At 46.3% G+C, this 144,179-nt stretch overlaps 3 protein-coding genes and 1 long non-coding RNA gene across 5 annotated transcripts; 2 read left to right on the forward strand and 2 right to left on the reverse strand.

Annotated features, from left to right (window-relative positions):
• Window positions 1–53,002: 53,002 nt before the first annotated feature.
• LOC138764393 (nuclear factor 7, ovary-like) lies at window positions 53,003–83,743 on the reverse strand. Of its 2 annotated transcripts, none has more exons than XM_069940256.1 (7): window positions 83,417–83,743; window positions 80,905–81,104; window positions 79,089–79,134; window positions 63,076–63,297; window positions 61,120–61,142; window positions 59,880–59,995; window positions 53,003–54,000 (listed from the first exon to the last, which is right to left on the reverse strand). In XM_069940256.1, exons 1-7 carry the CDS (start codon window positions 83,681–83,683, stop codon window positions 53,477–53,479), a joined length of 1,398 nt encoding a protein of 465 aa, XP_069796357.1. In that variant the 5' UTR covers window positions 83,684–83,743; the 3' UTR covers window positions 53,003–53,476. The 2 variants fall into 2 exon arrangements, with proteins under 2 accessions (XP_069796357.1, XP_069796356.1); XM_069940255.1 differs by having other exon boundaries at window positions 63,076–63,300; window positions 83,417–83,742.
• Window positions 83,744–87,257: 3,514 nt separating this feature from the next.
• LOC138764394 (cilia- and flagella-associated protein 141-like) lies at window positions 87,258–96,009 on the forward strand. The gene is made up of 4 exons (XM_069940257.1): window positions 87,258–87,413; window positions 89,686–89,726; window positions 92,540–92,669; window positions 95,785–96,009. Exons 1-4 carry the CDS (start codon window positions 87,354–87,356, stop codon window positions 95,884–95,886), a joined length of 333 nt encoding a protein of 110 aa, XP_069796358.1. The 5' UTR covers window positions 87,258–87,353; the 3' UTR covers window positions 95,887–96,009.
• A 3,264-nt stretch (window positions 96,010–99,273) lies between these two features.
• On the reverse strand, window positions 99,274–118,066 carry LOC138764395 (protein GOLM2). Its single transcript, XM_069940258.1, has 5 exons — window positions 117,713–118,066; window positions 110,224–110,278; window positions 106,155–106,254; window positions 104,587–104,632; window positions 99,274–102,951 (listed from the first exon to the last, which is right to left on the reverse strand). Exons 1-4 carry the CDS (start codon window positions 118,013–118,015, stop codon window positions 104,608–104,610), a joined length of 483 nt encoding a protein of 160 aa, XP_069796359.1. The 5' UTR covers window positions 118,016–118,066; the 3' UTR covers window positions 99,274–102,951; window positions 104,587–104,607.
• On the forward strand, window positions 117,709–120,684 carry LOC138764396 (uncharacterized). Its single transcript, XR_011358142.1, has 3 exons — window positions 117,709–117,946; window positions 118,531–118,670; window positions 119,766–120,684. It is a non-coding gene; the product is annotated as an uncharacterized lncRNA (long non-coding RNA).
• The last annotated feature ends 23,495 nt before the right edge of the window (window positions 120,685–144,179 follow it).

Here is a 144,179-nt window from a genome sequence, read left to right on the forward strand (position 1 = left end):
GTCTCCCTCTACACTAACCATGTCCCCTCTACACTAACCATGTCCACCCTTCACACTAACCATGTCCCCTCTACAGTAACTGTGTCCACCCCTACCATAACCGTGCCCCTCTAAGCTAATCGTGTCCCCTCTACACTATCCATTTCCCCCCCACCATAACCGTGCTCCCTCTACACTATCCGTGCCCTGTCTACACTAACCATGTCACCAACACAAACCGTGTCCCTCTACATTAACCTGTCCCCTACACTAACTTGTCCCCACTACACTAACCGTGTCCCCTCTAAACTAACCGTGTCCCCCTCTACTCCAACTGTGACCCCCCTCTACACTAACCATGCCCCCTCTACACTAACCGTGCCCCCTCTACACTAACTATGATCCCCTCTACACTAACCGTGTCCCCCCTCAACACTAACAGTGCCCCCTCTACACTAACTGTCCCCCCGTCTCCAGTAACCGTGTCCCCCATCTACAGTAACCATATGCCTCTCTACATTCACCCATGTCTCCTCTACACTAACCTGTCCCCTACACTAACTTGTCCCTACTACACTAACTGTGTCCCCTCTAAACTAATCGTGTCCCCCTCTACTCTAACTGTGACCCCCCCTCTACACTAACCATGCCCCCTCTACACTAACTGTGCCCCCTCTACACTATTTCCCCCCTCTACTCTAACCGTGTCCGCTCTATACTAACTGTGTCCTCCTTTACTCTATTCGTGTCCCCCCTTAAACTGACCGTGTCCCCTCTAAACTAACTGTGTCCCCTCTACACTAACCATGTCCCCTCTATACTAACCATATCCCCCTCTGCACTCACCTTGTCCCCCTCTACCCGACCCATGTCCCCTCTACGCCAACTGTGACCCCTCTCCACTCACCTTGTCCCCTACAGTAACCATGTCCCCCTCTACACTAACCTTGTTCCCTCTACTCTAACCATGTCCCCCTCTACACTAAATGTTTCCCCACTACACTAACTATGTCTGCCTCAACACTAACCATGTCCCCTACATTAACTGTGAACCCCTTTCCTTAATATTGAAGGACAATTTGGACAGGTGCGTTGCCGGGACAGTTTTGGGGGGAGATGGTCCAGGTGGAGGTCAGTGGGACTGGTCAGGGTGATAGTTTATGACAGACTCAAAGGACCAAAGATCCTCTCTCTGTGCTGCAGGCTCCGACGTTGCTACGGAATGAAGCTCGGCGGTAAGGTTGCTTACCTCTCATCACAACGGAGTGCTGATCTTGGGGACAGGTGCGGGTCCTCTGCCAGTCGCGAAGCGCCACACAGCTCTGCAGGCAGCTTGGCTGAGCTGTGAAGCCACAGGCTTCTCACTCACCCACTCAACGAGCCAGGCAGCTGTGTGGAGGCTCGAAGCATTCGTCTGATGCTCGTCTGTGGGTGTGTGCAAGACGCCCACTGCATCGGGCAGGACGTTGTCAACAGCCAACCACAAGCAGCAGGTCCCAGAGCAGAGCGGGGGGTGGGGAGAGGAGGGCGGGCCAGATGTTGCGGGAATACATCAGACAGACAGGGGACAGCTTCCCTGGGGGCCTTCCCCTCCTGCCCCTCAATCTCAACGATGGGAGACGTTGGCACATTTCATACCCCACTCCGGATGTCGGACAGGGATTACGAGTGGAGAGAGGTGGAGCTGCGCTGTGGGAGGGGGCGATGAGGAGGGAGGCGAAGGTGAGGACAGAGGGAAAGGATGATGTGGAATGAGGGGACAATGAGGAGGGAGGGGACAGTGAAGAGGGAGAGGATGGTGAGGAGGGAGTGGGCGGTGAGGAAGAAGGGGACGATGACGAGGGAGGGGTCGGCGAGGAGTGAGGAGATGGTGAGGAGGGAGGGGATGGTGAGGAGGGAGATGAGGGTGGGAATGGAAGGGAGGGTGAGGAGGGAGGGGGCAGTGAGGAGGGAGAAGGGGAGGATGGAGGCTCCCAATGTGAATATCAAGGTCGAGTCCTGCCAGTCGTCCCCCTGCCCCAAACCTCACGCTCACCCTCATCCCCTACCGCCAACCATTTCCCTTCACCCCAAACTTCCTCTCACTTCATCTCCACCCTCTCCCTTCACATCCCCACCTCCCCCCTCCTCATCCCCACATTTCCCTCTCTGCGCCCTACCTGTCCCCTTCTGCAAGAAGATGTAACCACACACTTCCTCATCACAATGTATCAACACCGACACATCGTCTGGAGGCTGAACAGCCAACTGTCAACCATTTGGAGAGCAGTCAACTCAATCCCCCGAACCCCTGGATCAGACCCAGCCTGCACCCACTCCTGTGGATCTGTTATTCTATATTTTCTTTTCTTTTCTTCTTTGGCTTGGCTTCGCGGATGAAGATTTATGGAGGGGTAATGTCCACGTCAGCTGCAGGCTCGTTTGTGGCTGACAAGTCCAATGCGGGACAGGCAGACACGGTTGCAGCGGTTGCAGGGGAAAATTGGTTGGTTGGGGTTGGGTGTTGGGTTTTTCCTCCTTTGTCTTTTGTCAGTAAGGTGGGCTCTGCGGTCTTCTTCAAAGGAGGTTGCTGCCCGCCGAACTGTGAGGCACCAAGATGCACGGATTGAGGCGATATCAGCCCACTGGCAGTGGTCAATGTGGCAGGCACCAAGAGATTTCTTTAGGCAGTCCTTGTACCTCTTCTTTGGTGCACCTCTGTCACGGTGGCCAGTGGAGAGCTCGCCATATAACACGATCTTGGGAAGGCGATGGACCTCCATTCTGGAGACGTGACCTGCCCAGCGTAGTTGGATCTTCAGCAGCGTGGATTCGATGCTGTCGGCCTCTGCCATCTCGAGTACTTCGATGTTAGGGATGAAGTCACTCCAATGAATGTTGGATCAGATCCCGGCCTGTAACCCACTCTTGGGGATCTGTTATTCTATATATAAACCCTCCCCCCGAACCCCTGGATCAGATCCCAGCCTGTAACCCACTCCCAGTGATCTGTTATTCTATATATAAACCCCCTGAACTCTGAACCAGATTCCGGCCTGTACCCCAGTGCCCAGTGTGATGTGAAGCAAGACATCTCTCATTTAACTGACATCAATGAAGATTTTGTTGATGGAATCACCTAAATAAAATGAAAACTTTATATTCATCGGCGGAACCTACTGCCCTTTTGATCTGCCTCAGATTTTAAATTCCCTCCCCTGCTTCTCCCCTCCCCTTCCGATAATGTCCACTACTCCCCCAGATCTCCCAGAGACAGAGGGGCAGAGAGGGAGGGGAAAAAATGGAGTGGGGTGGAGGGAGTCAAGTAGGGCAGTGAGAATGGAGGGTAGAGGGATGGGGAGTGAGGGTGGGAGAGGGGAGATAGGAAGGGAGAGGGAGGGATGAGAGAAGGAGAAAGGGAAGGCGAGAGAGCGGGAGACGGGGAGAAAGGGATGAGGATAGGAGAGACGGGGAGAGTGGGGTGGAGAGGGAGGGGAAGTGAGGGAGAGAAGGTGGGGAGAGGAAGGGGGAGAGAGGCAGAGAAGGTGGGGGAGAGGTAGGAAGAGAGGGGGAGAGAGGGAGGGGAGAGGGAGAGGTGGGGGAGAGATAGGAGGAAAGGGGGTAGAGAGGGAGGGGAAGTAACAGAGGGGGAAATAAGGGGAGGGAATAGGAAGGAGGAGGAGAAAGGGGAAAGGGGAGAAAAGAGAGGAGGATGCAGAGAGTGAGAGGGAGGAATGGGAGGGAGGGAGCCAGGGTGGGAGGGAAAGATGGAGGGAAGGGAAGGAGGGAATGGTGGGATATTCCGGGAGGGAAGGATGGATGGATGTGGAAAGGAGAGAGGGTGGAGGGAGGGAGGAATGGAGGGTGGATGGAGGGAAGGATGAAGGGAGGATGTGCTGAATGGGATGGTGGACAGAGTGTGGCAGTGGTGTGTGGGGGCAGTGGTGGTGGAGAGAGCAGTGGCCCCTGGACACAGATGTCTTTCCGGGGGTGGGGGCAGAGTGGGGACACAGCCTGTGGTTACTGGCACCTGTGGCAGCAGAGCCTGCACACCTACAGACACACATAGGGGAGGAAGGATAGGGATAGTGAGGAGAGAGAGTGAGGAGGGAGGGGGTGATGAGGAGGGACGGGACAGCGAGGGGGGAGGGGATGGTGAGGGGGTGGTGAGGAGGGAGGGAGGGAGGGAATGAGGAGGAGGGAGGGGGATGCTGAGGAGGGAGGGGGACTGAGGTGGGAGGGAGGGGATGATGAGGAGGGAGGGGGCAATGAGGTGGGAAGGGGTGAGGAGGAAGGGAGGGAGTGGTGAGAGGGAGGGGGCAGTGAGTAACATAGGTAACATAGGAAGTAGAAACAGGAGTAGGCCAAAAATGGCCCATCGAGCCTGCTCCACCATTCAATAAAATCGTGGCTGATCTAATTTATGACCTAACTCCACCTACTTGGGATGGTGAGGAAGGAGTGGGCGATGAGGAGGGAGGAGATTGTGAGGGAGGGTGAGGAGGGAGGAGACAGTGAGGAGGGAGGGGACAGTGAGGAGGAGAGGGGAACAGTGAGGAGGGAGGGGAACAGTGAGGAGGGAGGCAGACAGTGAGAGGAGAAGGGGTGGTGAGAAGGAAGGGGTGGCGAGGAGGGAGGGGATGAGGAGGAGGGAGGGGGACGGTGAGAAGGATGGGGATGATGAGGAGGGAGGGTGAGGTGAGGAGAGAGGATGGTGAAGGAGGGCGAGGAGAGGTTGGTGAGGAGGGAGGGAACAGTGAGGAGGGAGGGGTGGTGAGGAGGGAGGGAGGGGATGAGGAGGGAGGGGATGAGGAGGGAGGGGATGAGGAGGGAAGGGATGGTGAGGAGGGTGAGGGACAGTGAGGAGGGAGGGAGGGGACGATGAGTTGGGAAGGGGTGAGAAGGAAGGGATGGTGAGAAGGGAGGGAGTGGTGAGAGGGGGAGGGGCAGTGAGGAGGGAGGAGGTTGTGAGGAGGGAGGGGATGATGAGGAGGGAAGGGATGATGAGGAGGGAGGGGATGGTGAGGGGAGTGGATGGTGAGGGAGGGTGAGGAAGGAAGAGATGGTGAGGGAGGGTGAGTAGGGGGGCAGTGAGAAGGGAGGGGGACAGTGAGGAAGGAGGGTGAGGTGAGAGGGCAGGGGGCAGTGAGGGTTGATAAGGGGAGAGGGGGTGGCAAGGAGGGGGCAGTGAGGAGGGAAGGGATGGTGAGGAGGGAGGGGGTGATGAGGAGGGAGGGGATGGTGAGGAGGGAGGGGGCCGTGAGGAGGGAGGGGATGGTGAGGGAGGGTGAGGGGAGGGAGGGGATGATGAGTTGGGAAGGGATGTGCAGGAAGGGACGATGAGGAGAGGGAGGGGATGGTGAGTTGGGAAGGGGTGAGGAGGAAGGGATGATGAGGAGGGAGGGAGTAGTGAGAGGGGGAGGGGCAGTGAAGAGGGAGTGGGTGGTGAGGAGGGAGGGGGTGGTGAGGTGGGAGGGGATGGTGAGGTGAGGAGGGAGTGGGTGGTGAGGGAGGGTGAGGAAGGAGGGGTGGTGAGGAGGGGGCAGTGAGGAGGGAGGGGGACAGTGAGGAAGGAGGGTGTGAGAGGGGAGGGGGAAATGAGGAGGGAGGGGATGTTGAGGAGGGAGGGGATGGTGAGGGGATGGTGAGGGAGGGTGAGATGTTGAGGAGGGAGGGGATGGTGAGGTGAGGAGGGAGTGGGTGGTGAGGAAGGGTGAGGAAGGAGGGGCGGTGAGGAGAGGGCAGTGAGGAGGGAGGGGGACAGTGAGGAAGGAGGGTGTGAGAGGGGAGGGGGAAATGAGGAGGGAGGGGATGGTGAGGAGGGAGGGGGCAGTGAAGAGTGAGGGGACAGTGAGGAGCAAGGGATTGATGGGAGGGAGGGGACCACTTACCACCACTCCCAAGGAAGGCACCACCTTTGGATTCTGACCCCTTCTCCCCCTCCCCACCTCTGGGATCGCCAGACTCCATCCTAACCTCTATCCCCTCTCCCCACCTGGGTCCCTGTGGAACGTGCCCTAGAAATGTGGGCCCTTTGCTTGCAACCTTATCTGAAAGTCATAGGGGCGCGCTCGGGGAGATCTGGGTGGCAGGTGAATGAAAGTTCATTCTCGTGAGAACCCGCCAGCTTTCGAGTTACCAGCGCGCCCCTTATCAAACACCTTGGAGGTGTTGGAGATGCAACTGTTAGATACCACCTCTTCACTCGAAAAGCTCATCTCTGACGGCTGGCACGTCGAATTGAACAGAGATGCCAAGGCCCCGGTGGGGGGGGAGGGGGACACTCCTTCCTGCCCAGCCCCGCCTCCGGTGCGGGCCAGTGGAACCTTGGCAAGGCTTCCCAGTTTCCTGCGCTCCCCACGGCCCCAGTGCATGCCCCACCCACCCCCTTCCCATTAGGGGGTGATAACAACGTGGGCAGTGGGAAACAGACACTGGAGAGTGGAGACGGAGACAGGGTGTTTCTCCACTGGGGTCCTACTGCCCAGTCCTGATGCCAACGGTGCCAAACTTCTCTTCTGTTTGAGGAGTTTATTTTTAATGTCTTGCAAGCACAGAGGTATGTGTCCAAGATGGCTGGGCAGCAGGCCAGAACCAGGCTGCAGAAAAGGGGAGAATATTTGCCCCCCCAGCGGGGGAGAAAGAGATGAAACAAAGGTGACCAGCGAGGGGCTGTGGGGCTGCTGGAGACACTGGCTCATGGGAGTCGGAATCTGAGAGGGCGCTGAGGGCAGGATCAGGCTCCCAAAGGGGCCTTGGGGCGCTGAAGGGTTCCAGATCGTATCGGAGGTTCCGATCTGGAGCTCGGGTCACCGAAGGACTGAACCAGAGCCTGTGCGGCTGCCCAGGCTGCGGGAATGCTGGAGCCAAACCCACAGACACTTAGCAACTCAGAAGGGTCTCTCTTTCTCCCGTTGTTAGGGGTGCCAGGCAATGCTCTTGGCAACTGGAGTTTGCTTACAGTGGGGAAAGGCTGAATTATATCACGTATATTACAGTTTTCAATGTATTATCATGTGGAATCAGGAACAGGACGTTAAAGGTACGTTCCTGCTTGCCCACAGATGAGCGCCGAGGACTTCCAACTGGAGGGGGTGGGGGGGGGTTGATAAGGGTGAACAGCAACGGACTCTTCCCATGGGAGTGGTGGGGGTGGGGTGGTGGAAGAGATGAGGTGGAGAAGAATGTGAGAATGTTTCTTCATTCAGAGCGTGGTGGGCATCTGAAACGAGATGGTCGATGCAGGTACTCTGGATCACTCCACGGACGGGGGATGGTTGGGGTCAGGACAGGGCATGGGTCTAATTCAGGAAGAATGTAGAAGTCTGCAGCAGTGTACAGGCCCTTCAGCCCACAGCACTGGGCAGACCCAATAGCCCACTTGAACAACTGCCGAGAGTGTCCCCACTGCGTGACCCTCCATTTCTCTCAGTTCCTTCTACCTGTCTCACAGTCCCTTCAAAGACCCTATTGTCCCAGCCTCCACCATCATTCCTGGCAGTGCAGTCCCTGCCCATTTACTTACTCCCAAGCACCTTAAAACGATGCCCCTTATGTTAGCCACTTCAGCTCTTGGGGAAAAGTCTCTGGCTGCCCACACAATCAATGTCTCTTATCTTCTTGGATGCCTCTTCCAGGTCCTCCCTCATCCTCTGTCACTCCAAGGAGAAAAGAGCGAGTTCACTCAATCTATCCTCCGAAGGCATGCTCTCCAATCCGGGCAGCGTCCTTGTGAATCTCCTCTGCCCTCTCTCTACAGTGTCCACATCCTTCCTGTCATGAGGTGACCAGAACTGAACACAATATTCCAAGTGGGGTCTAACTAATAGCTGCGACATTACCTCACAGCTCTTGAACTCGATCCCACAGTTAATAAAGGCTAATGCACCTTCTGAACAACACGATCGACCTGTGCAGCAGCTTTGGGCACCCTGCGGACACAGACCCCAAGATCTCTCCGTTCATCCACCCTACTCAAAGCTCTCCCATTAACGTTATATTCTGCTATTGAATTTCACTGACTGAAATGAACCTCCTCTCACTTTTCTGGATTAAACTCCATCCACCACTTCGTAGCCTGGCTCCGGATCCCATCAATGTCCCTCTGGTGACCCCCAGACTATCCACAACATTACTGAATTTCATGTTTCCTTGTTGAAAATATGACTTTATCCACTTTGGAAGGAAACATGGAAGATCAGATTATTATTTAAATGCAGCTGTGCAGGAGAAGTTGGGAGGGCTGGAGCATGAATCGCCAAAGGTTGGTTTGCAGGTGCAGCAGGTTATCAAGAAGACAAATGGGACATTGGCCTTCATCGCTAGAGGGATTGAGTTTAGGAGCAGGGAAGTTGTGCTGTAACTGTACAAGGTTCTGGTGAGGCCGCATCTGGAGAACTGCGTGCAGTTTTGGTCTCCTGGCTCGAGGAAGGATGGACTGGCTTTGGAGGCGGTGCAGAGGAGGGTCACCAGGTTGATTCCAGAGATGAGGGAGTAAGCCAGAGAGGAGAGATTGAGTCATCTGGGACTGTACTCACTGGAATTTAGAAGAATGAGAGGGGATCTTAAAGAAATGTATAAAATTATGAAAAGCAGAGATCAGATAGAGGTCAGTAAGTTGTTCCTATTGGTGGGGGAGACCAGAACGAGGGGACGTAGCCTCAAGATCCAGGGGAGTAGATTTAGGGTGGAGATGAGGAGGAACTGCTTTTCCCAGAGGGTGGGGAATCTGTGGAATTCGCTGCCCGTTGAAGCAGTGGAGGCGGCCTCAGTAAATATAGCTAAGATTTTAACAGAGTTGGGGAATTAAGGGAGAGAGTGAAAAGGCAGGTGGGTGGAGATGAGCCAATCATCGGATCAGCCAGGATCTCAGGGGTGAAGTAGGCCTTACGGGCCTCCAAGTGATGTTGATGTATGTCACCTAAACCTCCCTTCCTCATCCAGGTCATTTTTAAATATCACAGAAAAGGAACTCCAGAAGATTCTGGTTGGCCATCAATGACCCTCAGAATCTCGTAGACTTCTAAGTTTGTTGCTCCAAAGAGAAAGGTCCCAGCTCTATCATAAGGCGTGTTCTCCCATCCAGGCAACATCCTGGTCAATCTCCTCTGCCCCCCTCCCCAGAGTTTCCGTGTCCTTCCCGCAATGAGGCGGCCAGAACTGAACACATGACCTCAAGTGAGGTCTCACTAAGGCCCAAGATGGGGGTGCCTGCAATCGGCAGCAGTTTCAAGGGTTTGCAGACTCCTGGGGAGCGGAGGGCTGGCACAGGGTACCAGAAAATGGGAGGACCTCCCCCCCATCACCCACCGCCCGTTTGAGAAGGAAAAGCAGGGAGGTGACCCCACGGGATGGTGACCACGGCGGCAGACCAGCGAGGGGCTCTGCGGTTGAAGAACGGTGGGATACAAGAGGGCAGAGGTTCAGATCCAGGGCTTAGCACCTTCGTGGAAGGAGCAGCTAGTCCTCCATCGTCACCCCAACCGCCCACCCTCCCAACTCCATACAGCGTACAGAAGCCATTCTCCCTCCGACAATGGTGGGCGCAGCAGGACCCGGAGCTTACCGCCACTCACTGGTCCCCCCCCTCCACTGCCTCGCTGGGGAGAGGCATCACTGTCGGTGAGAGCGCTTTCACCGCATGGTCTGCGGCCGATCAGCTGGGTGCAGTTCCTTGCGGGTGGGGGGAAGGGGGGTCAATGAGGAATGGCCAATAGGAAACTGGCTGGCCTTCCCAGCAACCACCAGTCTGTGCAATATCGTCTCAGCAGCCCCCACACAAGCTGTTACTCAACACAAGTTCTGACATCGAAATCTTGGGTTGACGTGTTAGCTTCCCACAAAGAGGTGCAGAAGCTCGAAACTTGTCAGCGCATACAAACTCACACATGTGGTTTCAGTTTGGGTAAAGATGAGAGACTTGGGAAATAATATTTCCTCTGCTGCTGGGAAGCTGTCAGAAGGCAGCGAGGTTCTGTCGCTGGGACAAGCTCAGCCCTCCTGCGCTGCACCCCCTGGCTAGTGTGAAACTTTCCCTAGTCTGTTGGCCCACAGCACAGATCTAAAGCCCTCCCAATGGCAGGCTCCCTCCGCACTGTCCCATTGCACACTCCTGGGGTCAGACACAGAGTGAAGCTCCCTCCGCACCTTCCCGTCGCACACTCCCAGGGTCAGGCACAGAGTTAAGCTCCCTCCATACAGTCTCGTCGCACACTCCTGGGGTCTGAAGCTCCCTCCGCACTGTCCCATCACACACTCCCGGAGACAGACACAGAGTGAAGCTCCTTCTGCACCGTCCCATCGCACACTTCCGGGGTCGGACACAGAGTGAAGCTCCCTCCTTCATCACCTAGGGAGGTTTGTATCTGGAACAGGCTACCCGGGGAGATTGCAGGATCAAATACATTTATTCTGTTTGAGAGATTTGTGGACAGACATTACTATCAGTAAAGCAAGGAAAGATACGGTCCTTGTGTGGACAGACTAGAGGCGTGGTCCTGTACTGTAGAATCAGTGACCAGGACACAGATTCAAAAGTTGCACTCCGGACACACACAAACACACAGCTCCAGCGACTGGGGTTCAAACCCCTCACTGACTGTAAAGAGTTTGCACGTTCTCCCCATGTCTGTGTGGATTTTCCTCCCACCGTTCGAAACGTATTGGGATTTGTAGGTAAATTGGGTGTAAACCGGGGGGGCGTGGGCTCGTGGGTTGGAAGGCCCTGGTATCTAAAAATAATTTACAGGTTTCTAGAGTCTCACTGCCTGCAGGAAGAAGCTGTTTCCCAGCCTGGCCGCCTTGGTTATAATGTTGTCAAACACGAAAGTCTGTGGATGATGTGATTGTTGTCAAAACACAGAAAAGCTGGAGGAGCTCAGCTGGTCTTGCATCGTCCGTAGGAGGTAATGATATATTACCGACGTTTCGGGCCTGAACCCTTCCTCAAGGCAGGAGTGAAAAAACAGGGGTCTGGATTAAAGGCTGGGGAGAGGGAGGGGGAGGAATCGAGAAACCAACAGACAAAGGATGCTAATTGGTGAACACAGTGCTCACATGCTGCTCCGTAGTCTGCGTTCAAGGAATCTGCGGCGGTTGCTCGGTCCACGTTCAGGCATTGTCCGCGTTCAGGTGTCTGACCAAGTTCAGGGGATGGCCCGTGTTCAGGGGATGGTCCGTGTTCAGGGGATGGTCCGCGTTCAGGGGATTGTCCATGACTGGGTCTGTCCAGGTTCGGGGGATGGTCAGCATTTGGGGGATTGTCCGCATTCAGGTGTCTGCATGAGTTCAGGAGGCTGTCCGTGTTCGGGGGTCAGTCTGCATTTTGGGATCTGTCCATGTTCAGGGGACTGACCATGCTCAGGGGATTGTCCATGTTCAGGGGATGGTCCATGTCTGGGTCTGTCTGTGTTCAGGGGACTGACCACGTTCAGGGGACTGACCACGTTCAAGGGTTTGTCCATGTTCAGGGTATGGTCCATGTCTGGGTCTGTCTGTGTTCAGGGGGCTGACCACATTCAGGGGTTTGTCCGTGTTCAGGGGATGGTCCATGTCTGGGTCTGTCTCCGTTCAGGGGACTGACCATGTTCAGGGACTGTTGAACCGCACTGCGTTGCACCATCCCCAGCAGCCAGTCTGACGGAGGCCACAGGCCAGCGATTGACTTTGTGGCTCAGGGGTGTGAAAACCGTCAGGAGCGGGTTGTCTCAACAAGTCAAATCTTGGTCAAGAGCTGCAGTCTCGTGAGCAGAGCAGGCAGTGGCGCTTGGCCCTGCAGCCCCTTCCCAACCCCCCATCCCTGCAGCCCCTCCCTCACCCCTTGAGACCTTCACCCCCGCAGCCCCTCACCATCCTTGCAGCCCTGCACCCCTGAAGTCCTCTCTCACCCCTGCAGATCCCCCCTTACTCTTGCAGCCCCCTCACCCTCCCTGCCTTGCTCCCCTGCAGCACCGCATTCAAACCCCAGTGGGAGTCCGAGCAGGGTAGCTGAGGCGCCCCTTGGCACCTTATTCGGTGCAGCCATGGGGCTCGAGGTTTCTGACTTTCCCTGCAACCACTGACCTCTGGTGTTGTCAGACGGGTAGTGGGGGGGAGTCTCGTGAGATCCAGCACAGGGCAGCCAGCTTCTCTCCACCTCTCACCATTTGGTTCAGGCGCCTGTCTACATTTTGCTCACACCTTGATGAAGGTCTCAAGGCTGAAACATCTTTATCTTTGCTGAATAAAGGACACTGTTTGGCCTGCTGAGTTTCTCCAGCGTCTTCCCAGCGCAGCAGCACAGTCTAAGGAAACAGCCTTGTCCAGCCCTCGGTACAAAACACGCAGACACACAACCAGTCTCAACACATGTACAGATGCAGGACAGGTATTCATATCAACGAGTAAATATTTCCTCGTACACACAAGAGTCTCGGAGGGCCGGGGCTTGTGGCTCCCCTGGGTCATTCCACGTTCTTGTCGCCCATGGGGAAGAAACTGTAACTCAGCCCGGTGGCACTGGCCCTGATCCTCCTGGATCTCTTCCCCGACGGGAGCAGTGGGGTGGAGGGGAGTCTTTGATGACTTGGCGTTCCCTCTTCAGACAGCAATCCTGGTCGGTCGTTCATGTTTTACTCCCATCCTGCTGGAAAACTCTGTGAATTATCTTCACGAACAGAGGCTGGGAGGGCCTGTTAACGGGCTGTGGAAAAAAAAGACTCTTAGGCAGACACGTTGATGTAAGCAAAGTAGAGGTAGGTGTTGTTCAATTGCCTTATATGCCTCTTCCTGGGTAAAGACCTCATCCAGCTCTAGACTGTTGAGGGAGCTGGAGCAGGGCGGATTCTTGGACTGAGTGGCTGGCACTGAAAAGAGATTGGAAGTGTTCTGACCATCGATTGAGGATGGAGATCTTGTCGCTGAGGAGGACTTCACCATCTGAGCTGCGTAGAGGGCTTTGGACTTGGGGTGAGAGGCCATACACAGCCATATACAAAGATCAACATGTACAGAGCCATTGTCATACCCACGCTCCTGTTCGGCTCCGAATCATGAGTCCTCTACCAGCATCATCTACGGCTCCTAGAATGCTTCCATCAGTGCTGTCTCCGCTCCATCCTCAACATTCATTGGAGTGACTTCATCACCAACATCGAAGTACTCAAGCTGGCAGAGTCCACAAGCATCGAATCCACACTGCTGAAGACCCAACTGCGCTGGGTGGGTCACATCTCCAGAATGGAGGACCATTGCCTTCCCAAGATCGTGTTTTATGGCGAGCTCTCCACTGGCCACCGAGACAGAGGTGCACCAAAGAAGAGGTACAAGGACTGCTTCAAGAAATCTCTTGGTGCCTGCCACATTGACCACCGCCAGTGGGCTGATATCGCCTCCAACCGTGCATCTTGGTGCCTCACAGTTAGGTGGGCAGCAACCTCCTTTGAAGAAGACCGCAGACCCCACTTCACTGACAAAAGACAAAGGAGGAAAAACCCAACACCCAACCCCAACCAACCAATTTTCCCTTGCAACCGCTGCAACTGTGCCTGCCTGTCCCACATCTGACTTGTCAGTCACCAACGAGCCTGCAGCAGGTGTGGACATACCCCTCCATAAATCTTCGTCTGCGAAGCCAAGCCAAAAAAGAAGAAAAAAAAAGAAAGAGAGAGGTAGGTGTGACGGATTATGTTATATTTTATATTGTATATAGATTTGTTTAAAAGGAGATAAATTATGGTTTTTTTTTTAGAGTAGATCACAAACAAACACAACACAATACAGATTTCATTGAAAATTCCAGAGCTCTGCTCAAGCCAGACAGTCCAGGCTCCCAGTGGCTCTGTAAAGACAGTGGAAACAGGATTGCTAAAGGACTTAACAAGTAGGTGTTAATTGGGTGTGCTGTGGAGTAATGGATTATTGTTATGGAAAGCAACAGATGAACGGACTCAGAAGATTGGGTCCAGTGCCGCAGTGTGTCTGAATGCAGTTTGCAGTTCTAAGAGGGTCATGTGGCTTTCTCAGAGAGAGAGAGAGAGAGATCATTTCTACAGCAGCTAGGGCTGGAACAGGACAAGCTGGCAAACTGTGAAAAAAACCCATTTTGAAGATGGGTTGTGAGTTCTGAGTTCAGCCTGTTCAAAGCCCTTGTGGTCCATACAAGAGGAGATGGCCTGGCTGTATAATGTTTCACCTGAGATAAGGGAAACAGAAAAGGAACTCTGTGGCAACCTGAAAGAAAGAGGTTATCATCTGGAAAAACCCTGATGGGACAAATTTCTTCGGCAAGACACTGAAGTAGCTGATTGGAAAGAATCAATTTGTGTCCAACAAGCAACAAATCTCTCTCTGAAAACCAACCTGAGCAGTAACCATTTACCTTTCAAGGACCAGAGCCTGATGAAGTTTCATAAATGTTAAATTCTGTGCACAGAATAAGAATGACCTGATACCGGTGAACTTGGAAGAGTGAGAAGTGAGATTGGACTGTGAATCAAATAACTTTTCTGAACTTATTCACACATTACATACACATGTACTTGGAATTAGAAGGGGGTTAAGTTAAGTTAATAGTAATAAGTTAAAGGTTGATCCTGTTTTTACGTTTAAAGAAAATTAAAAGTAACTTTTGTTGAAGTAACCATTTGTCTTGGTGTATTTCTATTGCTGCTGGGTTTTGGGGTTCTCTGGGCCCATCACAGTAGGGAAGGGGATGCAATAGGTGTGGAGTAGGTTTACATGAGTCAGCACAACATCATGGGCTGAAGGGCCTGTAGTTCATAGAAGAAAGAATATTAGATGGCTCAGGGGAATATGGAGGACCCTTTCCATCCAGGACACAGGATCGTTGACCCCCACTACCATCAGGAAGGGGGTACAGGAACATCAAAACTAGGATGGCCAGGCTGGGGAAATAGTGAGACTGATGGACCATATCTTTCTTTTCCATTCTTTTTATTAACATTTCATAATATTCACAGCACAAAGAGAAAAGAAATAACACAATTAAAATGGGACGTTCAAGTCTACATCGTAGAAAAATTCCAAAGAGTGAAAATGTGTCATAATTCTCCTAACAAAGCAAACAGAGATAAAGGAATATTTATAATGTTATATATATATAACTCCCCAAACTAATCTATTAAAAATTAAAAAAAAACAACTGAGTGGCCTACTCCTAGGATCGCTCCGGTCCACACCTACAGGTAATGAAAACGGCAGTTCATGTCCCCAAATTATAGGAAGGATATCAATAAGGTAGAGGGGGTGCAGAGAAGATTTACTAAAATGTTGCCTGGATTGCAGTATCTAGAAAGATTGAGTAGACTGAGTCTTTATTCATTGGAGCATAGAAGGTTGAGGGGGATTTGATAGAGATCTTTAAAATTATGAGGGGAATAGACAGAGTAGATGTGAATAGGCTCTTCCCCTTGAGGGTAGGAGAGATTGGATTGAGGGGTCATGAGTTAAGGGATAGGGGGCAAAACTTTAGGTGTAATATAAGAGGATGCTTCTTCACTCAGAGAATGGTGGCTGAGTGGAATGACCTTCCGGAAGGGGTGGTTGCGGCAGGGTCAATTTTGTCATTTAAGACGAGGTTGGATGGGTACATGGATGTGAGGGGTTTGGAGGGTTATGGGCAGGGAGTGGGTAGGTGGAACTAGTGGAGTTTCACATAAATCAGTGCAGACTTGAGGGGCTGAGTTGGCCTGTTTCCGTACTTTAATTGTTATATGGTTATATTAGGACTGGAAAGGAAGAGTTAATTCATAGAATATCGCCAGTTCTATCCCGTGAAAGTCACCAATAAATGGTTTCCGTGTTTCTTCAAATGTAGTCATCATATCTAAAGTACGACTTCAGGTTATTTTTCTCCAGATTTAAGAAAGGCATAGCATAAGAAAGCCATTGAAATGATATGGGAGAATCACAGTCTTTTCATTTAAGTAAAATGGCTCATTGTGTAGAAAAAGCTACAACTCAATCTGCAGAAAACCCTACATCTGTAATTCCAAAACAAACTGATTAAGGGGTGAGGTTGTAATTGATAGAGTTTGAAAAATATCTTTCCAAGATTTTTCCAACATGGGACAGGACCAAACATATGAGTCAATGAAGTTGTGCATCTATCACATTGAGCTCATATTAGGAAAGATGCGAGCTTGTTTATCTTTTGACATATAAGTTCTATGAACTATTTTAAACTGTATTATAGAATGACGTGCACATAGTGAAGAAGTACGAACTATTAATTCTTCCCCATGAGATAATGTTAGTTGAGGTTCTGGTTCCCCATGTTTGTTGAATCTTATCCACAGGGAGTGATCTCAAATTTAATACAGCACCAATGAAATCCTTCTGAAAGGGGTTTAACTGGAACAAAGTGTCAATTAAATCTGGTTGCTCTGAGGTTAGATGATTAGACATTACTGTTCACAGGAAATTTCTAATCTGTAGATATCTTTAAAAAATGGTTAATTAAGTTCAAAACTTATCAAACCACCATCAGTGAATAAATCTACAAAAGAGATGATTCCTTTAATCTTCCAAATACAGAAGGTTTGGTTAAGAGTAGATGGTGTAAAAAATAAGATATACATTTTTTAGTCCAAAAAACCTTTGAAATTGAAATGAAATACGTAATGAATATTTAATAAATGGATTGGAAATATACTTAGAGGTAGTCCTTGGGTTCCAACCGATGCAAATTACAACCAAAAGAATTTTTAAAATATCTTTATTAAGACTGCTGTACAAGTTCATATTTTGCATTAAATGTACTGTATACAGTGGTTCCCACTCCCCTCAAGCTCCCCGTTCCCCATGGCAACCCCAGGTCCCCGTTTCCCCCGGAAACCCAAGGTCCCCGTTCCCCAACTTATGACTCAACCCAAGTTACGTTGGGGATAGATAGTCTGAAAGGTGAGGCTGGCCCTGGAAAAATGCAGCTCAGGAGTAATACTGGACAGATTTCAATTCCAAATCTACCCAGAGAGGTTGATCAAATTTATCAAGATCATAAATTTAAAAAATCCTTTCGCGAATATTAACTGCCCAAGAGTAAAATCTCAAATTCAGCAAAGCCAAAACCACCATCATTGTTTGGTGTAAGTGAAGCTTCTTTAATCTGGTCCCTTTACCATTCCAAATATAAGATGAAATCTTAGAATTGACATTATCAAAATAAGATTTTGGAATAAAAATTGTTATAAAAGTTCAGGTCATGTTAACACCATTAATAAGACCATGGAAAGTCAATGGGAACCATCGAGAAAAAGACAGTTTCACAAAATCTAATAAAGGAGCACATTTTAATTTCAACAAATCTTTTAAATTTCCTCATGATTTTAACACCTAAATAAGTAGAATACCTTTTAACAATCTTAAATGACATATTATCATAAATAAGATCGTGTGAGTTTATTGGGAATAATTCACAGGACTAGTGAACAATAACCGAGAAAATCATAGAACATAGATGTAGTGTGGATTGTGGAGGGTCTTTTTTTTAAGACGTATGCCATGATAACAGGCCATTATGCCCCAGCAGTCCATGCTGCCCAATTCACATCCCATTGGCCTATACCCCCCTGGTATGTTTATGAAGGGTGGGAGAAAACCAGAGCCCCTCGGAGGAAAACTCACGCAGGCACGGGGAAAATGTACAAGCTCCTTGCTGACAGCGTGGGATTCGGACCCTGGTCCTGATTGCTGGTGCTGTAAAGGCGCTGCACCAACCATGCCGCCCTGTTGCCCCTTTGTCCAGAACCTGGCGGGAAGTCGCATCATCTGCCAATCAATGGTTAGATCAGTGCAAATGTGAGTCTGGCGCGCGATTGGTCTTTGCAGGTCATGTGAATGGGCCCTGCATTGTAAAAGCTGACCACATGGAGTCTTGTTCACTCTGTTCTTGCTGCTGCATGGAGACCATCCACTGAACTCCAGGCCGTGGGCCACAGGCAGCTTTGGCGGGCCGGCTGCAATGGGCCTGTCCCAGATCTAGAGCCATGGGCAATGCCAGAGGCCAAGTTCATGTGTACATACTCATTCTTCTTCTTATTTACGGTCTGTTAGTGTGCTGTGCCTGCTATATTTATATATATATATATATATATATATATATGGAGAGAGAGAGAGAGAGAGAGAGAGAGAGAGAGAGAGAGAGAAAGGTGGTGGGTACTGGGTGTTTAACCTCCGTGTTCCCAATCAGGAATTGACAATGTTTAGCAGTGATTTATTCACACCTGATGTGTAGCTATTTTGTGTATCATTGCCGTGTATGTGTTCGATAGTTGTAACCATTGATGAATGCCAGGCTGCAAGCCACGAGCAGCTCCAGAGGGCTGACTCAGATCCCGAGCAGCAGTGACACTGGAGACCAGGTATATGTATATGTACTTGTTGAGGTACGTGGTATACCATGCCTGTGGGTGGTGGGTGCTGAGAAAGTTAAATCCTTGTTTATTCGAGTACTTGGGGGGGGTGTGTGTGTGTGTGTGTGTGTGTGTGTGTGTGTGTGTGTGTGTGTGTGTGTGTGTGTGTGTGTGTGTGTGTGTGTGTGTGTGTGTGTGTGTGTGTGTGTTTGTGTGTGTGTGTGTGTGTGTGTGTGTGTGTGTGTGTGTGTGTGTGTGTGTGTGTGTGTGTGTGTGTGTGTGTGTGTATGTGTGTGTCCCGATGGCATAGGGATTACTTAAAGTGGGATGTGAATGGGAATTGAAGGTTGAGAATCACTGCTCTAGACCCAAAGGTTATTGAAATATTTTGCTTGAGACAAATTGTTATTGGCCCATTTCCTTTGGAGTTCTGAAACCGTGCACATAATGAGTCAATGAGGGATGATTAAAACAATGGTTTTTAAACTTTTTCTTTCCACCCACTCACCATCTTAAGCAATCCTTTACTAATCACAGAGCACTGATGGCAGCGGGATTACTTAAAGTGGGATGCGAGTGGGAAGAAAAAGGTTGAAAACCACTGCATTATAGGCCAAGGGACTGTAATGTTCTATCGTTGTTTTCAGAATAGGTTTGATGGGTTCAAAGAGAATCAAGGCTGGACACAGTGCAGTAACAGGCACTTTCAACCCACGAGCCTCTGCCACCCAATTAGCCTACAATCACAGTACGTTTTTGAATGGTGGGAAGAAACCAGAGCACCAATAGGAAATATACTCCTTAAAGAAAGCGCCGGATTTGAACCCCTGTTACCGATCGCTGACGCTGTAACTGTTGAATAAAATGGTGTCACCCAGGATGCTCTTAAAGTGACTCCTTATCCCTGCTTAGTAAGAGCCAACCCCAGTCAGAGGCTTTACCTGTTATTGTTCGTCTTTCGGGCAGCTCCGCGGAGGGGGAGGAACCTGCAGATGCAGCGACGGTTAAATGTTTTCGAAGAACGCGACTGAAAATAAAGTAAGCTTTTTATATTCATGCAAGTGATGTTTATTCAGTGTAATTACAGTGTAGTATTTAAACAGATTATTAATGCAGGTTTATTAGTTAGGCATTGTAAGTGTGATTCTCAAGCAACCTTATAATTATATTTTCTTCTTTGGCTTGGCTTCGCGGACGAAGATTTATGGAGGGGGTAAAAAGTCCACGTCAGCTGCAGGCTCGTTTGTGGCTGACAAGTCCGATGCGGGACAGGCAGACACGATTGCAGCGGTTGCAGGGGAAAATTGGTTGGTTGGGGTTGGGTGTTGGGTTTTTCCTCCTTTGCCTTTTGTCAGTGAGGTAGGCTCTGCGATCTTCTTCAAAGGAGGTTGCTGCCCGCCAAACTGTGAGGTGCCAAGATGCACGGTTTGAGGCGTTATCAGCCCACTGGCGGTGGTCAATGTGGCAGGCACCAAGAGATTTCTTTAGGCAGTCCTTGTACCTTTTCTTTGGTGCACCTCTGTCACAGTGGCCAGTGGAGAGCTCGCCATATAACACGATCTTGGGAAGGCGATGGTCCTCCATTCTGGAGACGTGACCCATCCAGCGCAGCTGGATCTTCAGCAGCGTGGACTCGATACTGTCAACCTCTGCCATCTCGAGTACTTCGACGTTAGGGATGTAAGCGCTCCAATGGATGTTGAGGATGGAGCGGAGACAACGCTGGTGGAAGCGTTCTAGGAGCCTTAGGTGGTGCCGGTAGAGGACCCATGATTCGGAGCCGAACAGGAGTGTGGGTATGACAACGGCTCTGTATACGCTTATCTTTGTGAGGTTTTTCAGTTGGTTGCTTTTCCAGACTCTTTTGTGTAGTCTACCAAAGGCGCTATTTGCCTTGGCGAGTCTATTGTCTATCTCATTGTCGATCCTTGCATCTGATGAAATGGTGCAGCCGAGATAGGTAAACTGGTTGACCGTTTTGAGTTTTGTGTGCCTGATGGAGATGTGGGGGGTGCTGGTAATCATGGTGGGGAGCTGGCTGATGAAGGACCTCAGTTTTCTTCAGGCTGACTTCCAGGCCAAACATTTTGGCAGTTTCCGCAAAGCAGGACGTCAAGCGCTGAAGAGCTGGCTCTGAATGGGCAACTAAAGCGGCATCGTCTGCAAAGAGTAGTTCACGGACAAGTTTCTCTTGTGTCTTGGTGTGAGCTTGCAGGCGCCTCAGATTGAAGAGACTGCCATACGTACGGTACCGGATGTAAACAGCGTCTTCATTGTTGGGGTCTTTCATGTATTATAAGTACACTTATCCAATATCCTCCAATCCCCAGAGGTACCGGAATCCAGGAATTTTACTGTACATTAACCATATAACCATATAACCATTTATGGAGTGGAATCAGGCCATGTTGGCCTTTCGAGTCCGCACCGGTTCACTGATTTTGTGCGCCCTTTTCAGGCATTGGTCCCAGTAGATCTTCATTCAATTACGATGGACGACTTCCTTCTTCAGCTCCCTGAGCAGTGCTCTCTCTTACTCTGTATTGTAAATTGTTAAATTAATTTCTATTTACCCCATTTTCCACCTCTGCGGCCCCTTGTCATTGCTCCACCCCCTCCTGTTGTTTGAGGGGACGTTCCCTCAGTATCAGCCCCTCAGTGCCCGGTAAAGGGAGGACTCTAGATTGTAGTCCTTCCCCACAGTGCCCTTGCATTGGCTGCTCCGAGCCTCAGGATGTCCCTCAGCCTGAACTCCTGCAACCTGGAAGGTGCCGGTCCCTCACGGACATCTCCGCGCACTGCAAGACCAACAGGTTTCAGGCAGACCAAAGTGCATCTTTCACCGAGTTGACAGTCTTCTGGACGTCTGGATCAATGTGAACGGCCCATAGGTCTGAGAGTCCTCTGTCTCGCTGCTGCTGGGGATGAACCGTGACAAGGACCCCAAGCACCCTTCTCCACACTCTCTGAACGAATCTGCAAAGAGCTGGCTGACTGCCTCCTCTATCCCGGGGGGTCGGCTTGTGTGGTGAGTGACATTCCGGTCATGCTGAGGGCCTGGTGCTTGTTCGGGAGAGGCATCCCGCCAGATGGCCTGGTCGGCCTGCTCCGGCGAACCACCCCACCGCCCTTGTTCTCAGTGCCTGCAGGAAGTTCCGTGCTGACCACTGCCTGATGGCCTTGTGGTCAAAGATCTGGGAAAAACCTTTCCATGTGCGTGGTGTGTGTGGGGGTGGGGAAGGGGTTGGGATGTAGGTCAATTGGGTGGCACGGGCCCGAGGGCCGAAAGGACCCATTACCGGGCTGTAGGTCTAAATTTAAAATTGATAAAATTTTATTCAAACAGCTGTGAAGAGCATTGCACAACCAAGGATGAATATTGGCTCCCATCATCACCAAAGGTTCAGTAAATTTAGCAGTTTCTTCCTTTTAATTTGGTTATGTATTCCATTAATATTTAAAGTCATATAATTCAACATAGCCATATTATACTTTGTTTATCTTCCCTTTCCGTTTCTCGATCATTACCTTTCCTTCTTATCCATTTCTGTTTTCTTGTTTTGAACACTTTATAAGACAACATTTCTAAAACATCAAACATTTTCCCTATTCTCCTATTTAAAACTTCTTTAACCCCAATCTCCCCTCCCCCTCCTGAGTTGTCCTTTATCCCTTGTCGGACAACCACATCTCCCCTCTCCATTTGGATTTGCGAATTCACTCGCAAGCGTCAGCTGATTTTGCAGTGACCGTAACTCCTCCCCACCCAGCCCCCCCAGAAAAGATTTCACTTTTCATATGTAACAAAGGTCACTCTTTTAATTCCCTCCTTATTCCCTCTATTCCATTTCCTTCCCTTATTAATTCTTGTCTATACTATCTATATTTTCCTCTAAATACGGATACATTCATGTATGCACGTTATACATATACACACATATACCTCTTTACCCACATACATATAAATCGTGGTCATTTTTACTCTTATTACATATCTTCATCTCTCTGTTTATTTTGTAGTTGTTCTGCAAATTTCCTTGCTTCCTCTGGATCCGAGAATAGTTTTTTTCCATAAGATCGTTTTCGATGTATTGAACTCCTTCCTCTTCTTCAGGAGTTCAAAACTTATGTGTCTTTTTAGTTCGCAGTCTTTTGTACTCTCGCTACACGTCTTCATCTCTCAGTCTATTTTGTAATTGTTCTGCAAATTTTCGTGCTTCCTCTGGATCCGAGAATAGTCTGTTTTGCTGTCCTGGAATAAATATTTTCAATACCGCTGGATGCTTTAGTATAAATTTATACCCTTTCTTCCATAAAATCGCCTTTGCTATATTGAACTCCTTTCTCTTCTTCAGGAGTTCAAAATTTATATCTGGATAAATGAAGATTTTTTGCCCTTTGTACTCCAGTGGCTTGTTGCCCTCTCTTACTTTTTCCATTGTTTTCTCCAGTATCTTTTCTCTTGTAGTATATCTTAGGAATTTTACTAAAATAGATCTTGGCTTTTGTTGTGGTTGTGGTTTAAAGGCCAATGCTCTATGTGCCCTTTCTATTTCCATTTCTTGCTGTAGGTCTGGACATCCTAGCCCTAACCCTAACCCTAACCCTAAGGATCCAATCTTTTATAAATTCTCTCATATTCTTGCCTTCTTCATCTTCCTTAAGGCTCACTATATTTATGTTATTTCTTCTGTTATAATTTTCCATTATATCTATTTTCTGAGCTAACAGTTCTTGTGTCTCTATAACTTTTTTATTAGATTCCTCTAATTTCTTTTTTAAGTTCTCTACCTCCATTTCTACTGCTGCTTCTCGTTCTTCCACCTTGTCCATTCTTTTTCCCATTTCTGTTAAGGTCATATCTATTTTATTCATTTTCTCTTCTGTATTGTTTATTCTTCTTCTTAAATCATTAAATTCTTGCGCTTGCCATTCTTTAAATGACTCCATGTATTCTTTAATAAGAGAAAGTATATCCTTTGTCTTGCCTTTCCCTTCTTCTTCTATTTCACTGTACTCTTCCTCTTCTTCTTCCTCTGGGTTGGCCATCTGTTGTTTCTTTGTTGTCCTTTTCTTCTCTTCTTTTTTGTTTTTGTTGTCTTCTATATTCTCCTCTTGCTGCAGGTGTTCTGCAGCTGTCATTGCCGGCTGTGGAGATCAACTCCCCAGCTGGTCACCCCTCCCGTCGGTATGTTTTTTTGCATGCGCATCGTGCATGCGCGACTCCTTGCGCATGCGCGGTTGCGCACTTTACTTGGCTCAGCAAGCCATTTTTGTAGTCCACTTTCTACCGACCTGATGGAGCGGGTTTCTCTCTCCACCGCGGGCCTCTTCGAACAGGTAAGGCCTTCTCCTTCTTCTTCCGTTGTCTTCTCTTCTTACCGTTGGTTTTGATTTTTCTTTTTTCGTCGCCATCTTCTTTCCACCTTTATACTCACTTTACTTTAATTTTTATTTTTGTGCCTTTGTGTTTTCCTTTGTTTTTTCCGACTTTTCTGGAGAGGGCTGGAGTTCACTGTCCAGCCACTACTCCATCACGTGACTCCTATCTTCACCAAAGGTTGATGGGTTACTTCACTTAAACTTTTATTTACATTTTTATTTATTTTAATCATTAAAATGTATTTATTTTGCATGGTGGCTTGAATTCCGGATAACACTGCAGACTGATGGAAGAGTATGGATATGTAATTAAGGGTAGGAAGAGTCTTTGAATGGTTTTCCTTTTGTGTATAAAATCTACTTTTGGTGAAAGAATATCTTTACCTCCTCTGGATGCTGTGTGACCTGCTGAATTCATCCAACATGTTTGAGTTTCCACCAGTTCCATCCTGTTGTCCTCTTGCAAGTGCATGGCATCGTTCGAGGTAAGTTGCTGCATCGATTTTGAAAGTTGCAATTTGTACTTTGCAACAGGAGATAACCACAGATATCGAAACCGCCTTATCTTGTTCAAACCCAGTTGCGTTCACTTGCAGCCCTCACTCAAACCTTGCCTCTAACGCTCGGCAGAACTTTGCCTGAGTGTTTTCAGGAAGCGACCCTTGAGCCTCGTCCAGACTGGTGGTGTGGGGGGGGGGGGAGTTCAAGAAGGTGATTCCCAGAGGAGCCAAAGGCAGCTGGAAAGCACAAGGAGCCCTGTGATGGGAATGGGGAACAATTGCAATGGTCAAAGTCAGGGTCCTGGGCCATCGAAGAACAGGTTGCAGAGATAGGGCAAGGTTGGGAGAAAGTTACTTCACTGAGAGCCTGTTTGGGTCTGAGTTGGTGAGAGGTAATAAATGGGGCAGGGGAATGGGAGCCCCATTTCTACAACCTCACCCACCCTCTCCTTCCCCCTCTCGCTCCCTATTCCCTCCCTGTCTGTGCCCCTCACTCCCTTTCCTCTCTCTGCTCTCTTTTCCCCTCCCCTCTCTTTCTCCTCCCTCTCTCCCCCTCTTTGTCTCCCCTCCCTGACCCTTCCCTTCTCTCTTCCCCCTCCTCCCTCTCTTCCCCACCTCTTTGTCATCTCCCCCATCTCTTCTCTCTACCCCCCCCCTCACTCCCCTCTCACCCATATATTTATAAGCTGCTTCGCTCTCACCCCCACACCCCTCCCCACCAACTCTTTTGTCCGGGCGCTTGCCGACATTTTGCGCATACCTTGACGAAGGGCTCAAGCCTGAAATGTCGGTCCTGTACCTTTGCTGTATAAAGGACGACGTCTGACCTGCTGCGTTTCTCCAGGGACGCGTTTTAACTTTACTCCTGTGCAGACAATACAGTTCAGTGATAGACTGCTGTGTAAGTTCAATCACCACAATCCATCATCTGGAATGAATCTCTTTTTTCAGAAGATACAGATTTAAAATAAACGCTGCGCAATTTGTGTCACAAACGTTTAACCACTAAAAAAAAGGTTTTTATCAGCTCCATGAAAACACAGGATGAAGTGGAGGGACCAGTGTCAACAAATCACCGCCTCCTGTGATTAAAGTTTCAATTTTTATCAAATATAACCTTCCCGATAACAAAGACAAAATCTCTCGCCCCCTTGTATTTTAAGGCTGACCGAGTGTAAATTTGATTGAGCAGACGCTAGGGTTTTATGCTTTGGAATGTCTACTTTCTGTTCAGTGTGGTTCAGACGTGACATTTTTTTCAGATTTGATATACAAGGGCATGTATTTTCTTTCTGTCAGCACCTTAAAGCATTTGAGAATATTGTGCAACGGCTGGGGACCTGTTTTAATTCTCCTGCAGTCCAGCGAAAGCATTTCACCAGCTTATACGATGACGACCTGCTGACATTTACACTTGCGGTGTATGTTTGTACCAGTGGTAAATCAAGATAAATCATGAACAAAATATCTCTCCTTTTATTGAAATTTAGTTTTTTAAAAAAGGTCTCTCTGATTAATTTTTGCTGCATTATGCTGTGTGTGAAATTATTTTTAAAGCCTCATGGATTCATTCGAAAAGTTATGAGATTTTAATTTTTTTTTAAAGCCTGACAGGTTAATCCCCTGTGTTGTGCAGTCATCCTTTCTCTCTCCCTCACCCTCTTCCTCCCTATCTCTTTTCCTCTCTGTCTCTTCCTCTCTCCCTTTCTCCCTCGCCCTCTCCCTCTATCTCTCTCTCTCCCTCCCTCACCCTCTCCCTCGCTCTCTCTCCCCTCTCCCTCTCTCTACCTATCTCCCTCTCTCTCTTTTTCCCCCCTCTCACACACACACACACACACACACACACACACACACACACACACACACACACACACACACACACACACACACACACACACACACAGAGCCTGTCACTCATCTGCATGTGTATGAAGTTTAAAGGGAAATGTCAGCCAGTTACAAAGGATGGATTCATGAAGGCAGTGCTTCCTAACCACGCTCTCTATCTGATTCTTGGGAGGTGAGAGGGACCTGTCTCAGGGAGGGAGCCCAAAGTGCTCTTTATCTCTCTGCATCTCACTACAATTGTTTCTGAGGGCCTGTCCTGTTCCAAACCAAGTACTTGCTCTCCCAAACCACGCAGGAATGCGAGGGAGAGACCGACACGGCCTTCAATTTCACCCTAGTCTCATCACCAGACAGCCGGTGATAATGTGACTGGCCATTGGCACACAGCAAGAACCTATGGAAAGCCATGGGGGTCGGGGGGGTGGGGGGTTTAAACGACTCAGGCAGCCCCACTGGGAAGGTCTTCCTGTCAGGCATTTAGGGGCAGTAGAGGCACAGTGTGGGCTCTGTTCAATGTCGAGAGAGAGGAGAGAGAAAGAGAGAGGGCGAGATAGAAACAGGGGAGAGAGAGGAGAGGGAGAGAGAGAGGAGGGCAGAGAGAGGAGGAGAAGAGAGAAAGAGGGAACAAGAGAGAGGAGAGAAAGAGGGAGAGGGGGAACGAGAGAGAGATGAGAGAGAGAGATAGGCAGAGAGGGGGAGAGAGAGAGAGAAAAAGGGGAGAGAGAGAGAGGGAGGAGAGAGAGAGGGAAGGGGGGAGAGAGAGAGCGAGAGGGGGGAGAGGGGGAGAGAGAAGGAGAGAGAGGGAGAGGGAGGGGGAGAGAGAGGGAGGGGGAGAGAGAGAGAGGGGGGAGAGAGAGAGAGGGGGGAGAGAGAGAGAGGGGGAGAGAGAGAAGGGGAGAGAGGGGAGAGAGAGAGAGAGAGGGAGGGGTAGAGACGGGGGAGGGAGGGGGAGGGAGGGGGAGAGGGGAGAGAGAGGGAGTGGGAGAGAGAGAGACAGAGGGTGAGAGAGAGAGGGAGGGGAGAGAGAGAGAGAGGAGAGAGAGAGAGCGAGAGGGGGGAGAGAGGGGAGAGAGAGAGAGGAGGGAGAGGGAGGGGAGAGAGAGGAGGGGGAGAGAGAGGAGGGGGAGAGAGAGAGAGAGGGGGAGAGAGAGAGAGAGGGGAGAGAGAGAGAGGAGAGAGGGGGGAGAGAGGGGGAGAGAGAGGGAGAGAGAGGGAGGGGTAGAGACGGGGGGAGGGAGGGGGAGGGAGGGGGAGAGGGGAGAGAGAGGGAGTGGGAGAGAGAGAGACAGAGGGTGAGAGAGAGAGGGAGGGGGAGAGAGAGACAGAGAGAGGGAGAGAGAGGGAGGGGTAGAGACGGGGGGAGGGAGGGGGAGGGAGGGGGAGAGGGGAGAGAGAGGGAGTGGGAGAGAGAGAGACAGAGGGTGAGAGAGAGAGGGAGGGGGAGAGAGAGAGAGGGAGAGAGAGAGCACTCCAACAGACCAGCACTACTATGGATCTGCCTCATCATCCTGGGGTGCTCTGTCATGCCTCCTCCCCTCCAGGGGATGCTCCCTCATCGACCCCTCCCCCTCCCCCACATCACACAGAGCGACGCAGCCAGGAACAGGCCATGTGTCTTTGGCGGATGTGGTTACAGTCGGACCCCCTTCACTCCCCGTGGACGCCGCATGGCCTGCTGAATTTCTCCATCGTGTTTGGGGGCTGTTCTGCAATGAAACAGCTACCAAGGTTAAACGAAAACAAATTCCTCCACGTTGATGAGTCAGAAAGACCAGGACCATCCAACATTACTGATGCCCCTTGTAGAACACAGAATGTCACAGGGGAGCTGCTGTGTTTCGGCCGTGGAGTGCAGTACGCCGGGGTTTCAGTGAAGGGCTGAGGCAGGCGTGTGAAACCTACCTTGGCAGAGACGGGAAATAAAACACACGCACAAACAAACAATGCGAAGCCCCGACGTGCCGGAGAAACTCAGCAGGTCGTGCAGCGTCCATGGGGGTGTGAAAGGGGAACTGACGTTTCGTGTCTAGGCCTCTCAGTGGGGTATGGGCAAAAACAGGGGCCTGAATAAAATAGTGGGGAGAGGAGAGGAAGGAGGAAGGGGCAGGGGGAGGAGAGGAGGGAGGAAGGGGAAGGGGGAGGAGAGGAGGGAGGAAGGAGCAGGGGGAGGAGAGGAGGGAGGAAGGGGCAGGGGGAGAACAGGCCACTGGGGAAAGTCACAGGTGGGAAAGTAGAAGCTGAGGTGGCGGGAGAGGGGGTAGTTCTCTGAAAGGAGAGGGAAGGAGTGGGGAGCTCTAGGACAGGAGACAGAAACGGGGAAAGAGAGAGAGACTTGAGGTTGAGGGGGTTAACGGAAAAGTCAACGTTAATGCCATCTTGGTTGGAAGGTGCCCAGACGGAATGGTACAAGGTTTAAGATTCCTTTCATGTCGGCTAATATTACATTAAATTTCCTTTTGTCTCCGTAAGGCAGACAAAGGTTCACCATCAGCAGAAATTGCCCGGTGATTCCTACAATGTAAAGCGAAAGAGAGTCCCTTCGGAGCCTCCGAGCGTCCGTGGATTCACCTCCAGCAGTTCTGGCAGCCCTACGGGTCACTGCGCGCTCCATTGGCCGCCCGGGCTCCAGATCCGAACGCTGTTGCTCCTCCATTTCGCCTCAGTTTGGCAGCGCTCGAGGCCGCAGACGGGTGAGGAATCGCAGGAGCGTCAAAACCAGGGAGAATGCCTCTTCCCGGAAGGCTGTGGGCTGACTGATTGAACAGTGGACACCTACAAGAAAGTGGCCTCTATCCCCCAGGCCACCCTGCTACCATCGGGGAAAAGCTGCAGGAGCCTCTTGGCGCAAGGGCAGCTTCTTCCCCTCCGCTATCAGGCCCATGAACGGGTCAACGAACCTCACTTTCCCTTATTTTTGAACCGATTCATTTATTTTTAAATGTAATTTTACGGCTGCCGCAAAACAACAAATTTTGTGACGTATTCAATACAGTAAATTCTGATCCTGTGAGTGTTTTGTTCAGCCACTGTAGCCTGCTGTTTGCTTTTGTACAAGTCAGATGAGAATGAAGAACCAGCATGGGGCTGATGGGCTGATTGGCCTTCCTTGGCAGGGCTCGAATTGCGGCTCCTCGCTGCTGACAGTCCTGGTGGACTCCCCGCCCACCAATCACCCCCACTATTGGAGAGATCAGCAAGTGACTGACTCCAGGAAACCCAGGAGAGACCTGACGGACACAGCTTGGCAAGCAGAATCTATGCCACGGACACCAGCAATCGTGGGGATGGGGGGGGGGGGTGGTTGGGGGAGACCACAGAGCTAGGGGCCATTCCAACGCAGCTCTCTGTACAAAGGGGATCCTCTCTGTTATGTTGGAGACCTGCAGGTGGGAAGTGTTGCCCCGAGCTGCGTCCTGTCACAGATTTTCAAGTCATTTTTACCAACTGTCTGACCGTCTGTCATTTCTGCGGCCGGAGGAGGTGATGCACGATTGGAGTGTGAGAGGATGCATCTGAAGGGGCTGCTCCCTGACTTCTGACTGCATTTCAGTCCACACACTCCAGTCACCCCAGTGAAGAGGGAAGTGGGATCACTCCCCAGGAATCTCCTGGTTGGTCAAGTTTATCGTTATCCGATTGCACAGGTACAACCCGACGGAGCAGTGTTCTCCGATCCTCGGTGCAAAACACGCAGACACACACCCAGACATAGCACACAAGCAGATAACCAATACATATATTTATATATGCAAATAGATACGTATTGTTTCATGAATGTGAGAGTCTCGGAGGGTCAGTGTGAGCGGTTCCTTCAGTCGTTCAGCATTCCTACTGCCTGTGGGAAGAAGCTGTTCCTCGGCCTGGTGGTGCTGGCTCTGATCCTCCTGGATCTCTTCCCCGATGGGAGCAGCTGAAAGATGCTGTGGGCAGGGGTGGAAGGGGTCCTCAACAATTTTGCGTGCCCAGTAAATTGCGTGGATGGGGCGATTGGAGACCCCAGTGACCCTCTCTGCCGCTCTTAGGGTCCTGTGGGTTGACCTCCAATTAATTTCTCTGCAGCAACTGGGCTGCAGCTGGCCAGGACACTCTCGATGTGGGTGTCGATGACGGGGACAGTTCACACCTGGGCCTGGCTGAATTGGCCGCACGTGGCTCCAGATGGCAGGGCAGTCAAGGGTTCGGCCTTACCTGTCTGCCCGCCTCTCTCTTGGGTGGGGGAGGGGTCAATTCTCACCTGATTATCCTTTTGTTGGTCTGGACTCCTTCCCTCCCCCCTCCCCCAGTCTCCCTGCTCACACCTTGGGGAAGGGATCAGGCCCAAAACATTGGTCATACATCTTTCCCTCCTGTGGACACCAAGAGACCGGCTGAGTTCCCCTCGCGTTCAGCTGTGTGGTTTCTCTGAATCAACTACCCTTGTCAAAGGAAGAAAAAAATAAAGATTGACGGGGCCAGAGAGGATGGGTGGTGGGAGGGGGGGAGGGTCGTGGAGGCACCCAGGGAGAGCGTCTCTCTCTCTCTCTCTCTCTCTCTATCAGCTCCAGTGTGACCTACCCGCCTGTGCACTGGCAATAGGCAGCGGTGGGTGGGTTGTAAGGGGCTTCTCAGAATCTAACGATCTCACTGACGATTCCAAGAATCATAGGGAACACTGTGGGGGGTGGTAGGGGGGAGGGCAGATTTTTCCCACGACAAACCACTGCCGGCTACCTGGGGCCCGTGAGAAGTGCAGCGGGGAAGGGGGATGGGGCTGCATTGGCAGGAGCCATATTTGTAGCTCATGGTGAATCGGTTTTAAACCAAAAATAGACTTTATTCACCATGAAGGAAAACCATTCAGAGTCTCTTCCTGCCCATAGATTCCCATCACTCTACAATCATCTCTATTTACCCGTGCCCCCCTCCCCCGTCGTTGCTTCCCCCCCCCCACTTCTGCTGTTTGAGGGGCTTTCTGCTGCTGCTGGGGGTGAACCTTCCTTCCAAGTTCCACTAGTGTACCCATCAGGATTGTCTACTGCATCCGGCGGCGCTCCTGTCGTGGCCCTCCTCTATGTCAGGGAGATTGGACACAGCCTGGGAGATCGCTTTGTCGAGCACCTTCACTCTGTCCGCAAAAGCGGGGACAAATCATTTCAATTCCACCCGCCATTCCTGCGCCGACAAGGTGCAAGGTTCCTTGTCATGTAATAATACCTGAAAAATGTAACATACACAATATACTTCAACCTTTCCCTGCCGTAAGGAGTGTCGCCGCGAGCATCACCCGGCACCCCTAACGTAGGAGAAAGAGAAGCAAAAGAGGATACCTTCACTGGATTGGCTTCCCGCAGCCGCACAGACTCCTGGTCAATCCATCGGCTCCAGATACAACACGATCAGCGCCGAGGCCCCTTCAGGAGCCCCTTCTCACAACCTCTCAAATCACGGTTTCGACACCTGAGAGTCTGTCCGTGGCTCTTGGGCGCTGACAAACCAAGGCTGCCCACACACTGGAGGAACAACACCTCGTGTTCTCCAACCAGACAGCATTAGCATCGGCTTTGTCATTTTCTGTGGAACCTCTTCCCCCGAGTCTCTCTCTTTCCCCACCCCTCTGTCTCCTGTCCTCCAGGTCCCCAACCCCTTCCCTCTCCATTCAGAGAACTACCCCCCTCCCCCCACCACCTCAGCTTTTTTCTGTTCTACCCTCCCACCTGTATCTACCTATGGCCTCTGCCCAGTTGACCTGTGCTCCTCCCTTTGCTCCTTCCTCCCTCCTCTAACCAGATGCGTGTGTTGTCTGTTTGTGTGTTTGTGTGTGCATCTGTCCACGTATGTTTATATTTCTGTTTGTGTGTGTGTCTATGTATATTTGTATGTGCATGTATGTGCATGTCTGTGTGTGCATCTGTCCATGTATGTTTGTATTTCTGTTTGTGCATGTGTCTATGTATGTTTGTATGTGTGTGTATGTGTGCACGTGTGTGTGCGGGTTGATCCATCAGGTGTTTTGGTGGTTATGGAGGCCTAGTCACAACAGGTGAAGCACGTTACCAGCGGCGGTACCATGGAAACTGGTGAATGGAACCTAATGCTGTCCTGGTCTCTGCTACAGAGAGAAGGAAAGGAAAGGAGGGAGGGGGGAGAGAGAGAGAGAGAGAGTGTCAGAGAAAAAAGTGAAAGCGAGTGAGAGAAAGAGAGAGAGGTAGAAAGAGCAGGAGAGAGCGAGAGAGAGAAAGAGAGAAAGGGAAGGTGAGAGGGAGAGAGAAAGTGAAGTGGGAAAAAGAGAGAGAAAGAAGGAGAAAGAGGAAAGAGAGAGCGAGGGAGATAGAGAGAAAAGAGAGACAGGGAGAGTGAATGAAAAAGTGAGAGAGTGAAAGAGAGAGAAAAGGGAGAGAAAGGCAGCATGAACTGTGGGCAAGTGAAGACACAGCGAGTCGTTCAACCAGAGCCTGCACAGGCTGTGGTTCAGACCTGCAGCTGGGAGCTTCTCCCACATGTACTCAGTGACCACAGATGGAAAAAGAGTACAGGCTGGTCACGGTGCGATGGAAAACCAAAGCCGAGAGCTGAGCACAAGGGGAAAATCTGTCAGCCATGCTGCTGGGTGACCTAGTTACAGTGCAGCTGTTAGTCAGCATTTTACCTCTGAGAGAAGCATTAGCTGGGGGCAGCAGTTAACTTGTTGTCACCCACACGCACTGGGAGACTGGGCATTGGCTGTGTCCCACACACCAATCTGTGTCTCTGGTGATGGCAGTTGTGGTTGGAAGGTGGTAATGCTAAGGAGAGCGGTGGTGAGAGACAGGGGGGATGGAAGGTGAGAGATGGGGAGGTGGAAGATGAGAGACAGGGGAATGGAAGATGAGAGACAGGGGGGATGGAAGATGAAAGACGGGGATGGAAGATGAAAGATGGGGGGATGGAAGATGAAAGATGGGGGGATGGAAGGTGAGAGATGGGGATGGAAGGTGAGAGACGGGGGAATGGAAGGTGAGAGATAGGGGATGGAAGGTGAGAGACGGGGGGATGGAAGGTAAGAGACGGGAGATGGAAGATGAGAGATGAAGGGATGGAAGGTGAGAGACGGGAAGCTGATGGGAGGTGCCCTGCAAGACGAGGTTCCATTGAGGAGAATCGGAGGAGATGACCCTTCGGGGAAGGTGGCCACGATGGTGGACCGGCAAGGGGCTCGGCAGCTGAAGCGCCCTTACGGGCTGTGGGGCCGCTGGAGACTGGCTCGTGGGAACCAGGTATCGGATCCGGAATCTGAGGGCAAGAAGGAGCCTCCACTGGATTGTGTTGGAGGTTCGGATCTGGAGCCCGGGTCTGCCAAAGGATCGGGCAGGAGTCCGTGTGGCCGGGAAGGGGGGGGTGGGGCGGGGGTTGGGGCTGAATCCACGGAAGCTCAGTGACTCTAAAGGGACCCCTCATTTGCTTCTCTCCCCCCTGCGGTTAGGGGCTCCGGGTGATGATCGCGGCTCCACACCTTGAGGCGGGGGGTGGGGGGTAGGTTGAAGTGCATGGTGGTTAAAGGGAACCTTGTACCTTTGAGTTCAAACAGAGGAAGTAAAACGGTGTGAGAACAGCGACCCGAATCCCACTGTGGTCAAGACAAAAGGGATGATTCTGGGCTTCAGGAGGTGGAAGGTCGACCTCTCTCCACTGCACATCCACGGCTCCTTAGCGGAGAGCACACAGTTCTGTGGTGTGCGCATAATGAGGCCGACCTCTCCCAGACCCAGAACACCTCCTCGTCAGTCAGGATTACACTCCCTCAGGAGGCTGAGGCAGGGCAAGGCCCCTGCCTCAACAGCATTTTAAAGGAGAGTGTCCTGACTGTCTGCATCACTGTGCGGGGGCAGTGGGGGGGGGGGGAGGGGGTCCGGTGGCTGCAAAACATCAGAATGGAAGCCAATACGGAGGATCATCAAAATGGCTGAGATCGCTGGGGTCTCCCTTCCCTCTGTTGATGACTTTTACCGGGACCGCTGCTTAAATCCTGGTGAGACCTCACCTGGAGTATTGCGTCCAGTTCTGGTGCTCATATTTAAGAAAGGACACATTTGCTATCATACATACTATGCTGTGTGCAGCGTAGATTTATGAGGTTAGTTCCCGGGATGGCAGGATTGTCATAGCAGATAGGTTAGAAAGACTTGGATTATATGCCATGGAGTTTACAAGGATGAGGGGAGACATGATTGAGGTATTTAGGATTATCAAAGGGCTTGACAGGGTGAAATCAGAGCACATGTTCCCAATGATGGGAGAGACTTGGTCTAGAGGGCATAGTTTAAGAATACAGGGAAGGCCATTTAAGACAGAAGTGAGGAGAAATGTTTTTACCCAGAGAGTTGTGAATCTGTGGAATTCATTGCCACAGAGGGTGATGGGGGAGGATTCTCTGGATAGATTTAAGAGAGAGTTGGATGAGGTTCTTGTGGGTAGGGGAGTTAAGGGTGGGATTGGTTATTGAAAGAGAAAGATCAGCCCATGATCCGATAAATGGCAGTGCTGGCTCGATGGGCCAATTGGCCTACTCCAGCACCTATTGTCTATAAATAGGACTCAGAGAATTATTGAGGACCCTTTCCATCCAGCGCACAGGATGTCTGACCCACCAACCATCAGGAAGGAAGTACAAGAGCATCAAAATCAGGATGGCCAGGCTGGGAAATAGCCCTTTTCCCCTAACAAAGCCTGCTTGAATTCACTCTATCCCCAGTGGTTTTCAACCTTTTTCTTTCCTCTCACATTACCCCCCCCCCCCCCACGAATGTTCCCCCTAAAGGGAAGGTGGAGAATCCCTGCTCTAGACCCAGTCATTACTGAAATATTTTGCTGGAGAAAAATGGTCATTGGCCCATTGCCTTTGGAGTTGAGAAACTGTGCACGTAACTAGTCAATAAGGGGCGATTAAAACAGGGGATTTCAAATTTTTTCTTTCCACCCACATCCCACTTTAAGCAATCCCTTACTAATCACAGAGCATAGGGATTACTTAAAGTGGTAAGTGAAAGAAAAAGATTGAGAACCACTGGAACCCTCTCATCCCTGGAATCAACCTGGTGAACCCTCTCTGCACCGCCTCCAAAGCCAGTCCATCCTTCCTTGAGTAAGACACCCAGAACTGCATGCAGTTCTCCAGATGTGGCCTCACCAGGACCTTGTACAGTTGCAGCACAACTTCCCTGCTCCTAAATTCAATCCCTCCAGCGATGAAGGTCAACATCCCATTTGCCTTCTTGATAACCTGCTGCACCTGCAAACCAACCTTTTGCGATTTGTGCACAAGCCCTCCCAAGTCCTTCTGCACGGCAGCACGTGCTGCAAACACTTGGCATAGAAACCAGAGGACACGGGTTAAGGGAGAAAGGGGAAATGTTTAGGGGGAACATAAGGGAGAACTTCTTCACACAGAGAGTGGTTGGGGGTGTGGAATGAGCTGGCAGCTGAAGATGAGGAAAATTTTCTTCTCTCAGAGGGTGGTAGATCTGTGGAATTCTTTGCCACTGGAGGTAGTTGAGGCCGGTTCTTTGTCAATATTTAAGAGTAGGTTAGATTTGGCCCATGTGGCTAAGGGAGGTATGGGGAGAAGGCAGGAACCAGGTATTGTATGGCAGTATAGGCTTGAAGGACCAAATGGCCTACTCCCGCACCTTTTTTTTATGTTTCTATGTGAATGTGGGCTCGATTTTAACAGTTAAGAAAAATTTGGACAGGTACATAGATGGGAAGGGTATGGACTGGGTGCAGGCCCGCGGGATTAGGCAGAATTAGGCAGCACAGACTAGAGGGGCCGAAGGGCTTGTTTTCTGTGCTGTAATGTTTTATGGTTTTAACATGCGTAAGTGTGCAGACACGGTGATTGAAGTAAAAACACGAGGCTGGAGAAACTCAGCAGGTCAAACCGTGTCCTTTATACAGCAGAGATAAAGATATGTAACCCCAGCGTTTCGGGCTTGATCCTTTCATCGGGATATGAGCAAACTGTAGGCAGGCAGGTGCCCGAGCGAAATGAAGAGGTGGGTGGGCAGGGGGAGGAGCACGGCCCCCACGAGCAGGAGGTCGCAAGTGGATGAGGGAGGAAAGGGACAGCAGCAAACTGGGGGAGGGGAAGGGATGGCTCTGTGAATGGAGAGGGAAGGAGGGTAGAGAGATGGAGGGAAGGAGACAAGAGGGATGGGGAAGAGGGAAGAGATCCAGCAGAAACATGTTGATGCTAAAACCAGTCGGTTGGAGAGTAATTGGTCCTCCAATTTATGGGAGGCCTTGGTTTGGCACGGCACGACGCCATGGACAGACATGTCAGCTGTTTATCTCTGCTATATAAAGGATGCTGTTTGACCTGCTGAGTTTCTCCAGCGTCATATTTACTGATTTACAGGGAAAGGTTAAACAAGTTAGGATTTTATTCCTTGGAGCATCAAAGAAGGAGGGGAGATTTGATTTAAAATTATGAGGGGGGGCTGACAGAGTAAACGTAAGTCGGCTCTTTCCACGGGGTGGGGGGGTGAGATGCAAACCAGAGAACGCAGGCAGAGAGGTTTAGGGGAAACACTGGTGGGACGAGCTGAAGTGGTGGATTCAGGCACAGCTTAAGAAAGATTTGGACAGGTACATGGATGGGAGGGATATGGACTGGGGGTGGGACCAAGCAGTATAATCGTTGGGCATGGACTAGAAGGGTTGAAGGGTGATCTCTGGTGGAGGGTGGAACCATTTTGTTCAGACTCCTGCCTTTTCTTTTTTCTTTGGCTTGGCTTCGCGGACGAAGATTTATGGAGGGGTAAATGTCCACGTCAGCTGCAGGCTCGTTTGTGGCTGACAAGTCCGATGCGGGACAGGCAGACACGGTTGCAGCGGTTGCAGGGGAAAATTGGTTGGTTGGGGTTGGGTGTTGGGTTTTTCCTCCTTTGTCTTTTGTCAGTAAGGTGGGCTCTGCGGTCTTCTTCAAAGGAGGTTGCTGCCCGCCGAACTGTGAGGTGCCAAGATGCACAGTTTGAGGCGATATCAGCCCACTGGCGGTGGTTAATGTGGCAGGCACCAAGAGATTTCTTTAGGCAGTCCTTGTACCTCTTCTTTGGTGCACCTCTGACACGATGGCCAGTGGAGAGCTCGCCATATAACACAATCTTGGGGAGGCGATGGTCCTCCATTCTGGAGACGTGACCTACCCAGCGCAGTTGGATCTTCAACAGCGTGGATTCAATGCTGTCGGCCTCTGCCATCTCGAGTACTTCGATGTCAGGGATGAAGTCGCTCCAATGAATGTTGAGGATGGAGCGGAGACAACGCTGGTGGAAGCGTTCTAGGAGCCGTAGGTGATGCCGGTAGAGGACCCATGATTCGGAGCTGAACAGGAGTGTGGGTATGACAACGGCTCTGTATATGCTTATCTTTGTGCGGTTTTTCAGTTGGTTGTTTTTCCAGAATCTTTTGTGTAGTCTTCCAAAGGCACTATTTGCCTTGGCGAGTCTGTTGTCTATCTCGTTGTCGATCCTTGCATCCGATGAAATGGTGTAGCCGAGATAGGTAAACTGGTTGACCGTTTTGAGTTTTGTGTGCCCAATGGAGATGTGGGTGGGCTGGTTGTCATGGTGGGGAGCTGGCTGATGGAGGACCTCAGTTTTCTTCAGGCTGACTTCCAGGCCAAACATTTTGGCAGTTTCTGCAAAACAGGACGTCAAGCGCTGAAGAGCTGGCTCTGAATGGGCAACTAAAGCGGCATCGTCTGCAAAGAGTAGTTCACAGACAAGTTGCTCTTGTGTCTTGGTGTGAGCTTTCAGGCGCCTCAGATTGAAGAGACTGCCATCCGTGCGGTACCGGATGTAAACAGCGTCCTCATTGTTGAGGTCTTTCATGGCTTGGTTCAGCATCATGCTGAAGAAGATTGAAAAGAGGGTTGGTGTGAGGACGCAGCCTTGCTTCACGCCATTGTTTACATTTTGGTCAAACCCTGATGAGGGGCCAAGCCCACAAGATTAGTTATGTTTCTTTGCTGTTTGACCTGCTGAGTTTCTCCAGCCTTGTGTTTTTATGTCAATCAGACTCTCATCTTTAATTGGAAAATTGGATCAGAAACAAAATCAGAATTTATTGTCTTGAACATGGCGGCAGCTTCACTGAGGCAAATATTGCTGCATCTTAGTGCAAAAGAGGAGAAAGTGAGGGAGAGCCTGGGGTTCATTGAGAAATCTGATGGCGGACAGGAAAGAGCCGTCCTTGTGCCGCTGGGGGGCTTGTCTTCAGGCTTCTGCGCCTCCTTCTCTGATGGGAGCAGGGTGAAGAGGGTGCGGCCTGGGTGGGGTCCTTGAGGATAGAGGCTGCTTTCTTGAGGCTCCACGTGAGGGCGCCGGCCGACTCTCTGTAGTCCTTTTCCTGTCCTGTGCATTGGCACCTCCATGTACCAGGCAGTGATGCAGCATGGTCTCCACAGTCCGCCTGTAGAAATTTCCAGAAGTCTTCACTGACACACCAAATGTCTTCAAACTCCACTGGAGAGCCTTCTTTGTGATGGAGGGTCCAGGCAGATCTTCAGAGATGTTGACACCCAGGAATTGGAAGTTCTTAACCCTCTCCATGGCTGAGCCCTTGATGAGGACTGGTTTGTGTTCTCCTGATTGTCCATTCCCATTCCACGAATCCTGAAGGCAAATGTCATGCCTTCTGTGACCTCGAGCAAAACAAGTCTGGATATTGAGCAAACGGCAAGGACACAGGTCAAGAGGAGGGAAATGAGTAGGTTCGATACATGGAGAGTCACCACGTGGGTCGACGGCTGCAGAGCATTGGACCAGAGGTTGATACCAAGGATCGTCACGCAATGAGAGTTGATGGAGGCGAGGGGGTGGGGATGGTTTGTATTCTGGTCTGAGCTGCATTCACAGAATGACTTCAGGAGGACCACCCTCCACTATGCATCATCAACTCTGTAGTGGAGAGAGTGGAGAGGACCAAGTTCCTTGGAGTTCACTTAACTAGTGACCTGTCATGGACACTCAACATCTCCTCACTTGTCAGGAAGGCACAGCAGCAACCGCACTTCCTGAGAAGATTGAAGGCAGCCACCATCCCGTCAAACCTTCTACAGGAGCTCTATTCTGGCTGGCTGCATCACCGTGTGGGTAACGGTCGCTGCAGAGAAATGGATCGGAGGTCAATCCACTGGACTACAAGAGGGGCAGAAAGGATCACCAGAGTCTCCCATCTCCCCAATGATGTGATCTTCCAGGATCGCTGCCCGAAGAGGGCACGCAAAATCACTGAGGACCCCCTTCCACCCCTTCCACCGCGTCTATCAGCTGCTCCCATCGGGGGAAGAGATCTGAGGGAGGGGGATCAGAGCCAGGACCACCAGGCTGAGGAGTAGCTTCTTCCCACAGGCAGTAAAGATGCTGAATGACCCAAGGAATGGCTCACACTGACCCTCCGAGACTCTCATCGACGCAAAACAATATTTACTTATTTGTTTGTCTACATGGATATTGTCCTGGGTATTATTATTTCCCTGTACGTGCATTGTGTCTCGTTTTGTGTTTTTGCACCGAGGAACAGAGAACACTGCTTCATCAGTTTGTACGTGCAATAAACTTGACTTGAAATCGGGCGGGTTTTCAGTAGCAGAGGGTAAGGGCAGTTGATCCTCAGTTACAGTAACTGAATGGCCAGGCTCTGTGTGTGTGATGCCCCAACTCATCAAATCCCTGCAATGACAGCCTCCTTAAAGGTCAAAGCTCTGTGATTACTAAATGGAAAAAAACAGTTTCCTCTCTTATGAAAATCACTGATGTCAACACCTTGCAGTCAACCTTTCTGGTAAATATTTTTGCCATTTCCCTTCAGTCCCCCTGATGTCACCTCGATTCCCGTACTCTATCTGAAGCTTCTTCCCTGGTGGAGAGGAGAAAGATCAAGGGATGCGGCACGGGGGGGCGGGTTCTGGAACCGTCCGAGAGTTCCACATTCTGAATTTGGAGGAGGTGGGGTGGTGGTGATAGGGGAGCGGGGTGGGGATGTCTCACTCCCTGCCACTGCCTGAGAGGTCCATGGGGGAGGGGGGTTGGAACTCTCAGATGAAAAAACTTGATGATGGTGCAGGCGGCTTGGATCCGGGCGCCGAAGCCCAGAGCTGCCTGAAAGTGGTCGAGTCAGTCGTTGATGTGGGTGGGAAGGTTCAAGAACACGCTTGCATTCATTGGCTGGGCAGTGCATTTTACAGGAAGGAAGTCATATTGCAGGAGCATAAAACTCTGGTTAATACGGCTTTTTAAAAGTTCAAAGTTCAAATTTATTGACCTCACATACAACCCTGAGCTTCTTTCATTTGTGAGCAAGGCAGAATGTCTTCTTATAAACTGTACTCCAGAAGAAAGACATGCAAACAAACTAAGTACAAATGTGGAAAAATAAATATTTGATAATAAATAATGTGCAAAATAAGAGTCTCTGATTGAGGAGTCTGACGGTGGAGGGGAGCAGCTGTTCCTGAACCTGGTGGGTGCGAGTCTTGTGGCACCGACACCTCATTCCTGATGGCAGCAGCGAGAACAGAGCTTGGGCCGGGTGGTGTGGGGATCCTTGCCGTCCGACAGCAGCTCTCCCCCATAGATGTTCTCGACGGTGGGGAAGGGTTTTGCCTGTGACGTTCTAGGCTCCCTCCACTAACTTTTACAGGGCTTTAGGCTCAGAGGTATTGGTGCCCCCTACCCCCCTTCCATGGCAAGCCGAAATGCAGCTGGGTTGGCGCACTTTCCACCACATGCCTGCAGAAGTTTGCCAGGGTTTTCAATGTCGTACCGAACCTCCACACACTTCTGATTCATTGTCACCTGGCTGTACACATACAATTCAGGGAAGCAGCAACCGCGCACTCATTTCCCTGCTCCCTCCCCCCACATACACACACACATATATAAATGAAAATATCATTTAAAATATAAATATTTTGGGATGATTTACTCAGTTACAGGACACCGTTCATCAACTTCACAGAGTTCAGGGAGAAGCCAACCCCCAGCCTGGCTGTCCTGGTTTTGATGCCCCTGGACCTCCTTCCTGTTGGTCGTGGGTCAACAACCCTGTGTGCCAGATGGAAAGGCTCCTTGATAATTCTCTGAGCCCCGTTTAAGCAACGGTCCCGCTGAATGTCATCAGTAGAGGAAAGGGAGACCCCAGTGAACCTCCCAGCCAGTGTAATGATCCTCTGTGTCAACTTCCAGTTACCATCCCACAGCTGGACAGGACGCTCCTGCAGAATTCTATCAATAAGGGGGCCAGTATGGTCAAATGGAAAAAAGATTATCGAAGGTCGGGGTCAGAGGAAAAATATAGGGATTTAGCGAATAAAAAGCTCAAATACGATACGTTACAGACATACAAAACAGAGAAGCTGATCTTAAGATTGAGGCAACTTTATGGGGAAAGGGCCAATAAAGTCTTGTCCTTGCAGATGAGGGCAGCTAACACGATTCAAATGGGAGAAGGCAAGATTACATCAAAAGAAATAAATTATACATTTAGTAAGCTCTATAAAGAACTATATAAATCAGAATCACGGGGGGACCCTGCCAAAATAGATCTTTCTTTCTTCTTTTCTTTTCTTTGGCTTGGCTTCGTGGATGAAGATTTATAGAGGGGGTAAATGTCCATGTCAGCTGCAGGCTCATTTGTGGCTGACAAGTCCGATGATTTCATTAGAACTATCAAATTTGGATCTGGAGGATTAAGAAGAGTTAGACAGTCCCTTCTCCAGTGAAGAGATCAAGCATACTCTGACCACTCTGCAGGTGGTTAAATCACTGGGAGAAGATGATTTTCCCACCGAGTTTTATAGAAAATTCAAAGACCTTTTAATACCCCTCCTTATGAAGGGGGTGGACCAGGTGGCAGAGACACATCCTCCTGGGGTCTTTTTCAACAGCCATCGTCATGGTGATCCTGAAAAAGACAGGGATCCACTGAAACCCTCATCCTATAGGCCTATATCATTATTGACTGCAGATTATAAAATTATAGCAAAAACATTGGCCAATAGGTTGGCAAAACATCTGCCGAAATTAACCAACCTGGATCAGGCTGAATTTGTTCAAAAGAGACAATCAGCAGATAACATAGCTAGATTGCTCAATATAATACACCTGGCAGAGTCAGGGGAGGTCCTGGGAGTGGGCATATCCTTGATGAGGAGAAGGCCTTTGATAGATTGGACTGGGATTTTTCTGTTTAAGACACTGGAGAAATTTGGACTGGGTCAAACATTTATTAATTGGGTAAGGACATTGTATTATAAACCCCAGGCTAAAATCATCACAAATGTCTCCATTGTTCCCATTGAGTAGATCAAGTAGGCAGGGCTGCCCACTGTCCACAGCTCTGTTCATACTGTCTATTGAACTGCTGGCTGAAACCATTCAGCAGGATCCAGACATAAAGGGGTTCAAGGTGGGCCAGGTGGAACACAAAATCAACCTGCTTGCTGATGCTGTGTTAGTGTATTTGACAGACTGGGAGGAGTCGTTGGCCAGACTGAGGACCATACTGGAGGATAACGGGAAGGTCTCTGGGTATGATTAATTTGGATTAAAGCAAAATCATGCCTTTGTCAAAAGGCGATTATAGACCCTATCAATGGGAAAGCCAATTCATATGGCCGCAGGAAGGCATTAAGTACCTAGGGATAAGTGTGGATAAAGAACTACGCAATATATATAAATTAAATCATCTCCCTTTGCTCCGGAAGATTGAGGGAGGACCTAGCTAGATGGAAAACTCTGCCCATAATGTTGATGGGCAGTTAACTGTGTAAAAATGTGATGCCAAGACTACAATATCTTTTTCATACGCCCATTCCATTGCCCCATTGCTTCTTTAAAATGATCAAAGGGTGTGTCAGAAACTTTTTTGTGTCTGAAGTCTCCATGGAAAAGTTAAATTGGGGGGCTTAAAAAGTTTTTTAAAAATATAATACTTGGCATTCCAGATGAAATTTGTTGCCTCATTGTTTGAGGGAGAGCGTTCCCCCTTCTTGGGCAAAAATTGGGTTACATGCAGTAGGGGAAAAGATAACAGGAGAATTTATATACAAATGAGAAGCCAAATTCGTTTTTTAGGAAAAAAAACAGATAAGCTCATTATAAAACGTGGGCCAGACGTGGCAAAGAATATATCTCTGAAAAAGCCCTTGACCCAGAACAATTTAATACCCATGACTCTGGACAATAAGATCCTGGACACCTTGTGACAGAAAGGGATCAGGTGTATCGAAGATTTTTACTGTCAAGGGCAGCTCATGTCATTCGAGCAGTTGAGGAACTGAATATCAGTTATCAGATAGAACATTCTTCTGCTTTCTGCAATTGAGATCTTTCCTAAGGGACAAACTTGGACCAACAATGACCCTGCCTGACTGTAGTGACATCAGGACTCTAATTCAAAAGGGGATTGTATGTAAGTTTATCACCAGGATGTATTCCAAAGTGAAGACCTAAAGTTGGGCTTACATTGGTCAAGGGAAAGATGGGAGTCGGACTTGGGCATAACAACTGATGAACGATGATGGGAAGATTTGTGTTTGAATAGCCAGATGGGAATTGTTAATGTCAGACACTTGCTGGTGCAATACAATTTCTTGCATCAGTTATACCTCACGCCAATAAAATTACACAAGTCAAATCCAGAAATGTCGGAAATGTTATTCAGGTGTGGTGTGGAGATTGTCTTTGTCGGTGTTTAAGTGGCTTTCACATGTCTGTATTTTGGCATTTGTATAATTTAAGGGATCGGGAGGGGAGGGGGAAAATAAGGACTCTGTAAATATTATTACGTGGAAAGAGAATTAATATTTTATTTATTGGATTTGCACGAGTCTTTGAAAAGTCAAAAAAATTTTTTTTTATAAAGGTGCGTGCCGGCAACCTTGCCCTCCTCGGGAAGTGTCGTCGCTGCTGCATCTTCCTGACTGGTGAGCAGGTGTCGTGGGTCCAAGATAGGTCGTCCGTGATATGAAAGTGCTACCCATTTTCTCCATCGACATGTAGTGGCGAGTGCCTGACCTTCATCCTCCTGAAGTCCACCCATTATCTCCTTCATCTTGTCCACAATGAACACTCAAGTTGCGTGGAGACTCGTCGTCGTCACTGATGGGGCCAACTACCGCTGTATCGCCTGCAAGCTCAATGATCGTGGTGGAACTGAATCTGCCAGTGCAGTCTTGAGCCCGCAGGCTGAGCCCACGGTCCTGGGATGCACCAGGGCTCAGTGTGAAGGGGCTTGAGGTGTTGGACAAAACCATGGTCCTTTCAGTCCAGGATAGAGAGGAGGCAGAAGAGATTCGCAGGAACCCTGAAAAACACCGTTGACACCTCACTTGGAGTACAGTTTTGACCACATTATTTGAGAAAAAACGTGCTGGCATTGGAGAGGCTTCAGAGAACATGTACCAGAATGATACCAAGAATGAAACGATTGTAGTAAATCATGAAAATCTGTAGACACTGTGGTTGAAGTAAAAACACAAGATGCTGGAGAAGCTCAGCTGGTCAAACAAGGTCCTTTATGTAGCAAAGGTAAAAATACATCACCAACGTTTTGGGCTGGAACCCTTCAAGTTATGAGAGAATGCCTGTAGGCATCTGAACAAAAGATGGGGGTGGCAAAGGTGGGAGGCGATAGGGTGGAGGAGGGAGGAGACAGCAGTGATGAGGGGGAGGAGGGATGGCTGGGTGGGTGGAGGGGGAAGGGAGGGAAGAACTGGAAAGATGGGAAAGGGGGAGGGGAAAGGTTAACAGAAAGCAGAGAAGTCGATGTTAAGGTCATCTGGCTGGAGGGGACCCAGATAGAAAATAAGGTGTTGTTCCTCCAATCTGTATGTGGTCTGAGTGGAATAGTACACAAGGCCAGTGACAGACATGTGAGTGTGGGAGTGTTACTCAGAATTGAAATGGTTGGCTTCTGGGAGGTCATTGTTGTTGCAGAGAGAGTGGAGGTGCTAAGCGAAGTGATCTCCCAGTCTGCGACTGATCTCTCCGATGTAGAGAAGGTCCTTGGACTGTACTCGTTGGAGAACCTCCGAAAACTCCTGAGGAAGTAGAGGCACTGATGTACTTTCTTCACAAAGCCATTAGTGTGTTGGGTCCAGGAAAGTTCCTCCGAGATAGTGACTCCCAAGAACTTAAATTTGCTCACCCTCTCCACTTCTGTTCCCATTGATCACTGGATCGTACACCTCTGGTTTTCCCTTCCCAAAGTCCACAATCAGCTCCTTGGTTTTAGTGTGAGGTTGTTGTGGGTGCACCATTCAGCCAAATTTCAATCTCCCTCCTGTAGGCTGAGTCATTTCCCCCTTGTTGTATAACCCAACCACTTTAGTATTGCCAGTGAATTTGTAGATGGTGTTGTTGCACAGACCTACACAGTTATAGGTGTAAAGCAAGTAGAGCAGGGGGCTAAGTAGGCATTCCTGTGGTGCTCTGGTACTGATGGAGATTGTGGAGAGGTTTCTACCAATCCTCAATGATTGTGGATACATTTAATTCATTGTATTGCAACACAATGTAACCATCGCACAAGAGAACTTTGCAGCACAGAAAACAGGCCTTCTGGCCCTTCTAGTCTGTGCTGATCTAGTATTTTGCCTAGTCCAGTGGTTCTCAACCTTTTTCTTTCCACTCACATCCCACTTTAAGTAATCCCTCTGCCATCGGTGCTCTGCGATTAGTAAGGGATTCCTTAACCTGGGATATGAGTGGGAAGGGAAGGTTGACCCAATTGTTACTGAAATATTTTGCTTGAGAAAAATTGTCAATGGCCAATTTCCTTTGGAGTCGTGAAACAGTGGTTTTCAACCTTTTTCTTTCCACTCACATACCACCTTAAGCAATCCCTTACTAATTGCAGAGCACCGATGGCAGAGGGATTACTTAAAGTGGAAAGAAAAAGGTTGAGAACTACTTGCCTAGTCCCACTGACCTGAACCCAGTCCATAGCCCTTCATTCTCCTCTCATCCATGTACCTGCCTGAACTTCACCAGCTCATTCCATACTCCCACCACTCTCAGTGTGAAGTTCCCCCTAAACCTTTCCCCTTTCACCCTTAACTGATGTCGTCTGGTTTGTATGTCACCTACCCTCAATGGAAAAAGCCTACCTACATTTACTCTGTCTACACCCCTCATAATTTTAAATACCTCGATCAAATCTCCCCTCACTCTGGGGAATAAAGTCCTCACCTGTTTAATCTTTCCCTGTAACTCAGTTCATGAAGTCCGGGCACCTACTATTTTAATTCCACACCCTGTTCCCACCTGTCTGTGGCTTCATGCACTGCCAAACCCCCTCCCCCCCCACCACCCACCTGTTTTCCTGTGGCTGGTAGAGAAGCTGTTCTCACTGGAACTAAACACCCCTCTCTGTAACTGGATTTTGGGTCGGTAACAGAATGTCAAGCACCATCACGCTGAGTGCTGGCGTGCCTCAGGGCCATGAACCCAGACCACTCCTGTTCACACTTTTGACTCACAACTGCGTCGCCATATCCAGCTCCAACAGACATCAAGTTTGTAGATGACATGGCAGTCGTTGGCCTCGTCGGCAATGATGAGTCAGTCTGCAGAGAAGAGGTGGGAAATCTCGTGACATGGTGCGAGAGTAACAACCTGGGTCTCAACGTGGACAAGTCAAAGGAGATGATCAGGAGGACCTGGGATGACCACCCTCCACTCAAGGGTAGAGAAAGCACCAAGTTCCTTGGAGTTCACGCAATGCTGTGGACACAGATCACCTCACTTGTCAGGAAGGTGCAACAGCGGCTGCGCTTCCCGAGAAGACAGACATGGGCAAGGCTACTGGCCATCATTACGTCAACCTTCTACAAAAGCTCTATCGAGCACTTTCTGGCCGGCTGCCTCACAGTATGTAGCGGTTGCTGTAGAGAAATGGATCGGAGGTCAATGCACATGACCATAAAAGTGGCAGAGAGGATCACTGAAGACTCTCTCTCCATCCCCACCCCCCACCATCAACATAATCTACCAGGATCATTGTCTGAAAAGAGCAAAATCACTGAGGATCCTCTTCCACCATGTACACGACATCTTTCAGCTGCTCCTGTCAGGGAAGAGATGCAGGAGGATAGGAGTTAGCACCACCAGGCTGATGAACAGCTTCTTCCCATGGGCAGTGAGAACGGTGAACGACCAGAGAAACTGCTCACACTGACCACCCGTAATGATTAGAGACACTAATCATTACTAAACAATGTTTATTTGTATATATGAATATTTGTTTTTAATATGTTTTGTTTGTCTGTATGTGTGTTATGTCTGGGTGTGTGCCTGCATGTTTTGCACCGAGGACCGGAGAACACTGTTTCATCAGATTGTACTTGTGCAATCGGATGACAATAAACTTGACTTGATTCCCACAATGGCCTCACTCACTGCCAAACCAAGACACCCTGCAAATTAGAGGAACGACACCTAATATTCCATCTGGTCTCTCTCCACCCAGATGGTATTAACGTTGACAGAGCGTGTGCTGGGTGGTGTGGATCCTTGATTGCTCTCTGACAGCAGTGTTCCCCATAGATGTTCTTGATGGTGGGGAGGGTTTTGCCTGTGATATCCTGGGTCTGTTTCCACTACCTTTATCAGCTCAGGGATATTGTTGCCCCCCCCATCCCAGACCGTGATTCAGCCAGTCAAGATACTTTCCACCACATCTCTGCAGAAACTTGCCAGGGTTTCTGATGTCATACCAAACCTCTGCAAACTCTTGAGGAAGTAGAGGCCCTGACATACTTTCATTAGCGTGTTGGGTCCAGGAAAGGTCCTCTGACATAGAGACTCCGAGGAATTTAAATGTGCTCGCCCTATCCACTTCTGATCCCCCAGTGATCACTGGATTTCCCTTCCTTTAGTCCACAATCAGCTCTTTGGTTTTGGTGACATTGAATGCGAAGTTGTGGCCAAGTTTTCAATCTCGTTCCCATCTGCTGACTCATCACCCCCTTCTTATGCAACCCACTACAATGGGATTATCAGCAAATTTCTCAATGGCTGTTGTCATACTGAGGTGTATAGGAGTAGAACAGGGGGCTAGGAATGCAGCCCAGTGGTGCTCTGGAACTGATGGAGAGGGTGGATTCTCACTGATTGGGGTCTGGAGGTGAGGAAATCAAGGATCCGTTTACAACTGAGGCCAGGGACTTGGAGTTGGCCTTGAAGGGATGATGTTGAATGTTGAACTGTATTCGATACAGAGCATCTTGACATAAAGAAGGACCTGTTTCTAGGCTGTGTGACTCTCTGACCTCACTCTCCCTCCACTGAGGTATTTAAAGTAAAACAGCCTACTATTTGCCTAATAGTTGTTTAAAGGATGCTTAAATTTCCACCACACACATTCACCTCTCCACAACTCTTATAGAATCAGCTATCATTAATGTTAAGTTGACAATTTAAACAAATGTGCAATATACATTACTGGAACAATTTGCTTGCCTTGTGAATATTACTTCTACTTGAGATTACGATCTCATGCTGACACGTCCTTCATGCAAGATAGCAATCTTCTCGCTTGGTTGGCGAGCTTTAATTCTCTTTTTTAATTTTGTTCTAAACCACTAAACCACAATCTTTCACACGTTGGAAAAGAAGACAACTCTGGCCCTCCTGCTAGTGGCAAATTGCTGCTACCTACCGACACGGCAACAAGATGCAAAAGGAGTGGGCTGCTCCCTACCCATGATGGACAGGCTGGTCATCCCCTCACCCCTCCTCGGGTCCTGGAGTGAGATGACCCTCACCCTAACCGTCAGAGGAATGCCTGGCCACGGTGTGGGAAGGTGTGGTGAGTAGGGAACTCTGTGGGAGGGAGGTGAAGAGGGAGGGGCGGTGAGGAGGGAAAGGGATTAGGAGGGAGGGGTGGTGATGAGGGATGGTAAGGAGGAGGGACAGTGAGGAAGGAGGAGGCAGTGAGGAAGAAGGTGGGGCAGTAAGGAAGGAGGGGTGGTGAGGAGGGAGGGGGTGGTGAGGAGGGAGAGGGTGGTGAGGAGGGAGAGGGTGGTGGTGGAGCAGTGACGAAGGTGGGGAAGTAAGGAAGGAGGGGCAGTGAGGAGGGAGAGAGCGGTGAGGAGGGAGAGGACGGTGAAGAAGGAGGGGCAGTGAGGGAGGTGGGGCAGTGAGAAGGGAGGATCAGTGGAGGGGGCAGTGAAGAGGGAGGGGACAGTGAAGAGGGAGGGGTAGAGTAAGAAGGCAGTGAGGAGGAAGAGAGTGGTGAGGAGGGAGAGGACAGTGAGGAGGGACAGTGAGGAAGGAGGGGCAGTGAAGAGGGAGGGGATGGCAAGGAAGGAGGGACAGAGTGGGGAGGGATGGTGAGGAGAGAGCTACCTGGTTCAATATTTCAGACACCAGTTTGATTTATTTCCCACTATCCAGGGGAACTTACTAGTGTGGAGACCACTGGCTAGTGCCACAGCCAGGAGCCCTGGTTCACATTGAGCTGCGGACAACACCTCAAGGCATTTTCCAACCACCCGAGAGAAGGGGAAAAGAGTGTGTTGAGAAGCTGCTGATGGTGGAATCCCACCATGCTGGATGAGATATACCCCAGGTTGCTGTGGGAATGGAGGGAAGAGATTGCTGGGCCATTGGCAATCATCTTTATATCCTCCTTGGACAATTGGCAGGCACCGGAGGGTTGGAGAATGGCAAGTGTGGTCCCCTTACTTAATTTCTAGTTACCTCATTACAGGAAGGATATGGAAGCAATGGAGAGGGTGCAGAGGAGATTTACCAGGATTGGAAAATATGTCTAATGGGGGAAGGTTAGCAGAGCTGGGGCTTTTCTTTTTGGAGGGGAAACTTGATAGAAGTCTACAAGATTATGATGTGTAGATAGGATGGACAGCTAGTTTACGTTATCATCTGACTACATATACAACTGGACACAACGGTTCCAGAATTTTTTGTCACAAACAGGTCATGAAATTCGTTGTCTTGCGGCAGCGTTGTAAGTGCTAAAAATTGCATTTAAAAAAATTAATTAATTAGTGCAAAAGAAGGAAAAGTGAGGTAGTGTCTGGGGTTCTGAAATCTGATGGCGAAGGGGAAGAAGCTGTTCTTGTGCCACAGGGCCCTGTACCTCCTTCCTGATGGTAGCAGTGAGGAGGGCATGGCCTGGGTGGTGGGGGCCCTTGAGGATAGAGGCTGCTTTGTTAAGACATCCCCTCATGTTAGATGTCCTCTGTGGGGTGGAGACGGATGCCTGTGATAGTTGCTCGTTCACAACTCTGTCATTTTTTTTTCTTGTACTGTGCATTGGCATTTCCACACCAGACAGTGATGCAACCAGACAGAACACTCTCCATGTAGAAATTTGCAAGAGCCTTGGGCGACATACCAGATCTCAAACTCAGAAAGTATAGCTGCCAGCGAGCCTTCTTCATGACTGCATCAACATGGTGGCCACAGGACAGAATTTGACACCCAGGAACTTGAAGGTCTGAACCCTTTTTCCTGCTGACCCCCTCGATGAGGACCGGTTTGTGTTCTCCTGGGTTCCTCCTGAAGTCCACAACCAACTCCTTGGTTTTGCTAATGTTGAGTGCAAGGTTGCTATCCTGGCACCACTTAACGAGCTGATCTACCTCACAAGATTAAGGAACGGAAGTAGGTAATTCGGCCCATCGAGACTCTCCAAATATCCACCTTGAGCTAAACTAATTCCAAGTTCTGGACTTTTCCCCATATCCCTTGACTAATTAGATACCTATCATCTCCCTGTTAAACTTCCCACAATGATCGGGCCTCCACAACTGTACGTGGCAACAAATTCCACAATCCATGACCCTCTGGCTAAAGAAATTTCTCATCTCCGTTTTAAATAGGTACCTTCTCATTCTCAGACTGTGCCCTCTTGTCCTGTATTCACCCACCAAGGGAAACATCCTACTCACATCTACTCTGTCCAATCCTTTCAGCATTCAAAATGTTTCTATGAGATCCCTTCTCATTCTTCTACACTCCAATGAATACAGTCCAAGCTCATATGTTAGCCGTTGCATTCCAGGAATCATCCTGGTAAATCTTCTCCGCACTCTCTCCAACATCATTCCATCCCTTCCAAGATAAGGGGCCCAAAACTGTACATGGTTCTCCAAATGAGGTCTCACCCAGGCCCCATGGAGCCTCATCAACACCTTGTGTACTCTTGTACAGTATTCTTCTTGAAATGAATGACAACATAGCATTCGCTTTCCATATAGCTGATCCAACCCAATGGATCACATTAAGGTTATCCTGCATGAGGACCCCCCACCCCAAGTCCCTTTGCACTTCTGAATTTTGTATTTTTTCCCCATCCAAATAATAGTTTTCCTGTTTATTTCCTCAATCAAAATGTACAACTGTACATTTCTCCACATTGGATCTCATCGGCCATTTCATCCCCCGCTCTCCTAAGCTGTCAGAGTCTCTCTGCCACCTTTCAGTTTCTTCAACACTTCCTACTCCACCCCCTACCTTGGTATCATCTGCAAACTTGGCCACAAAACTATTCAATCCATAATCTAAATCATCAACAGATATTGTTAAAAAGCAGTGGCCCCAACACCGACCCCTGCGGAACACACTTTCCGCATCTTCCCCTTCCCTCCTAGACGCTTCTTCATTGCCATCTGTGATTCTCCTGATGTCCATGATGTCCTCAGCACATTTGTAGGCAGCATGTGAATTGTGCCTAGCCCACACAGTTGTGGGTGTAGAGCAGGGGTGGCCGAACCATGACTCACAGGCCACATGCGGCTCTTTGACATGAATGTGCTGCTCACTCAGGTATTTTGGCTGTGTAATGTTAGTGGCCATGGCTTGCTAACACGTGATTGTGGTGCATGTGGCTGTGTTGTGGGGAGTGGAATTAATGGAGCGCAAATGTGATCCAGTCTGCTCACCTATCCGAGCTCTCAATGTCCCGGCCGCCCACCCATCCACGTTCCTGACACCCTGACCATGGATTCTCGCCTCAGCCCCGTTCGCCCATCCGAACTCCCTACACCAGCCGCCCACCCATCAGAACTCCCGACATCTGAAAAGTGGGCTTACCACCCAGTCCAGGCCTGTCACCCATCCGAGCTCCCGACACCTCGGACGACTCAGGTACTTAATGAGGTCAAAAATTGTATGTAAGTAATAATCGACCTCTTAAGTTTTACCCTGAAAAAATGGTCCACAAAATTCAACTATTACACGAGTGCATGTTGTGTACATTTTGATTATTGAAGCTGATACAAATTAGCACTTTAAAAACAATATACAGGAATAATTATATCATACATGTATTGCTTGTAAGAGCAAAAACGTGCATGTAATATTTTTCATGTCTTGCGTCTCTCAAACATCTGAAGTTTATCGAATGTGGTTCTTACATTAAGCAAGTTTGGCCACCCCAGGTTTAGAGCGAGCAGAGCAAAGGGCTAAGCACATATCCTTGAGGTGTGCCTGTGTTGATCGTCAGTGAAGGGGAGTCGGTCAAAGGCCCTGTACTGTGCTGGATTGTTCTATGGGATCTTGCTGTGCATGTGATTAAAGTGATTCAACAACACCTCCAGAAAGGGTGATACAGCAGTCAAGCAGGCCTTTGGCCAAACAGGGCTGTGCCTACCATCAACCTCCCAACCAACCCCATTTTACTCTCCCGTCAATTGCTCTCCCAGAATCTACCCACTCACCCACAGTGGGATGGGGGCTTCAGGCAGTGGCTGATTAAACCACTGGCCCACACATGGTAGGGGATGTTATAGGGAAACCAGAGCATCCGTGGAGAGGGGGAGAAAGCCCATGGGGTCACAGGGATGAGGCATGGACCCTACTGCTCCATGACAAACCCTGGGGTTCAGGACACCATACTATTGGGATGAGGTTTTGCCACCTACCATCAGGCATGGGAGGAGAGGGGTGGGGGAAAGATATCACTCAACAACTCAGGCAGAACAGAACTCCATTTCACTTTTACTTAACGTCTGTAAGGCAGTGGGGTACGAAGGGAAAGGGGGGGAAGGAGGAGAATGGAAGAGAAGGGAGAGTGAGGGGATGGAGGGAGAGGGGAGGAAAGGCGAGGAGGAGGATGAAAGAGAAGAGAGGGTGGAGGGAGGGTGAGGGGGCAGAGGGGGTGAAAGAATGGGTGTGGAGAGGAGAAAGGGAGGGGTGTGAGGGAGAGAGGTATGTAAGAGGTGCGAGGGGCAGGAGAAGGGGAGGAGAAGGGGGTAAGGGAATTGGAGAGGGAGTGGGGGAAAGGGGAAGGGTAAGAGGGAGTGAGAGGGAGGGTGGAAATGGGAGAGGGGAGAAGGGAGAGGGACAGAGATGGAGAGTGAGGGGGAGAGTTAGGAGGAAAGGGAAGGGAAGGGCAGTAGAGGAGTACGATGGAGAGGGAGAGGGAGAGGGGAGGGGTCTGACAGTGGCCTCAGAAGTGACACAGTTTCAGGACGCTGTCGGTGTCACGGCTTGGGCTGAAGAATGGGCACACGGGGCTCTGGAATGTGGTGTGGAATGTGCACAGGAGATCCATGGAGCAGGTGTCGTAGAAGGAGAGCCGGCCCCCTTCCACATCCAGGTAGACCCCCACCCTGGAGAGCTCAGAGGTGACATGCAGTTTACACCTCCTCTCGCCATTTATCCAGTACTCCAGGAGCCTGCAGATGCTCCAGTAGCCATTCGAAGGTGCCAGGCGGATATAACCCTTGCGGGAGCTGTGGACACAGGTGACGCCCAGGTACCAGGCCAGGGAGCTGCCCACCTCCACCTCCCAATAGCGGCGGCCTGAGCCATAGCAGGCATTGGCCAACACAGCGTGGAAGGAGGTGAAGCGCTCAGTGCTGTCTGCCGGGGGTGGGCCCCTGGTCCCTGAAGACTCCACGGTGGTGAGATCGCTGTTGAAGCGGAGGTTTGGATGGGCGCTCAGTGGGTTGAAGTAAAGGTTCTCTGGCCCTGCAAGAACACCAACAGGCATAAGAAATAGGAGTGGGAGTCAGCCATTCGGCCCGTCAAACCTGCTCCGCCATTCAATGTGATCATGGCTGATCTAATGATCGGCTCACCTCCACTGATCTGCCTTTTCCCCATATCCCTCAATTCGCCTACGATGTAAAAATTTGTCTAACCTTGTCTTAAACATATTTACTGCTTCAATAGGCAATGAATTCCACAGATTCACCACCCTCTGGGAAAAGCAGTTCCTCCTCATCGCTGTCCTAAATATACCTGAATCCTGAGGCTATGCCCCCTGGTTCTGGTCTCCCCCACCAAATGCGAACAACCTACATACCTCTATCTAATCGGTGTGGTCTCCATCAGTCATGGTCGACCATGGGTACTGCGCCTCTGGTAGTCATTGGTTTATTGAGCAGCGTCGACTGTGGTTATTGAGGCCGATCCTGCCACAGTTGTTGCATGTGTAGGGCATCTTTGAATTGTTGTCCGCTGTGCTCTCCACTCCTCAACCGACTCTTTCGCCTTGCTCGAGATGTTGATGAAGAGTACCTCGCCGTTTGTTGCGCTCATCTGCTGCATCCTCCTGGTGCTCTGTGTTGATTTCTAAGGCTTTCACGTCATGCTTGGAGAGGTCCTTGAAGTGAAGCCGGGGTCTACCAATGTTGCCTATTGCTAGTTCTCTGTAGAGCAGTGGTTCCCAACCTTTTTCTTTCCACTCACATACCACTTTAAGTAATCCCTATGCCACAAGTGTTCTGTGATTAATAAGGGATTGCTTAAGGTGGTATGTGGGTGGAAAGAAAAAAGTTTGAAAACCACTGTTTTAATCGTCCCTCATGGACTCATTATGTGCACAGTTTCATCACTCCAAAGGCAATGGGCCAATGACAGTTTTTCTCAAACAAAGTATTTCAGTAATAATTGGGTCTAGAGCAGTGATTCTCAACCTTCCCTTCCTACTCACACCCCACCTTAAGAAATCCCTTTCTAATCACAGAGAACTTATGGCATAGGGAATACTTAAAGTGGTATGTGAGTGGAAAGTAAAAGGTTGGGAACCACTGCTGTAGAGGTCTACCATCCTTCACATGATGGACGTGGTCCAGCCAGCACAGTATGCGTGGTCTAAAAAGCGTGAACATTGTGGGACGTCCAGCGTGGGAGATGACCTCAGAATTTGGGATTTTGTCTGTCCAGGTGATGCCAAGGATGCAGCGAATGCTGCATACTTGAAAACTATCGAGTTTCCTCTCCTGCTTGAAGTCTCACCACTATCTTATCTACCACAGACCATCTATCTTATCTTCTTTCTTTGGCTTGGCTTCGCGGACGAAGATTTATGGAGGGGGTAAATGTCCATGTCAGCTGCAGGCTCGTTTGTGGCTGACAAGTCCGATGCAGGACAGGCAGACACGGTTGCAGCGGTTACAGGGGAAAATTGGTTGGTTGGGGTTGGGTGTTGGGTTTTTCCTCCTTTGTCTTTTGTCAGTGAGGTGGGCTCTGCAGTCTTCTTCAAAGGAGGTTGCTGCCCGCCGAACTGTGAGGCGTCAAGGTGCACGGTTTGAGGCGATATCAGCCCACTGGCGGGGAGCTGGCTGATGGAGGACCTCAGTTTTCTTCAGGCTGACTTCCAGGCCAAACATTTTGGCAGTTTCCGCAAAACAGGACGTCAAGCGTTGAAGAGCTTTTCATAATTTTATACATTTCTATAAGATCCCCTCTCAATCTTCTAAATTCCAGCGAGTACATTCCCAGATGATGCAATCTCTCCTCATAGGCCAACAGTCTCATCTCTGGAATCAACCTGGTGAACCTCCTCTGCACCTTGTACAATTGCAGCATAACCTCCCTGCTCCTAAATTCAATCCCTCCAGCAATAAAGGCCAACATTCCATTTGCCTTCTCGATAACCTGCTGCACCTGCAAACCAACCTTTTGTGATTCATGCACAAGCATTCCCAAGTCCTTCTGCACGGCAGCATGCTGCAATCACTTGGCATTTAAATAATAATGTGATCTTCCATTTTTCCTTCCAGTGGATAGTCCATTTCCAAAGGGAAGTCCTGGTGTCTCCACATCCTGAAGGGAGAAGGCCCTTCAGTCTCTCTCACCCTGCCATTCCCAACGAAAGGGACAACTGCATTCTAGTTCAGACCCCAAAAGGGTGGCGAGATTGCCAAATCAGAACAGCCCCTTCCAGTCTGGCCCCACCTTCAAACATCCAGGTTACTCTGAAAGTTATTTCCTAAGGTAGGGGAGTCTAGGACCATAAAATTTAGAAGAGTGGCCCATTTTTGCTCTGTAGTTCCATCATGAGCCAATCAACCCCACTCCCCTGTCTTTTCCCTAGAATCTTTGATACCCTGACTATTCAGATAGTTATCAATCTCTGCCTTAAATACACCCAAAGTCATGGGCTCCACAGCTGCCCATGGTAGCAAATTGCAGAGGTTCACCACTCTCTGACTAAATAAATGGGCACCCTTCAATGCCAACACATCCAATGCCACCCTCTCCAATGCCAGCACATCCTTTCTTAAATAAGGAGCCCAAAACTGACCCCCGTTCTCCAAGTGAGGCCTTACCAGTGCCTTATAGAGCCTCAACTTCACATCCCTGCTCTTGAATCCTATCTTCTGGCTAAGAATACCAACACTGTATTTGTCTTTTTCACCACCGACTCAAGCTGGAGGTTCACCTTTTTTTTTTGAGAACAAAGAACATTTATTACAACAACAATGCAAAGTTGAGTGCTTCCCCTTACCCTGGGAATACACCAAGCTGGAGGTTCACCTTGAAGGAATTCTGCACAAGGACTCCCAAGTCCCTTGGCATCTCTAAATTTTGAATTTTCTCCCCATCTAAATAATAGTCTGCCCGTCTATTCCTTCTCCCAAAGTGCACGGCCGTCCACTTACCAACGTTGTATTTCATCTGCCACCTCTCTGCTCATTCAATTAATCTGTCCGTCTCTCTCTGCATCCTCCTCTCTACCTGCCTCTTCACCTATCTTTGTATCATCTGGAAATTTAGCCACAAAGCCATTTATTCCACCATCCACATCATTGACATAAAACGTAAAAAGAAGCAGCCCCGACACTGATCCTCCCGAACACCACTGATAACCAGTAGTCAACTAGAAGAGGATCCCTTGATTCCCACTCTGTTTCCTGCTAAGGCTTTACCCATTCTGGTATCTTTCCTGTATTTCACCTTGTTCAACAGCCTCATGTGCAGCACCTTATCAAAGGCCTTTTGAAGGTCCTAATCTACAACATCCACTGCCTGTCCTTTTGTCTTAGCCTGCTTGCGGTTTCCTCAAATGCTGCGGTATGTTTGTCAGGCAAGATTGACCCTTTAGGAAACCGCACCAAATTTGGCCGATCTTGTCACACCCCTCCAGGTATTCCGTAACCTCATCTTTGACTATCGACTCTGACAATTTCCCAACCAACGACGTTAGGCTGACACGTCTACAATTCCCTTTCTGCTGCCACTTTCCCTATTTAAATAGCGGATTTGTATCAGTCTTTGGAAAATCAAAAATAAAATATTCAACAAAAAAAAGAGGAGGTTCAAAAGCCTGGACTCGTTGGAATTTAGGAGAATGAGTGGGGGAATCTCAATGAAACACTTTGAGTTGAACAGTGTGGACAGAGTAGATGTAGAAAGGTTGTTTCTCACAGCGGGAGGGGTCTAGGACAAGAGGGCACAACTTCAGGATCGAAGGGCGTCCTCTTTGAGGAATTTCTTCAGCCAGAGGGCAGTGAATCTGTGGAATTTGTTGTCACGGGCAGTTGGGGAGGCCAGATCATTGGGTGTATTTAAGGCAGAGATTGACAGGTTCTTGATTGGCCAGGGCATCAAAGGTTCTGGGGAGAAGGCCGGGCAGTGGGGCTGAATGGCAAAATGGATCAGCTCACGATTAAATGGCAGGGCAGACTCGATGGGCTGAATAGCCTCTTTCTGCTCCTATGTCTTAACTTCAGGATCGAAGGATGCCCATTTAAAATTGTAGAGGAATTTTAGCCACCACCTGTTTCCCAGGGAAGGATCAGCAAACACCAGAGAACATCTGAACAAAGTTAAGAAAGGGAAGTTTAGGGGACACATCAGGGGTACTTTTTTTTTTTAAACACAGAGAGTTGTGGGTGCCTATAATGCCTTGGCAGTAAATGCTGGAACATGGGGGAATTTTTAAGAGATAGATGGATGTAAGAAAAATAGAGGGCTATGGGGTTGGAAGGGTTTAGTACTTTTTTAGGGTTAGTACCACATCAAACGGCTGAAGGGCTGCATTGTTCTATGCTCTGTGTTCAGAGAGTGATGAATCTACGGAATTTGGTATCTCGAGCACCTGTGGAAGCCAAGTTGTTGGTGTATTTAAGGCAGAGATTTTTTTTTTTAAATATTTTTATTTTTTAATCACATTAGCCATGATACACACTTTTTCTTTTTCACACATATACAGTGACTTTTTCTCCCCCCCCCCCTCCTCCCAAGCCACCTCCCCCCCACCCCCCCCCCATCCATTTTAGGTATACAATCTAGATTACATTAAACCAGTCAGACAATGTTGTCATTCAACAAAAATACACCAGAAATTCTACTGAGTCCATTCTTTTCTTTCCTTCTCCTTCCATCAACTTAGGTAATGTTTGTCCCCGGTAGGTTTTCGCTATTGTATTTAATGTAAGGCTCCCATATTTGTTCGAATATTTCAATATTATTTCTTAAACTATATGTTATTTTTTCTAATGGAATACATTTATTCATTTCTATATACCATTGTTGTATTTTCAAATTATCTTCCAATTTCCAGGTTGACATAATACATTTTTTTGCTACGGCTAGAGCTATCTTAACAAATCTTTTTTGTGCATCCTCCAAATCAATTCCAAATTCTTTGTTTTTTATGTTACTTAGGAGAAAGATCTCTGGATTCTTTGGTATATTGTTTTCTGTTATTTTATTTAATATCTGATTGAGATCTTCCCAAAATTTTTCTACTCTCTCACATGTCCAGATTGCATGAATTGTTGTTCCCATTTCTTTTTTACATCGAAAACATCTATCAGATACTGTTGGGTCCCATTTATTTAACTTTTGAGGTGTAATGTATAGTCTGTGTAACCAATTATATTGTATCATACGTAGCCTCGTATTTATTGTATTTCTCATCGTTCCAGAACATAATTTCTCCCATGTTTCGTTTTTTATCTTTATATTTAAATCTTGTTCCCATTTTTGTTTAGTTTTACCATTTGTTTCCTCATTCTCCTTTTCTTGCAGTTTAATATACATATTTGTTATAAATCTTTTGATTAACATTGTATCTGTAATCACATATTCAAGGTTACTTCCCTCTGGCAAACTCAAATTGCTTCCTAATTTATCCTTCAAGTAGGATCTCAGTTGGTAATATGCCAGCGCTGTATCTCCAGTTATATTGTACTTATCTTTCATTTGTTCAAAGGATAAGAATCTATTTCCTGAAAAACAATTTTCTATTCTTTTAATCCCTTTTTTTTCCCATTCTCTAAAGGAAAGGTTATCTATTGTAAAAGGAAGTAACTTATTTTGCATTTAAGGCAGAGATTGATAGGTATCTGAATAGTCAGGGTATCAAAGATTAAGGGGATGCCTAGAATTCATTGCCAGGGGTGGTGCTGGAGGCTGATAAAGTTGGGAAATTTAAAAGACTCTTAGACAGGCGCATGGATGTAAGAAAAATAGAGGGTTATGGGTGTGAGGCTAGGAAGGGTTAGGTTGTGGGGTAAGTTGGCACAACATGGTGGGCTCAAGGACCTTTTCTGTGCTGCAATGTTCTAAGCCAGCGATGAGGGGATGCACAGACTGGGTTGAAGGGAGCCTACCTGGATTAATGATGTCCTGCATTCTTCTCCAGGTGATGAACTGTAGGGGTCCCGTGAAATGCTCCCAGCGTGGGTTCAGCTGAGACACCGGTGACTTCTCCAGCTGAGGAATGGGCCTAGAGCAGAACAAGCGGGAAAAGACCAACGAGAGTGAAGGGGGTTGGGGGGAGAAGGTCCATTGAAGATCCTACCTCTCCCAAAGCCCCGCAGATCAGACTAGGACAGGGCGTGGGGATGGCGGGGTGGTGCACTCATAGTAATGCCCATTTCACCGAGGCCCGCGCTGCCCACATGGTGTGGAGAAGGGGGGAGATTGTCAATCAGAAGTGGTTGAGCCGCTCAGGGCCCCTTGGGACCAGTAGGCACACATTGAGCAGGGTACCCTTCACGGAACAAGCTCCCCGGTTTCAGTTCCTTGGATAATCCTCCCAGCAATGTTTGGTGGAGCTCTTCTGGGATCCCGGTTGGAGTGTGATCTTCAGTGCTGCGTGGCAGGCTGCCTGTCTGTCTCATTCTCCACCTCCCATTTTTCTCTCACTCTCTCTCTCCTTCCCTCCTGTCTCTCTCTCTCTCTCTCACACACCTCTCCCTCCTCCCCATTTCTCTCCCCATCTTTTCCTCTTCCCCATCTCTCCCTCTTTTCCCCCTATGCATTTCTCCCCATGAATCTCCCTCTCCACAAATGTCCCTCACTCGTTTGCTCTCTCCATTTCTCTCTGCCCTCAACCCATCTCCCCCTCTCTCCCCATCTCGTGCTCTCGCTCTCTTCCCCAACTCGCTCCCCTTCTCCCAGTCTTCCTCTCACCCCGTCTCTCTCTCTCTACCCTCATCTTTCCCTCTGTCTCTCCTACTTTCTCTCACTCTCTTTCCAACTCATCTCACTCCCTCATTTCTCTCTCTTTCTCCTCTTCTCCCCATCTTTTTCCCCACCCTGATCAAAGTGAAGGAAGGAATGTTTTGGGGAGATGTCAGGGGTACACTTTTTTTTACAGAGTGTGGTGGATGTAAGAAAAATAGAGGGTTCCGAGTGTGAAGGAAGGAAGGGTTAGATTTCCCAGTAGATTTATTTAGGTCAGCACAACATCCTGGGGTGAAGGGCCTGTACTGTGTCGATGTAAGACGGTTACCGGAGGAATTGAACGTGGAGAGCTGGTTTCCAGTCCAGAGACTCAGAACCAAGACCTTGGATTGGCCCAGAACTGTCCGCAGATGAAAGAACAATGTTGGAGGGTACACTTACTGAGAAATTGTATCCAGCATTTCCTGCAAAAGAAAAAACTGGTTTTGTAAAAACTGTCTCGAAGCTCCTACAAGCATCTGTGAATGTGGCCCTCCCTACATCGACACTGCCTACCCTTCCCGCATCCTCAGAAAAGATGTCCCACCCTGGCTGCAGTCTCTCCCCCAAGAGGGAGATCACGCACCACCTGATTCAAAGAGAGGTTCTTACCATCTATTATCAGCCTCCTGAATGAACCCCACACCAGTAAAATAATATGACCTTCACTCTGTTCCAATTGACCTCTCTCTACAGCTCGACACTTTTTGATTTGTTATACTATGTATGGAATAACTCATTGGGTTGCTCACTAAAGAAACATTCCTGTTGCACCTCGGCAATTGGAACAAAACACTAGGGGGTCAGACACAGAGTGAAGCTTCCTCCGCACCGTCCCATCACACACTCCCAGGGTCAGACACAGAGTGAAGCTCCCTCCGCACTGTCCCATCACACACTCCCGGGATCAGACACAGAGTGAAGCTCCCTCCGCACTGTCCCATCACACACTCCCGGGATCAGACACAGAGTGAAGCTCCCTCCGCACCATCCCATCACACACTCCTGGAGTCAGACACAGAGCGAAGCTCCATCCGTACCGTCCCATCACACACTCCCAAGGGTCAGAAACAGCTCCCTCTCCACCATCCCATCACACACTCCTGGGAGGGGAACAGCACAGGTTGGATGAGGTGCAAAGTGGAATGAAAGAACGAGTAGGATGCATTATTTTAGTACCTTCCATTCCAAACTGTCCCCACTAAACCTGACATGATTCCCTACCATGGAGTAGGGTGTTGAGTGAAAAGAGAAAGTACACGAGGAAGAGAGGAAGAAGAAAAAAAAGAGCAAGTAAAGGAAAGCAAGAAAATACGAGATGGGTGTGGGAAGTGGGGGGGGGGGTGGAAACCAGTCTGAGGGACTGGAGCATCAATTCACTCACGAGCTCTGAAAGGGGCACACGCAGAATCTCAGTGGCATCCACAGGGGACTGAGGTTTCAATTCCCAGTGCCCCTGATGAAAGTGGGATGCAGTCTGTCTCGCAAACCCCACCCCCCACCTCAAATGTATGGATAGGGTGCAGAGGATATTTGCCGGGATGTTGACTGGATTGGAAAGGTTATCAGAGCTGGGACTTTTCTCTTTGGAGTGTAGAAGGAGGTCAACAAGATTCTGAGAGGACTGCGTAAGGTGGACAGCCAGTGCCTCTTTCCCAGGGCGGGAGTAGCAAACACCAGAGGACATCTGTACAAAGTAAAGGGAGAAAAGTTTAGGGGAGACATCAGGGGAATAAGTATTTTTTTTACACAGAGAGCATTGCCGGGGTCATTATGAAGGCTGGAACAATAGGGACATTTAAGAGTCTCTTAGACAGGCACATGAATGAAAGAAAAATAGTGGGTAATGAAGTAGAAAGGGTTTAGGTTTTTTTTGGGTAGGTACTGTCGATCACCACAATATCATTGGGCGAAGGGCTGGCACTGTGCTGTAATGTTCTATGTTTTGGGTCAAGACTGTACTTGCTCCCAAGCATCTTAAAACAATTCCCCCTATTTCAGCCCTGGGGAAAAGCCTCTGGCTGTCCACACGATCAATGCCTCTCATTGTCTTCCAGGTCACCCCTCATCCTCTGTCGCTCCAAGGAGAAAAGATCAAGTTCACTCAACCTATCCTCAGAAGAAGACGTGCTCTCCAATCCAGGCTGCATCCTTGTGAATCTCCTCTGCACCCTCTCCTCATCATCCACATCCTTTCTGTAGTGAGGTGACCAGAACTGAACACAATATTCAACTAAGGTCTTGCACAACTGATCTACAATTTCTATAAAAACCAACCTTCCCCCACCCACCCCATCCCCAGCGGACCCTTCCTCAGGCCCAGGGCCCCCCTGTGAGATCAGTGGGTGGGCCTTTTACCTTCAGTGACACGGGGTGGCTGAGCTTGTTCTGGAGGTGGGAGATGGAGCGTTCCAGCTCCAGCACGGTGGTGGCCAGGTCCACCTGCCCTGCTGCCACCTCCTCCAGGGCCACACTCTCCTCCTCTTCCAGTTCTGCCAAAAGTCCCTCCCTCTCCTCAATCAGGAATTCGATCAGCTTGGCAAACTCTCCCACGATTCTTGCCTTCAACTCTTTCCTTCTCTTCTTCATAGGACGGCAAGGGGGGTTTGAGACAAAGAAATAACGCCAGTTAATGCAAAATTAAAGTATCATTTCGCTTTGTGAAACTTCCCTTCATTGGACCTGGGGTTTGCCAGCAGTTGCTGTTCATCCCTATCGAGATTTTTTTAAATTAAATTTTAAATTTAGACACTCAGACCCATCCAGCCCACAAACCCGTGCCGTACAATTGGATCCAATTAACCTACAACCCTCGTTCATTTTTGGAGGGTGGGAAGAAACACACGCAAGTCATGGGGAGAACATACAAACTCCTTACAGACAGTGCCAGATTAGAACTCGATTCACTGGCGCTGTAATGGCTTTGCACTAACCGTGCTGTATCAGTTTATCTGGTGGTTCAGAGAGCCCAAAGTCCCTCGGCGTGCACACCAAGAACCACCTATCCTGGACCCGTACCACCTCCTCATCAGTCGAGAAGGTGCAGCAGCACCGATACTGCCTGAGGAGCTTGAAGAGGGCAAGGCTGCTGGCCATCATTCTCACAACATTTTTACAGGGGCGCAGTACTGAGCGTCCTGGCTGGCTACATCATTGTGTGGGGACGGTAGCTGCAAAGATCCATACCAGACGTCTGCACAGAGGATTATTAGAACATCCAAGAGGATCACTTGGTTGTCCCTTTCCTCTATAGACAGCGTTTATTGGGAGCACTCTATAAAGAAGGCTCAAGGAATTATAAAAGACCCTTTCCATCCAGTGCATAGCAGCTTCGGCCCACAACCATCAGGAAAGTGGTACAGGAGCATCAAAATCAGGACTGCAAGGCTGGGGACTAGTTTCTCCCGCAGGCTGTAAGACTGATGAGCATTGTCCTGTAACCGTGACAGCTTGTTCCCCTCCGCCTTCAGATTTCTGAATGGACAATGAACCACAGACTTTAACTCACTTTCTCCTCTTTTGCACTAATTTATTTATTTTTAAATGGAATCTACAGCGTCTATATAACGCTGCTGCAGCACAACACATTTCATGATGTTCATGACAAATTCCGATTCAATCACCAAAAACCTTTATATATATATAAATGGTTTAAACATTACCAATAAATCAAATCAAAGCATAGTATATAGGAGCTGGGAGGTGATGTTGAGACTGTTCAAGGCATTGGGGTGAGGCCAAATTGGAATATTGTGTGCAATTCTGGTCCCCAAATTATTGGAAGGATGTCAATAAGGTAGAAAGGGTGCAGAAATTTACTAAAATATTGCCTGGGTTGCAGTGTCTAGAGTACAGAGAAAGACTGAGTAGACTGGGTCTTTTTTCACTGAAGGTTGAGGGGGGAATTTGATAGAGGTATTTAAAATTATTATTATAATTTTTTATTTTTCACACCATAAATCACATTAACCATGATACACATTTTTTCCTTTTCACACATATACAATGTCATTTTCTCCCCCCCTCCCTCCTCCCCTCCCACCCTCCCCACCTCCCCCCTCCCGTCCATTTAAGGTATAAAATCTAGGATACATTAAACCAATCAGACAATGTTGTCATTCAATAAAAATACACCAGAAATTCCACTGAGTCCATTCTTTTCATTTCCTTTTCCTTCCGTTAACTTAGGTAGTGATTGTCCCCGGTAGGTTTTCGCTATTGTGTTTCATGTAAGGCTCCCATATTTGTTTGAATATTTCAATATTATTTCTTAAACTATATGTTATTTTTTCTAATGGAATACATTTATTCATTCCTATATACCATTGTTGTATTTTCAAATTATCTTCCAATTTCCAGGTTGACATAATACATTTTTTTGCTACGGCTAGAGCTATCTTAACAAATCTTTTTTGTGCATCCTCCAAATCAATTCCAAATTCTTTGTTTTTTATGTTACTTAGGAGGAAGATCTCTGGATTCTTTGGTATATTGTTTTCTGTTATTTTATTTAATATCTGATTGAGATCTTCCCAAAATTTTTCTATTTTTTCACATGTCCAGATTGCATGAATTGTTGTTCCCATTTCTTTTTTACATCGAAAACATCTATCAGATACTGTTGGGTCCCATTTATTTAACTTTTGAGGTGTAATGTATAGCCTGTGTATCCAGTTATATTGTATCATAAGTAACCTCGTATTTATTGTATTTCTCATCGTTCCAGAGCATAACTTCTCCCATGTTTCCTTTTTTATCTTTATATTTAAATCCTGTTCCCATTTTTGTTTAGTTTTACCATTTGTTTCCTCATTCTCCTTTTCTTGCAGTTTAATATACATATTTGTTATAAATCTTTTGATTATCATTGTATCTGTAATCACATATTCAAATTACTTCCCTCTGGCAAACTCAAACTGCTTCCTAATTTATCCTTCAAGTAGGATCTCAATTGGTAATATGCCAGTGCTGTATCTTGAGTTATATTGTATTTATCTTTCATTTGTTCAAAGGATAATAATCTATTTCCTGAAAAACAATTTTCTATTCTTTTAATCCCTTTTTTCTCCCATTCTCTAAAGGAAAGGTTATCTATTGTAAAAGGGAGTAACTTGTTTTGCGTCAATATTAGTTTTGGTAATTGATAATTTGTTTTATTTCTTTCTACATGAATCTTCTTCCAAATATTGAGTAGATAATGTAATACTGGAGAACTTCTATGTTGTACCAATTTTTCATCCCATTTATATAATATGTGTTCAGGTGTCTTTTCCCCTATTTTATCTACCCCCCCTTCCCTTCCTGAGTTGTCCTTTATCCCTTGTCGGACAACCACATCTCCCTTCTCCATTTGGATTTGCGAATTCACTCGCAAGCGTCAGCTGATTTTGCAGTGACCGTAACACCCCCCCACCCAGCCCCCCACAGAAAAGATTTCACTTTTCATATGTGACAAAGGTCACTCTTTTAATTCCCTCCTTATTCCCTCTATTCCTTTTCCTTCCCTTATTAATTTTTGTCTATACTATCTATATTTTCCTCTAAATACGGATACATTCATGTATGCACATTATACATATACACACATATACCTCTTTACCCACATACATATAAATCGTGGTCATTTTTACTCTTATTACATGTCTTCATCTCTCTGTTTGTTTTGTAGTTGTTCTGCAAATTTCCTTGCTTCCTCTGGATCCGAGAATAGTTTTTTTTCCATAAGATCGTTTTCGATGTTTTGAACTCCTTTCTCTTTTTCAGGAGTTCAAAACTTATGTCTTTTTAGTTTGCAGTCTTTTGTACTCTCGTTACACGTCTTCATCTCTCAGTCTATTTTGTAATTGTTCTGCAAATTTTCGTGCTTCCTCTGGATCCGAGAATAGTCTGTTTTGTTGTCCTGGAATAAATATTTTCAATACTGCTGGATGCTTTAGTATAAATTTATACCCTTTCTTCCATAAAATCGCCTTTGCTGTATTGAACTCCTTTCTCTTCTTCAGGAGTTCAAAACTTATAACTGGATAAATGAAGATTTTTTGCCCTTTGTACTCCAGTGGCTTATTGTCCTCTCTTACTTTTTCCATTGTTTTCTCAGTACCTTTTCTCTTGTAGTATATCTTAGGAATTTTACTAAAACAGATCTTGGCTTTTGTTGTGATTGTGGTTTAATGGCCAATGCTCTATGTGCCCTTTTTATTTCCATTTCTTGCTGTAGTTCTGGACATCCTAGGATCCTAGGGATCCAATCTTTTATAAACTCTCTCATGTTCTTGCCTTCTTCATCTTCCTTAAGGCCCACTATCTTTATGTTATTTCTTCTGTTATAATTTTCCAATATATCTATTTTCTGAGCTAACAGTTCTTGTGTCTCTTTAACTTTTTTATTAGATTCCTCTAATTTCTTTTTTAAGTCCTCTACCTCCATTTCTACTGCTGCTTCTCGTTCTTGCACCTGGTCCATTCTTTTTCCCATTTCTGATAAGGTCATATCTATTTTACTCATTTTCTCTTCTGTATTGTTTATTCTTCTTCTTAAATCATTAAATTCTTGCGCTTGCCATTCTTTAAATGACTCCATGTATTCTTTAATAAGAGAAAGTATATCCTTTATCTTGCCTTTCCCTTCTTCTTCTATTTCACTGTACTCTTCCTCTTCTTCTTCCTCTGGGTTGGCCATCTGTTGTTTCTTTGTTGCCCTTTTCTTCTCTTCTTTCTTGTTTTCATTGTCTTCTGTGTTCTCCTCTTGCTGCAGGTGTTCTGCAGCTGTCATTGCCGGCTGTGGAGATCGACTCCCCAGCTGGTCACCCCTCCCGGCGGTGTGTTTTTTTTCATGCGCGGTTGCGCACTTTTACTCGGCTCAGCGAGCCATTTTTGTAGTCCAATTTCTACCGACCTGAGGGAGCGGGTTTCTCTCTCCACCGCGGGCCTCTTCGAACAGGTAAGGCCTTTTCCTTCATCTTCCATTGTCTTCTCTTCCTCTCTTCTTACCGTTGGTTTCGACTTTTCTTTTTTCGTCGCCATCTTCTTTCCACCTTTATATTCACTTTACTTTGATTTTTATTTTTGTGCCTTTGTGTTTTGCTTTGTTTTTTCTGACTTTTCTGGAGAGGGCTGGAGTTCACCGTCCGGCCACTACTCCATCACGTGACTCCTCCTCGGTATTTAAAATTATGAGGGGGATAGATGTGAATAGGCTCTTCCCCTTGAGAGTAGGAGAGATTGGAACGAGGGGTCATAAGTTAAGGGTTAGGGTGCAAAGCTTTAGAGGTAACATAAGAGGAAGCTTCTTCACTCAAAGAGGAGAAGGTGAGTGGAGTGACCTTCCAGAAGAGGTGGTTGCAGCAGGGTCATTTTTGTCATTTAAGAGAAGGTTGGATAAGTACATGGATGTGAGGGGATTGGAGGATTATGGGCAGGGAGCAGGTAAGTGGGACTAGAGATCACTTAAATCGGTGTGGACTTTCGGGGCCGAGATGGCCTGTTTCCGTACTGTAACTGTTATATGGTTATAATAGCCTGAATATGCCTGGGATGGTCTGATCTCGGAAGCGAAGCAGGCTCAGGGTTGGTCGTTACTTGGAGGGGAGACCTCCTGTGAACGCCAGGTGCTGTAGGTTTCTGTGAGGGGCTCTGGACAAAGTGGTGATTCTCTGTCTGCCTTACAAAAGTTAAAAGAATTTCATGGATGTTACATTCTAAATGTAGTATAACAGGACAATAATGGAACCTTTAATATTTCTGGTGTCGCAAATGCTCAGCAAATGGAGGTGTAAGCCGCTCCTTCCATCCGATAGCCTACAATTCACCCTTGGGCAAGGTGCGGTACCTGTTTAGCCTCCAAATCAGGGTCATGTGAAGCCACGGATTGCAGATGGTTTTTACAAGCAGATTCTACAAATTGGAATTTATGGTTGCACTGGGCCGATGAATCTGCTGATCAATGGCCAGGGTTACAGTACGGACCCTGCAACAGGAAACCACTTCAGTATTTTTCCCCACATATAATCATAAACTCAACATCGACTACAATCCCAGCTCAAGGGTGGAGCCCTCACCGAAGGAGAACAGAGGGGCAACAACTACAATTCAGGAGGGTCAGAGATCGCGACGGATGGAGAGATGTGATTGCCCATGCCGAATGGCAAGGTTCATGAATAAATGAATAATATTTATACTCTAAACATTTATTTTATTAATATGATTGTTTTGTATTGTGTTTTTGTGTGTTCACCATGGCCCAGAGAGACACTTTTGTTGGGTTGTATATGTAGTCAGAGGACCATGAACTTGATTATAAGAAATCACATTAACACTTCAGTTCCACACTATTTACGCGTTCAAATTATAACACGGTCATCACTCTCCAGAACACAGTCAAGCCTCTGTGGCACCCACCGCTCCCAGAAATCCCTCATCGTACACGTGGACACCACCTGCTCCTTCTCTGGGGACACTCAGATATGGACATCACCCCCGGAAAATGACTCGTGAAGTTCTGCAGCGATATGTTCTGGAACCCCCTGCTCTTTGTGTTTCTTTTTTAAATCAATGACCTGGACGAAGAAGGATGTTTGTGGATAGAGCTGAAGGTTGTTGAGCATCACAACAGGGATAGTCAAGATGCAGAGTTGGGGGGAAAAGTGGCGGATGGAGTTCAATCTGGATACGTGGAAGGTCAAACTTGAAGGCAGAGTACAGGGTTAATGGTTGGGTACTTAACAATGTGGAATAACAAGAGGGAACTTGGGGTCAAAATCCATGCATCTCTCAAGATTGCCGTGCAGATTGATAGGGTAGTTAAGATTAAATTCTGGGCTTCATTAGTCAGAGGATTGAGTTCAGGAGTTGTGAAGTAATGTGGCAGCTCTATAAATCTCAGAATATTGTGTTCAGTGCTGGTCACTTCATTACAGGAAGGATGTGGAAGCGTTGAAGAAGGTACAGATGCTGCGTGGATTGGAGAATCTATCTCATGGGGCAAGGTTTGCAGAGCTGGGGCTTTTCTCCTTTGAGTGAAGAAGGATGAGAGGTGATTTTTTTTGAGGTCTACAAGAGGAAGAGAGGCATAGGTAAGGCAGGATTTTTTTTCCTCAGGGCAAATACCAGAGGACAACTATATAAAGTGAAGGGAGGAAAGTTTAGGTGAAATAAGTTTTTTTGTTACACAGGGAGCAGTGGGTGCCTGGAATGCATAGCCAGGTTTTGAGAGGGGTGGAGGCTGGTACAATAGGAGCATGTAAGGGTAAGGACATTACCTGGGACAATGAGGCCTCAGAGGCATTCCAGAAGGCCAAATACGCACTGGCCAATGTCACCTTCTGGTACACCCCAGACCAGGGGTGCCAACCACTCTCACAGTAGACACCTCCAGCACAGTGGTAGGGGGTATTGGAGCATAAGATAGAGGGTTATAGGCATGAAGTGAGGAAGGATTCATTTGTTGAGTAGCTTAATATTGGTCAGCACCACATCATGGGATGAATGGCCTGTACTGCTCCTGGCTCGGCCCAGGAGCCAACTGAACAGGAGACCCTCCAAAGGATCCACCCTCCCCCCACCTTTCTTCACCGCCCCTCCCCCCATTGGAGTTAGTTAGGCAGCATGAAAACAGGCTCTTCGGCCCAACCAGTACATGCTGGTCAAGTTCCCAGTCAAGATGGGCTGATCTCTGTGTGGCGATGCCGCGTTTACCAAGAGTTATGGCGGCCCAGGTTAGCGCGACGCTGTTGCGCACCCCGTGTCTGCGTGGGCTTCCTCCAGGTGCTCTGGTTTCATCCCACCCTTCAAAATGTACGGAGGTCGTAGGTCAATTGGGTGGCATGGGCTCATGGGCTGGGAAGCCCTGTTACCATGTAAATTTAAATGTAAAAAATAAATTTAAAAAAGGTGGTTGAAGCCAATTCCAGGTGGGAGATGACAGTTTATTGTCATGCACATAAGAATGATGTGGAGACTCACTGAAATTTCTACTGGCTGCCTTCCCTCCTCACTCCCACCCTCCCCTCTGCCCCTTCTTCCTCACCGCTACCTCCCTCCCTCCTCTCTGCCCCTCCCTCCTTACCACCACCTCCTCACTCCCTCCTTCCCGCCCTCCTCTCTCCCCTTTCCTCCTCACCGCCCCCTCCATCCTTACTGCCCTTCCCTTCTCACCCCTCACTGCCCCCTTGCTCCTCTATCCCTCCCTCCTATAACCATATAACCATATAACCACTTACAGCACAAAACAGGCCAGTTCGATACTGCCTGAGGAGCTTGAAGAGGGCAAGGCTAGTCCCACTGACCAGCACCCGGTCCACACCCCTCTAGTCCCCTCCTATCCATGTAACGATCCAGTCTTTCCTTAAATGTAACCAATGATCCCGCCTCGACCACGTCTGCCGGAAGCTCATTCCACATCCCCACCACCCTCTGCGTAAAGAAATTTCCCCTCATGTTCCCCTTATAATTTTCCCCCTTCAATCTTAAACCATGTCCTCTAGTTTGAATCTCCCCCTTTCTTAATTGAAAAAGCCTATCCACATTTACTCTGTCTGTCCCTTTTAAAATCTTAAACACCTCTATCAAGTCCCCTCTCAATCTTCTGCGCTCCAGAGAAAAAAGCCCCCGTCTGCACAACCTTTCCCTGTAACTCAGACCCTGAAATCCTGTCAACATTCTCGTGAACCTTTTCTGCACTCTCTCTATTTTGTTTATATCTTTCCTATAATTTGGTGACCAAAACTGTACACAGTACTCCAAATTTGGCCTCACCAATGCCTTGTACAATTTCATCATAACCTCCCTACTCTTGAATTCAATACTCCGATTTATGAAGGCCAACATTCCAAATGCCTTCTTCACACCATCTACCTGAGTATCAGCCTTGAGGGTACTATTTACCGTAACTCCTAAATCCCTTTGTTGCTCTGCACTCCTCAATTGTCTACCATTCAATGTACATGACCTATTTAAATTTGCCTTTCCAAAATGTAGCACCTCACATTTATCTGTATTAAATTCCTCACTGCCCCTTGCACCTCCACTCCTTACCGACCACTCCCTCTTCGCTCCCGTTTGCTCATCACCCCTTGATCCTCACTACCCCCTCTCCTCACCAACTCCCCTCCTCACCATCTCCTCAACTCTCCCCCTCCCCTCCCACCTCAACCCTCCCCCTCCTGGATTTCAATCTCAATTTGGATTCAAACATAGATAAAACCGGGAAAAAAATTAACAGAAAGAATAAAGTAACCAAATTTATAATTAAATCGATGCAAAAAATGCAACTTTTGGATATATGGAGGAAACAACACCCAAAGGAAAAGGAATATTCATATTATTCGGATAGACATAAAACATATTCAAGAATAGATTTATTCCTGTTATCAGCTTGTATACAAGATAGAGTTATGAAAACAGAATATAAAGCTAGAATATTAACGGACCATTCACCCTTGATATTGACAATAGAGTTAGAGGATATCCCTCCAAAAATGTATAGATGGAGATTAAACCACATGCTACTTAAAAGACAGGATTTTAGAGAATTCATAGAAAGACAAATTAAAATGTATTTTGAAATAAATACGGAATCAGTGAAGGATAAGTGTATATTATGGGACGCAATGAAAGCGTTCATCAGAGGGCAAATAATAAGTTACGTAACTAAGATGAAGAAGGATTACAATCAGAAAACAGAACAGTTGGAAAAGGAAATAGCAGATATAGAGAAAGAATTAGCAAGGAAGGAAAACACTACTAAAAGAAGGGAATTGGTAGATAAAAAAATAAAATATGAAACATTTCAAACATATAAGGTGGAGAAAAATATAATGAAGACAAAGCAGAAATATTACGAACTAGGAGAAAAAACGCACAAAATTCTAGCATGGCAGCTTAAGACAGAACAAACTAAAAGAATGGTATTGGCATCAAGGAAAAAAGACAAACAGATCACATATAATGCAACGGAAATTAATGAAAATTTCAGAGAATTCTACGAACAATTATACCAAACTGAAAACGAAGGGAAAGAAGGCAAAATAGATGAATTAACTAAAATTGAATAACCGAAATTACAAACAGAGGAACAAAATAAATTAATAGAACCATTTGAAATAGTAGAAATACAAGAGACAATAAAAAATCTGCCGAATAATAAAACACCAGGAGAGGATGGTCTCCCAATAGAATTCTATAAAACATTTAAAGATTTATTAATTCCTCCCCTCCTGGAAGTAATCAACCAGATTGATAAAACACAAAGCATACCAGATTCGTGCAAAACAGCAATAATTGCAGTAATACCAAAGGCAGGGAAAGATCCACTTGCACCAGCATCATATCGACCAATATCTCTATTTAACACAGATTACAAGATAATAGCTAAATTATTAGCAAACAGATTAGCTGACTATGTACCAAAAATAGTAAGTCTAGACCAAACTGGATTCATAAAAAAAAGACGAACAACAGATAATATTTGTAAGTTTATTAACTTAATTCATGCAGTAGAAGGAAATAAAACTCCAAGAGTAGCGGTTGCTTTAGACACAGAGAAGGCCTTCGACAGAGTAGAATGGAATTATTTATTCAAGGTACTACAAAAATTTAGTTTACCAGAGAAATATATTAATTGGATTAAAGCATTATATAAGGGGCCATTGGCAAGAGTGACAGTAAATGGATATGTATCAAAACATTTTAACTTAAGCAGATCAACAAGACAGGGATGCCCACTATCGCCCTTATTGTTCGCGTTAGTCATAGAACCACTTGCAGAACTGATAAGAACAGAAAATAAAATAAAAGGATTAAAAATAAAAGGCAAGGAATATAAAATCAGTTTATTTGCAGATGATGTTATAGTATACCTAACGGAACCAGAAACATCAATAAAGGAATTACATAAGAAATTGAAGGAGTATGGAGAAGTGTCGGGATACAAGATTAATGCAAATAAAAGTGAAGCAATGCCAATGAATAATGCGGATTTCTCAAAATTCAAGAAAGAATCACCGTTTAGATGGCAAATGCAAACAATACGATACCTAGGTATACAAATAAATAAAAACCTCAGCCATTTATATAAACTTAATTATTATCCACTAATGAAAAAAATACAGGAAGATTTAGAGCATTGGAAAGACTTACCATTAACACTAATAGGAAGGATAAACTGTATTAAAATGAACATTTTTCCAAGGATACAATACCTATTTCAGGCACTGCCAATACACTTGACAGAAAAATTCTTTAAGGAGTTAAAGAAAATAATAAGGAAATTTTTATGGAAAGAGGGGAAACCGAGGATAGCACTAGATAAATTAACAGAATGGTATAGACAAGGAGGCTTACAACTGCCAAATTTTAAAAATTATTATAGAGCCGCACAATTAAGATATCTATCAGATTTTTACCAAACAAAAGAAAAGCCAGATTGGACTAGATTAGAGCTAGACAAAATAGGGGAGAAGATACCTGAACATATATTATATAAATGGGATGAAAAATTGGTAAAACATAGGAATTCTCCAGTATTGCATCATTTGCTTAATATTTGGAAGAAGATTCATGTAGAAAGAAATAAAACAAACTACCAATTATCAAAACTAATACTGACGCAAAATCAGCTAATCCCTTTTATGGTAGATAACCTGTCTTTTAGAGAATGGGAGAAAAAAGGGATTAAAAGAATAGAAAATTGTTTTTCGGGGAATAAGTTATTATCCTTTGAACAAATGAAGGATAAATATAATATAACTCAAGATACAGTGCTGGCATATTACCAATTGAAATCCTATTTAAAGGATAAATTGGGAAGTAGTCTGAAGTTACCAGAAGGAAGCAATTTTGAATATCTGATTACAGACACAATGATAATTAAAAAATTTATAACAAACATGTATATCAAATTACAAGAAAAGGAGAATGAGGAAATAAATGATAAAACTAAACAAAAGTGGGAACAAGATCTAAACATAAAGATAAAAAAGGAAACATGGGAGAGGATATGTTTAGGAACTATGAGAAATACAATAAATACGAGATTACGTATGATACAATATAATTGGATACATAGGTTATATATCACTCCTCAAAAGTTAAATAAATGGGATCCAACAGTATCTGACAGATGTTTTTGTTGTAAAAAAGAAATAGGAACAACAATTCATGCAATCTGGACTTGTAAAAAGGTGAAAAAATTTTGGGAAGATCTAAACCAGATATTAAATAAAGTTACAGAAAGCAATATACCAAAAAACCCAGAGATCTTCCTCCTAAGTAACATAAAAAATAAAGAATTTGGACTTGATTTGGAGGGTGTACAAAAAAGATTTGTTAAGATAGCCCTAGCTGTAGCAAAAAAATGTATTATGTCAAACTGGAAATTAGAAGATAATTTGAAAATACAGCAATGGTATATAGAAATTAATAAATGTATTTCATTAGAAAAAATAACATATAGTTTAAGAAATAATATAACATTATTTGAACAAATATGGGAGCCGTACATGGAATATAATAGAGAAAACCTACCGGGACATCTATCACCTAAAATGACAAAAGGAAAAGAGAATGGAAAGAATTGACTCAGTGGAAGTTTTTGTTCGTTAATGTTGAGTGACAACATTGTTTGATGGGTTTGATGTATCTTGGACTCAGAGTTTTGAATGGATGGAGGGGGAGGTGGGGGGGGGGGAGGGGAGGAGGGAGGGGGGGAGAAAACGACACTGTATATATTTGAAAGGAGAAATGTGTATATCTTGAATAATGTAATCTATAGTGTGAAAAATAAAAAAAAATTAAAAAAACCCTCCCCCTCCCCTGATGTTCCTCTGCTCACGTCTCTGTCACAAGAATCCAACCCACACATTGTGACTCAGAGGTGAAAGAGCTACACAATGGGATAGGAGAACAACTTACTGGCAGGGTTGAGCTGCACACTACTTACGGAAAGGGATGACAGGGGCGCTACAAAAATGAATCAGCATACCACTCAGAAACACTAGGGTTGGATGGGGATCTGCTGCCACCACATGGCCACAGCTGGCAACTGACGTCTGCCTGACAATTTCACAGTCGCACCTTTCAAGTTCAACTTCAAGTTTATTAACATCTGACTGTACATATAAAAACTGATGAAACAGCATCTCTCTAGATCATGGGACACCCGCAAAAATACAGAAAGCACAATACCTAAAGATCACATAGATAATCAAAATCAGAATCAGGTTTATTGTCATGAACCTCCAGACACATCTTCCGTTCTCCGCCTCTCTCAACCTTCCGCAGGGACCACTCCCTTCGTGACTCCCTCCTTGTCTCATTCCTTCCCACTGCCCCCAGTGCGCCCATCGCGGCCTCTACTTCAGACAGGCTGGAAGCAGGCTGGGAGACCACTTGGCAGAGAACCTTCGCACTGTCCACATCCATGACAGGGATCTCCCAGTGGTCAATCACTGCAAGTCCGTACCCTACTCCCGCACTGACACGTCCGTCCAAGGCCTCATGCACTGCTAACCTGTAAATTGGAGGAGCAACACCTAATGTTCCGTCCGGGTCCTCTCCAACCGGACGGCATTAACATCGATTTCTCTGGTTTCTGCTAGCCCATTCCCTGTTCTCCCTCTCTTCCCCATCCCTCTGTCTCCTTTCCTCGTGGTCTCCACTCCCTTTCCTCTCTATTCACAAAGCCATCCCTACTTGCTGGTGTGCTCTCCCTCTCTTATTACCTCCTGCCCGTGGGACTGTGCCTCTCCCCCACCATTTTGCTCATACAGGTAAACAATCCTTTATCCGGACATCTAAAATCCGGAAAGCTCCAAAAAGTGGCATTTTGTTTCCTGGTGCTGGTACAGCGGAGAGAGAGACGGCAGCATGACTCAGGCGGGCAGGAGGGGAGAGAGACAGCAGCGCGGCCCAGGTGGGCGAGGGGAGAGAGACAGCAGCGCGACTCGGGCGGGGGGTGAGATGGCAGCATGACTCGGGTGGGGGGGAGAGACGGCAGCGCGACTTGGGCGGGGGGAACGACAGCAGCGCAACTCAGGTGGGAGGAGAGAGAGAGAGAGAGAGAGACGACAGCGCAACCCAGGTGGGTGGGAGGAGAGACGGCACCATGACTCGGGCGGGTGGGGGGGGGGGCGGGGAGAGAAACGACAGCGTGACTGGAAGGGGGTGGATACAGCAGCACAATTCGGGTGGGCTTACATCTGGGGTAGCTGGTTTTTGTTCTGAAATCCGGAAAAATCCGTAATTTGGAACACACTGTCCCCCAAGGGTTCCGGATAAAGGATTGTGTACCTGTAACCTTGATGAAGGACTCAAGCCCGAAACGTTGGTGATGTATCTTTATCTTTGCTACATAAAGTACCCAGTTTGCCCTGCTGAGTTACTCCAGCATTGTGGTTTCACTTCAACCACAGTTTTTGAACTTTTGTGTTTTACTTCTTGTCATGAACATGTGTGATGATATTGGTTGGTTTGCAGCAGCAGGTGTTGTGCAGATCAAGGTGCAGGAATACCATAAATTACTATTCCGTAAAAATAAATAACTAGAGCAAAAAAAAGAGAGGTAGTGTCAATCGATTCATTGCCTTTCATATTCAGGCTCCTGTACCTCCTTCCTGATGGTAGCAGAGTGAAGAGGGGCATGGCCTGGGTGGTGGGGGTCCTTGAGGATAAAGGCTGCTTTTTTAAGACACCACCTTTAGTAGATGTCCTTAATGGAGTCCTTGATAGCACTGGGCGAGTTCACAACCCTATGTAGTTTTCTCCTGTCCTGTGCATTGGAACCTCTGTACCAGTGATGCAAGCAGCCTGAATGCTCTCCATGGTACACCTGTAGAAATTTGCAAGGATCTTTGGCGTCACACCAAATCTTCTCAATCTCCTAACGAAATAGATCAAAATAAATTATATAAATATTTGGGAGGATTCACTTGATTACAGGATACCATTCATCAGTCTCACAGCCTGAGGGAAGATATTCCCAGATTGGCCATCCTGATTTTGATGATCCTGTAGCTCCTTCCTGATGGTAGTGGATCAAAGATCCTGTGCACTGGATGGAAGGGGTCTTCTATAATTCCTTGAGCCCTATTTAAGCATCGCACCCAGTGAATGTCGACAATAGAGGAAAGGGAGGGACCCCAGTGATTTTCTTGTCATGTTTATTGTCATCTGACTGCACAAGAGCAACCTGACAAAACAGCATTCTCTGGACCTCCGTGCAAAACATGCAGACACACAACAGACAAAACACACACACAGACAAATGGTACCTACACAGGACAACTATTCATATACACAAATAAATAAATATGGTTCTGTAAATATGAGAGTCTTGGATGGTTCATTTAGCATTCTCACTTGACGGGAGGGTGGGCAGGCAGCTGGGACCATGAGATGTCCAGGATCAGGGCATCGGGAGTTCCGATGGGCAGGCTGCTAGGCCCTAGGCAGGAGTCCACGTTGGACTCATCAAGAGCTCCAATGGGCAAGCAGCTGGGGCCAAGGTTAAAGTCAACAGTCAAGGTGTCAGGAGCTCCAGCGAGTGGGGCTGAAGCAGGAGTCAACGTTGGAAGTGGGGAGAGCCTGGTCCCAGGTAAGTCGGTTTCCGAGGCATCGGGAGCTCTGATGGGTGGGCAGCCGGGGCTAAAAATAGTGGGTGGGGTCAATTTTTACACACATGTGGAAAATACCAGATTTCTGGGCCAAAAATAGGGAGGTATCAACTTTTACATGATGTCGACTTTTACACGAGTATATATGGTATTTCAATTCCACACACATTCCCCACTATCTATGGCCTCATGCACTGCCAAACCGAGGGTAACCACAAATTGGAGGGAACAACACCTAATATTCCGTCAGGGCGCCCTCCAACCAGACACTATCAACATCAGCTTCTCCGGTTTCTGTTAAAACCCCTCCCCCGAGTCTCTCTCTTTCCCTACCCCTCTATCTCCTTTCCTCCAGCTCCTCATCACTTCATTCAGAGCTCCCCCCTCCCCATCACCTCAGCGTTTTTCTCTTCTACCCTCCCACCTGTACCCACCAGTAACCTTTTACCTGTTAGCCTGTGCTCCTTCCCCTGCCCCTCCCTACTTCCCCTCCCCCTGTCCTTCCCTCCCTCCACCATTTCATTCGAATGGCTGACTGCATTTGCTCACACCTTGGTGAGGTGTTCAGGCCTGAAACATTGGTCACACTTTACTTTCTGAGGACGCTCCGTGACCTGCTGAGTTTCTCCAGCATGTTGGTGCATTGTTCCATGTTCTGTAAATTATGTTCTACTTTACACAGCTCTATGAATGTTAAGAGCTCACCTTTCAGATGCCTTCCTATAATGTGGCAAATAAACTTAAAATGAGGAGCATTCTGCTTACCAGGAATTCTTCAGTTAATTCATGAACTAGTAGAACATCACAGGTCCTAGAATCAAACAAAACATGTCAGATTCCTTCAACAATTGATAAAACCCAGCCCACTGTTTTGAGGTGCAGGTGACAACATCCAGCCTAGATTTACCACCAGTTGTTAACTCAGTGGGGTCACTTCTTTTATACAGTAAAACCTATGGAGGGAATTGGTAGATGCCGGATAAGTGAATTTTCCAGTTGCTTGAGGTTGCGAACTAACAGCGAGGCGTGCCAATTATGTTTCACCTATTTATTTTCCGTGACTTTTTCTTTGGCTGGTTGCTTGAGGTTGCCAGCAGCTTGTATAACAAGGGTTTTAATGTATATTCTCTTCTTTGAGAATATATTTATTCGGGATGTGGGCAGAACATTAACTAAATTCCAAATTAAATTTGTAGACATTGCCCAGTCAGTAGCAAAAAAAAGGGCTTTGTGATCACTTGGAAGTCCGACTCCCCCCCCCTCCCCGCACTCATCCCTCGATGGACCAACGGAGATGCACAACTGCGTGCCCATGGAGAAAATAACATATAATTTAAGAAATAAGTACGGTACTTTTGCCAAAATATGGCAATCCTATCCAGAGCACTCTGGTGTGCAGCTAATAGCAACAGCTCACAGTTCTAAAAAGCCAACAAAATACATAAAGACAACAGCAGCAAACCGCTTCAAGGAGTGGAAGTAGATTAGAAAGACCAGCGGGACACTGAATTTCTCTTTTCTTTTTACCATTTTTCTGTTTGTCACTTTAATTGTTTTAGTTGCTTAATTTTCAAAGTTCCCAGGGGAGGGAAGGATATAGTGTTTGTATCTGAGAAGTGAATTATACTAAAAGAAAGTGTAAATACATTAAGAAGGATTGTTATTTTTTCTAGATGTGATACTATAACTGCTTTCAGGTGGCCAGAATACCTCAATGTAAAACCGCCTAAAATACCTGAATGCGGGTGTCGGCAGGCCACCTGAGAGTGGAGAACCCTGACCTGAGGAGTATTTACCCAACCCTCCTCGGGTAGGTGTATTCTCCACTTCTGAGCGCTCCCCCCTTAGGCACCTGAAAGCGGGCAGGACTGTGGTCGACAGGAGTCGGCGCTTGCTCCACGGTGCCTTCAGCGCTGCCACCTGAACATTGCTTCACACCCACCCGCAGCCTGCTCCGGACCCGCATTCTCCCGGCTATTCCACCTGAAAGAAGCTCATGTTTGTTTTGGAAAAAGTGATAAATAATATTTTTTTTAAAATACATTATTCATAGTAGAAGCCGATTCTGGCCATTGAGACCCATGCAGCCCAGTTACACCAAATTAATCTACATTTTTCGGAGGGTGGATGGCGGGGAAAACACACGCAGGTCACAGAGAGAATGTAAACTCCTTACAGACCATGCCAGATATGAACGCAGGTTACTGGCACTGCAAAAGCATGGCACCAACCGCTAAGCTAACCTTGCAGCCAATATTGTGCCTCCAGCTGGGATGGTGGGGCAGAGGTACAATATTGGACAGAATCTAAACAACGATCAGGAGACGGTGGATTTCCCCATTACACCTGGAGATGTCGGATTTCCCTGCTACACCTGGTGATGGTGGTTTGCCTTACACCTGGAGATAACTGTACCCCACTACACCTGGTATTAGTGGTTTCCATCCCTTGGACTTGTCCCAGTGCTGAGTCGGGGCTCAAGCAGGGAGTGGGTGGTGGGTGGAGATAGGAAGGATTTGGAATGGGTACTCAGACCTTCCTGGGTGAGGCTCCCCATCCCTCTTCGGTCATGCTCCCTCACCTGTGTGCTTTTGACAGCCTGCAAACATCGCAGAGGATCTTTTTATCGGTGGCGCAGTGCAAGGTCACGGGCTTCCGATGTCTCTTGCACTGCTTTGGATGCGAGTCACCGGGAGTGCGGGTGACCGACTTTGAATCCAGCAGCCTCTCAACCAAGTTTGCAGCCAAGAAGTTCTTGGTAAAGCTTTTCACTGGGAATATCTACAGTAAGGGACATTGAGAGGTTAATTTTTCGAAACAGGCCTTCAATTTTCACGTGTGCGACACTGATGCAGAGATCAACAGTTCTGATGCCCAATTTTGAATCTCACCTCATCCTTGGTAAGGCTTAAAATTTTTAGATTAAATTTTATTTTTCAACACAGTAGAAGCTAATTCCAGCCATTTAGCGTGAGGGTGGCACAGTTGATTAATGTAGGTTAGCACGATTAGTATTCAGTGGCATGGTTAATGTAGTGGTTAGCGCAATCCTATTACAGCACCAGCTACCCAAGTTGGAATCTGGCGCTGTCTGTCATGAGTTTGTATGTTCTCCCCATGACCTGCATGGGTTTCCTCCAAGCGCTCCAGTTTCCTCCCACCCTTCAAACCTACGGAGGGTGAAAGGTAAAATGGGTGAAATTTCACGGCACAGGTTCAAGGGGCGGGCAGGCCTGTTACCTTGCTGGGTGTCTACCTTTACATTTTTTTAAATGTAAATTTAAAATTTAAATCCATGCTGCCCAGATACAGCCAAATTAACCGAGAACCCCCTGTGTTTTTAAAGGTTGGGAGGAAACCAGAGGACCTGGAGGAAACCCACGCGGATTCCAATGCGGGTTGCTGCTGGTGTAATAGTGTCGCGCTAACCCTGCCGTTCTCCAGTCAATAATCTTCCTGAGAAGGGATTTTGGTTATTTCAAAACCCACCCTAACCCCACTCTAAATCACCCTGCAGCCCTTACAGTGAGCACTGTCTGCCAGCTATATGTCACCTGGAAACATAGTTATTATGTTTAATTGCTTTGACTGGATTATTAATATGTCTATATTGTAAATTTCAAATTTAAGATTTACATACAACTCTGAGACTCTATACGTGTGGGCGAGGGAGAATTTCCACTTATTGGCAGTGCAAAATAACTGCACACAACATATACATGTAAACAAATAAAGTGCACAAGTCAGAGTCCTTAAATGAGTCCTTAATTGAGTTTGTTGTCAAGGAGTCTGATGGTGGAGGGGGAGCAGATGTTCCTGAACCTGGGGAGCTGCGAGTCTTGTGGCACCTATGCCTCTTTCCTGATGGCAGCAACGAGAACAGAGCGTGTGCTGGATGGTGTGGATCCTTGACGATCGCTGCTCTCTCCGACGGCAGCGTTCCCTGTCGATGTTCTTTTTTTTTCAAATTTTAAAATGTATATTTTTTTTTATATCACTGGGATTTTTACTCCCTCAGGAAAGTTTGTCGTCATATCAAATAGAGAATAACTGGGATTATTTCAGGCTTAAACTAATAAAATAAAAATGTACGAGTTAGCAAAACTAAATGTCAAGAATATGCTGACTTGGTATTCCTTTACTGCAGTCTTCTCCTAAATGTTACTGTGTGTGGTGTCTTTAAGACTGGCCTGGTGCCCTGTAGATGTTCTTGATGGTGTGGAGGGTTTGTCTGTGATGTCCTGGAGGGCTTTATGTTTAGAGGTATTGGTGTTCCTATACCAGCACACTTTCCACCACACCTCTGCAGAAATTTGCCAGGGTTTCCCATGTCATACTGAATCTCCTTGTCAGAGGGACATGTCAACGTGGAGGGGAGGGAAGTTTGAGTTATGCTCTGCACTATGTTGCTGTTCCTTCAAACCTTGAGGGGAGCAGCTGAAGAAGATGCTAAGGGACTGAGGGGGAACACGTTCCAAACATGTTTAGGCTTCGGAGAGCGTTGAGGCATTGGGGAGCTTGCTTGACCATTAGATTCATGCTCTTGTCCCAGGGCAGATCATCGGCGAGGGTGAGGGGGAAAGCATGACAGTGCGACGGGGAGAGGAAAGGAAGCAAGGGGCAGAGGGAGGGAGTGGGATTGGAGAAGAGGGGCAGAGTGAGGGGAGGGGCAGAGGAAGAGGAAGAAGGGGCAGAGGGAGGGAGTGAGAGAAGGAGAGGGGAGAGGAGAGGCAGAGGCGGAGAGGGGAGGAGAGACAGAGGGAGGGGGCAGAAGGGGAGGGGGAGGTGAAGAAGGGGCAGAGGGAGGGAAGGGGAGGGGCAGAGGGAGGGAAGGGGAGGGGCAGAGGGAGGGAAGGGGAGGGGCAGGAGGGAAGGAGAAGGGACAGCAGAGAGAAGGGGAGGGGAGGGGCGAGGAGGGGAGGGAGGGGGGCAGGGCCGGAGGACCGTGATGAGGGGTAGGAGGACCATGAGGTGAGCCCGGAGGACCTTGGAGGGGCGTGGTCGGAGGACCATGAGGTGAGCCCGGAGGACCGTGAAGAGGAGGGGCGGGGGGTGGGGGAAGGATGAGGGGCCGGGCTGCTGCCGCCACTCACCTGTCTGCACTGCGGACACGGGTATGCGCTCCCCGGCTCCTGGGCCTCGTGCCGGGCCTCGTGCTCGCGCCGCCCCGCCGCCCGCCGTCGCTGCCGCTCGCGGCTCTCCCACACGCGCACGATGCACGAGCGGCAGAAGTTGTGTCCGCAGCCCAGCACGACGGGCTCGCGAAACAGCTCGAGGCAGACGGAGCACGTCAGCTCACGCCGCAGGGCGCGTGCCACCGCCGGGCCGCCCTCCGCCGGCGACAGTAGCGCACTGCGCATGTCCAGCAAGCGAGAGGGAATTCCTCGCACTAGCTACCGAGAGTTTGCGCATGCGCCTCCACCTGCTCATGTAATAGAGGACTTGCCTTGACGCCATGTGATGACGTATTGGCGTGGTCGTCGCCATATTTGCCCTCCCTGTCAAGATGATGAGGCTTTTCCAATTAAATTTGAATCCGTATTGTCATGAGCATGTCACTAAATTTATTGTTTTGCAGCAGAATTACAGGGCAAATTTTGCTGTAAAATTACATTTAAAAATAAATGCATCAGTGTTAAAAGAAGAGAAACTAAGGCAGTTTCTGGGGTTCATTGTTCATTCAGGAATCTGATGGCAGAGGGGGAGAAGCTGTCCTTGTGCCTCTGGGTGATCGTCCTCGGGCTCCTGCACCTCCTTCCTGATGATGACAGTCTGAAGAGTGCTAATTTGATTTGTTTAAACCCCAATTTATTTCCAAACTCGATTACTTGTCATTAATTGATTATTTCTATTCATTTAGAAGCAATTTTTTCCCAAAGGTTTGCTTTCTGAAAAAACAAATTGGGAATTATGATAGACAACTTCAAGCTGAACAGAGAAGTAATTACAGATTTGCTGTATCATGCAGGATGTTTTGGAAACGCTACATTAACTTTTATTGAATGTAGCATTGAGTATTCATTTGCCACAAATGTAACAGAATGTATCACAGCTGTTTCAACATTGACATTTCAGCTGTATTGAATCTTCCTGAAGACCTCAAATTCTATAGTTAAGTACATTCACTGTGCTATTTTCCTGAAGAACATGAACATCAACGTGTTCAATCTAGTTTAATGTAATGCACAGCATCTGTACATGTGAGCTGCTTTTATAGCCTGTCTGCAACTATCCTGATGAAGCATGCCCAGGCCAAAAACAACATTTGCCTAGCACTTGCACTGAGTGCATACCCATGCATGCTTAGACTGACCAAAACAGCTTGCTTTGTGGGCAACATACTATAAATTTAGTTTAAGTTTAGACATACAGCAAGGTAACAGGCCTTTTCAGCCCACGAGTCCATGCTGCCCAATTTAGACCCAATTAACTTACTCAACCAGAACCAGAAAACCCACTCAAACATGGGAAGAATGTACAAACTGCTTACAGGCAGCGTGGGACTCAAACCTTGGTCCTAATCACCTTCATTGCACAAACTGCTACGCTAACTGGGCCATCCCATTGAGAATTTGTCTCCTGAGATGGAGATGGAGAGACCGATAAAAGAGTGAATGTCACTGGAGATGTTATGGTTGGGTTGGAAGCAAAGTGGAGAAGGTCAACGAGCTCATCATGGGTACATGAGGCAGCACCAAAGTAGTCATCGATGTACCAGATGAAGAGTTGAAGGGCCTTATCCGTGTAGGCTTGGAGCTAGCATGGAGAGCGGTGACCAGAGACAGAATGCTCGTGCAGGATCTAACTGTGCATCCTGACTACTGTCAATTCTTTTTTTTTTCTTTGGCTTGGCTTCGCGGACGAAGATTTATGGAGGGGGTAAAAAAGTCCACGTCAGCTGCAGGCTCGTTTGTGGCTGACCAGTCCGATGCGGGACAGGCAGACACGATTGCAGCGGTTGCAAGGGAAAATTGGTTGGTTGGGGTTGGGTGTTGGGTTTTTCCTCCTTTGCCTTTTGTCAGTGAGGTGGGCTCTGCGGTCTTCTTCAAAGGAGGCTGCTGCCCGCCAAACTGTGAGGCGCCAAGATGCACGGTTTGAGGCGTTATCAGCCCACTGGCGGTGGTCAATGTGGCAGGCACCAAGAGATTTCTTTAGGCAGTCCTTGTACCTTTTCTTTGGTGCACCTCTGTCACAGTGGCCAGTGGAGAGCTCGCCATATAATACGATCTTGGGAAGGCGATGGTCCTCCATTCTGGAGACGTGACCCATCCAGCGCAGCTGGATCTTCAGCAGCGTGGACTCGATGCTGTCGACCTCTGCCATCTCGAGTACCTCGACGTTAGGGGTGTGAGCGCTCCAATGGATGTTGAGGATGGAGCGGAGACAACGCTGGTGGAAGCGTTCTAGGAGCCGTAGGTGGTGCCGGTAGAGGACCCATGATTCGGAGCCGAACAGGAGTGTGGGTATGACAACGGCTCTGTATACGCTTATCTTTGTGAGGTTTTTCAGTTGGTTGTTTTTCCAGACTCTTTTGTGTAGTCTTCCAAAGGCGCTATTTGCCTTGGCGAGTCTGTTGTCTATCTCATTGTCGATCCTTGCATCTGATGAAATGGTGCAGCCGAGATAGGTAAACTGGTTGACCGTTTTGAGTTTTGTGTGCCCGATGGAGATGTGGGGGGGCTGGTAGTCATGGTGGGGAGCTGGCTGATGGAGGACCTCAGTTTTCTTCAGGCTGACTTCCAGGCCAAACATTTTGGCAGTTTCCGCAAAGCAGGACGTCAAGCGCTGAAGAGCTGGCTCTGAATGGGCAACTAAAGCGGCATCGTCTGCAAAGAGTAGTTCACGGACAAGTTTCTCTTGTGTCTTGGTGTGAGCTTGCAGGCGCCTCAGATTGAAGAGACTGCCATCCGTGCGGTACCGGATGTAAACAGCGTCTTCATTGTTGGGGTCTTTCATGGCTTGGTTCAGCATCATGCTGAAGAAGATTGAAAAGAGGGTTGGTGCCAGAACACAGCCTTGCTTCACGCCATTGTTAATGGAGAAGGGTTCAGAGAGCTCATTGCTGTATCTGACCCGACCTTGTTGGTTTTCGTGCAGTTGGATAATCATGTTGAGGAATTCTACACAGACTTTAAATGGCCTGTTAAAGAAGCTGACAGTTGTTTTATTTAAAAATCTTGAGACCACAGGGTCTGGGGCCCAAGGTGGCGGTGCCCACAGCAGCCACATGGGGAAGGAGAGGACTGGCGCAGGGCACCAGAAAACAGAAGGACCACCCTCCCCTCACCTCCCCCCCATCCACCATTTGAGAAGGAGAAGCAGAGGAAACAACTCATGGAATGGTGACCATGGCGGCGGACCAGCGAGGGGCTGAAGAACACACAGGCGGGTGGGCTGTTGGTGATTCAAGGTGAGGAACCCACACAGGCTGCAGGAAACTGCACTGGAGGGACTGCCACTGGACTGGAGACTGGCTGAAGAGGGTACCAGGTATCAGGTGAGGGGTGCTGAGGGCGCTGAAGCTTTCCTGACCATGTTGGAGGTACAGATCAGATTGCTGATGGTTTGGACTAAAGTGTGTGTAATCACTGGAGGCGAATTCTAACTCTGGGGAGGGGGAATCTCTTTTGCTTCTCTTTCTCGGACTGTGAGGGGTGCGAGGCAATTTATGCTGATGGTGAGTCTGTCTGCCTCATTGTTTAATTATATGATGAAAAATCTTGATTTGTTCCAAAAATCCAGGCAGAGCTGACATTGAGGCAGTTTATTAGTATCACCATCCAGCCAAGTGTCCAATCTCTCTCCTGGATGCTGATCCTTTGATGCTGGCCTGCGCCTTTAAAACGGCCCCACCCAAGTTCGAAGAGGGAATTTTCCATCGAGCTGCCGGAGGGGGGCGCCCATCCCGTTAAGACGTCGTGACGCGTGCGCGGTCGCCGCGGCAACGGGACGTCTGCCTCCGTCAACAAAAGGGAGGCTGGCCAACAGCCGGCGTGTTCGTCCTCAGCTCCTGCTCTGCCATTGGCAACGATGTGCACTATCATCAAGGGACCGTCCAGAACCATCAACGTGTGGCGGGGCCACATGAAGGTGCAGTTCCCCAGCTGCTGACTGGACCAGGGCAGGCATCACATGGGGGGGAGGGCAGAAAGGGAGAGAGTGGAGAAAGGAGAGGGAAGGGGGAGAAAGGGAGGGGATGCGGAGAGAGAAGGGGAGGAGGGGGAGGGGTAGGGGGGTATCAGAATTTATTGTCACTAAATTGGTTGTGAGGCAGCAGCACAGTGCAAACATTTCTATAATCCACCCTACAAAATAAATAAAATCAGTGCATGATGTCAAAGTGAGGCAGTGTCTGGGGTTCATTGATCATTCAGAGGGGAAGAAGCTATCCTTGTGCTGCTGAGCCTTCAAGCTCCTGCACCATAGAACACTACAGGCCCTTCAGCCAAACAGTGATGCATCCAGTCAGAATGTCCACCTGTAGAAGCCTTCGAGAGTCTTTGGTGACGAACCGAATCTCCTCAAACTCCTCACAAAGTACAGCCGCTAGCTCCTTGGTACAACTGGTGCAACCAGCTCCCACCCACCATCAATGATATAACCAGAAATAGGCTATAAGAACTAGGAGCATCAATCTGATGATCGGCTCATCTCCACCGAGCAGCCTTTCCCCCACATCCCTTAATTCCCTGACTACAGTGGTGCTCAACCTTTTTCCTTCCATCCACATCCCACTTATGCCATTGGTGCTCTGTGATTAGTAAGGGTTTGCTTAAGGTGGGATGTGGGTGGGAAGGGAAGGTTGAGAATCGCTGCTGAAATTGTGACTGAAATATTTTGCTTGAGAAAAATGGTCATTGGCCCATTTCCTTTGGAGTTGTGAAACCAGGCACATGACGAGTCAATGAGGGACGATTAAAACAGTGGCTTTCAAACTTTTCCTTTCCACCCACATCTCACTTAAGCAATCCCTTACTAATCACAGAGCACTCACTGATGGCAGAGGGATTACTTAAAGTGGTATGTGAGTGGAAAGAAAAAGGTTGAGAACTACTGCCCTACTATGTATAAATCCATCCACCCTTGGTAATATTACACAAAATTGGATTTAGTCTGCGCACAAGGCAGACAAAGATTCGACATCAGTAGAATCTGCAAGAATCACCCACTGCAACCGATGCATCTGTTGTGGCCTTCTCTACGTCGGAGAGACTGGGCGCAGATCACTTTGTTGAGCACCTCAGCTCTATCCACACCAATGGCAGGGATCTCCCAGCAACCAACCATTTTAATTTCACACCCCATTCCCACACTGACATGTCTGTCCATGGCCTCAAATGAGGCAAATTTGATGAATATTTAAATATTTCGTCTGGGCACCCTCCACCCAGAGGGCATTAACACTGACTTCTTGGGTTTCCATTAACCCCCCCACAAATCTCTCTCTTTCACCCCATCCCTCTGTCTCCACCAGCTCCCCTTTCAGTCAGAGAAAGAAGCAAAAGAGAGTCCCCTCCAGGGACACCAAGGGTCCGTGGATTCGCCTCCAGCGCTCCCGCAGCCTCCAGTCCGAACTGTCAGCAGCCCGAGCACCAGACCTGAACCTCTGACATGATCAGGAAGCCCTGGCCGCCCTCTCGCGTCCTGGATCCGATACCTGCTCCGCATTTAACGAAAGGGTTGAAGCACGAAAGTCTCCAGTAAAAACGCACAGTCAACGCTGTGAGAACTCAGCAGGTCTCGCGGCGTCCACGGGAGGTAAAGATACATGACCAAACATTTCGGGCCCTTCCTCAAGGTGTAACAAAGAACAGGAAGGTGTCTGGATAAAGACTGAGAGGGAAAGGAGGGAGAATGGGAGGGGAAGGAGTCCAGACCAACAAAAAGTGTTCAATTCTGACCTTTTCTCTTAACATATCCAATCTTTTGTGGAACTGGGCTTCCCCCTCCCCATCCACCCTCTTGTTTCTTCTCTTCCCCCCCCCCCCCCCGCCTTTTAATTCAGGCACCTCCCTGCTTTTGGCTCCTACCTTGACGAATGGCTCAGGCCCTCAATCTCTTTGCCTCCTGTGGACACTGCAGGACCTGCTGAGTTTCTCTGGCATTTTTGACACAATTTCTGCTGGTCCTGCATCTTATTCTCCCCTTCGCTGCCCATCATTACCCCTTTATTTTTATGGGGGGGGTCCCTCAAGATAAGAGATCAGTTAGCGAGAGGGAGAAGGTACAAATTTCACATGCAGGCAGTATCCTGATGTGATCGCACCAGCATCGCTGGACTTGGGAGGCCACTGCCGGGGGGTGGGGGTGGGAATTCCTCTTCACCATCCATTGCACGTAACCTCTCTTTTTCGCCTTTCAGAAGCAAGCCCAAATCGAAGAAATTCAAGAGCACTTAGCCAGGTACGGGAAAAAAAGAGTTGGTGGGGACGTGGATTCACGAAGTTGGTAAGACCCAGGCAGCCCTGCTTCCGCAGCAAGTGCCCCCACCTCCTCCCCGCTACCATTTGAGGCCCCGAACCATCCTTCTAAGTGGCCTTTTCTGCATCGGAGAGACTGGGCGCAGACTGGGAGATCGCCTCACTGAGCACCAATGGCAGGGATCTCCCAGCAGCCAACCAGACGGCATTAACACTGACTTCTCCGGTTTCCATTACCCCCCCCCCCCCACAACCCCAAATTTCTCTTTCCCCCATTCCTCTGTCTCCTTCAGCTCCCCTTTCAGTCAGAGAAAGAGAAGCAAAAGAGAGTCCCCTCCAGGGACACAGAGTGTCTGTGGAGTAGCCTCCAGTCAACGTTGTTCATCCTGTTAACCCCCACTCCTGAATCTTTTCCCCATCCTTCTGTCTCCTCTCCTGCCCCTTCCCCCTCCCCTGCCCCTTCCCCCTCCTCCCCTGCCCCTTCCCCCTCCTCCCCTGCCCCTTCCCCCACCTCCCCCTGCCCCATCCCCTTCCACCCTCCCTCTCCCATCCCTTCCTCCCTCCCTCCCCCTGCCCTTTCTTCCCTCCTCTCCCTCTCTCCTCTCCTCTCCTCTGGAGAGGTGCCCAGACAGAAGATGCAGGGTTGTTGCTCCAACTTGCAGTGGTATCAGTCTGGAAGTACGTGTAATTAATGATCTGGAGGAGGGGACAGAGTGCGGTGCATCTGAATTTGCTGATCTCACTAAATTGAGTGGAAAAGCAAATTGTGCAGAGAATATCAATAGGTTAAGTGAGAGGGCAAGGGTGTGGCAGAGGGAGCACAATGTTGGCAAATGTAAGGTTGGGAAGGTAAAATGGAAGATCAAACTATTATTTAAATGGCAAGCGATTGCAGCCATGCTGAAGGTACTTGGGTGGGGGGGGGAGGTGGTGGGCTGGTGCATGGATCGTAAGAGGCTGGTTTACAGGTGCAGCAGGCTATCAAGATGGCAAATGGAATGTTGACCACAAGTCCCTGCCACCCAATTTACCTACATATCCCGGTACATTTCTGAACTGTTGGGAGGAAACTGGATTCTCCCCCCTCCTCCCCCCCACAGGGAAAACCCACACAGACACAGGAAAAATGTATAAACTCCTTACAGACAGTGCGGGATTTGAACCCCGGCCCCAATTGCTGGTGCTGTAAAGGCGTGGCGCTAACCGCCCCAAACAACATTTAAAAATAAATAAATTGGTGCAAAAATAAGAGAAAGTGAGGCAGTGTCTGGGGTTTCATTGTCCATTCAGAAATCTGACGGCGTTGGGGAAGAAGCTGTCCTTGTGCAGCTGGATGCTTGTCTTTGGGCTCCTGTACCTCCTTCCCGATGGTAGGGGAGTGAAGAGGGCATGGCCTGGGTGGTGGGGGTGCTTGTGGATAGAGGGCTACTTCCTTGAGACGCTGCCCCTTGTAGATGTCCTCGATGGAGTGGACACTGAAGCCCATGATGGCGCTGGCCGAGTTCACAACTCTCTGTGGTCTCCGTCCTATGCATTGGCACCTCCATACTAGGCAACATCAGAATGCTTTCCACGGTCCACCTGTAGAAGAGGTCTCTATTGACATACTAGATCTCCTCAAACTGATTGCCAAGAAGCTGGTGAGCCTTCTTCATGGTTGTATCAATTTGGAGGCCCCAGGAGAGATCTTCAGAGATGTTGACTCCCAGGAATTTGTAGGTTCTTGACCCTCTCCACTGCTGACCCCCTCGATGAGGATGGGTTCGTGTTCTCCTGGTCAACTCTGAAGGCCAACTCCGGGGGTATTTAAGAGTCTACTGTCACTGTGATCGTAGTGAATACACAAAAGTGCTCGAGAAACTCAGCAGATCTCGCGGTGTCTGTAAGAGGTCTTGGAGGTATCACCAGTGTTTTGGGCCTGAGATCTTCAGCAAGGAAGGAGCAAAGACCAGGCTGATGTTCCCCATCAGCAGCAGGAAGGAAGGAAGAAGGGGGCAAGGGAAGGAGCACAAGCCAAGAGGCCACAGGTGGACATAGATTGGAGGGCTGAGAATGGATCTGAGAAGATGGGTAGGAGAGGGATGGGAAGGAGAGGGATGGGTAGGAGAGGGATGAGAAGGGGAGGGATGGGAAGGAGAGGGATAGGAAGGGGGCTAACAAACTGAAAAGAGGGGGGAATGGTGGAGAGAATGGGAATTGTGGGAGAGAAGGAAGGGGAAGAGGGGGAATGGGGAAGGTGGCAGAGGGGGGAAAGGGGGAAATGAGGGGAATGGGAGAGTAGGGGGGTGGAAGGGGAATGTGGGGAAGGGAGGGGTGGAGAGGGGAAAATGCAGGGAATGGGGAAAAGGGGGAGATACAGGAGGGGGAGGGGGAATGAAGGGGTGAAGAGGGTGGAGAGGGTCAAATGCAGGGGAGAGGGGTGGGATGGTTGGAAATGGGGGGAGAGGTGGGAGAAGTGGACATGAAGAGAAGGGAAGGAGAAGAAAGCTGAGAATTGATCAGGGGAGAGGGGGTGGCCCTGTGAATGCAGAGCTGGATTTAAGGAGACAGGGATGGGGATGGAGAGAGACGGGGGCTAACAGAACTTGGAGGTCGATGTTAATGACATCCTGTTGGAAGGTGCCCAGACAGAAAACAAGGTGTTGTTCCTCTAATTTGCAGATTCCTGATTAGGAATTGAATGAAGAGAAGGCAGGAGAACGGAGCTGGAAAGGGATAGTAAATTAGCCATGGTGGAATGGCGGGATGGACCTGATGGGACAAACGGCCTCATTCCCCTCCTATGTCTTATGGCAGATGGAACAAGGTCATTGCCGACAACGTTCACATGAAGGCAATCGAGGAGACGGCCAAGGTGAAGTTCAACCAGCAGCAGGTGAAGAGTGTTAACGAGGAGCTGAAGTTGGCCTCGCGGGCAATACTCCTTGTGAGTTGAACACTTCCCGCTCTGAAACCGCCAAGGTCCGTTCCCCCGTCGCCGTCCCCCTGTCCCCCCTCCTGCCCTTGCCGAGCCCCTGGCGACTGCTGTGACGGCATCCAGTCCCTTCATCCCCGGCTTTTGCCATGTGCCGGTGTTGTGCGGGAAGGAAAGCGGTTGATGAGTTCATAGAGCAACGAGTCTGGACACAGGCAGGATATTAAAACACGCATAATGGGATGGTAACAGGGATAACACACACTCGTACTCTCAATCACACAGTCATATCGGGCTTAACACCACCGATACCAACAACTGTCTACGGACTTCTAACAACCAAGGATTACAATCCACTACCCGCCATTCATTGTCCAAAGTGGGCACGGCTCCAATGCGGTCTAACACCCCCGATCCGGGTGCAGTGCACAACTTATCAATTACTCCTCCAGCGTTGTCCACAGTTCGCGACCTGGAATGGAGCAGGGTTCCCCTCCGGACCAAAGAGCTGCTCCAGGTGGAGAACTTTACTGTAGAGTAAGCTGGAGGGTCCGGCCCAGGTAATCACTACTGAAGCGTGGCTCAACGAGGTGAGCAATTGGGAGCTCAGTATCCGAGTCTACAGAAAAGAAAGTCAGGAGGGTAGAGGTGGAGGTGTGGCTCTATCGATGTAATGACATTAAATTAATGGAAAGAAGGGACATAGGGTCCAAAGTAGTAGAATCAGTATGGGTTGAATTAAGAAATACCAAGGGTAAAAAGATCATATTAGCAGCTGGGAAGTAGATAATGAGATACAGACAGAAATACAAAGGCGCATGTCACAGGGATAATATTAAAATAATTATGAGGGATTTTATCATGGCAGGGGATTGGGAAGGACAGGAATTTACTGGATCGCAGGAGAGTGAGTTTGTAGAAAGAGATGGATTTTTTTTTGAACAGCTTGTTGAGAAGTCCACCAGTTCTCGATCGGACAGTATGCAATGAACCTGGGGCCATTAGAGTGGAGTTAAAGGTCTTAGAACCTCTCGGAAGCAGTGACCACAACGTGGTCGAATTCAATTTCAAAACTGAAAAGGTGAAAATGCTATCGGATGTATCAATTTTCCAGTGGAATAAAGGAAATTACGGTGGTAATGAGAAGGGAACTGGCTCAAGTCGACTGGAAAAGCAAACAAGTTGGAGGGACAGAGCAGGATTGGAAGATATTTTTGCAAATACGGAAAGGCCTGCTGGATAGATATATTCCAAGGAAAAGGAAATTAGTCAATGTGGCGAATAAAAGAGACAAAGGCCAAGATAAAAGCAAAGGGGAGGGTATAGAAGGAAGCTCAAACTAATGGGAAACCATGGGATTCCTTCAAAAATATACTGAAAGAAATAAAGTCATAAGGAAAGAAAAGATGAGTTATCAAAGGAGATTGGCAAACAATATTTAAAAAGATACTAAGAGTTTTTAAAAATATATATAAGGAATAAAAGAGAGACACATGTTGGCATAGGACCAATAGAAAACGATGCTAGGGAAATTATAATGGTTATAAAGAGATGGCAGAAGAATTAAATCAATGTTTTACGTCTGTATTCATGGTGGAAGACATTAGTAATATCCCTGACAGACAGAGGCTTCAGGGAGTAGAGTTGGATGCAGTGAAGATTACCAGAGAAATTGTGCTGGGTAAATTGAATGGATTAAAGATCAATAAATCTCCTGGACCAGACGAGGTACACCCGCGGGTTTTGAAAGAAGTGCCTTTGGAGATTCTCGTTCCATTGGTGACAATCTTTCAGAAATCAATAGTCTCTGGCGTGGTTCCGGGGGATTGGAAGGTTGTGAATGTGGTTCCGCTGTAAAAGAAAGGTGGGAAACAGAAAAAAAAGGAAAGTATAGACCTAACATTGGTGGTGGGGAAGATATTAGAGTCAATCCTCAAGGATGGAGTTATGAAATACCTGGAGATGCATGACAGGATTGGTCCTAGTTAGCATGATTTTTTAAAGGGTAGATCTTGCCTGACCAACCTCTTTTTGAAGAAATCTCAGGTAGGATAGACAAAGGGGAGGCTGTGGATGTAATATATTTGGATTTTCTTTTTTTTTAAAATTTTTTATTTTTCACACCATAAACCACATTGACCATGATACATACATTTTCCTTTTCAAATATATGCAGTGTCATTTTCTCCCCCCCCTCCCATCCCACCCTTCCTACCTCTCCCCCATCCATTTAAAGTACAAAATCTAAGATACATTAAAACAGTCAAACAATGTTGTCATTCAATAAAAATAAACAAGAAATTCCACTGAGTCAATTCATATATTTGGATTTTCAAAAGGCTTTCGATAAGGTGCCACGTGTTAGGCTGGTTAATAAGACAAGGACCCATGGAATTACAGGGATGCTATTAGATTGGATAGAAAATTGGCTGATAGGCAGAAAGCAAAGGGTTGAAATTAAGGGATCCCATTCAGGAAGGCTGCCTGTAACAAGTGGCATTCCGCAGGGGTAGGTCTTGGGGCTGCTGCTGTTTACAATTTATATCAACGATTTGGATTGTGGCCAAAGTTGCAGATGACACCAAGATAAGTGGCGGAACAGGAAGAATTAAAGAAACTGTAAAATTGCAGACGGATTATAGACAGTTTGGGAGACTGGGCAAAAATATGGCCGATGAAGTATAATGTTGAGAAGTGTTCGGTTCTACATTTTGGCCATGGAAATAAACAGACAAATACTATCTGGATGGGGGGGGGGGGTGGATTCAATCCTCGGAGGTCCAAAGAGACCTGGGCGCCCTTGTGCAGAGTAATCTAGACGTTAATGCCCAGGTGGGATTGGTAGTGAAGAAGGCAAATGCTATGTTGACATTCATTTCAAGAGGAATGGTGTTGATGAGACTTTATGGGGCACTGGTGAGGCCTCATTTGGAGTACTGTGTACAGTTTTGGGCCCCCTATCATAGAAAGGATGTGATGTTGCTGGAGAGGGTGCAGAGGAGATTTACTAGGATGATTCCCGGAATGCAGGGGCTGGCATATAGGGAGCGTTTGGCAGCTCTTGGGTTGTATTCGTTGGGTGGGCTGGGCAGCGTTGACTGAAATTGACCCCCCTGCTCTCACACAGGTACGACAGGCTGCCCTGCGGGATCTCCTCCATTCCGAAAACCAGCGGTATCTGGAGGAACTGCATTCGAAGGGAAAGACTATCTTTACGGAACGCCTCTGAACCTAAGGATCCCCCCACCCACTACAACTCTTTGGGGAAAGAGTGTTTATGCATCAGTGAGAGATGAATGGCTAAATAAATACTACTATTTCACCGTGCTGTTTTAAAAAATTTAGACGTTGTTGTTTGTCCTTTGAAATCGATGATTCAAATGTTTGAAGTCATCACTTGCGCTTGACATGGATTAAAGTGAAGGAGAGTTGCGCCGGTCGTCAGCCTCACTCTCTCGTCCCCGGCCTCTCTGGACCCAGTGACAAGACGGCTTGAGGATGGCCGGGAGTGTTCTGAATGTGTCTCACCATGCCCTCTTAGCACTCCACGATGCACTGCTGAGAGTCACCTTTCAGTCCGTCAAACCAGCGATGGTTATTTCCGTACAGTCCGCCGAATCCAGGCTTCACCCGCTAGGTAGACAGGCCCCCAAGTGTTGTGGGTCCACGGCAGTTCTTGCGGTGCGCTCGCAAGCCTCCCTACCCATTGTTGGACATCCTCATCCGCCTTTGGGAGATGTCTCTTCTGCCTGCTCCACCATTGGGATGATCATCTAGTGGTGTAGTAATGACCACCCCCCCCCCCGCCCTCGCTTGTTTTCGCCCACTAGCTGAAGCGGTTTCCAGGGTGTGGCATGAGGAGCCAACAAGTGAGAGATTTAGGAGATGAGTGAGGTGCGGTGCAGTGATGCCCACCCTCCCCACCAGTGAGGTGCATAGTAACAGGCCCCTCTGGCCCAAGAGCCTGTACCACCCAAATAACCAACAAGCCTCCCTCACTTATCTACCTATTACGTCCTGCCTGTGGATCTGTGCTCCTCCTCCTGTCCCTCCCTCCCCCGCCATTTTGTTTGGACGCCTGCCAATATCTTTCCACATTTTGACCAAGGGGTCAAGGCCGGAATGTCGGTGATGTATCTTTATCTTTGCCATATAAAGTGCAGCTGTTTGATCTGCTGAGTTTCACCGTCATTGCATTGTTACTTCAACCACAAAGCCTTGGTCATTTTTGGAGGGCAGGAGGAAACTGGAGTGCCAAGAGGAAACCCACCCAGATGCAGGGAGAACAGACAGCGCCGGGGTGCTGGCGCCACATTGGAGTTGCGCTAACCACACCTCTCAGTTTGAGTCCTCCTGATCTCTCCTTGCGTCGCAAGGATGTGCCATTGCCCCGGAGAATTAGTGAACAAATGTTCTGACGGGGGGGGGGGGGGGTCCAAGGGCATATCCTGGGAGAGGCAGAGGCTGGGTAACATCGCTTTGCGCTGCAATACACAAGCATGCTGGAGAAACTCAGCAGGTCTCGCAGTGTCCCAAGGATCCGACGTTTCGGATCTGCGCCCTTTGTCAAGGTACGAGCGAAGAGCACGCAGGCGTCTGAATAAATCTTTGGCTTGTATTCGTTGGAGTTTAGAAGAATGAGGGGGAACCTCATTGAAACATTTCGTGTGTCGAACAGCGTGGACAGAGTAAATTTAGAACGGTTGTTTCCCACGGTGGGAGGGTCTAGGACAAGAGGGCACGATTTCAAGACTGAAGGGCGTCAGTTTAGGACAGAGACAACGGAGGAATTTCTTCAGCCGGAGGGCGGCGAATCTGTGGAATTTATTGTCTCGGGCTGTGCTGGAGGTCGGGCAGTTGGGTATGTTTAAGGCAGGTTCTTGATTAGCCAGGTTATGGGGAGAAGGCAGGGCAGTGGGGTTGAGTGGGGAAATGATTAACTGGCAGGGCAGACTCGATGGGCTGAATAGAGTATTTGTGCTCTTATGTCTTTAAAATGGTGGTGGGGGGGGGGGGGGAGGGGAGGAGCACAGGCCAACATGTAAAAAAGGTCGTTGGTGGAAACTTTTCTTCCTGCAAATGTTGCATGACCTGCTGAGTTACTCCAGCCCTTTTATGTCTTCCACTATGATCCCCAGCCTCGAGTGAGGGTGAAGGTAGTGGGGAGTTGGTGGTGGAAAGGAGACGGAGGGATGAGGGGAGGGAGAGAGAGAGAGAGAGACAGACTCAGGGGAGAAGGGTTTAACGGAAACGTACAAGTCGCCTAAAGAAATCTCTTGGTGCCTGCCACATTGACCACCGCCAGTGGGCTGATAACGCCTCAAACCGTGCATCTTGGCGCCTCACAGTTTGGCGGGCAGCAACCTCCTTTGAAGAAGACCGCAGAGCCCACCTCACTGACAAAAGGCAAAGGAGGAAAAACCCAACACCCAACCCCAACCAACCAATTTTCCCTTGCAACCGCTGCAATCGTGTCTGCCTGTCCCGCATCGGACTTGTCAGCCACAAACGAGCCTGCAGCTGACGTGGACTTTTTACCCCCTCCATAAATCTTCGTCCACGAAGCCAAGCCAAAGAAAGATAAGTCCACTTAAGTGTTGTCTGTCTGGAAGGTGCCCAGACGGAATATTAGGTATGACTCCTCCAGTTTGCGGGTGGTCTCAGTCTGGCAGTGCGGGAGACCACGGGCAGACATGTCGGCAAGGGAATAATGCGGAGAACTGAAAAGGTCGGCCACTGGGAGATCATTGATGCAGAGGTTCTCACGAAATCATCTCCCAGTCTGCGCCCGTTCTCTAATGTGGAGGAAGCCACGAGGGGGAGCACCCGATGCAGTAGGCCACCCCCCCCCCCCCCCCCCCACCCCAATTCACATTGCCTTGCTTGGAAGATTTGGGGCCCCGAGCGGTGGTGTGGAGCATCTCCTGCGGTGACAGGGGAAGGTGCAAAGGGGTGGGGGGACTAGGGAGTCACAGAAAACGGTGAGGGGAGAAGAAGATGCATCAGGTGCTGAGAAAGTCGCTCTCACAGGAGGAATCAAATTCAACAGGCAAATTGAAAAGCTTGACGGTCCATGAGACCATGAAGGACTTCATCTGTGCCTTGACATTCCACAGTAAAAACACACTAAAACGCTGGAGGAACTCGGCCAGTGTCGCAACGTCCTTAGGAGGTAAAGATATATCACGACGTTTCAGGCCTGAATCCTTCTTCAAGGTATAAGCAAAAAGCAGACAGGCGTCTGAATTAAAAAAAAACCTTGAGATTAAAGGGAAAAGATTCCAGACCGACAGCCGAAAGGTGTTAATTGGATATAATAAGAGGAAAAGATGTAAATTGATTTGGGCTCTGTGAAAGGAGACAGAGACCGGGGAAAGGAAGCAGGGGGAGCAAAGATAGGGGGGGGGGGGGCGTCTTTAACGGAAAGAGAAGTCGAAGTTAATGCCGTCCGGTTGGAGGGGCCCAGACGGAAGATGAGCCCCCCCCACCTCAATTTGCGGGTGGTCTCAGTCTGGCCGTGAGTGAGACCACGGACAGACTCGTCAGCACGGGAGTAGGACGGGAATTTGAAAAACGGGTGGCCACTGGAACAGACATTCCATAACCCCAAACCACATACTAAATAAAATATTTATTTAACGTATTAGCCCAAAGATACATGTTCAGAAACAACGCCCAGAGAAAAGTAAAAGCAATGGTTGCGTAACTCCGTCTGGATTAAAGGCTCAGAGGAAGGAAGACCCCTTTGAAGGGGATTGCCTGCTGTCTGATATTCAGTGTTCACCAGCTGTTAAGACACAGCTTCTCCCAAACTTTGGAACAGGCGGGAAAGTCCCCCGGACGTACAGTCCCTTTTGTTGGAGTGTGGGGGAACTCGAGTTGAATTCCAGATAACGGGGTTTTACTGTATATTAAAAATAAACCCTTTCCACCCTTCCGCATTAAGATCATTGCTAGCTTGCTTTAAATTACAGAAATTCTGCTCACCTCTAAATAAAGTCTCCCAATATCCGACAGACGTAATGAATAAGAAGGAAACACCTAACCCAGTGAGAAGGCCTGTCTTAATGCACTGATTCCTGCGATAGGAAGCTTGCTCTGTGATGCCTGTATTAAACAAGACGTCTTTTGAACGGTGGGTGGAAACTCACACGGGGAGAACGCCTTGCAGACAGCACCAGATTTGAACTCCGGCCGCTGGCGCTGTAACTGCGTTGCACCCCCACCCCCGAAATTTTATTTATAAAGTAGAAGCCGATTCCAGCCGCTTAAACCCACGTCGCCCAATTACACCCAAGATAATCTGAACCCTGTACGTATTTGAAGGGTGGGAGGAAACTGGAGCACCCGGCGGGAAACCCACACCGACACAGGGACAACTACAAACTCGTGACAGACAGCGCCAGGTTCGAGCCTTGGTCGTTGACACTGCTAACCACGACGCTAAGTGTAGCGCCTGTTGGAAAAAAGGTTCTTCGTGGTGTGGGAATCTTTGGGCGTCTCTTACCCTGCAATGGCTATGGGGGAGTCGCTTACCTCATGCACTGAACACCAAGATCGCTGGATTTCAAGGCACAATTCACACGGGGAAGGTGGGACGAGGTAGATCAGCCACGCTCTTGTTGTTTGGCGAGGTTCAAGGGGGGCATATGCCTGCAATGCACAAAGGCTCTGGAGAAACTCAGCAGGTCACACAGCATCCAGAGGAAGTCGAGGGTAACCAATGTTTCGGAGTGAAACACGAAAGTCAAAACGCAGCAATGGTGCATTCATAGGAGCTGAAAATATATTACCGACATTTCCGGCCTGAGTCCTTCCTCAAGGGATGAGTGAAAAAGACAGAGAGGGCCAGGGTTACGAACGTCCGACTTAAGGACAACTGGTACTCCCGAACAAATTGCACCCTCAATTCACGCGCATGTTACCACAAGACATTGATGGAACGAGAGTAAGTGTTGAACTTGTTTTCTTCTATCTAAACTGTTTTTAAGACTGTTTCTTTGAATGCTTTTTTGACAGGACCGAGACAAACATTTGACTAACTGACGCCAAATAAGAACTGTGCCTGTTCCGACGTAGTTTCAAATTCTGCTTAAAGACATACGGAGGAAGGAATCTGGTTCGTAACCCGGGGACTCGACGTGAAGGCTTGGGGAAGAACACGAGGGAGAAGAGTACAGACCAAGAGATAAAAGGTGTTAACTGGACAAGAGGAAAGCCATCCATTTCAATTCCCCGACCCATTCTCTCGCTGTCCGCAGTCTTAGACACTGCCAGACCGAGACCACCCGCATATATTGGAGGAAGAACACCTGGTCTTCCATCTGGGCACCCTCCAACTGGATTGACTTCTCTGGTTTCCGTTTGAACCCCCTACTCATTCTTCTTCCCTGTCTCCTTTCTCTCTCTCTTCCCTTTTCCCTGTCTCCTTTCACAGAGACAAAATTAATTCTCACCTCTCCTTTCATCATATCCAATGTCGGTCTGGATTCCTCCCCTTTTCCCTCCCCAGCCTTTAACTCGCGTTGCCTACCAGCTTTTCCCGCACACCTTGGAAGAAGGCATCAGGCCCGAAACGTCGGTGACGTATCTTCACCCCCTCTGGACACTGTGAGACCTGCTGGGTTTCTCCAGCATTTCTCTGCGTCTTGAACCAACGGTTCGTCAACGGAGGAGCAAAAAAAAACGGAATAAAAAGAGGAGAGGGGGAGCGAGAGCTGATTAATAGGTAAATGTCACAGGTGGAAGATTTTAAAAAAGCACTTAAGAAAATTTTGGACAGGTTCATGGATGGGAGGGTTATGGGCTAGGTGCAGGTCAGAGGGACAAGGCAGTATAATAGTTTAGCAAAGTCTAGAAGGGCCCGTTTTCTATGCAAAATTGTTTTAATGGCTCTGAGAAGCGATGGGGGGGGGGGAGGGGTAGTTATCTGAACGGGGTGGGGAGCTGGAGTGATTTTTTTTTAAAAGACACACAGCACGGTAATAAGGTCCTTCTGGCCCACGAGTCAGTGTCGCCCAATTGACTTGAATGGCGGGAGGAAACCGGAGCCCCCCCACCCCCGGAGGAAACCCACGCAGACATAGAGAGAACATACAAAACCTCTTGCAGACAGGGCGGGATTCGGACCCCGACCGCCACACTCAGTGTGCTGCCTGCACGGTTTGAAGGTCTGGAGGCGGGGTGCCGAGTTGGTTGCCCCTTGACGCTGCGCGACCTGCTGAGTTGCTTCAGCGCGTTTATGCATTGCCCTACGATCCCAGTACCTGCAGATTTTCCTGCGTAACGCCTCCACTTCCACTACTTTTGTTCAGACTAGGAAGTTAAAAAAATCATCAGAGATTATCCTTCAGGCAAACTGCGGGGACGCGGTGGTCGTGAGTTGAGCCAGCTTTAGCACCAACACTGGTTGGGAATGTTTCATATGGATTACAGATCTTCTCAGGCACTGTGGCAGGAACGATTTTTATTTTAGACATACAGCACGTAAAATACAGTGCTGTATGTCTAAATTTAAAAAATAAAATTGAAACGTAAATAAAACACAGCCAATCTTTCACCCCACCCCACCACCAAATCTTAGACAGACACAAGGCCTCAAACTTTAATTATCCCTTTGGCTTCGCAAATGCTGCTTGAGCCCCACCACAGTCCTCTTCCTGATTACAATGTAATAATCAAACGTGCCTGTAAAAACCACCACAAAGTAATTGAAGAGTTGGCCGGAGACTCGTTGGCCGAGTCGGGGGAGCCCTTACTCCGGAACAGGCAAACTCAACAGAGGCCACTGGGGGCTGCAGCACAATTTAGAGAGATGGAAATTCTAAATATTTCTTCTTGGAGTCAGTAGGAGAGAAGTACAGAACAAACCAACAGGGGCCCATAAACTTTGAGCAGAGTCCTAAGCATGGGGGTGCTGTAACCGAAACAAATTGGTTGAGAATGGCTGGTCCAGACCAGCGAGGCACACAGGCATTAAACTCGCCGGTCAGGAATTCAATCTGCCGCATCCGCATTCCAGCTCATTGAGCGCAGTGTTGAACGAGCTGAATGTGGGTGGATGTGTGAGGCGGGATCGAGGTGCTGCTCTGTCAGATTTGGAGTGGGATTAAAGACGACCGCTTCAGGAGACGAGCAAGGGGAGAATCTATGGCTGGGCAGATTGGAGGCGGTGCGTGGAAAAGGAACTGGATCTGACCCCCCTGTGCGATTTGAGTTTGGTTCCACTTTGTTTCAATGTCTGTACGAGGCTGAGGCGTCCCAGCGATCTAGCGCAGAAGGTCTCTCAAGTCGTCTGTAACAGAAAAGGACGCGGGGTTAATATAGAACATAGTGCGAGTCTTCGCTGTTACGGTTCGTATTTTATACTTGGCATACAAGATGAGCCCAAATTTTGGGGTGACGTTTTCAACATTAGCCCTTTGGCCCTCGATGTTGTGCCGTCCTATATATTGCTAACAACATTTTAAAAAACTAAATCCTTCCATTCAAGAACCTCTTATTAAATTCCCCACAGGTTCCAGCCTCCACCACCACCCCTGGCAATGCATTCCAGGTGCCCACAACTTACCCCTGACGTCTCTCCTCGCTTCACTTTGTACAGAAGGAAGGAAGAGGCAAAAAACAAATTAACCAGCTGGAAATGGTCATTAGCCATGAAAGTCTGGAGACGCTAGGGTGGAGGGCCTTGCCAGAGGAACCCAGCATCTTCTCACTGCTGCCATCGGGAAGGAGGTGCAGGAGCCTGAGCCTGGAGGTGCAGGAGCCTGAGCCTGAAGGCGAGCACCCAGTGGCACAAGGATGGCTTCTTCCCCTCCGCCACCAGCTTCCTGAATGGACAATGACCCCGCTCAGACACCACCACACTTTCTCTTATTTTGCACTAATTTATTTATTTTTCTAAACGTAATTTATATGCAATATTTGCATCTGCTGTCAAACAACACATTTTCTTTCCAATTTTAAAATAAATTTAGACATACAGGCCTTCGACCCCGTGCTGCCCAATTAACCTACACCCCCCCCCGTAAATTTCTGGAGGGTGGGAGGAAACTGGGGACTCCACAAAGGAAACCCACGCAGACATGGGGAGAACATACAAACCCCTTGCTGACAGCACAGGATCCAGAGCCGGGTCGCTGGCGCTGGATCTACGTTGCGCTAACCTGTCGCCAAGTTCTTGGCAAAAATTCTGATTCCAGGATGGGTCAACGCCCAGTGCAGGATGGGATACTTGACTTTTACAAGCAAGCTGAATTCAAAACTATGGGTGTGAGTTGAGAGCAATCTTTGGTAATAAGTGGGGGGGGGGGGGGGGGGCAGGTGGGGGGTACATGGTAGTCTGCAGACGCTGTGTTGGTCATCAACACGCATAAATACTGGAGAAACCCAGCTGGTCCAGAAGTGCCCATAGGAGGTGAAGATATAGAACTGGCATTACAGATAGCGTTGGATTCAAGTGTGCTGCCCTACTTGGAAATAGAAAAGCGTGTGTACGCGTGTGTTCATGAGAGAGGGTGATGCTTGCACGTGTGTGTGTGTGGGAGGGAGGGAGGATAGAAAGTACTGAGCGAGTGATTTCCACAGAAGGAGGAAGGAGAACGCAAAGGGTGAAAGGGCAGTAGGGCAGCAACATAGTGAAACGAGGAATTCCGCACACAGAAATGCTGGAGCAACTCAGCAAGTCCCATGGAGTCCAGAGGAGGTAAGACTACATGACAGACCTTTTAAACCTGAGCCCCCAGCCAAGGTAAACAATCCCTATTCATGTTTGTGTAACTAAAGCAGTATAAGAAGATTAAAAGGAACTTGAGAGAGTGTGTGTCTGTGTGTGTGTGCAGCAATGACTTGTCTTTGACCTGTGTCCTAACACCTGAATTGAACAGTTGAAGGCATTGGCAGAGAATATGAGGTGAGAATCAACTCTTACCTATCACAGAGCTGGATGGATTTATGACTGCCCGGAACAGACTTTCCTGTGAACAAAAGGCGTTGTCAAATCAAAGAAAGATTAATCAGTGTTGATCACCGTGATACATCTGGTATCTCAGCAACTTGCACTCATCTCATTTACTGACATTAATATTTGAATCACTGCCTTTGCATTCTCTGGACTGGTCCCAGGACAGCAAGGTTCCACAGGGTCCTTCCACCTGATCTGATGCAGTCGGCTTCGTACAGGCTTTAAACGGCCTGTTAGAGGAGACGAATGTCTGTGCCTAAGATGGCGGCACCTGTGATGGCCAGCGGACCGTGAGGTGTGGCAGATCCCAGGGAGCAGAGGACTGGCGCAGGGCACCAGTAAACAGAGGCACCCCTTGTTTGAGGAGAACCAGAGGAAATGATCCACGGCAGTGGACCATTGAGGGGCTTGGAGGCTGGTGGCCCACGCAGGATGCAGACCGAGGTGAGCGCACTCAAGCTGGCAATTTCTGCTGAGGCCAAATCTGTTCCGCCATGCGGCGGCCTAAGGGAAATTCCGCGTTAATGTCGCACCTGTTTACATGGCAATAAAGAATCCTGAGATGTGAGCTCTCTCCCACTGACCCAGGGCACTCACCAAAGCCCAGATTTTGGGCTGTTTGGGAAAGAACCACAAGTTCGGGGTGATGGAGGTAAAACCAGTGCGGAACTGACCCATGGAAGTGAGGGTCAGTGGGGTCAACCAGCCACTGTGAACTGACCCCAGTGTGTGGGTTAGGGTGAAAGGTAACATAGTATATTGGGGAAATTAGTGAGGGAATGGATGGCTCCTTGAGGCAGCACTGACTCAATGGATTAAACATGGAACATCGAAATCTACAGCTCAGCACAGGCCCTTCGACCTACAGTATTGTGCCGACTCAATAACTTACTCGAACAACTGCCTCAAATTTCCCCATGGCATAACCCTCAATTTTTCTCAGTTCCATAAACCAATCTGATAGACTCTTAAAAGATCCTTTCTCTAACTGTAAGGGGCTGGCAATGACCTGCTGATTCTAAACCTTTGCCTTATGCCACACTAAAATCAACTTTGTATTATGTTACACCTGTTTTAATTACATGGCAATAAAGGAATCCTGAAACATGAATAAATTGAATGGGTCTTCAAGGGTCAGAACAGACGGGGCAAAGAATAGTGGAAATAACTGCTCACATATTCTCTAGTGCACACAAACACACTCACACAACACACACAGATACACACAAACCCACACTTGCACACACAGACACAAACACACTCACACACAGGGACACACTTAAACAAACAACTTACACACAGAGACACACATGCAGACACACACAAATCCACACCCGCACACAGACACAAACACACTCACACAGGGACACGCTCACACAGGGACACACAGATACACAAACCCACACCCATGCACACACTCAAACACAGACACACTCACATGCACACACTCACACCCACTCTTACACACAATCACACAAAGACACACACACACACACACACACTCACAATTTTGAAAGCAGTTTGCTTCGACTTACTTTATTGTCTCATTCAAATCAGGCAGATTGCAGATTTTCTTGAATTCACCCAGAGAGGTTTCAATCTTCTTTTTCTCCTCGGTCAATGTCTTTAGCTGAGCTAAGTAATGGATTATAAGATGCAACAGTAGAACAGGTTGAAGGAACTTCTCAGAACATTCTTTATTCTGAATAGACATATCTTTGTTCCTTTGAAGGCAGTGAGAACACTGAACACCAAAGGAAAAACTGCTCACACTAACCAAGACTCTCATATGTACAAAAGAATATTTATTTCCATAGATGAAATACTTGTCTGGCATATGTATTGTTTTCCTATACGTGTGTCATGCCTGGTTGTGCGTCTGTGTGTTTTGCACTGAAGACCGGAGAACCCTGTTTCATCGGGGTGTACTTGTCCAATCAGATGACAATAAACATCTCTTGGCTTGACTTTGCTGCAAGGCACAACCACTGTCAGGCCACAATCAGTGAGGATTGGTAAGAACATCTCCATCAGTACCGGAGCACCACAGAGCTGTGTTCTTAGCCCCCTGCTATATTCACTTTACACCTACGACTGTGTGACTTGGTACGACAATAATATTTTCTATAAATTTGCTCTCAAAACCACGGGAGTGGGTTGCATGAAAAGGAGATTGAAAACCTGGCCGAATGGTGCACCAACAACAACCTCCTGTTCAATGTCACCAAAACCAAGGAGCTGATTGTGGACTTCAGGAAAGGGAAACCGGAGGTGGGGGGAATTAGAGGTGGAGAGAGAGTGAGCAAATTTAAGTTCTTGGGAGTCACTATCTTGGAGGATCTTTCCTGCACCCAACGCACTAACGGCGTCGTGAAGAAAGCCTGTCAGCGCCTCGACTTCCTCAGGGGCTTGCAGGGATTCGGTACGACACCGGAAACCCTAGCAGATTTCTACAGATGTATGGTGTAAAGTGTGCTGACTGGCTGGGATGGGGGGAGGCACCAATACCCCTGCAAAAGGTAGTGGACGCAGCCCAGGACCTCTCAAGAAAAACCCTCCCCCGCCATTGAGAACATCTACAGGGAACGCCGCCGCCAGAGGGCAGCAGCGATCGTCAAGGATCCGCACCGCCCGGCACTCGCCCTGTTCTCACTGCTGTGTCAGGGAAGAGGTATCAGGGCCACCGGGTTTATGAACAGCTGCTACCCCTCCACCATCAGACTCCTCAATGACAAACTCAATCCGGAACTCAGTTTGTTCACATTTCTTTATTTGTTTACGTGTGTATGTCTTGCACATTTTTTTTGCACCATCAATAAGCGGCAATTCTGCCTGGTACACAGGAAAAAGAATCTCAGGGTTGTAAGTGAGGTCATGTAATAAATCTGAATCTACCTCCTGCGTCTTGTGGCCTTATGATATGGGAGAGAGGTAGGAGGGTCAAGTGGAAAAAACACAGGCAGGGAGAGAGAGATGGGCAGCATGGCCTGTTTTGACACAGTGAAGATTTCGTCCAAACAAGGTCACATGATCTGTGCTCTGCTCCACCTGAGTTATCCTGTTGTTGGGAGCAATCCCTTACTAATCACAGAGCTCCGATGGCAGAGGGATTACTTAAAGTGGGATGTGAGTGGAAAGAAAAAGGTTGAGAACCACTGGTTTAATCATCCCTCATTGACTCATTATGTGCATGGTTTCATGACTCCAAAGGAAATGGGTCAATGACAATTTTTCTCAAGCAAAATATTTCAGTGATAATTAGGTCTAGAGCAGTGGTTCTCAACCTTCCCTTCCCACCTACATCCCCCCTTTAAGCAATCCCTTACTAATCACAGAGCACTGATGGCATAGGGATAACATAAGGTGGAATGTGAGTGGAAACCAAAGGGCTGAGAGCCCCTGTTATAGTTTGTCTGGGCCCACCTCTTGCTGACTGTACCTGAGGTTCTTCCCCCCCCAGCCCACCAACTAGACCCCAGAATAAAGGCGGCTGTCCTGCGCCTCCCTCCTCAGCCCAGGAGAGTCAACCCACATGGACCTGCCTCCATTCTGCTGTTAATAAAAGCCTATCAGTTTCTCGTCTTTTGAAGAAATTGATGGTGCATCAGTCTCAGTGAACAGGCTCGATGGGGTTGGATGACCTACTTCTGTTCCTATTGTTCCTGTTCTAACTCCCTCCTTAACCATGATACAGAAATACCTCCAGAAAGCAAATGCAGTGGTTGGAAAAAGTCACCTTTTGTCTGCAAGGCATGTACCGAAACAAAAACCTGTGGGCAGATTTAGGGTGGAGTGAGCAAATACTGGGCCCTTTATTATTCAATCACTAGATTTGTAAGTGATCATGCATTTGGATGAATATACCTCAGCAGCGTTCAACCCCTTGAGAATAAAGTGAATGTATGTCATTACACTCTCTGTTTCAGATGTTCCTTTGTTCAATTGGTATATTTAAAATTAATTTAGAGTTACAAGGCCCTCGCAGCCCATCAGCTGTCCAAATACACCCATTAACCTACAAAATCCTATATGTTTTTGGAGGGTGGGTGGAAAGCAGCCCTTCCAAGGAAAGCAACACTTCCCTTGTGAATCTTCAGTGGGGGAGGGGGGGTCATCTACTGTGTCCAGTTCTCCTGTTGTGGTATCCTCTATGTCAGAGAGACTGGACACCGGCTGGGAGATCGCTTCGTTGAACACCTCGGCTCCGTCCGCTGTAGTGGCGGGGATTCACCCGTATCAATTCCCTACCCCATCCTGTCAAGCTTCTACAGGACCTCTATCGAGAGCGTCCTGGCCGGCTGCATCAGTGTACAGGTATGGTTGCTGCAGAGAAATGGATCCACAGAACCGGTAAGAGCGGCAGAGAGAATCACTGGGGTCTCCCTCCTTCCCATCGACGCGATCTACTGGGATAGATGTTTGAAGAGGGCGTACAAAATCATTGAGGACCCCTTCCACCCCACACACAGCATCTTTCAGCTGCTCCCATCGGGAGAGATACAGGAGGATCAGAGCCAGCACCACCAAGCTAAGGAACAGCTTCTTCCCATGGGCAGTAAAAATGCGGAACAACCAAAGGAACTGCTCACACTGACCCTCCGAGACTCTTATATGCATGAAGCAATATTTATTTATTTGTGTATTTGAAATACTTGTCCTGGACATGTAGTGTTTGTCTGTATGTGTATTATGTGTGTGTGTTTCCCTCTTTTGCACCGAGGACCGGAGAACACTGTTTCATCAGGCTGTATTTGTACAATCAGACAATAAACTTGACTTTCCAACACAGACATGTCTGTCCATGGCCTCATGCACTGCCAGATTGAGACCACCCACAATTTGGATGAACCTCACCTTCCGTCTGGGCACACTCCAACCAGATGGCATTAACATTCCCATTCGACCCCACCCTCCCAGTTTCTCTCTATCCCTCAGTCTCCTTTCCTCCCACTCTGCATTCATAGAGCTGCCTCCCTCTTCCCCGTCAATTCTCACATTTCCTCTCCAGCCCTTCTATCCATGTCCACCTGTGGCCTCTTGCTTGTTGGCCTGTGCTCCTCCCCCTGCCTCTTCCACTCTCCCTCTCCTCCACCAGCCCCTTCTCCCTTATTTCCCTCCCTCCTCTCCTTCTCCATCTCTCCCTCCCTCCTCTCCTTCTCCATCCCTCCCTCCCTCCTCTCCTCCCCTGCCCCTTCCCTCCCTCCTCTTCTACTGCACCCCTTCCTCCTTCTCTCCTCCCCTAGCCCCTTCTCCCTTCTTCCCTCCCTCATCTCCCTCCCTCCACACCCACCTGGCCCTTCCTCTCCTCCCCTGCCCTTTCCTCCCTCCTCTCCTACCGTGCTCCTCTCCTCCCCTCCCTCCCCTCCTCTCCTCCCCCCTCCTTCCTCTCCTCCCCCTGCCCCTCCCACCACCATTTTATTCAGACACACCTGCCTACGTTTTGCTCCGCCCTTGACAAAAGGCTTAGGCCCAAAGCGTGGATGATACTTCCGTGGTTATGAAATGACCTGCTGAGTTTGTCCAGCACTCTTCTGTACTAAACTACAATCACAGCATCTGCAAACTTTCTTGTATCACAGTTAAATATAGAGATTTGTTTCTTACCTTCTTTTTCTTCTAGTTCAGTTTTCTGTTTCTCAGTATTTTCTTTTATAATTTTCTGGAAAAGGTGAGGAAATTAAAAAAAAAATAATTTGAAAACCACAGAAACATAAAGAATTTTAAATGTTCCTTGAGGAAGGCTCAAAAAGTCAGTAATGTGTCCATCTCCTATGGACACTGTTTGACCTGCTGAGTTCCTCCAGCATTTCTGTGTGTTTTTAAACATAATTAGTTGGCTGTCAGTTATAGAAGATCCTTTCCATCCAGCACACGGGGTCTTTGACCCATCACCATGAGGAAGGAGGTCCAGGAGCATTGAAGCCAGGCAGGTGAATAGTTTCTTCCGGCAGGCTGTGGGATTGATCTTGGGTCTCTTATACAGTAAAATCCCTGTTATCTGGAATTCAAGCAACCGGCAACCTCAAGCTAGTGGCAACAAAAAAAAGCACGGAAATTAAATTGGTCGAAAATATGAGCGTTTAAAATTGGCCGCGCCTCGCCGTTAGTTCTCCATTCACGTAACACGGGGTTTCCAGCAACTGGAAAACTCGTTCGTCCGGCATCTACCAGGTGCCAGATACCAGGGATTTTTTTTAAAACTGTAAATGAAATGAGTCAATTATTCTGAAATATGCATGCATATTTATTTCAATTTGTTTTAAAACTTTTTAATTCAATTTAGAGTAACAGGCCCTTCCAAGACCACGCTGCTCAAATTCACCAATTAACCAACAGATCAGATCCCCTGTATTTTTTCTGAAGGGTGGGAGGAATCCAGAGCACCCGGAGAAAAAACCCCATGGCCATGGGGAGAGAACATGCAAACTCCTTACAGAGAGCAAACTTGTCGTAGCGTTGCGCTAACCACCACACCAAACCTGTCGCCCTTTCACACTGCTTTTTTGTGTAGATATGGGATTATTATGCGGCGTGTATTGTGTGCGTGTGGAGAAACGCAGTTTCGTAGGTTGTACGTACACAGAGGATAAATGAACTAGCAGGATTTTAGAAGCTTCGAGATGGGGGCATGAATGTGCAGGGAAAGAGCAAATACAAAGTACAAATTTAAATTTGAGGGGTCACTATCTTGGAGACCTCGTTCCAACGCACTAACATCAGCATGAAGAAAGCACGTCAGGTCCCCTACTTCCTCAGGAATTTGTGGAGGTTTGGTGTGACTACAGAAGCCCCGGCAAACTTCACACAGAGGTGCGGTGGAAAGCGTACCGACCGGCTGGATCGCGGCCCAGTATGGGGGGGCTCTGGTGCCTCTGAGCGGAAAGCCCCGCCAAAGGGAGTGGGCACAGCCCAGGGACATCCTGGCCAAAACCCGCCCCGCCATTGAGAACATCTACGGGGAACGCCGCCAGCAGAGAGCGGCAGCAATCATCAAAGATCCGCACACCCCCACTCCCCCCACTCCCCAGCTCTGTTCTCGCCGCTGCCGCCATCAGGGAAGGTGTCGGTGCCACGAGACTCGCACCCACCAGGTTCAGGAACGGCTGCTGTCCGTCCACCATAAGACTCCTCAACGGCAAACTTAACCAGGGACTCATTTAACGACTTACTTTACACATTATTTATAATTGAATTGTTTTTTTTTTCTGTTTGTTTACATTTCTCTGTTTTGAATGCTTGTGTTTTCTTGAGTACCATTCTATGCACCACTGATAAGCAGAAATCCTACCTGGCCCTCATGTGATGTCATGCACAGTAGGTACTCTGACAATAAATCTGAATTTTGCGCGGAGGCAGAAGTTGGAGAATAGTCACAGAGCGTCTAAATTTTGCGTAAAGGCACAAGAGGAGCGATTACTGAATTACACAAGGAAGTAAAGGCATGCAAAATAACTTGACCAACAGGTTTAAGGAAACACATCTTAATGCAGGTGGTTAGCATGTGGGCGTAGATTCCATCCTCTTTCACATTGTCCTCATTGCTCTGCATTCTCATGCTCGATGAAGGATCCCAGTTCCAATCCCCGACCATTCTTCCCCTACCACTGACGATGTTCGGCCTGTCGAGTTGCCTCCAAGAGGCTGGACCTGGCTCCAGATTCCAGTGTCCGCAGGTTCCTGTGCGCCTCCAGGACCCAGATCCCACACCAGCTCGCAAAAGGGAAATTGGCTGGATACCAGAACTAGGGGGCATAGCCTCAAGGTTCAGGGTAGTAGATCCAGAATGGAGAAGAGGAAATTCGCTGCCCGTTGAAGCAGTGGAGGCGACCTTAGTAGATATATTTAAGACAAGATCAGATCAATTTTTACACAGTAAGGGAATTAAGGGATATGGGGAAAAGGCAGGCAGGTGGAGATGAGCCTATCATCCCAAAACATAGAACAATAGAGCTCTTCGGCCCTCAATGTTGTGCCAAACCATATAGTACGAATTGGAAACAATGTCTCCTCGTCACTGATCAGTGACACAGGCTCACCTTAAGAGCCTACTGCTCTACTCACTACACGAATGACTGTGTGGCCAGGCACAATTCCAATGCCATCTACAAGTTTGCCGATGACACCACAGTTGTCAGCAGAATCACAAATGGCGACAAGGAAGCGGGGAGGATGGAGAGAGATCAGCTCGTTGAATGGTGTAACGATAACAACCTTGCGCTCGACGTCAGCAAAACCAAGGAGGTGCTTGTGGAACACGACCCAGTCCTCATCGAGGGGTCTGTCATGGAGGTGGTCAAGAACTTCAAATTGCTGGGTGTTAACATCTCTTAGCATCTGTCCTGGAGCCTCCATGTTGATGCAATCACAAAGAAGGCTCGCCAGCAGCTATACTTTGTGAGGTGTCTGAGGAGATTCAGTATGTTACCGAAGACTCTCTACAGCTGGACCATGGAGAGCATTCTGGCTGGTTGCACCACTGCCTGGTATTTACGTGCCAACTCTCAGGACAAGAATAAACTCCAGAGAGTTGTTAACGGGGCCTGCGACATCACAGGCACCAGACTTCACTCCATCAAGGTCATCAACATGAGCCATTGTCTTAAAAAAAGCAGCCTCTATCCTCAAGGACCCCCAGCACTCAGGCCGTGCCCTCTTCACTCGATTGCGACAATTGGGAAGGAGGTCCAGGAGCCTGAAGACGAGCCCTCAGCGGCACAAGGACGGCCTCTTCCCCACTGCCGTCAGATTCCTGAATGATCAATGAACCAAAGACACTGCCTGACTTTTCCTGCACTGTTATTCTTATTTTATTTTTTATATTAATGTCGTAAGATGATTATAATATGTTTGTTCTATGACGCTGCCGCAAAACAACCCGAATTTCATGACTTGCTCATGACGATAAAATCCTGATTCTGATATATCCCTTCCTTAAAAAAAGTACTACCCCCTCCCTACCCCGTATCCCTCTATTTTTCTTTCATCCATGTGTCTAAGAGTCTCTTAAATGCCCCTAATGTTTCAGCTTCCACCACCATCCATGGCAAGGCATTCCAAGCACCCACAACTCTCTGCATGAAAATCTTACCCCTGACGTCTCCCCTAAACTTCCCTCCCTTAACTTTGTACTTGTGTCCTCTGGTGTTTGCTGATCCTGCCCTGGGGAAACAGGCGCTGGCCGTCCACCTTATCTATGCCTCTTATAATCTTGTACACCTCCAGCTACAAAGTGAAAGGTCCCAGCTCTGCTAACCCTGCCTCATAAGACTGGTTTCCCAATCCAGGCAACATCCTGGTAAATCTCCTCTGCCCCCTTTCCATGGCTCCCATATCCTTCCTATAATGAGGTGACCAGAACTGAACATAATACTCTCAGAGTGGTCTCACCAAAGATTAGTAAATGACCACTCTACTCCTGAATTCAATCCCACTATTAATAAATCCCAGCATCCCATAGGCCTTTTAAACCATCCTATCAACCTGTGCAGCGACCTTGAGGGATATATGGATTTTCACCCCAAGGTCCTTCTGTTCATCCACACTCTTGAGTACCCGATCATTAACCCTGTGGTCAGCCTTCTGGCTTGTCCTTCCAAAATGAATCACCTTGCACTTACCCCGATTGACATCCACCTGTTACTTTTATGCCCAACACTGCATCCCGTTTGTATCATCTTGTAACCTTCAGCTCCTTCCGCAACTCCTCCAATCTTCGTGTCGCCCGCAAACCTACTGACCCATCCATTCAGGTCATTTATAAACATCACAAAGAGGGGTCCCAGAACAGATCCCTGCGGCCCCTCCACTAGTCACCGACCTCCAGGCAGAATATATTCCTTCCAGTACTACTCTTCTTTCAATCCGATTTGTTATCCATACAGTTAATTTTTCACTATGAGACGAGCCTCTCATTGGAGACCTTGTCAAATGCCTTGCTAAAATCCATGTAGACCACATCTACTGCCTGACCCTCATCAATTTATTTTGTTACCTCCTCAAAAAACTCATTTAGACATGAGGCTTGATCTTCCCTTCTCAAAACCACCTTGAGTGGACTGTACTTCTCCAAATGCTCATAGGTCCTATCCTTAAGAATCTTCTTCAATAGCTCACGCACCACTGACGAAAGAGTCACCGGTCTACAATTCCCAGGATTCTCTCTATTACCTTTTATTAAACAAAGGGATATTTCCCATTCTCCAATCCTTTGGCACCTCCCCTGCAGCCAAAGAGGTTTCAAAGATCATAGCTATCTCTCGCTTCCTGCAGCAGCCTGGGGTATATCACGTCCGGCCCCAGGGACATCAATCCCAGTATTTTTAAGATCCAATACTTCCACTTCCTTAATCTCCACATCTTCCAGCACACAGTCCTGTTCAATTTCAACCTCACCCTGATCAAGGTCCTTTTCTCCTGTGAATACTGATGCAAAGTATTAATTTAGGACCTTCCCAACCTCTTCTGCCTCCAGGCACACATTGCCTCCCTTATCCTTTAGTGGCCCCACCTTCGTCCCCATCATCATCTGTCTGTTCTTCAGATTATATCAGCCATGATCTCATTGAATGGTGGAGCAGGATTGACGGGTTGGATGTGAAAGGAATATTATAAATAGTCTCTGGTGTATTGAGCAGGAGGGGCGGCTGTTTAAACAGGCACGCGATGGAGCAAAAGCACACAGAAACTCTGGAGGAACTCGGCCAGTCTCACAGAATCCATAGGAGGTATACTACTGACATTTCAGGCCTGACCCCTTCTTCCAAGTAAACACAGAAGGGTCTGTAAGGATTTTGTATGTTCTCCCCTGTGAAAACCACCCCCCACCCAGCCCCAACAGAGTGCTCTAGTTTTTACCCACCCTCCAGAAAAGAACGGGGTTTGTCAGGTGGCAAGGTTAGAGCGGACCGGGGTTCGAATCCAGCTCTGCCTATAAGGAGTTTGTACGTTTTCCCTGTTGCTGTCATGAGTTACCTCTGGGTGCTCTGGTTTCCTCCCACCGTCCAATTGGGTGTACTTGGGCTGCATGGAGTCGTGAGCTGAAAGGGCCTGTTACCATGGTGTATGTCTAACAAAATGGGCGGCACGGGTTTCAATGGCCGAAAACATAGAAACTAGGTGCAGGAGGAGGCCATTTGGCTCTTTAAGCCTACACCACCATTCATTTTGATCATCTACTCAGTACCCAGTACCTGCCTTCTCCCCATAACCCCCTGAACCCCTTAAGCCACAAGAGCCAAATCTAACTTCCTCTTAAATATGGATAAAGAACTGGCTTCAACTACTTCCATGGCAAAGAATTCCACAGATTCACCCCTCTCTGAGAGAAAAAAAAAGTTCTTGCCTCAGTCCTCATCTTTAAACTGTGACCCTGGGTTCTGGTTTTCCCCATTATTGGGAACAACCTTCCTGCATCCAGCCTGTCCAATCCCTTAAGAATTTTATGTTTCCCCTCAATCTTCTAAATTTCAGCAAGTATAAGTCTAGTCGATCCAGCCTTTCTTCATATGCAAGTCCTGCCCTCCCTGGTATCAATCTGGTGAACTCCCTCTATGGCAAGGATGTCTTTCCTCAGATAAGGAGACCAAAACTGTACACATTACTCAAGGTGTGGTCTTACCAAGGCCCTGTCCAGCTACAGCACATTAGGCTTTGACTGTGTTGTATGCTAAAAAAAATTAATTTAAAATTTAAATCCTTCAACCCAAATCTAACACATCGACGACAATCCAGAATATCAGAATTGTACCTTCTTTATTAGTCCATCCAGTGTGGCGATGGCAGGTATTATTTCTTAAGTAGTTTTTTGCATTACCAGTAAGTAGAAATTCTCACAGAAGAAAGAATCTCAGGGTTGTATATGTCATGTATGAAGTCTGACTGGAGTAAATTGAGCTCCTTATGGGTGCAAGGTATTCGTACACTGGGCAAATGTAGCCGAGTTACTGTGATGTGGTCGATTGCACAATCAGAATCACAAAAAAAGCTGCAGGTGCTGGGGTCTTGGGACAACAGTGAGAGGCTGGGGAACCACAGGTCAGGCAGTGTCCACAGGTAGAAATGGTCAGTTAATGGTTTGCATTAGGGGCCTTTAATGTCATTGATCGTAAATAGATGAACAAGCTCCAGGACTTGGCCTGGCTGGCAGTGAGAGGAGCCCTCTCGGTCAGATCCTTCCTGTACAAGCAGAACATCACCCACCAAGTCCCTGAGGCATCTGTGGTGGAGAGGAGGCAATCACCCACCTCTTTGCTGAATTCGGATTCGCTAAGAATGTGCAGAGAAGGATGCAAAGTTCATCCCCAGCAGTGGCATGACAGAGGACTCTCAGATCTATGGGCTGTTCCCCGGGGACGCCCAGAGAGTCAGGCATCCAGGATGGTTGGAAGACCCTCCTTTGGTCTGCCCAACACCTGCTGACCTTACAGCGCACAGTGAGGAGGGAACGCTGCCAACCGGCACTCTCCAGGCTGCAGGAGTCTGTGCTGAGGATGGGTGCAGCTGAAGCGAGGGTACTGTGGGGAAGGACTGCAGTCTGTCCACTACTGGGCATTGAGACTGAGGGGAAGCCCTTCAAACAACAGGGGGGGTGGGGAGGGGGAGTAGACAAGGTGTCACAGTGAAGTAGTGTGTGCAGCTTTGCTTATCTAACTACAGAAAGAATAGTATCAATAAGATTGAAAGAATGCAAGGATGTTGCCAAGAGAGGTTAGACGGGTTAGGACTTTATCCCCTGGTGGACAGAAGAATGAGGGGAGATATAAGGTATGGAGGTGGCATTGCTCAGGACAAGGAACCCCCACCCCAGGCCTGGGACATCAGGGGCAGCAGTCTTCACTCCATCAAGGTGGTGTCACCACTCAGGCCAGGCCCTCTTCACTCTGGGAGTCTGAAGACCAGCACTCAGGGGGCACAAGGGCAGCTTCTTCCCCTTTGCCATCAGATTCCTGAACAATCAATGAACCCAAGACCCTGCCCCACTCTGACTCTTCCTGCATTTATTTAGTAAGGTGGTTTATGTGAATGTTTTGCCCTGGCAAAATTAACCCCCACGAATTTGGTGACTCATCCCCGATCCGGACTCGTGGATCCTTACCTCATTGTCCAAGCAGTTCCGCAGTTCGGTGGCAGAGGCCTCCAGATCTCCGCTGGCCTTCAGGAGCTTGGCATCGATATCACTGATGTAGTGTTTCTTATCGTCCAGGTTCAGCCGCGTCTCGGCCAGGTTCTTCGTCAGCTCGTCGGTCGCCTTCCTCAGCTTGTCGACCGCGTTCACGGCCTCGCTGTTCTGCAGGCGCAGCTGGGTGTTCTCCGACGCCACCCTCCACAGGTACAAGCCGCCTGCGCTCAGCAGGATCGCCAGCCCGATCACCAGCAGAGCGGGGTTCTTGGCTGCCATTCTCTCTCTCTCCCCCCCGCCTCGTCTCTCTCTCTCTCTCTCCCCCTCTCTCCCTCCTTTCTCTCCCCCTCTACTCTCTCTCCTTTCTCTCTCTCTACTCTCTCTCCTTTCTCTCTCTCTCTCTCTCCCTCCTTCCTCTCTCTCCCTCCTTCTTCTCTCTCTCTCTCCCCTCTACCTCCTTTCTCTCTCTCTCTCCCCTCTACCCTCCCTTCTCTCTCTCTCTCTCTCCCCTCTACCCTCCCTTCTTTCACTCCCCCTCTACTCTCTCTCCCTCCTTCCTCTCTCTCTCTCTCCCCTCTCCTCCCACTCTCTCAAACTACTTCCACCGCCAGCGCAGCTCGATGCACGTCGCCCGATTTCCTGCTTCCGTCTCCAATGTCGAACCTGGAATAAATCGTTTCGGTAACTGCCTACTGTTTGGCTGTGCGCGATGCGGAGAGAATTACAGGGCTGAAACTTTCCCGAGTTTTAATTTCTCTCCCGATAAATTCTGCTCAAACTTTTTTTCTGCACAGTTTGCAGGAGTGGTCAGTCATCAGAAATGAGATCGGGGGCGTTTGTGGGGCAGAGGCATGAACGCCCTCGCGTTTGAAATGATCCTGGCTCCGCTTCCCTCAAGTTCGAAGTGGAGATTTATGGTCAGATATGGCATCAGGTACAATCCTGACATTCTTTTTTTTTCAACCCCGTAAAAATTTCCGTGAACTGTACTGAAAATGTTTTTTTAAAAAAAAAACCCGCAAACAAACTGCAAATACAGAAGTAGAAAAACAATTTGCTTTCCCAAAGTTTTGCTTCCAGAAAAAAATGGGGGATTATAAGACAACTTCAGATTTGCTGATTTTGGAGAAACATTTAAATGAATTTAATTGCATTATATGATGCAGACATATTGCGTTAGCTCAACTGACCTAAAAAAAATGCTTTGCCGCTGGTTTTCGTTGGTACTGTCGGACTCTGGCTTTAACTTACTCTTAATTTAGTCTATGTGTAGTCTGAGTCCAGCGTGTTCTTTGAATGAAGTGATAGGAGAAGGTATTCGGTTCAACAGTCAATTTATTACACAGCACAAGAATAAAACTTAACAGAGCTCTGGGTCACTCATTAGTTCATAGGTCACCTGCACAGTGAGCTACTCCCCAAGACTGACCCCTATTGTCCAGTTGGTTCAGTTTATATAGGTCAACCTTATCATACAGAACAAAAGTTGGCTTCCTTTGCTAGATTTCATTATCATACAGAACAAAAGTTGTCTTCCTTTGCTAGATCTTTTTGCATAAGGGTTATCACAAGTCATCTCCTGTTTTGCAGATATCTGGGGTGTAGCACTCCCATCTTAATCCTCCAGGCCAGACTATCCCGTTGTGTTGATCAGAAATTAATTCATCCCCAGATATCTCTAATCACCATTCTGTTCTTGTCCTGCCAATTTCTGCTGTTCTCTTTAACACCTCCTCCTGCCTTAATCTTCCTCCTAGACTTGTTTTCCATTCCCTTTGTTTCTTACAGGCCATTCTTTGTTCTGATCTGGCCTGTGTCTCCTGTGCTACTCACCACCTCCTTTAGTTTGAGCATTCCTCCTAAATCGTTTTATGCATTTCCTCTCCCTGTATTTTGGAGAGACAATTTTGTTCAGCCAACTTTGCTCCATGCTGTGATTGCCACTTAATCACATTCCTTTTTCCCTGAACCATGCAGTAAATATACACTTATTAATTAATCATTTATTTCATACTGTTTTAACCCCTAGATTCCAACAGTACTCGGCATCTGATGCCTCTCATGTCAGTGCCCAACGATAGTCGGTTGATGGATTTCCAGTTGCCCTGATACCGCTTTCCCAATGTCCCGGTGAAACCTTTCACCGTGTCCATCACCGACTGCACCAAGATCAGTCGGGAAGGCGTCCGAGTGCGAAGGCAGGAAATGGATGTCAATGGTGTGAGAGATGAGAAAAACTGACATTGCAATATGAACATGAAGAAATGAAGAAAATAAAATTGATACATAAGTAAATGAATGAAGCCAGTGCAAACAACATGAGACATTGATATTAGAAGGCAGGAAGCTGACACTGTCTGAGTAAGATAAGAATCTCCTACAGCAGCAAGATCACTGAATGAAGGAGAGAAGGACAGACAATTGAGAATAGAAGTAGAGTTAGTCTGAACGAGATAAGGGTCGCCAAGCCCCAGATAGAATTAGCAAGGCTTGCATAAATAATTAGAAGACCTTAGACAGTATTAGCAAGTTATACATATATAATTAGTAAGCCATACAACAGATTTTTCAAGTATGCATATTTAACTAGTAAACCCTAAACAAGATTAACGAACCCTGCAGATGAAGGGACTGTAGCCAGCCTGAGAGTCGGGAAGGTGTGAATGGGGACAAGGGCTAGGATGTGAATAAGGACAATGGGAATAATGGCATAAGAAGACACCGACAGGATACCCCCTGGTCCTCCAAGTCTACTGAAACTGCACGTAGGCAGGAAGGATTGCCTCTGCCAAATCCATCCAGGGGGCAGAAGAATGTAAGGGGGAGGGTATTCCGATACTGAAATTTACTGTATAAAAGTTGGGTGAGCCCCAGTGTATGTGTGTATTCCCAGGGTAAGGGGAAGCACCCAACTTTGCATTGTTGTTGTAATAAATGTTCTTTGTTCTCAATATTTGTCTCGAGCAATTTCTTTAAAGGTACTTCTATTTCTAACAATGACATGGGGCACTTCATGGTCTTGTGTGCTTTTTTAAAAAAAAATTATTTTTCACACTATAAACCACATTGATCAAGATACATACATTTTTCTTTTCAAATATATACAGTCATTTTCTTCCCCCCCCTTCCCATCCCACGCTCCCTACCTCCCCTCCCATTCATTTAAAGTACAGAATCTAAGACCCTTCAAACAATGTTGTCACTCAATAAAAATAAACAAGAAATTCCACTGAGTCAATTCTTTTCATTTCCTTCTCCTTCTGTCATTTTAGGTGGTAAATGTCCTCGGTAGGTTTTCTCTGTTGTGTTTCATGTATGGCTCCCATATTTGTTCAAATATTGTAATATTATTTCCTAAATTATATGTTATTTTTTCTAATGGAATACATTTATTCATTTCTATATACCATTGTTGTATTCTCAAGTTATCTTCTAATTTCCAGGCTGACATAATACATTTTTTTGCCACAGCTAAGGCTATCCTAACAAATCTTTTTTGTGCACCATCCAAATCAAGTCCAAATTCTTTGTTTTTTATGTTACTTAGGAGGAAGATCTCTGGGTTTTTTGGTATATTGCTTTCTGTGATTTTATTTAATATCTGGTTTAGATCTTCCCAAAATTTTTTCACTTTCTCAAATGTCCAGATTGCATGAATTGTTGTTCCCATTTCCTTTTTACAGCGAAAACATCTGTCAGATACTGTTGGGTCCCATTTATTTAACCTTTGAGGTGTAATGTATAGCCTGTGTATCCAGTTATATTGTAACATACGTAACCTCGTATTTATTGTATTTCTCATCGTTCCAGAACATAACTTCTCCCATGTTTCCTTCTTTATCTTTATGTTTAAATCTTGTTCCCATTTTTGTTTAGTTTTACCATTTGTTTCCTCATTCTCCTTTTCTTGCAGTTTAATATACATGTTTGTTATAAATTTTTTGATTATCATTGTGTCTGTAATCACATATTCAAAATTACTTCCCTCTGGTAACCTCAGACTGCTTCCCAATTTGTCCTTCAAGTAGGATTTCAGTTGGTAGTATGTCAACACTGTATCGTGAGTTATATTATATTTATCCTTCATTTGTTCAAAGGATAATAATTTATTTCTTGAAAAGCAATTTTCTATTCTTTTGATCCCTTTTTTCTCCCATTCTCTAAAGGAAAGGTTATCTATTGTAAAAGGAAGTAATTTGTTTTGCGTCAATATTAGTTTTGGTAATTAGTAATTTGTTTTATTCCTTTCTACATGAATCTTCTTCCAAATATGGAGCAGATGATGTAATACTGGAGAATTCCTACGTTGTACCAATTTTTCATCCCATTTATATAATATATGTTCAGGTATCTTCTCCCCTATTTTATCTAGTTCTAATCTAGTCCAATCTGGCTTTTCCCTTGTTTGATAAAAATCTGATAGGTATCTTAATTGTGCGGCTCCATAATAATTTTTAAAGTTTGGCAGTTGTAAGCCTCCTTGTTTATACCATTCTGTTAATTTATCTAGTGCTATCCTCGGTTTCCCCCCTTTCCATAAAAATTTCCTTATTATTTTCTTTAACTCCTTGAAGAATTTCTCCGTCAAGTGTATTGGCAATGCCTGAAATAGGTATTGTATCCTTGGGAAAATGTTCATTTTAATACAGTTTATCCTTCCTATTAGTGTTAGTGGTAAGTCTTTCCAATGCTCTAAGTCGTCCTGTAACTCTTTCATTAGTGGATAATAATTGAGTTTATATAGATGGCCGAGGTTTTTATTTATTTGTATACCTAGGTATCGTATTGCTTGCATTTTCCATCTGAATGGTGATTCTTTCTTAAATTTTGAGATATCCGCATTATTCATTGGCATTGCTTCACTTTTATTTGTGTTAATCTTGTATCTCGACACTTCTCCATATTCCTTCAATTTCTTATGTAATTATTTTATTGATATTTCTAGTTTTGTTAAGTATACTATAACGTCATCTGCAAATAAACTGATTTTATATTCCTTGTCTTTTATTTTTATCCCTTTTATTTTATTTTCTGTTCTTATTAATTCTGTTAGTGGTTCTATAGCTAATGCGAACAATAAGGGTGATAGTGGGCATCCCTGCCTTGTTGATCTGCTTAAGTTAAATTGCTTTGATATATATGCATTTACTGTCACTTTCGCCAATGGCCCCTTATATAATACTTTAATCCAATTAATATATTTCTCTGGTAAACTGAATTTTTGTAATACTTTGAATAAATAATTCCATTCTACTCTGTCAAAGGCCTTCTCTGCGTCTAAAGCAACTGCTATTGTTGGAGCTTTATTTCCTTCTACTGCATGAATTAAGTAAATAAATTTACAAATATTGTCTGTTATTCATCTTTTTTTAATAAATCCAGTTTGGTCTAGATTTACTATTTTTGGTACATAGTCGGCTAATCTGTTTGCTAATAGTTTAGCTATTATCTTATAATCTGTGTTAAGTAAAGATATTGGTCTATATGACGCTGGTGCGAGTGGATCTTTCCCTGTCTTTGGTATTACTGTAATTATTGCTGTTTTGCATGAATCTGGTAAGCTTTGTGTTTTATCAATCTGGTTGATTACTTCCAGAAGGGGAGGAATTAATAAATCTTTAAATGTTTTATAGACTTCTATTGGGAATCCATCCTCTCCTGGTGTTTTATTATTTGGTAGTTTTTTTATTATCTCTTGTATTTCTACTATTTAAAATGGTTCTGTTAATTTATTTTGTTCCTCTATTTGTAATTTTGTTAGTTCAATTTTAGTTAAAAATTCATCTATTTTGTCTTCTTTCCCTTCGTTTTCAGTTTGATATAATTGTTCATAGAATTCTCTGAAGTTTTCATTAATCTCCGTTGGATTATTTGTGATTTGTTTGTCCTTTTTCCTTGATGCCAATACCATTCTTTTTGTGTGTTCTGTCTTAAGCTGCCACGCTAGAATTTTGTGCATTTTTTCTCCTAGTTCATAATATTTCTGTTTTGTTTTCATTATGTTCTTCTCCACCTTATATGTTTGTAGTGTTTCTTATTTTATTTTTTTATCTGCCAATTCTCTTCTTTTAGTTGTATCTTCCTTCATTGCTAATTCTTTTTCTATATTTACTATTTCCCTTTCCAACTGCTCTTTCCTGATTGTAGTCCTTCTTCATCTTGGTTACATAACTTATTATTTGCCCTCTGATGAACGCTTTCATTGCTTCCCATAGTATAAACTTATCTTTCACTGATTCCGTATTTATTTCAAAGTACATTTTAATTTGTCTTTCAATGAATTCTCTAAAATCCTGCCTTTTAAGTAGCATGGAGTTTAATCTCCATCTATACATTCTTGGAGGGATGTCCTCTAGCTCTATTGTCAATATCAGGGGTGAGTGGTCCGATAATATTGTAGCTTTATATTCTGTTTTTCTTACTCTGTCTTGCATACGAGCTGATAACAGGAATAGGTCTATTCTTAAGTATGTTTTATGTCTACCTGAATAATATGAATATTCCTTTTCCTTTGGGTGTTGTTTCCTCCATATATCCAAAAGTTGCATTTCTTGCATCAATTTAATTATAAATTTGGTTACTTTGTTCTTTCTGTTAATTTTTTTCCCAGTTTTATCCATGTTTGAATCGAAATTAAGGTTGAAATCCCCTCCTATTAATATGTTCCCTTGCGTGTCTGCTATCTTCAAAAAAATATCTTGCATAAACTTTTGATCTTCTTCGTTAGGTGAATATACATTGAGTAGATTCCAAAACTCCGAATAAATCTGATATTTTATCATTACATATCTCCCTGCTGGATCTATTATTTCCTCTTCTATTTTAATTGGTACATTTTTATTGATTAATATAGCTACTCCTCTAGCTTTTGAATTATATGACGCTGCTGTTACATGTCCTACCCAATCTCTCTTTAATTTCTTGTGCTCCATTTCAGTTAAATGTGTTTCTTGCACGAATGCTATATCAATTTTTTCTTTTTTCAGTAAATTTAGCAGTTTCTTCCTTTTGATTTGGTTATGTATTCCATTAATATTTCTTTCTTTCTCTTTCTTTGGCTTGGCTTCGCGGACGAAGATTTATGGAGGGGGTAAAAGTCCACGTCAGCTGCAGGCTCGTTTGTGGCTGACAAGTCCGATGCGGGACAGGCAGACACGGTTGCAGCGGCTGCAGGGGAAAATTGGTTGGTTGGGGTTGGGTGTTGGGTTTTTCCTCCTTTGCCTTTTGTCAGTGAGGTGGGCTCTGCGGTCTTCTTCAAAGGAGGTTGCTGCCCGCCAAACTGTGAGGCGCCAAGATGCACGGTTTGAGGTGATATCAGCCCACTGGCGGTGGTCAATGTGGCAGGCACCAAGAGATTTCTTTAGGCAGTATTTGTACCTTTTCTTTGGTGCACCTCTGTCACGGTGGCCAGTGGAGAGCTCGCCATATAACACGATCTTGGGAAGGCGATGGTCCTCCATTCTGGAGACGTGACCCACCCAGCGCAGCTGGATCTTCAGCAGCGTGGACTCGATGCTGTCGACCTCTGCCATCTCGAGTACTTCGACGTTAGGGATGAAAGCGCTCCAATGGATGTTGAGGATGGAGCGGAGACAACGCTGGTGGAAGCGTTCTAGGAGCCGTAGGTGATGCCGGTAGAGGACCCATGATTCGGAGCCGAACAGGAGTGTGGGTATGACAACGGCTCTGTATACGCTTATCTTTGTGAGGTTTTTCAGTTGGTTGTTTTTCCAGACTCTTTTGTGTAGTCTTCCAAAGGCGCTATTTGCCTTGGCGAGTCTGTTGTCTATCTCATTGTCGATCCTTGCATCTGATGAAATGGTGCAGCCGAGATAGGTAAACTGGTTGACCGTTTTGAGTTTTGTGTGCCCGATGGAGATGTAGGAGGGCTGGTAGTCATGGTGGGGAGCTGGCTGATGGAGGACCTCAGTTTTCTTCAGGCATATAATTCAACGTAGCCATTTCATACTTTGTTTATCTTTCCTTTCTGTTTCCTCATCATCACCTTTCCTTCTTATCCATTTCTGCTTTCTTGTTTTGAACACTTTATAAGACAACATTTCAAAAACATCAAACATTTCCCTTATTCTCCTATCTGAAATTTCTTTAACCCCACTATCCCCTCCCCTTCCTGAGTTGCCCTTTATCCCTTGTCGGGCAACCACATCTCCCCTCTCCATTTGGATTTGCGAATTCACTCGCAAGCGTCAACTGATTTCGCAGTGACCGTAACTCCTCCCCACCCAGCCCCCCCAGAAAAGATTTCAATTTTCATATATAACAAAGGTCACTCTCTTAATTCCCTCCTTACTTCCTCTCTTCCCTTTCTTTCCCTTATTCATTCTTATCTATACTCTATATATTTTCCTTTAAATACAGATACACTCATATATACATACACACACACACCTATATATATATATATATATATAGGTGTGTGTGTGTATGTACATATATACCTATACACACACATACATATAGTTCGTGGTCATTTTTACTCTCATTACATCTCTTCATCTCTCTGTCTGTTTTGTAGTTGTTTTGCAAATTTTCGTGCTACCTCCGGATCCAAGAATAGTCTGTTTTGCTGCCCTGGAATACCTATTTTAAGTACCGCTGGGTTCTTTAGCATAAATTTATATCCTTTTTTCCATAGGATCGCTTTTGCTGTATTCAACTCCTTTCTCTTCTTCAGGAGTTCAAAACTTATGTCTGGATAGAAAAAAATTTTTTTGACCTTTGTATTCCAGTGGCTTTTTGTCTTCTCTTATTTTCTTCATTGCTTTCTCCAATATATTTTCTCTTGTTGTATATCTTAAGAATTTTACTAAAATGGATCTTGGTTTTTGTTGTGGCTGTGGTTTCGGGGCTAATGTTCTATGTGCCCTTTCTATTTCCATTTCTTCCTGTAATTCTGGTTGACCCTGGGGATCCAATCTTTTATAAATTTTCTCATATTCTTGCCTTCTTCATCTTCCTTAAGGCCTACTATCTTTATATTATTTCTTCTATTATAATTTTCCATTATATCTATCTTCTGAGCTAACAGCTCTTGTGTCTCTTTAATTTTTTTATTAGATTCTTCTAATTTATTTTTTTAAGTCCTCTACTTCCATTTCTACGGCTGTTTCTCGTTCTTCCACCTTGTCCACTTTTTTTTCCTATATCTGACATGACCATCTCTAATCTATTCATTTTTTCTTCTGCACTTTTAATTCTTCTTTTTATTTCACTAAATTCTTGTAATTGCCATTTTTTTACTGATTCCATATATTCTTTAAAAAAAATATCCATTGTCTTGCCTTTCCATTTCTCTATGTTCTTCTTCTTCCTCTGCGTTGGTCATCTGTTGTTTCCTTGTTTTCTTTTTACTCTCTTCTTTCTTGTTCTCATTGTTTTCTATGTTCTCTTCTTGTTGTTGTGTTGCAGCTGTCATCCTCAGCTGTGGAGATCGACTCCTCAGCTAGTCCCCCCTCCCGTCAGTTTTTTTTTAATGCGCATCGCGCATGCGCGATTGCGCACTTTTATTTGGCTCCGCGAGCCATTTTTGTAGTCCCGAGCTTGGGACTTCAACTTACCTTAGGGAGCGGGCTTCTCTCTCCGCGGCGGGCCTCCTCGGACAGGTAAGGCCTTCACCTTCTTCTTCCGACGTCCTTTCTTCTTCTCTTCTTCCCGTTGCTTTCGACTTTTCTTTCTTCGCTGCCATTTTCTTCCCACCTTTACTTTCACTTTCTTTTAATTTTTATGTTTGTGCCTTTATGTTTTGTGTGTTTTTTTTAACTTTTCCGGAGAGGGCTGGAGTTTCCCGACCGGCCACTACTCCATCACGTGACTCCCCTGGTCTTGTGTGCTTGAAGAAGAGTTAGAATATGACAGGAAATCACAAAAAATAGTTATATGATAGGAAAATGTTAGTGATTTTTGTGATCAGCAGCCCAAAATCCAGAGAATACACTCAAAAGTGTTTAGGAACAAATTTTTTTCCTGTCCAGGGTATTCAGTAATAAATAATGTGCAAAGTAACAGTTGTTATGAGCCGAGAGGAACCCAAAACCCAGCAGCAATAGATATTCCCCAAGACGAATGGTTACTTAAAAGCATATCTATATACTCTGTCACACAGTCCTTAAATGAGTTTCTGATTGAGTTTGTCATTGAGGAGTCTGATGGTGGAGGGGAAGCAGCTGTTCCTGAACCTGGAGGCGGTGGGGGGGGGAGTGTGAGTCTTGTGGCACCGACACCTCTTTCCTGATGGTGACAGTGAGAACAGAGCATGTGCTGGGTGGTGTGGATCCTTGATGATCGCTGCTGCTCTCCGACGTCAGCATTCCCCGTAGATATTCTCGATAGTGGGAAGAATTTTGCCTGTGATGTCCTGGGCTGTGTCCACTACCTTTTGCAAGGCTTTCCACTCTGGGTATTGGTGTACCTATTACCAGATCGTGATACAGCCGGTCAGCACTTTCCACCACACACCTGTAGAAATTTGTCAGGGTTTCCGATATCATATCAAATCTTCGCAAACTTCTGAGGAAGGCGAGGTGCTGATGTGCTTTCTTCACGTAGTGTGTTGGGCCTAGGAAAGATCCTCCAAGATACTGACTCCCAAGAACTTAAATTTGCTCAGTCCTTCCTGTAAGGGGTGACCAGAACTGAACACAATAGCTGCAGTGATCACGTTAGTCCTGCAGAGGGCAGCGGATTCTACCAAGGCATCAGGAAAGTTTCTGATGTGGCCGGCACAATGATCTTCAATAAAAGCCGCTCTTGATATTTTTAATGCTGAGACACATACCATCAGCTTAGTGAAGGTGACAGGCTTGGGTGCACTGAAGATGCCTTGGACCTTGAAGAAGGGCTCAGGCTCGAAATGTCAGTATCTTTACCTCCTGTGGATGCTGCGAGACCGGCCGAGTTCCTCCAGCATTTGTGTTTTTACTGCAATCACTGAATCTGCAGAAATTTGTGTTTCTCTCTGATGAGTGGCTCACCTCCTGATACCCTTCAAGCGTGCCGAAGAAACTCGACACGTTCAGAATCAGAATTCAATGTCATGAATGCCACAAAATCTGTTGTTTTGCAAGTAGTACCGTAAATTACATTTCAAAAATAGGGCAAGAAAATAGGAGACAGTGAGGCAGTGCCTGCGGTTCATTGTCCACTCAGAAATCTGATGGCAGAGGGGAAGAAGCTGCCATTGGGTGTTTGTCTTCAGGCTCCTGTACCTCCTTCCTGAAGGTAGCTGGAGAAGAGGGCAGGGCTGAGGTTGGAGGGTGCTTTCTTAAGACACCATCTCTTGTAGATATCCCTGATGGGGTAAATAGGGATGCCCATGATGGCGCTGGCCGAGTTCACAACTCTCTGCTGTTATGGGCATTGGAACCTCCTCACCAGACAGCGATGCAACCAGTCAGAATGCTCTCCACGGTCCACCTACAGAAATTTGCAAACGTCTTTGGTGATGTCCTCAAACTCCTCACGAAGTACAGCAGCTGGCGAGCCTTCTTCGTGATCGCATTGACATGGAGGTCCCAGGACAGATCCCCAGAGATGTTGACACGCAGGAATTTGAAGTTCTTGACCCTTTCCACTATGACTCCTCGATGAGGACTGGTTTATGTTCTCCTGATTTCCTCCCTAGTTCCATAATCAGCTCCATGGTTTTGCTAATATTGGGTGCCAGATAATCATTGAAATTTACTCAAGTAGCTGATCTATCTCCCTCCTTCCTATATGCTTTATCATTGCTATCCGTGATATAACCTTTTTATCCCCTTGTTTCTTGTAGAGCAGTGGTTCTCAACCATTTTTTCCCACTCACATCTCACTTTTAAATAATCCCTATGCCATCAGTGCTCTGTGATTAGTAAGGGTTTGCTTAAGGTGGGATGTGGGTGGGAAGGGAAGGTTGAGAACCACTGCTCTAGACCCGATTGTTATTGAAATATTTTGCTTGAGAAAAATTCCTTTGGAATTCTGAAACTGTGCACATAACGAGTCCATTAGGGACGATTAAAACAATGGTTCTCAAACTTTCTCTTTCCATCCACAGACCACCTTAAGCAATCCCTTACTAATCACAGAGCACCAATGGCAGAAGGAATACTTAAAGTGGGATGTGAGTGGAAAGAAAAAGGTTGAGACCCACTGGCATAGATGCTGCGTGACCTGCTGAGTTTCTCCAGCAGTTTATAAATTGCACTAGAATCCGAGCATCTGAAGGCTTTCCTGTTAAACTCCTGATACCCTATCGTCTTTCAAGATTTCTTTATTGTCATGTAATAAAATAGGTATAATATTACAAAAAAATAACTTTAGTCTGTAATAAAGCAAATAAAGATTCAGCAGTCAGAGAAAGAGCAGCAAAAGAGAGTCCCCTCCCAGAGACACCGTGGATTGTCCACCAGTGCCCCTATAGCCTCTGCAGCAGCACAGACTTCAGTCCAAACCATCAGCAACCCGACCTCCAGATCCAGACCTCCGACACGGTCAGGAAGCCTTCAGCGCCCTCTCGTGTACCGGTACCCCTTCAGCCAGTCTAGAGTCCGCTGCCTGGTAGCGTCCTTTGACCGCAGTCACCGGCAGCCCGCAGCCTGCATGGTGGGTTCCTCGGTTCAAGTCACCAACAGCCCACCGACCGCCTGTGTGTTCTTCAGCGTCAGGGCCGCTCACTGATCCGTCACCACAGTCACCATCCCATAGCCCCATCTCCTCTGCTGCACCTTTTTCCCGATGGTAGCGGCAAGAACAGAGTGTGTGTTGGGAGTTGTGGATCCTTGGCGATTGCTGCTGCCTCCCGTAGATGTTCTCGATGCTGGGGAGAGTTTTGCCGATGACGTCCTGGGCTGTACCCACTACCTTTCCGTTCAGAGATATTGGTGTCCCCGTTCCAGACCGTGATGCAGCCGGTCAGCACACTTTCCACCCCAGATCTGTACCACACATTGTGCATGCATCTGGATGGCGGTTTCTTCATTATTACTGGGTTCAAACCCTACTCAACATTGCTGTGAACATGCGTTTATTAGATGGGATGTAGCAATTCAGAGAGGTGTCTCACTGGCACTTTCTGAATGGTAGCCAACTGCTAAATCTTGAAAAGTGAATAAATAAAAAAAACAAAAATCCCACCATCCTTAAATGATGCCCAGATATGAATACTAGATTCCAGTCTGCTCACTTAAAGTGGAACAATTCCATTTCTGCGGTTCTGTTATGTCCCCAGGATGACTGCGGTGGAGAGGAGGCAGTTGCCCACCTCTTTGCTGAATGCAGATTCACTAAGAAAGTGTGGAGAAGGGTGGTGCAAGGCTTCTTGTCATGGTTCATCCCCAGCAGCAGTGCAACAGAGGACTCTGATCCACGGGCTGCTCCCCGGGATGCTCACAAGAGTCAGGCATCCAGAGCAGCTGGAAGACCGTCAACTCGGTGAGAGGCGCACTTCGGCTTGCCCGAAACTTGTTGGTCTTTCAAGAGATGCCGGTGAGTCGATCTCCACAGCTGAGAGAGACACCTGCAGCACTGCAGCAGGTGCAGAACACAGATAATAACGACAACAAGAAAGAAGAGGGTAAAAAGAAAACAAGGAAACAACAGATGGTCAATCCAGAGGAAGAAGAAGAAGAAGAACAGAAAGAAGTGGAAGAAGAAGAGAAAGGCAAGACAATGGATGTATCTTTTTTTTAAAGAATATATGGAATCAGTGAAAGAATGGCAATTACAAGAATTTGATGAGATAAAAAGAAGAATTAAGAACCCAGAAGAAAGAATGAATAAAATGGAAGTGGCCATATCAGAATTGGCAAAAAGAGTGGAAAATATGGAAAAACGAGAAACATTTGTAGATATGTAGATAAAGATACTGGGCCTTAAGGAAGATGAAGAAGGCAAGAATATGAGAGAATTTATAAAAGATTGGATCCCCAGGGTCCTGGGAAGACCAGAATTACAGGAAGAAATGGAAATACAGAGGGCACATAGAACTTTAGCCCCGAAACCACAACTGCAGCAAAAACTAAGATCCATTTTAGTAAAATTCTTAAGATATACAACAAGAGAAAATATATTGGAGAAAGCAATGAAGAAAGTAAGAGAGGACAAAAAGCCACTGGAATATAAAGGTCAAAAATTTTTTTTCTATCCAGACATAAGTTTTGAATTCCTGAAGAAGAGGAAGGAGTTCAATACAGCGAAAACGATCTTATGGAAAAAAGGATATAAGTTTATGTTAAGGTACCCAGCGGTACTTAAAATAATTATTCCAGGGCAACAAAACAGACTATTCTCGGATCCAAAGGAAGCAAGGAAATTTGCAGAACAACTACAAAACAAGCAGAGAGATGAAGACATGTAATAAGAGTAAAAATGACCACGATCTATATGTATGTGTGTAAAGGGGTATATGTGTGTATATATATAGTGTGCATACACTATACCCCCTCCATAAATCTTCGTCCGCGAAGCCAAGCAAAGAAAGAAGACATGAATGTATCCGTATTTAGAGGAAAATATATAGAGTATAGACAAGAATTAATAAGGGAGGGAAATGGAATAGAGGGAATAAGGAGGGAATTAAAAGAGTGACCTTTGTTACATATGAAAATTGAAATCTTTTCTGGGGGGGCTGGGTGGGGAGGAGTTACGGTCACTGAAAAATCAGCTGACGTTTGCGAGTGAATTCGCAAATCCAAATGGAGAGGGGAGAAGTGGTTGTCCAACAAGGGATAAAAGACAACTCAGGAGGGGGAGGGGAGAATGGGGGTTAAAGAAGTTTTAAATAGGAGAATAGGGAAAATGTTTGATGTTTTAGAAATGTTGTCTTATAAAGTGTTCAAAACAAGAAAGCAGAAATGGATAAGAAGGAAAGGTGATGATGGAGAAACGGAAAGGGAAGATAAACAAAGTATAAAATGGCTACGCTGAACTATATGACTTTAAATATTAACGGAATACATAACCAAATTAAAAGGAAGAAACTGCTAAATTTACTGAAAAAAGAAAAAATTGATATAGCATTTGTGCAAGAAACACATTTAACTGAATTGGAGCACAAGAAATTAAAGAGATGGGGGAGGAGTCAGGTGATGGAGTAGTGGCCGGACGGTGAACTCCAGCCCTCTCCAGAAAAGTCAGAAAAAACAAAGCAAAACACAAAGGCACAAAAATAAAAATCAAAGTAAAGTGAATATAAAGGTGGAAAGAAGATGGCGACGAAAAAAGAAAAGTCGAAACCAACGGTAAGAAGAGAGGAAGAGAAGACAACGGAAGATGAAGGAAAAGGCCTTACCTGTTCGAAGAGGCCCGCGGTGGAGAGAGAAACCCGCTCCCTCAGGTTGGTAGAAATTGGACTACAAAAATGGCTCGCTGAGCCGAGTAAAAGTGCGCAATGCGCATGAAAAAAAACACACCGACGGGAGGGGTGACCAGCTGGGGAGTCGATCTCCACAGCCGGCAATGACAGCTGCAGAACACCTGCAGCAAGAGGAGAACACAGAAGACAATGAAAACAAGAAAGAAGAGAAGAAAAGGGCAACAAAGAAACAACAGATGGCCAACCCAGAGGAAGAAGAAGAGGAAGAGGAAGAGTACAGTGAAATAGAAGAAGAAGAGAAAGGCAAGATAAAGGATATACTTTCTCTTATTAAAGAATACATGGAGTCATTTAAAGAATGGCAAGCGCAAGAATTTAATGATTTAAAAAGAAGAATAAACAATACAGAAGAGAAAATGAATAAAATAGATATGACCTTATCAGAAATGGGAAAAAGAATGGACAAGGTGCAAGAACGAGAAGCAGCAGTAGAAATGGAGGTAGAGGACTTAAAAAAGAAATTAGAGGAATCTAATAAAAAAGTTAAAGAGACACAAGAACTGTTAGCTCAGAAAATAGATATAATGGAAAATTATAACAGAAGAAATAACATAAAGATAGTGGGCCTTAAGGAAGATGAAGAAGGCAAGAATATGAGAGAGTTTATAAAAGATTGGATCCCTAGGATCCTAGGATGTCCAGAACTACAACAAGAAATGGAAATAGAAAGGGCACATAGAGCATTGGCCTTTAAACCACAATCACAACAAAAGCCAAGATCTGTTTTAGTAAAATTCCAAAGATATACTACAAGAGAAAAGGTACTGGAGAAAACAATGGAAAAAGTAAGAGAGGACAATAAGCCACTGGAGTACAAAGGGCAAAAAATCTTCATTTATCCAGATATAAGTTTTGAACTCCTGAAGAAGAGAAAGGAGTTCAATACAGCAAAGGCGATTTTATGGAAGAAAGGGTATAAATTTATACTAAACCATCCAGCGGTATTGAAAATATTTATTCCAGGACAACAAAACAGACTATTCTCGGATCCAGAAGAAGCACGAAAATTTGCAGAACAATTACAAAATAGACTGAGGGATGAAGACGTGTAATGAGAGTAAAAATGACCACGATTTATATGTATGTGGGTAAAGAGGTGTAAGTGTGTAGATGTATAATGTGCATACGTGAATGTATCCATATTTAGAGGAAAATATAGATAGTATAGACAAGAATTAATAAGGGAAGGAAATGGAATAGAGGGAATAAGGAGGGAACTAAAAGAGTGACCTTTGTTACATATAAAAAGTGAAATCTTTTCTGGGGGGGGCTGGGTGGGGAGGAGTTGCGGTCACTGCAAAATCAGCTGACGCTTGCGAGTGAATTCGCAAACCCAAATGGAGAGGGGAGATGTGGTTGTCCGACAAGGGATAAAGGACAACTCAGGAGGGGAAGGGGAGATTGGGGCTAAAGAAGTTTTAAATAGGAGAATTAGGAAAATGTTTGATGTTTTAGGAATGTTGTCTTATAAAGGGTTTAAAATAAGAAAACAGAAATGGAAAAGGAGGAAAGGTAATGATGGAAAAACAGAAAGGGAAGATAAACAAAGTATAAAATGGCTACGTTGAACTATATGACTTTAAATATTAATGGAATACATAACCAAATTAAAAGGAAGAAACTGCTAAATTTACTGAAAAAAGAAAAAATTGATATAGCATTTGTGCAAGAAACACACTTAACTGAATTGGAGCACAAGAAATAAAAGAGAGATTGGGTAGGACATGTAACAGCAGCATCGTATAATTCAAAAGCAAGAGGAGTGGCTACATTAATTAGTAAAAATGTGCCATTTAAAATAGAAGAGGAAATAATAGATCCAGCAGGGAGATATGTAATGATAAAATGTCAGATATATTCGGAGTTTTGGAATCTACTCAATGTATATTCACCTAACGAAGAAGATCAAAAGTTTATGCAAGATATCTTTTTGAAGGTAGCAAATGCGCAAGGGAACATATTAATAGGAGGGGATTTCAACCTGAATTTGGATTCAAATATGGATAAAACTGGGAAAAAAATTAACAGAAAGAACAAAGTAACCAAATTTATAATTAAATCAATGCAAGAAATGCAACTTTTGGATATATGGAGGAAACAACACCCAAAAGAAAAGGAATATTCATATTACTCGGCTAGACATAAAACATACTCAAGAATAGACCTATTTTTGTTATCAGCTAGTATGCAAGATAGAGTAAGAAAAACAGAATATAAAGCTAGAATACTATCGGACCATTCACCCTTAATATTGACAGTAAAGCTAGAGGACATCCCTCCAAGAATGTAGAGATGGAGATTAAACTCCATGTTACTTAAAAGGCAGGATTTTAGAGAATTTATTGAAAAACAAATAAAAATGTATTTTGAAATATATATGGAATCAGTGGAAGATAAGTTTATACTATGGGATGCAATGAAAGCATTCATTAAAGGGCAAATAATAAGTTATTGTAACCAAGATGAAGAAGGACTATAATCAGGAAACAGAGCAGTTGGAAAGGGAAATAGTAAATATAGAAAAAAAATTAGCAATGAAGGAAGATACAACTAAAAGAAGAGAACTGGCGGATAAAAACATAAAATATGAAACACTACAAACATATAAGGTGGAGAAGAATATAATGAAGACAAAACAGAAATATTATGAACTGGGTGAAAAAACGCACAAAATCCTAGCATGGCAGCTTAAGACAGAACAAGCTAAGAAAATGGTATTGGCATCAAGGAAAAAAGACAAACAAATTACATATAATCCAAAAGAAATTAAGGAAAACTTTAGAGAATTCTATGAACAATTATACCGAACTGAAAACGAAGGGAAAGAAGGGAAAATAGATGAATTTCTGACTAAAATTGAACTACCAAAACTACAAATAGAGGAACAAAATAAATTAACAGAGTCATTTGGAATAGTAGAAATACAAGAGATAATTAAAAATTACCAAATAATAAGACACCAGGAGAGGATGGATTCCCAATAGAATTCTACAAAATATTTAAAGACTTATTAATTCCGCCCCTCCTGGATGTAATCAACCAGATTGATGAAACACAAAGCTTACCAGATTCATGTAAAACAGCAATAATTACAGTAATACTAAAGCAAGGGAAAGATCCACTCTCACCAGCGTCATATAGACCAATATCTTTACTAAACACAGATTATAAGATTTTTCTTTGGCTTGGCTTCGCGGACGAAGATTTATGGAGGGGGTAAAAAGTCCACGTCAGCTGCAGGCTCGTTTGTGGCTGACCAGTCCGATGCGGGACAGGCAGACACGATTGCAGCGGTTGCAAGGGAAAATTGGTTGGTTGGGGTTGGGTGTTGGGTTTTTCCTCCTTTGCCTTTTGTCAGTGAGGTGGGCTCTGCGGTCTTCTTCAAAGGAGGCTGCTGCCCGCCAAACTGTGAGGCGCCAAGATGCACGGTTTGAGGCGTTATCAGCCCACTGGCGGTGGTCAATGTGGCAGGCACCAAGAGATTTCTTTAGGCAGTCCTTGTACCTTTTCTTTGGTGCACCTCTGTCACGGTGGCCAGTGGAGAGCTCGCCATATAATACGATCTTGGGAAGGCGATGGTCCTTCATTCTGGAGACGTGACCCATCCAGCGCAGCTGGATCTTCAGCAGCGTGGACTCGATGCTGTCGACCTCTGCCATCTCGAGTACCTCGACGTTAGGGGTGTGAGCGCTCCAATGGATGTTGAGGATGGAGCGGAGACAACGCTGGTGGAAGCGTTCTAGGAGCCGTAGGTGGTGCCGGTAGAGGACCCATGATTCGGAGCCGAACAGGAGTGTGGGTATGACAACGGCTCTGTATACGCTTATCTTTGTGAGGTTTTTCAGTTGGTTGTTTTTCCAGACTCTTTTGTGTAGTCTTCCAAAGGCGCTATTTGCCTTGGCGAGTCTGTTGTCTATCTCATTGTCGATCCTTGCATCTGATGAAATGGTGCAGCCGAGATAGGTAAACTGGTTGACCGTTTTGAGTTTTGTGTGCCCGATGGAGATGTGGGGGGGCTGGTAGTCATGGTGGGGAGCTGGCTGATGGAGGACCTCAGGCTGACTTCCAGGCCAAACATTTTGGCAGTTTCCGCAAAGCAGGACGTCAAGCGCTGAAGAGCTGGCTCTGAATGGGCAACTAAAGCGGCATCATCTGCAAAGAGTAGTTCACGGACAAGTTTCTCTTGTGTCTTGGTGTGAGCTTGCAGGCGCCTCAGATTGAAGAGACTGCCATCCGTGCGGTACCGGATGTAAACAGCGTCTTCATTGTTGGGGTCTTTCATGGCTTGGTTCAGCATCATGCTGAAGAAGATTGAAAAGAGGGTTGGTGCGAGAACACAGCCTTGCTTCACGCCATTGTTAATGGAGAAGGGTTCAGAGAGCTCATTGCTGTATCTGACCCGACCTTGTTGGTTTTCGTGCAGTTGGATAATCATGTTGAGGAACTTTGGGGGACATCCGATGCGCTCTAGTATTTGCCAAAGCCCTTTCCTGCTCACGGTGTCGAAGGCTTTGGTGAGGTCAACAAAGGTGATGTAGAGTCCTTTGTTTTGTTCTCTACACTTTTCTTGGAGCTGTCTGAGGGCAAAGACCATGTCAGTGGTTCCTCTGTTAGCGCGAAAGCCGCACTGTGATTCTGGGAGAATATTCTCAGCGACAATAATAATAGCTAAATAATTAGCAAACAGATTAGCAGAGCATGTACCGAAAATGGTAAATTTAGACCAAACTGGATTTATCAAAAAAAGACGCACAACAGACAATATTTGTAAATTTATTAACTTAATTCATGCAGTAGAAGGAAATAAAGCACCTACAGTAGCAGTTGCTTTAGACGCAGAGAAGGCCTTTGACAGAGTAGAATGGAATTATTTATTCAAAGTATTGCAAAAATTCAGTTTACCGGAGAAGTATATTAATTGGATTAAGGCATTATATAAGGGACCGTTAGCGAAAGTGACAGTAAATGGACATGTATCAAAGCAATTTAACTTAAGCAGGTCAACGCGGCAGGGATGCCCACTATCACCTTTATTGTTTGCGTTAGCTATAGAACCACTAGCAGAATTGATAAGAATAGATAATAATATAAAAGGAATAAAAATAAAAGACAAGGAATATAAAATCAGTCTATTTGCGGATGATGTTATAGTGTACTTAACAGAACCAGAACTATCAATAAAAGAATTATATAAGAAATTGAAGGAATATGGAGAAGTGTCGGGTTACAAGATAAACGTAAATAAAAGTGAAGCAATGCCTATGAATAATGCGGATTTCTCAAAATTTAAGAAGGAATCTCCATTTAGATGGCAAATGCAGGCAATAAGAAACCTAGGTGTACAAATAAACAAAAATCTCGGCCAACTATATAAACTCAATTATTATCCACTAATGAAAAAATTACAGGACGATTTAGAGCATTGGAAAGATTTACCACTAACACTAATAGGAAGGATAAACTGTATTAAAATGAACATTTTTCCAAGGATATTATACTTATTTCAGGCATTGCCAATACAACTGACAGAAAAATTCTTCAAGGAGTTAAAGAAAATAATAAGGAAATTTTTATGGAGAGGGGGGAAACGGAGGATAGCACTAGATAAATTAACAGAATGGTATAAACAAGGAGGCTTACAACTGCCAAACTTTAAAAATTATTATAGAGCCGCACAATTAAGATACCTATCAGATTTTTATCAAACAAGGGAAAAACCAGACTGGACGAGATTAGAATTAGATAAAATAGGGGAAAAGATACCTGAACACATATTATATAAATGGGATGAAAAATTGGTACAACATAGAAGTTCTCCAGTATTACATCATCTCCTCAATATTTGGAAGAAGATTCATGTAGAAAGAAATAAAACAAATTATCAATGACCAAAACTAATATTGACGCAAAACAAGTTACTCCCTTTTACAATAGATAACCTTTCCTTTAGAGAATGGGAGAAAAAAGGGATTAAAAGAATAGAAAATTGTTTTTCAGGAAATAGATTATTATCCTTTGAACAAATGAAAGATAAATACAATATAACTCAAGATACAGCACTGGCATATTACCAATTGAGATCCTACTTGAAGGATAAATTAGGAAGCAGTTTGAGTTTGCCAGAGGCAAGTAACCTTGAATATGTGATTACAGATACAATGATAATCAAAAGATTTATAACAAATATGTATATTAAACTGCAAGAAAAGGAGAATGAGGAAACAAATGGTAAAACTAAACAAAAATGGGAACAAGATTTAAATATAAAGATAAAAAAGGAAACATGGGAGAAATTATGTTCTGGAACGATGAGAAATACAATAAATACGATAAGTATGATACAATAAGTACAATAAGTATGATACAATATAACTGGATACACAGACTATACATTACACCTCAAAAGTTAAATAAATGGGACCCAACAGTATCTGATAGATGTTTTCGATGTAAAAAAGAAATGGGAACAACAATTCATGCAATCTGGACATGTGAGAAAATAGAAAAATTTTGGGAAGATCTCAATCAGATATTAAATAAAATAACAGAAAACAATATACCAAAGAATCCAGAGATCTTTCTCCTAAGTAACATAAAAAACAAAGAATTTGGAATTGATTTGGAGGATGCACAAAAAAGATTTGTTAAGATAGCTCTAGCCGTAGCAAAAAAATGTATTATGTCAACCTGGAAATTGGAAGATAATTTGAAAATACAACAATGGTATATAGGAATGAATAAATGTATTCCATTAGAAAAAATAACATATAGTTTAAGAAATAATATTGAAATATTCAAACAAATATGGGAGCCTTACATGAAACACAATAGCGAAAACCTACCGGGGACAATCACTACCTAAGTTAACGGAAGGAAAAGGAAATGAAAAGAATGGACTCAGTGGAATTTCTGGTGTATTTTTATTGAATGACAACATTGTCTGACTGGTTTAATGTATCCTAGATTTTATACCTTAAATGGACGGGAGGGGGGAGGTGGGGAGGGTGGGAGGGGAGGAAGGGCGGTGGGGAGAAAATGACATTGTATATGTGTGAAAAGGAAAAAATGTGTATCATGGTTAATGTGATTAATGGTGTGAAAAATAAAAAATTTAAAAAGAAAAAACAAAATTAAAGAGAGATTGGGTAGGACACGTAACAGCAGCATCATATAATTCAAAAGCAAGAGGAGTAGCTATATTAATTAGTAAAAATGTGCCAATTAAAATAGAAGAGGAAATAATAGATCCAGCAGGGAGATATGTAATGATAAAATGTCAGATATATTCGGAGTTTTGGAATCTACTCAATGTATATTTACCTAACGAAGAAGATCAAAAGTTTATGCAAGATATTTTTTTGAAGATAGCAGATACGCAAGGGAACATATTAATAGGAGGGGATTTCAACCTGAATCTGGATTCAAATATGGACAAAACTGGGGAAAAAATTAACAGAAAGAACAAAGTAACCAAATTTATAATTAAATCGATGGAAGAAATGCAACTTTTGGATATATGGAGGAAACAACACCCAAAGGAAAAGGAATATTCATATTACTCGGCTAGACATAAAACATATTCAAGAATAGACCTATTTTTGTTATCAGCTCGTATGCAAGATAGAGTAAGAAAAACAGAATATAAAGCTAGAATATTATCGGACCATTCACCCTTAATATTGACATTAAAGTTAGAGGACATCCCTCCAAGAATGTATAGATGGAGATTAAACTCCATGTTACTCAAAAGGCAGGATTTTAGAGAATTAATTGAAAGACAAATTAAGATGTATTTTGAAATAAATACGGAATCAGTGAAAGATAAGTTTATACTATGGGATGCAATGAAAGCGTTCATTAGAGGGCAAATAATAACTTATGTAACCAAGATGAAGAAGGACTATAATCAGGAAACAGAGCAGTTGTAAAGGGTTATAGTAAATATAGAAAAAGAATTAGCAATGAAGGAAGATACAACTAAAAGAAGAGAATTGGCAGATAAAAAAATAAAATATGAAACACTACAAACATATAAGGTGGAGAAGAATATAATGAAGACAAAACAGAAATATTATGAACTAGGGGAAAAAACGCACAAAGTTCTAGCATGGCAGCTTAAGACAGAACAAGCTAAGAAAATGGTATTGGCATTAAGGAAAAAAGACAAACAAATCACATATAATCCAAAGGAGATCAAGGAAAACTTTAGAGAATTCTATGAACAATTATACCAAACTGAAAACGAAGGGAAACAAGACAAAATAGATGAATTTTTAACTAAAATTGAACTACCAAAATTACAAATAGAGGAACAAAATAAATTAACAGAACCATTTGAAATAGTAGAAATACAAGAGATAATAAAAACATTACCAAATAATAAGACACCAGGAGAGGATGGATTCCCAATAGAATTCTATAAAACATTTAAAGATTTATTAATTCCTCCCCTCCTGGAAGTCATCAACCAGATTGTTAAAACACAAAGCTTACCAGATTCATGTAAAACAGCAATAATTACAGTAATACTAAAGCAAGGGAAAGATCCACTCGCACCAGCGTCATATAGATGAATATCATTACTTAACACAGATTATAAGATAATAGCTAAACTATTAGCAAACAGATTAGCAGAGTATGTACCGAAAATGGTAAATCTAGACCAAACTGGATTTATTAAAAAAAGACGCACAGCAGACAATATTTGTAAATTTATTAAATTAATTCATGCAGTAGAAGGGAGTAAAGCGCCAACAGTAGCAGTTGCTTTAGACGCAGAGAAGACCTTTGACAGAGTAGAATGGAATTATTTATTCAAAGTATTGCAAAAATTCAGTTTACCAGAGAAGTATATTAATTGGATTAAAGCATTATAGAAGGGACCATTGGCGAAAGTGACAGTAAATGGATATATATCAAAGCAATTTAACTTAAGCAGGTCAACACGGCAGGGATGCCCACTATCACCCTTATTGTTCGTGTTAGCTATAGAACCACTAGCAGAATTGATAAGATAAGAAAATAATATAAAAGGAATAAAAATAAAAGACAAGGAATATAAAATCAGTTTATTTGCGGATGATGTTATAGTATACTTAACAGAACCAGAACTATCAATAAAAGAATTATATAAGAAATTGAAGGAATATGGAGAAGTGTCGGGTTACAAGATTAACGTAAATAAAAGTGAAGCAATGCCTATGAATAATGCGGATTTCTCAAAATTTAAGAAGGAATCACCATTCAGATGGCAAATGCAAGCAATAAGATACCTAGGTATACAAATAAATAAAAATCTCGGCCATCTATATAAACTCAATTATTATCCACTAATGAAAAAATTACAGGACGATTTAGAGCATTGGAAAGATTTACCACTAACACTAATAGGAAGGATAAACTGTATTAAAATGAACATTTTCCCAAGGATATTATACCTATTTCAGGCATTGCCAATACACTTGACAGAGAAATTCTTCAAGGTGTTAAAGAAAATAATAAGAAAATTTTTATGGAAAGGGGGGAAACTGAGGATAGCACTAGATAAATTAACAGAATGGTATAAACAAGGAGGCTTACAATTGCCAAACTTCAAAAATTATTATAGAGCCGCACAATTAAGATACCTATCAGATTTTTATCAAACAAGGGAAAAGCTAGATTGGACTAGATTAGAATTAGATAAAATAGGGGAAAAGATACCTGAACACATATAAATGGGATGAAAAATTGGTACAACATAGAAGTTCTCCAGTATTACATCATCTACTCAATATTTGGAAGAAGATTCATGTAGAAAGGAATAAAACAAATTATCAATGACCAAAACTAATATTGACTCAAAATAAGTTACTCCCTTTTACAATAGATAACCTTTCCTTTAGAGAATGGGAGGAAAAAGGGATCAAAAGAATAGAAAATTGTTTTTCAGGAAATAGATTATTATCCTTTGAACAAATGAAGGATAAATACAATATAACTCAAGATACAGTGCTGGCATATTACCAATTGAGATCCTACTTGAAGGACAAATTAGGAAGCAGTCTGAGTTTACCAGAGGGAAGTAACTTTGAATATGTGATTACAGATACAATGATAATCAAAAGATTTATAACAAATATGTATATTAAACTGCAAGAAAAGGAAAATGAGGAAACAAATGGTAAAACTAAACAAAAATGGGAACAAGATTTAAATATAAAGATAAAAAAGGAAACATGGGAGAAGTTATGTTCTGGAACGATGAGAAATACAATAAATACGAGGTTAAGTATGATACAATATAACTGGATACACAGGCTATACATTACACCTCAAAAGTTAAATAAATGGGACCCAACAGTATTGGATAGATGTTTTCGATGTAAAAAAGAAATGGGAACAACAATTCATGCAATCTGGACATGTGAGAAAGTAGAAAAATTTTGGGAAGATCTAAACCAAATATTAAATAAAATTACAGAAAAAAATATACCAAAAAATCTAGAGATCTTCTTCCTAAGTAACATAGAAAACAAAGAATTTGGAATTGATTTGGATGATGCACAAAAAAGATTTGTTAAGATAGCTCTAGCCGTAGCAAAAAAATGTATTATGTCAACCTGGAAATCGGAAGATAATTTGAAAATACAACAATGGTACATAGAAATGAATAAATGTATTCCATTAAAAAAAATAACATATAATTTAAAAAATAATATTGAAATATTTGAACAAATATGGGAGCCTTACATGAAACACAATAGAGAAAACCTACCGGGGACATTCACTACTTAAATTAACGAAAGGAGAAGGAAATGAAAAGAATTGACTCAGTGGAATTTCTTGTTTATTTTTATTGAATGACAACATTGTTTGACTGGTTTAATGTATCCTAGATTTTGTACTTTAAATGGACGGGGGGGGGGGGGGGGAGGTAGGGAGGGTGGGATAGGAGGAGGGAGGGGGGGGAGAAAATGGCATTGTATATATTTGAAAAGGAAAAAGTATGTATCATGGTTAATGTGGTTTATGGTGTGAAAAATAAAAAATTAAAAAAAAACCCATCAAACAATGTTGTCACTCAATAAAAAT

Source organism: Narcine bancroftii, chromosome 5 (assembly GCF_036971445.1).
Source record: "Narcine bancroftii isolate sNarBan1 chromosome 5, sNarBan1.hap1, whole genome shotgun sequence".
Taxonomy (NCBI): domain Eukaryota; kingdom Metazoa; phylum Chordata; class Chondrichthyes; order Torpediniformes; family Narcinidae; genus Narcine; species Narcine bancroftii.

Bases quoted from the DNA above. Each gene is read 5' to 3' on its own strand.
- LOC138764394 (XM_069940257.1), top strand. From the start codon at position 87,354: ATGTGCACTATCATCAAGGGACCGTCCAGAACCATCAACGTGTGGCGG. The intron at 87,414-89,685 runs GTGCAGTTCCCC...TTCGCCTTTCAG, and splicing joins TGTGGCGGGGCCACATGAAG to AAGCAAGCCCAAATCGAAGA. The intron at 89,727-92,539 runs GTACGGGAAAAA...GTCTTATGGCAG, and splicing joins ATTCAAGAGCACTTAGCCAG to ATGGAACAAGGTCATTGCCG.
- LOC138764393 (XM_069940255.1), bottom strand. From the start codon at position 83,683: ATGCGCAGTGCGCTACTGTCGCCGGCGGAGGGCGGCCCGGCGGTGGCA. The intron at 63,301-79,088 runs GTAAGCAGAATG...CGTCCTATGAAG, and splicing joins AATTAACTGAAGAATTCCTG to AAGAGAAGGAAAGAGTTGAA. The intron at 59,996-61,119 runs GTAAGTGTACCC...GTTCTGCTCTAG, and splicing joins ATGCTGGATACAATTTCTCA to GCCCATTCCTCAGCTGGAGA.
- LOC138764395 (XM_069940258.1), bottom strand. From the start codon at position 118,015: ATGGCAGCCAAGAACCCCGCTCTGCTGGTGATCGGGCTGGCGATCCTG. The intron at 106,255-110,223 runs GTAAGAAACAAA...TCCATTACTTAG, and splicing joins TGAACTAGAAGAAAAAGAAG to CTCAGCTAAAGACATTGACC. The intron at 104,633-106,154 runs GTAAGTCGAAGC...TTTTGTTCACAG, and splicing joins GATTTGAATGAGACAATAAA to GAAAGTCTGTTCCGGGCAGT.